General features: G+C 39.7%; 4 protein-coding genes and 2 long non-coding RNA genes across 13 annotated transcripts; 1 reads left to right on the forward strand and 5 right to left on the reverse strand.

The window, feature by feature from the left end:
• Nucleotides 1-8,888: 8,888 nt before the first annotated feature.
• Nucleotides 8,889-11,167, reverse strand: LOC122641748. The gene is made up of 2 exons (XR_006329953.1): nucleotides 11,078-11,167; nucleotides 8,889-9,008 (listed from the first exon to the last, which is right to left on the reverse strand). It is a non-coding gene; the product is annotated as an uncharacterized LOC122641748 (long non-coding RNA).
• A 23,683-nt stretch (nucleotides 11,168-34,850) lies between these two features.
• LOC122641747 lies at nucleotides 34,851-35,244 on the reverse strand. The gene is made up of 2 exons (XR_006329952.1): nucleotides 35,011-35,244; nucleotides 34,851-34,903 (listed from the first exon to the last, which is right to left on the reverse strand). It is a non-coding gene; the product is annotated as an uncharacterized LOC122641747 (long non-coding RNA).
• Nucleotides 35,245-45,662: 10,418 nt separating this feature from the next.
• LOC122641637 (myb-related protein 2-like) lies at nucleotides 45,663-48,362 on the reverse strand. 2 transcript variants are annotated; one of them, XM_043834923.1, is made up of 7 exons: nucleotides 48,258-48,362; nucleotides 47,940-48,159; nucleotides 47,762-47,838; nucleotides 47,622-47,679; nucleotides 47,442-47,514; nucleotides 47,267-47,336; nucleotides 45,663-46,564 (listed from the first exon to the last, which is right to left on the reverse strand). In XM_043834923.1, the coding sequence occupies exons 2-7, from the start codon at nucleotides 48,154-48,156 to the stop codon at nucleotides 45,812-45,814; spliced, it is 1,248 nt and encodes a 415-aa protein (XP_043690858.1). In that variant the 5' UTR covers nucleotides 48,157-48,159; nucleotides 48,258-48,362; the 3' UTR covers nucleotides 45,663-45,811. The 2 variants fall into 2 exon arrangements, with proteins under 2 accessions (XP_043690858.1, XP_043690857.1); XM_043834922.1 differs by having other exon boundaries at nucleotides 47,442-47,517.
• A 6,370-nt stretch (nucleotides 48,363-54,732) lies between these two features.
• Nucleotides 54,733-58,065, forward strand: LOC122644241 (pyruvate kinase, cytosolic isozyme). The gene is made up of 3 exons (XM_043837872.1): nucleotides 54,733-54,985; nucleotides 56,167-56,628; nucleotides 57,039-58,065. The coding sequence occupies exons 1-3, from the start codon at nucleotides 54,761-54,763 to the stop codon at nucleotides 57,849-57,851; spliced, it is 1,500 nt and encodes a 499-aa protein (XP_043693807.1). The 5' UTR covers nucleotides 54,733-54,760; the 3' UTR covers nucleotides 57,852-58,065.
• Nucleotides 58,066-60,175: 2,110 nt separating this feature from the next.
• On the reverse strand, nucleotides 60,176-62,309 carry LOC122644192 (E3 ubiquitin-protein ligase SIRP1-like). Of its 3 annotated transcripts, none has more exons than XM_043837805.1 (2): nucleotides 62,292-62,309; nucleotides 60,176-61,451 (listed from the first exon to the last, which is right to left on the reverse strand). In XM_043837805.1, the coding sequence occupies exon 2, from the start codon at nucleotides 61,435-61,437 to the stop codon at nucleotides 60,412-60,414; it is 1,026 nt and encodes a 341-aa protein (XP_043693740.1). In that variant the 5' UTR covers nucleotides 61,438-61,451; nucleotides 62,292-62,309; the 3' UTR covers nucleotides 60,176-60,411. The 3 variants fall into 3 exon arrangements, with proteins under 3 accessions (XP_043693740.1, XP_043693738.1, XP_043693739.1); XM_043837803.1 differs by lacking the exon at nucleotides 62,292-62,309 and adding an exon at nucleotides 61,982-62,043 and having other exon boundaries at nucleotides 60,176-61,445; XM_043837804.1 differs by lacking the exon at nucleotides 62,292-62,309 and adding an exon at nucleotides 61,982-62,019 and having other exon boundaries at nucleotides 60,176-61,453.
• A 3,790-nt stretch (nucleotides 62,310-66,099) lies between these two features.
• Nucleotides 66,100-121,693, reverse strand: LOC122641416. Of its 5 annotated transcripts, XM_043834646.1 has the most exons (5): nucleotides 121,559-121,693; nucleotides 120,981-121,174; nucleotides 72,589-72,904; nucleotides 67,983-68,081; nucleotides 66,100-66,489 (listed from the first exon to the last, which is right to left on the reverse strand). In XM_043834646.1, the coding sequence occupies exons 1-5, from the start codon at nucleotides 121,652-121,654 to the stop codon at nucleotides 66,463-66,465; spliced, it is 732 nt and encodes a 243-aa protein (XP_043690581.1). In that variant the 5' UTR covers nucleotides 121,655-121,693; the 3' UTR covers nucleotides 66,100-66,462. The 5 variants fall into 5 exon arrangements, with proteins under 5 accessions (XP_043690581.1, XP_043690584.1, XP_043690583.1 ...); XM_043834649.1 differs by lacking the exon at nucleotides 67,983-68,081; XM_043834648.1 differs by lacking the exons at nucleotides 66,100-66,489; nucleotides 67,983-68,081 and adding an exon at nucleotides 71,834-72,328.
• Between the last annotated feature and the right edge of the window lie 203 nt (nucleotides 121,694-121,896).

Genomic DNA, 121,896 nt, shown 5'->3' on the forward strand with positions numbered 1-121,896 from the left:
ATGTTTGGAAAGGGTTGTACGGTGCACTTGCGAGCGAGGACGATGACCGTCTGTGCGTGTGCGTGAGGCGCAATGTGGCACTGTGATGGCACAGTTTGCATTTCGCACGTGCGCATCGTCGCAGTATGTTGCCTTAATCTTTTCAGGATCGACGGTGTCTGATCAAAGGGTGCTTAAGATCGATCCGACCGTTGGATCGGTGGCTAATCAAAGGGGGACACGTACAGCCATGAAAGCCCAGCCCAATAGTCATGACCTGTCAGATCAAGCCATATGAGCCAATGGGTGTGACCCATCTGAATAGGCCTTGTGGGCCTATAAATGGGCCACGAATTCTCTCAGTTTGATATAATAAAACTTCTCTGATAGCTTCAAGAGGTTACTGATTCTGCAACCAGTAATCTGTTTTAGCCTGATTTATCTTAGGAGGCAGGTTTGTTGCAACCCTTTGCAGGAATAGGGTGCAAATACTGTCTTAAGGACAGAACGACTTCGTTCGACTCAGGCCATCTTTCTGTCATCTTCCTTTGATTCCAGTTTTCTAACAATTAATTCAATTTATTACACCATTATTTGGATTTAAAATGTTTGGCTTTGGTTTTGCATGATGAATACGTTTTCGTTTTGGTATCCTACATAATCTGTTTGCACAACTTCTATTAGAAATAGAATAGAATTAGAGTAGAATAGAGTACTGGTGGTCCCTAACCTTATGAAGACTGATAGTAAGACCGGCAAATTAAGAGAACCCTTCTTCATTATCAGCAATTCATCATTTCAAGAAGTGGGTATACCGGCCAAGTTAACAATTGAAAAACGAGTAGATTATATCAAAATAATGAATTTTCTTTAGTTGTTTGTGTTTTTTATGATCAAAGAAAGCAGACTATGGGAAACAAAGAGATTTCTTGGAATATAGCTTCAGTAACCTGTGAGAGTTACGGAAGCAATCGGATACCGGGTTTGAACTTTGAATCCTCCCTCATTACCGGCCTTGCCTTGGTTAAAGTTCTTTGTTCTGTTTTTACTGGTTCATCTTCACCAAGATCTGGTTTGACAAAAATGGCGGTGCCCAGTTCCTATTGTTTGTCAAGTGTGGGTTTTCCATTACAACAAACTCTTTAATATCGACTGTATAATTTACATTTTAAACCATAGAAGAGGAGAACTCTACGATCTCACCGGAATCGTTTTGAGCAGCATCGGCGGTTTGATGTTCATTTGGGAAGAAGGGTTTGAACAAAACCATGTAGAGTATGTTAAGTTAGGGTTGTGATAAAGGTTGGGTTGAGTTGGGTTTGATACAAACTGGTTGGATTGTTTTTGGGGGTTTGGGAAGTGAAGGAAGAGAGGGCTTCTTCTTCTTTTTCTTAGGGGAGTACAGTGTGCGTGTAAGAAATGATTTAGATAAGGTTTTTTCAATGTTTTAGTGTGAGGGGTATTTTGGTCAAAATAATTTTAATGGTTTACACCGTTCAAAAATAGGTAATCATTGATATTATGGTAGTTAATAGTGTGCCTTAAAATATAGGCAAACATGAGGGGGTGGCGCTGACAATTTCCCATTTTTATATTAGGTGGATTTTCCTTCCTTTTGATTATTGATTGAGAAAATTTAATTTTCAATTTTAGGAGATTTGGTTCAATATAGGAAAAAATAAAAAACACATTTAGGGAAGTTAAGAAGGTTGTGCCTTGTAAAAAAACTTTCTTTTTTATTTTAATCCTTTTTAATCATCAGAAAAAAAAAAAAAAAAAAAAGAAGGTTGTGCCTTGTGCGTGTGGGGTCTTACTTAAACGAACCATGCTGATTGATTGGTTGCTTGGCAATTGTGATTTGTGGGCAGTCAGACACGTTTTTGTCACCATCCCTAATTTATTTGTGGGAGAGAAATATATATGACGTCAGTGTGGGGGAAATCTTCCATGCCATCCACAATGTGGCACGGAGAATATATCATCCTAATAGGCCCACATGATTTTTTTAAGAAAAAAAAATTAAAAAAATTTCACGATGATTTAGTTTTGATTTGGTTCAACATACAACATACGTAACTGAACCCGAAATTGAATAAGAGCATATATGTGTTTTCAAATCATTGATACGGTTTGGTTTCATATTCGGTTTTGATTCCAATTTGGTTCTATTTTAGGTGTTTGGACAAATTTTTAATGTTTTCTTAATAAAATAACCCTTGTTTGTAGAGTCATAATCCATCAAACTTTTTTCAAACATTAAAATGAAATAAAATTAATCATCCACATTAATTATAACATTAAAAAGAAATATAATTTATTCGATTTGAAAATGTGTAATTCGGTTTGGTTTGATAGATTCAATCATGAAATCAAAATCGCATCGAACCAAACCGATGAAAGCTTCCAGGTATGAAGCCAAAATAGAACCGATTTAATTTGGTCCAGCTCGATCGTTTTATATGGTCGTTTACGGATATATGATCAATACCACATAAAATGCAATGCTTTTAGGTTTAAAAAAAAAGTTTTTTTTTTAACGTGGAATCGACCCAGTCCAGCCATTTCAGAATAGTATCGGTATTGACGGCAATTGATACTTATACAATACCCTAAACCCCTGCATGTGAGATGGCGATAGTACATTGGCATTGTGGGAAACTTTTTCCCTAAATCATGGAGAGTGTGGGCAATGAAGTCATATAATAGGGGATCTACATTTTGTTTGAGGAAAGAGATTGTCAGTGTGGATCCCATGGTCCATTATGTTAGGGCGTGGAAAAGAATCCCCACTTCAGCAAATAGTGGAAGTTTTTTCCAATTTATCTATTAAGTTTTCAAGCTACTTTGAAGGGTTTTCATCCTATTTTTTCCCCTTATATGCATGATGAGAAAAGTATGTCTGAGCTAAGGATGTCAATCGAACAATTCAGTCTGGTTTTGATAGGATTGTATCGGTTTAGATTTGTGGCAAAGCCGTTTAGTAAGTTTTGATTTCTGGCTGGTTCGATTTCTTATCTTTTTTATTATAGATTTGTAATTGGGCTACTATTAGTTTCAGTCCAGTCTCCGATTTCAATTTTACATGTATAAATAATGAAATCAATGGTGATAAACCATAAGAATACCCTCCAATCAGTGGGTGACACATGGCCGGTTCGAGGTCGAAGTATAAACCATAAGAACCCGAGTACCGAATCGAGACATGAGCCGGCAACAGCCGACCGAAGGTGACAACAAGACCGCGTCCCCGAGACCACCCCGATGGCCAACACAGCCGAGCACTAAGGGCCGACTATTGGGCCGAGCGTTCATCCCAACGGCATGGTCGAGCACTCAGGATCGAGGATGGCGCCGAAATCGGCATGGTCAGCCATAAGGGCGAGAGTCATGCAACCGAGCACTGAGTCAGGCCCACCCAGATTGAGCACACGGCTAGGACCACCAAGGACGAATATCGGACCAAGCAACCCTGGGGTCGGTCACGTTGGGTGAGCCCACCGATGCCGAGCCCAAGGCCGAGGCTTCCCGGACGGACCCTTTGGTATCATCATATCTCCCACCTCCGTCGACGACTGAGCCGAACATCACGGGGTCGGCCATCCGACGTCGAGGCCTCTCCAGAAGTGGTGATTATCATTCGCCAAAATCGCAAAGCCACATCATCATATCTAGACAATCACGGGATATGGATCGGGTCGTTATCTAACGACGGAATCGAATCGCGCTCCAATAAGGACTCTTACCTTATTAAGAGTCTGACTCTGAAAATAACTCTCATCTTTGCTTTACACGAAAGAGCCCAACCAAAAAAGGACTCTTGCCATACAAGGACTCATCTCTGCCGCCTCAACTTCATCCTATAAATACCCAGGTATGGAGCTCAAACGCTCATCTCACTTTTCACTAAGTTGAAACGCTGTTGCATTGGAGACCTGACTTAGGCATCGGAGAGTCCTTGGCCGGAGCCACACTGGCTCTCTTGTACTTACTCGATTTTTGCCGGTTCATCCTTGGGCGAACCGGACGACGGAAGTTTTCACAAGCAACAAATGGGACCATTCTAAGTTTTTTTTTTTTTTTTTTTTTTTTTTTTTTTTGGGTTTTCGATTTCTTATCAGATTACTATCAGTTTGGCCTTAGGTTTTATTAGTTTCGATTGATGCATTCAGTTGATCCAATTATATCGGTTTGATACTACCCAATGTGAAACCAAACCGATAAAGGGTTCGTTTTGGTTTGATCTGGGCTGAACTGACTGATTCAGAATGAACTTTGACACACTTTTAGGGATCTTTATCCTCTCAATTACATTGCCCGTACTTGACGTCAAGTACATCTAACAGAGGAGGCAGAAATGACTATCCTACCCCCTACCCGAACACACTGCCCGAGGTGGGGTCCACGTGGGGTCGACCTCCCTCTATTAGATGTACTTGACGTCAAGTACGGGCAGTGTAATTGAGAGGATAAAAATTCCACTTTTAGTTTAAGCCGCCACAATTTTCTTACGCCGCTCGCATGGATTTTTTTTTTCTTTCTTCAAAATAAATAATTTAATTATTCTATATGAAATGTAGAATATCTTGTCAATAACCATGCACAGATAAATATTTGTATGAGATACACACTCTTTTCTATTCTGACCATGTAGACCACATATGGATGCTATCATTCTCCAATCCCTCATTGGTGTAGCATGCATATATAATCCTTCTTACACTGCCCTAGTAGAAAACCCTCCTCCTAATAATATATAACAAACCAAACCATCAAACAAAATTATTGTTTGCACGGGACTGGATTAGACTAGACTGGGTTGTTCTCATTTCCTGATTGCATATCTTATTGTGTGATTTTTTTTATTTTTTGGTGAAAGCCTCCCCTAACCCCCAGTGTAGGGGAAGGGGGAAATATCCCAAATATCTTCGTATTTCGGTTTGATTAATTGATTAAACTAAACCCAATATGATAACGATGTGGACCATGTGGTCAAGATCTTATAGAATTATTTTTCTCTTCCTTGTGAGTGTTTGCTTTCTTTCTTGTGAAAATCATCATGACCATTGAAAGTTAAACAGGCGAAGGCGAAGATGTTGAAGACAAAGATGAGTTCGTGTTAGGCGATGAATTAGAAAACAACGCTGCAATATCTTAGAATAATTTTCTAGTGGTTTTGACTTGGCAACATTGGTTGTCAACAGGGTGGCTCAGCCGCCAGTGCCGTTACAATGATTTCTCATGGTTGTTCCCTTCGACCAATCGTTACAAATTATTTGGCACCTAGAGGGGGGTGTCAATAAGAAAATCTCATCTATAGGGAGGATTCCTTAGTCTAAGAGCGTGACCTATGCCACTTCCTTGGGTCTATCTCTCTCCTCCACCAATAGGGGTAGAAATATCATTTCATAGGGGGAGGAGAGAGAGAGAGAGAGAGAGACACGGGGAACATGATTTTAGTGCATGATATCGGATCAAGTAACGACACAGATCAATCTGCATGTATCCAACAGATTTATTCTTGATTTTCATTAAAAATTGGGTTTTTTATTGACAAAGTTTACCTTTAATTAGTCCATTCAATTTCTGTATTAAAAACAAACGAAACTTCTTATTCAGCCTGCACACAACTTAGCTCAGTATGTTAGAATTAACCAACAATCTTCAATTTAATTATCTGAGACTGTACCTATTATGTTGTAAAGTTAATTAATTTAACAAAAAAAGCATTGTAATTTTCCAATGGCTGAATGTTCCTTTACACAGTCAAGACATTATCTATTTGTTCACCTAAAAAAAAAAGACATTCTATTTTAAAACTTTTTTGACCACTTCGCTTTTCACGCATATCCAACCCGGTTCTTAGATCAGACTGGCCCAATCAAGCCAATTTGTCAATGTCAAAAGGGTTAGGAAGCACTTAGCGAATGTGCATTATTAATTTTTTCTTTTTAAAAATGAAAAAAGTAAGCGAAAAAGATTCCCATGCTGTCCATTTAACGTAGACCTCGTCATAGGGTTTTTTTTTTTATGATTATTATTTTCTCTATTTCTCCTTGGTCATGTGGGCCTCTTATTGCTGATACCATCCCACACGCTGTCATTGGTGTGAAGTGAAAGATTCCTTGGAAACTGTCCTCCATGGACTAATGGGCTGTTGTAAGAGAGTCTGAAGTTATGAAAGGTCCATGGGATGAGCTGATGGGCTTTATCTGAGCTAGCTGATTCTACCTTAGTTGATACCCGCTTGCCATCTCTAAGGGATGCAATCCAGAGATATATTATTTATTTATTTATTTATTCATTTATTTTTTGGTAAAGGAGATATATTATTTATTTAATTCACTGCTATGGCTACAATAATATAATATAATATAATATAATATAAGAAAATCTTTTTGTAACCAAAAGTTTGGTGAGTATATATATAGTCAGAATTTTAAAAATACCCCAGTGGGAAGGAGAGACTAGATTGGCCAAGACATTACTGCTCTGCTCTGGTAGCTACTTCACACTTCACACACGGCAAATAAAATAAGTAATACAGAAATCATTTTGATGTCAGTATATATTTTTTTTCTTTTCAAACAATAATCTGGTCAGAATTTCAGTATAAGAAGGCAAGAAGAGAGTTATTAAAAGAAATTTTTTTTTTAGAGGGATACACATTTTTTGTTTTAAAGTTTTCCAATTTGAACGGTATGAGCATCAGTGTGAAGTTTTTTCTCTTCATCTTCCCATGGCAATGGTGATAATTAGCGTAAAATAAACCAGCTGTGATATAAACAAAAAAAAGGCCTGTGAGAGTGGAAGCATGAGCTTAATATTGTATTTGAGTTTTAGAGCTTGTAGACAAAAAAATATAGGCCTCTCTTGGGCCCATGATGACCGCAAGGCTTGAAACAACCAAGTAGGAGGGTATATTACTATGGTCAAGCTTGGCTTTACCTAAGCCCAGCCCCATTGACAGCCACGAAGACCCTACCACCTGAAGAGTCACGGCACCTAAGCTCAGACCCAAGAACTAATCTCATCTCATGGTAATGGGATTCTAAGCTCATCAGACCCAGAGTTTAGGCATCCATACTGAACTTCTTTATGGTGATGACTCACTTTAAAGGACTTAGTCATGAAGACATTCCATCATTCTTTCCTGCTTATCTTTTTTTTTTTTTTGTAAACAATTCTTTTCTGCTTATCAAAGGAACAATTATGGGAAGCCAATAAACAGTTTTGCGTTTTTTTGTTTTTTTTTTTAACATAATAAAACTTAGAATCCTTAAGTCATATTCTACAACTAATTTAATCAATGGTCCTCTGAAACTACAACCCGTGTATGTAGTAGACCTACAATATTGAATGATCCTGATGATAATGACAGTACCCCATATCCAACCTATTCCACTTGCTAAGTGTGGGTAGAAAGGTTCAAGGAGAGACACAGCGCGTAGCCAAAGATGACCATAAGTTTGTAATTGTTACTGATGGAAGCTATCATAACTCATCTAGTATTTCTGGATGGTTTGCAATCTTGATCATTCGAGGAAGGGAATCTCTAGCTGCTTCAGATCAAGAAGATGTGAATCAGCCCTTGAAGCCGAGATGAAGGGGATCTCTAGCTGCTTCAGTGAAATTTAGGAAGACTTCATGATTCCAAGGTTAATGTGATGCATGCATCTAGGGACTTAATCGAACCAGCACATAGGTTAGCAAGGATGAGCTCAGTTAATGGTCTCTGGTAATTTTGTAGTGGACCTGAGTTTCTATGAACTTTGTAGCTTGTATTGGTAGTTTTATGTTATTACTAATAGTGCCACAAAATAATCATTTTGTTCAACGTCTGAATGGTGGGGCTGTGTGGGGAAACTTTCCAATTGTTTTTTGCTTAACATCTAAATGATGTCAGCTCTAATGTAAAAGAATATATTAACTAGTCCATTCCTACAGATTCTTATACGGCATCATTCATGTTTTTTTACTTTTTATTCACTATAGAGAACCCTGTGTCTGAAAATAACACCAACTGCTGTTATCTAAATTTCAGAAGGAAATAAAGAATAAATGCACTTCTTTATTATTGAAAATTGCAGATCAATTACAAGTTACATTGGAAAAGCTACAATTCACTAACAATATCTAAGTTGACGCAGCACTAGCAGATTGCAGATTCCCGAGTCATTTTATTAAGTGAACGAATCAGTTTATAAGCTGGTTTTGGTGATTACCTGCGAAAAAAATTTATAGACATCTAACAAAAATTTACAATATTCCACCAAATGTTGAAAGAAATTATATATTCATGCGATGGGAAAACCATATGTGGTAAATTGGAGAACAACCAATAAGCACATGGAAACTCACATTGACCCCAAATCATTCTATAATGTACAAACTAAATCTAGAAAATTCAAGCATTTTGAATAAAAAAAGGGGCATTACCCAGTGCTGGTCCTGCCTATTTGGGATCCTGGAAGGAGTGAGTTTAGTGTCAATCCTAACCTATGGCATTTTTTGCGCAAAGAACGTTTTGCTAAAACATTTATAAGGGGAACAAAATGGAGAGGGTTGCAACTCTAGACAAAGAAGATGTTTGTTCCTACTCCCTAACAATGCATAGAGAAAAGGCCACAGCATCTGTTATTCAGCAGAGTACGTAGATGGTAGATCATAGAGATATGGAATTGGTCAAGAGTTTGAAATATGAAAAAGAATGAGTGAGAATAAATGCTAAATGATACTCTTCAATAACTTATAAAGAACACCTGTTACTCATAAGAAAGGGAATTAAGTGAGTAAACAGTAAAAACTCACCAAGAACAATTTATAATAACTAATTGGCAGAACCTATAATGCAACTACAGAAGTTCTAACTAATAAACATTTAGTAGGAGTTGCATACATGGCATGATACATACCAAAACTTTTGACCAGATTATCACAGTACTCGTCTTCTGCACTTTTTCTATACAACAAGAAGTTCGTCTTCAAGGTAACTGTATTCAAAAGTGAACTCAGTCTTGATCCTCTGGCACCTGTTTATGGGCAGCATTGCAGACTAAGTCAATTGAGAACCAAAAACTACATCATTTAAAAAAAATAAAAGTGAATCTATTTTCCCCCATTTTAAGAATAAACTTTCGAAGCGCTAAGAATTAAACCATTTGTCCAGAAGTAAGATTAGAGAAGTTAATTTGTAATTGCAAACACACAGGCAGCAACCAAGTGAGTAATTAAGAAAGCATGTCATGATTGCAATTTTACACCACCAAAATCCCCAGAGTACATTGATAGTAAAGGATGGAAATGAGTAGTTTATACCCATCCACTCACCCACGTATCATTTCCACAGATCCCCTGTGCTCTTCCAGTATAATCTCCTCCAACTAGTAAACCACCAACAACTTCAGAGAAATATTCTAGGTCTTGTACCATGTATAACCTCGGATAGAGCCTATTATTGGAGGGCAAGGATCCATGTAGCAGACCCTATCTAGCTAAGATTCTCCAGACTTGCTGGGCTGTGCCTCTTTCCTCTTACATTATCTGTCACTTTTATCTTTCACTTTTCTTTTATTTCCCATCATTCATTTGTCATTGTCCATTTTTCACTTCTCATATCATTTCTAGATCTCACTTTTACCTACTTTCTTTGTTTGGATCCATGAAGCCGACCCCATTAAGTTGGGATAAGGCTGAGTTTGTTGTTGTTGTTGTTGTTGTTGTTTTCCTCAACCATCAATCTTCCAATATGAAGTGAATCAGATAACCACAGACCATGCAGGATGTCCAGCACCTAAGAAAACATGCTTATCCCCTTCTTTGCTGTGAAAAACTTATGAAAATATTTAAGTAAAACTATGTATAGTTTGATGTCTATCCCACAGTATGAATCTATTTTAACCCATTCTACAGCATCTACGAACTGTGATGGGCATCTGCACTAAGCTTGAAGATGGATGGATGCTTGAAGGGCCCCAAGCTTGCCTTGCTCTGGATATGCACCAACGCGTAAGGCAGGCCTAAAGGCATGAAATATGCACTTCACCTGCCCCTTCCACTTTAAGATGGATAGACTTGCAATGATCTGAGCTCTAAGACTAAGGATGTAAACGGATCGAATTCGGTCGGATAGTGGCATTATCATATTCGTATCCGATTATATTCGGACGGATTCGGATAATATCCTATCGGTTTTCGGACGGATTCGGATATTTTTCGGATAGTGATTTTTTGAATACTGGTTCTCCTAAATGGATATGAATACGGATCGAATACAATTTTTCGACTATCCGTTGACATATTTACCATTTTTATGATGAAGGTTAGGGTTGAGACTTGAGAGTTCAGTAACTACCCTTTCTTCTACTCTTCTTAGTCTTTTATTCTCTTACATTTTTTACTTTTGGTTTTTTAATAGATATGTAATTCCATGTATCACATTGCATAAAACAATATATATAAACCAATAGCAAATCTAGAAAAAGAATCACATTATCTTAACTTATAAATTTATAAAAATATGATAACAAAATCCAATAAGGTAACTTAAAAGGATAGACAAACACAGAGTTATATTTCAGATATTTTAATACCGTCGGACTGCGAAACGAATCAAATAATAATCGGTCGGATAGGGAGATTATCATATTCGTATCCGATTAGTTTCGAACGGATTCGGATTCTCCTAAACGGATACGAACGCGGATCGAATACGGATTTACGAATATCCATTTACATCCCTATCTAAGACTGCACCTCAAGGCCTTTCTTTCAGTTACACCTGGAGGCTCACCCCAATGTGTAGACCTTGTGTGCTTTCTAAAATACAGAAGACATACCCAACAAAAAGACAGTGGTAAATTAATTACATGAGAAAACAATATTATCTGTGTAGGCATACTTGCATCAGCAGAAAAGCTTGTCAAAGAATAGAGCACCTTTAAGACAGCACAAAAACACAAAACAAGAAATACTCCATTTGTATGCACTATGTACACAACTCAAAACATTGATCAATGGCAAAAAAAACCAAAGTACAAGAGATAAAAGATCAAGCAATCCGAAAAGGAGAGCAAAAAATAAATAAATATATTTAACATACCATCCATGCTGTAAGTCGTCACTGGCTATGTGAAAATCAAAGTACACACATGTCCCCTGTTCATATTCATCAGTTGTAACTTTTGGTTCCTCATGATTCTATCTACTAGCCAAATTACGCAACAAAACAAACTATCATACAGGAATATAGTTCTTCGGACGTTCTGAATCTTTGGATTGGGGACGCTTGTAGTAAGCAGCCTCAAGCATCTGCAAATTGTATAAATGATCATGCATCCCTCCAGAGTTTGCAGTAGACCCACGAAATTAGGGTCACCACAGGGTGTCTCCGTCAGCACAAAAACTTCTCCCTTTGATCAGGTGCAATTTCAGTTCTTCCACGAAATTGGCCCTGAAACAAACTGTAAATTAATTTTAAATGACTAAATAATACTGATTGAAAGATCAAATTAATTGGTAAAAATACGACCATACGAGTTTTACACCATATTGTTAGAAAAACAACCCAAATACAATTTTGTAATTCCTTTCTCTCAAAACATTGGCCATTTTCAACAGTTAAATGTGCAACACAAAACTGAATAGATTCAGTCTAATCAATAAGCAATATGAAGTTTAAGCTTCATTGTAAAATTAAACACCAATGGGCATCCCTGTTTGCTCCCAAATTGAAAATAATTAATTTTAAATTATTATAGATATATATATATAAATAAAATATGAAAGATCTAAGAGCACTAAAACTAAAACAGGCTTTGATCCTTTGATTGATTTGAAATGAATAGTCATAAATCCACTTCTTAAGAAAAACAACACTTAAAACAGGCTAGCTTAAATTGGGATATTCATTTAGCATAGCCCAGTTTGGCTGTCTCAGGATCTATAGTTTTTCATACCCCTTATCTGAAATGCTTTCAAATCAAGGGCTTAGCTTCAGTGAGTTTCAGCCAAATATCAACATTGGCCAAATTGACCAAAATGGGCTGAGGAACCCAAAGCAGCAAAAGAAAATATTAAATCATGTGCTTCCCTTAGGCTGCCAAAGCAAAATATTTTGGATTTTTGGCCAAAAAATATAAAATTAATGCCTAAGATTCAACGTTTTCTTTTAAAAAATACCTATGTTAGGCTTCAATTCTTAATGATATATTTAATTAGAAAATAATTAACTAGGACATACACATTCCAATATCATTTAATCAACAGCAACAAACCATAAAAATAAAAATAAAAACTGTATCAAATTGATTGACCAAGGTTATGCTGAGATGATGAAAAACTTCAGAATAAATAAAAACGGGATACCCCAGTACACGAGGCTCCCACCACTGTGGGGTCTTGGAAGGGTCATAACTCATAAAGTACGCAGCCTTACCCCCGCTTCACGGAGAGGCTGTTTCCTGACTCGAACCCGCAACCACTAAGTCGCAATGGAGCAACCTAACCGTTGCACTGAGGTCTGCCCTCTAAGGGCGTACCTAGTGCACAACATAGTTGTCAAGGCGTCGCCAAGGTATCAACTAGGTGCCGCCAAGGCGTCCAGGCGGTTTTATTGGGCCTAGGCGACCTCCGCCTTATTGTAATGCGCCTTGCACTGGTTTTTACTGGTATCGGTATTAGCCCTTATTTATGCCAAATATCATTTAAGTAAATGTTTTATATTTGGTATTTCATTTGGTATTTCATTTACTTGAGATATTATTCATAAATAAACAAATACCCCCCTATTTGAATCCAATAAAAATAGTTAAAAAATAAAATTCCAAGAGGAAAAAAAATCAACCCCCCAGTTCAAGAACAAAAACTGGATTTTCGACGGTAGGTAAAATTTTCAACTTTCTAATGCTGGGGTTTTTCTCAAATCTAAAAAATAAATCTTAATATGGTAAAACATTGCTAAAAACCAAAAGTGTGGTAAAATATTCATTTGTTTTTATATCTAAAAAAATATTTTCATTCAGAACGATTTTGACGGCATTCGCACATACCAAATAAGGTTTGACCGGAACATAATTTCTTCAATATAAATCAGATTTAAGCAATATGGGATTTGTTGGAAAGCTGGTTTTGTGCTCTACCTAATACTAAAAGCCTCATGTAAAAATAAAATCATCTGATTAGTCAAACTTGTTAGAGAACAAGAACATTTCTCTAAATCGAAAACAATTTAATTCCTCATAGATAAGATCATATTTTCTAAGAACACTATAAACCAAATGTATGTTGGATTGTTTCAAACTTCCAATAGCTTGCTTCTTCAGTTCTGTTGTCTTCTAGTTCTATGTTGATTTTTGATGATTTGATGTGGCTTAATATTGATTTTTTATGACTTGATGTGACTTAATGTGGCTTAATGTTGATTTTTTTATGACTTGAGAAGGCTTAATGTTGATTTTTGATTATATAAGGTATATATTGTAGCATACTAAATAACGTTAGAAAAGGGGGAAATAAAAAATAACACTTGGGGGCGCTTTGGTCGCCTAGGCGGGTGTCTTGTCGCCTAAGCGCTTAGACACCCCTCCAACGTCTTGGGCTGCTTTGCCGCCTTGACAACTATGGTGCACAAGGCTCCTACCATTGCGGGGTCTGGGGAGGGTCAATGAATAAAACAGTTAATTCATAAGTCAATGAATAGCAATTTTTATCAAAATAAAAAAAGGGGCCTGGATAGAAGGAATGAGCTTAAGTCTCTTCCTCCCCACCGCCCCCCTCACACACACACACAAAACAAAACAAAAGAAAAAAAAACTCCTTTCCCACTTTTTTTTTTCTAGTAACAGAAACCTTTATTGCCAAAGAAGAATAGACTACAAAACTAAAGTAGAACACCAACATAAAGGGTGAAGCCCTAAAAACCCACAAGAAGAGACTACTCAATCTTTACAGAACCCTAATAAAGAGTTCCCTGTTTACACCTGTCTTGGTTAAGCCATCAACTAGGGAATTTGCTGAGCGTAACCTCTAAGAGAAACTGAATTTTTTTCACCACCAGAGATCTAGCCTTTCTTAGCAAAGGTATGTAGTGCCATGGGCCAGCAGTTGGCTCTTGAATACAACTAACCACCAATCTGGAGTCTCCTTCAAAGATAATAAATTCATCGTTTGGAGATTGAAATCTCCACACCTTGGATGATCACCTTGATCCCTGTTGTGATGGAACCAATACTAATAGGTCCTGAGAATACCAACTGAACCTGGTAACTCAACTCAGCCTTATCCCAAATTGGGGTCGGCTACATGGATTCTTATCCTCCAATCAACTCGATTCAAAGCCATACTTGTTACAAGGCCTAAGCTATGCGTGTCTTTCCTCACCACTTCTCCCAGAATCATTTTGGCTCTACCTCTGGCTCTTTTAGCTCTTCAATTTGAATCAAATCACTCCTTTGTACTGGAGCATCTAAAAGCCTTCGTTGTACATGACCATGAAACCTCAAACGACTTTCTCATAGCTTATCATGTATTGAAGCTACTCCCAAATCAGCTCTAATTTATTCATTCCTTATTTTATTCTTCCTAGTTTTATTACACAACCATCTCAACTTCCTCATCTCAGCCAGTGAGTTTATTTGTATGATGTTTCTTAATTGCCCAATGTTTCGCACCATACATCATAGCCGATTGTATGACTGTCCTATAAAAATTTTCTAATGTAGACCAGTCACAAATGATAACCAGTCCACAAGAGGATCGCAAACTTCAGGTCCAGCAACAGTAAATACTTCAATCGATTCTCAAATTTGCAGGACATTTCAAAACAATAAAGCAATCAACAAAGGAAGAAGATAGGGTAGTCTCTCTCAGACTCAGATCTCTCACCCACGGCCTCTCACCATTCTCTCTCACAAAGCAAAGCACAAAAGCTATGTTTTTTTTCTCTCGATCTCATTAATCAAATTCGTGTTCAAGGCGCTGTAGCCCCTTACAAACTAATATAGAAGATTCAGAAACAGACTAAAACTAAAAAGGAAAGGCCTAACTCAATCCTTAAAATAAAGTAACATAAACTGACTAGAAAACTAAAATAATGAAAGAAACTGACTCAAAACATGACTCTAACTAAACTAATGAAGTAAATCCCGTTTTCATATTTTCTACCCTATATTTTAGACCTATTAAAGTGGCCCATTACAAAGAAAACACATGGGATCAAAGGCCCAACACATACATAATCCAACCCAAAGTTTATTTCCAATAAAAAGCTCTTAATGTGACTGATTTGCATCAGATCTCACCCGCCCTCTAAACATAATATTATTCCTCCCTTCCCAAATAGTTCAAACATCCATTAGGAAGACAAAGCACCACATTGACTTGCCTCTCTATACTAGAGCCATGGACTGCCAGGACAACATGAGATCAAGAATTCCTCACTGGGATTCCAGTTTAGAGCAAATAATGCCAAGAAATAAGCCCAATTTCTAATTGTAATATTAGTGAAGAAGAAGAATAAGAAGAAGAGAGGAGAAGGGAGAAGAGATGCTGCACAATTGGGCTGCAGTCGTTTGATTGACTGCACCCAAAACAGTATATTAAATAGGGTTTAGAATAATTAAAAAAACTGAGACAAAAATACCCTTACAAGAGGAGTCGTGAATAGGAGCTGACACTAGCTCTATTCACGACTCCTCCCCCTTACTCCTAACACTCCCCCTCAAGCTGGAGCATAGATGTTAATCATGCCCAGCTTCATACAAATATAATTTACTCTCATACTTCCCCAAGGCTTGGTGAAGAAATCAGCAAGCTGCTCCCCAGTGCGAATACGACGAGGAGAAATAATCCCTTGCTGCAGCTTCTCACGAACAAAATGACAATCAACCTCAATGTGTTTCGTTCTCTCATGAAACACAGAATTCTCAGAAATATGAATAGCAGCCTGACTGTCACACCACAACAGCATAGGAGAATCATCACCAATCCAAGTTCAGTCATCAACTGTTTAATCCACATTAGTTCACAAGTGCCATGAACCATAGCCCGATACTCCGACTCTGCACTAGATCGAGCTACCACAGTCTGTTTCTTGCTCTTCCATGAAACTAGGTTCCCTCCAACAAAGACACAATAGCCCGAAGTAGACTTTCGATCAATAGGAGATCCTGCCCAATCTGCATCAGTAAATCCATCAATCCTTCTATGGCCATGATTAGAGTATAAGAGACCACGCCCTGGATCCTTCTTAATATATCGCAATACCCTTATAACTGCCTCCCAATGAGCCATCCGAGGGGCAAACATAAATTGACTCAGCACACTGACAGGAAAAGAGATGTCAGGTAGTCACAGTCAAATAGTTGAGTTTCCCTACAAGACTTCGATACTTCTCTGGATCATCCAGAACATCCCCATCCTCTGCCATAAGTTTCACATTAGGATCCATAGGAGTATCCAAAGGCCTAGATCCCAGTAATCTTGTCTCTGAAAGTAAATCAAGCACATACTTTCGCTGTGGGAGTGAAATCCCTTTCCTTGATTGAGCTACCTCAATACCCAAGAAATACTTCAGTTGTCCCAGGTCCTTAGTCTGGAATTGCTATCCCAAATATGTCTTCAAGCCCAAATATGTCTTCAAGCCCTCAATACCTAAAGAGTCATCCCCTGTGATAACAATATCATCTATATAAACTACCAAAAATATCTTCCCTGCATCTAACTGCCTGAAAAACACTAAGTGATCACTCTCAGACCGAGTTAAACCAAATTCCAACAAAACATCTGTAAAACGGCCAAACCACACTCGCGGTGACTGTTTCAGCCCATACAGAGATTTCCTCAACTTACACACCTTACCAAACTCCCCCTAAGCAACAAAACCAGGAGGTTGCTCCATATACACCTCCTCAAGGAGATCCCCATGCAAGAATGCATTCTTGACGTCTAGCTGAAACAAAGGCCAGTGATGTATAGCAGCCAATGAAATCAAAATGCGGACAGAAGTAAGTTTTACAACCAGAGAGAAAGTATCCAGATAGTCCACACCATAGACCTGGGCATAGCCCTTAGCAACAAAACGAGCCTTCAACCTAGCCACAGACCCATCAGGATTAACCTTCACCACAAATATCCAGCGACAACCAATAGCAGACTTACCAGAGGGTAAAGAAACAAGATCCCATGTCTAATTATCCTTCAGAGCAGATAACTCCTCAGTCATGGCAGCCCTCCACCCAGGGTGAGCTAAGGCCTTTACCACCGACTTCGGAACAGGATAACTGTCAATAGTAGACAAACAAGCAACAAAAGAAGAGGACAAACGAGCATAGGACACAAAACGATTTATAGGATGTTGGGTACAACTCCGAACCCCCTTACGGGTAGCAATAGGAACATCAAGATCAGAAATAGGAGGTACAGTAGCCGAGGAGGAATTACCTGGAGGGGGATCTGAAGGTGAGGAGGATGTGGGAGTTGGTGCTGCCTGGGTACTGTATCTCTCCATAGTTGTAATGCGATGGGTCGGCTCATCGGGTGCGCGACGGCGAAAAACAGCCAATGGTTGTGTTGGAGGTGGCACATGGGGCAAAGGATCCTGCACAGGAGATGTCGACAACATAAAGAGGTAGATCATCGTTCAACTCTGAAGCAGGCAGTGAGGATGCAACAAATGGAGTAGATTCGAAGAATCAGACATCAGCAGTAACAAAATATTTTCTTAAATCAAAAGAATAACATCGGTAACCCTTTCGGGTTTTAGAATACCCCACGAAAAGACATTTAAGAGCTCTAGGATCCAACTTAGGGCGACCATGACGATGATCCCGAATAAAACACACCCAAATATTCGTGGTGGTAAGACAAGCAATGGATGGGAAGGGAACAACAAAGAATATGGAATACCACTACTCAAAACAGAAGAAGGCATACGGTTGATCAGATAACACATAGTCAAAATAGCATCAGCCCAAAAAATTTTAGCTACTTTCATCTCAAATAAAAGAGATCGAGTAACTTCCATCAAATGACTGTTCTTCCTTTCGGCTACACCATTTTGTTGAGGTGTATCCGCACAGGAGGACTGATGAATGATCCCATGCTGAACCATAAACTCATTTAAGGGAGTAGAAAAATATTCTTTTGCATTGTCACTTCGAAGAACTTTCAAAGAAGTAGTAAATTGATTCTGAATTTCAAGCACAAAAGTACAGAAAATGGAAAACAATTCAGAACGATCTTTCATTAAATAAATCCAGGTAACTCTGAAAAAGTCATCTACAAAAGTAACAAAGTAACGAAAACCCAACACAGAAGTAACAGGACACGGACCCCACACATCAGAATGGACTAAAGAAAAGGGTTGAACAGCCCGTTTATTGACTCGAGGGGGATAACTTACACGGTGAAGCTTCCCAAACTGATAAGACTCACACTATAAACTAGACAAGGACTGAAACCGACTATCTAAAAGCTTCAAACTTTGCAACGAAGGATGACCCAAACGACAATGAATCTGATGAGGAAGTGCCATACTCGAACATGCCACAGTGGATGCGTCATCAAGAAGATACAGTTCCCCAGATACGCGACCTCTACCAATCGTCTTCCTCGACTGGAGATCCTGAAACTTACAATAATCAGGAAAAAAGCTAACAGAACAATTGTAAGCTTTGGTGAATTTTCGAACAGATAATAAATTAAAAGGAAATTTGGGCAAGTAAGAAACGGAGGACAACGACAAAGAGGGGGTAACTTGCACAGTGCCTGTACCCCGAACTTTAGCAAGAGATCCATCGGCTAACACAGCATTGGAAGAAGACTCACGAAATAAAGAAAAAATACATGATGCTCCAGTCATATGGTCCGAAGCACCTGAATCAATGATCCAGGGACGAGAAGTAGATGATAGGCATGCAATAGCATTACCTGGCTGAACTAGTGTAGCAATGGAGAACTGAGATGACTGAGAATTTTGAAATTGGGTGAACCGCTCATAATCTTCATCAGACATAGTAACTGTTTTACCCTCAGGCTTGGAAGGAGTGGTAACCACCGGATCACTGCAGGCTGAATTTGCAAACTGAGGTGGTTTACCATGAAGTTTCCAACAAAAACGCTGAATATGACCAGCTTTGCCACAATGATGACAAGTGCGCATCTGTCCTGAAGTCTCTGAAATACCAGATGTGGGTGCTTTACTGTTCCCTGACCCACGACCACGGCTACCACCACTGCTACCATTACCTATCCCACTATTGGACCCACGGTTGGGAAAGGCTGCAAGGGCTGAACCCTCACTACCAGGGGTGGAATCTTGGCTGCTCTCACGGGAAACCTGTGAAACCCGATAAAATGCTTCTGGAAATGTAGTGATTCTATCCTCACCGAGGATTTGAGACCGTACTGGCTCAAATTCTTTTCGAAGGCCACCCAAAAATACCATAACTGGCAGTTGCTCACGCTGTTGCTGCATCTCTTTCACATCAGAAGTAATAGGAAGAGTGGAATTCAACTCCTAATATAGTCGCTTGAACTCCGCAAAATACTGAGTTACAGTCAGGGTCTTCTGATCCATTTTATAAAAGGCTTGGAACAGGTCATAAATTCAAGACAAGTTGTCCTTCCCAGAATATAGGACATTCAAGTATTCCCATAAATCCTTTACCGTGTCAATGTGAGTAACTAGGTCTGCAATCTGGTTATCCATTGAGTTCAACATTTGACTCAATATTCTTGCATCCACCGTATCCCATGTTGTGTCTCCTTCAAGCTTTGATTTTGTCAGGTGACCTCGTTGATCACGCCCAGTCAAGGCCAATCGAACCACCTTCTTCCATTGCTGAAAGTTAGAAATTCCTTCAAGTTTTCTTTTAGTAATGCGATGAGAAGATGCGGACATTTCAGTCACAGTTGTCTTTGCGTCACCCATGCTTAACTAAACAAGTTGAATCTTCACAAAGAAGTCAATGTCAAAGTGAAACTGATGGACAGCAAGGAGTTATGACCTTCAATCAATCACAAAAACTTCTGAAATTGATTTCTTAAAGAAATCAATACAGCAGCCAACAACAAACAATAACCACCAATAACTCGATCCAGATCCAAATCGCAAACAGCACCTGAATCGATCTCAACCTTGACACATACCAAAAACCGAGACCTAGTTCTTTTGTATAGTCATGAACTAGTCTCAAATAAAACCACAAAACTGCAGCAAAGGGTGCTGCATCCCCTTTAAGATAAGATCCCGAGAAGTCCCAAAACCTTAGGTCTTCAAGACTGCAAGCTTATTCAAATCAAAACGCAGGGAAAAGAGACAGATTAAGGATGTTGGATCGACTCCTACAGTCCTAGCTCTAATACCATGTAATATTAGTGAAGAAGAAGAAGAAGAGAGGAGAAGGGAGAAGAGATGCTGCACAATGGGGCTGCAGTCGTTAGTTTGACTGCACCCAAAACAGTATATTAAATAGGGTTTAGAATAATTAAAAAGACAGACAAAAATACCCCTACAAGAGGAGTCATGAATAGGAGCTGACGCTAGCTCTATTCACAACTCCTCCCCCTTATTCCTAACACTAATAGAACTACAATCAATAAAAAGGTGACTCACAGATTCCCCACACACAGAACAAGCAGACTTGAGGAAAATAAAGTTTCTACCTGCTCTCCTTTGCAACCTGTCACAGATACCCATCTTCCCATGACTGACCTTGCAACCTAGTGCTTTATATTTAGGAGGTGCCAGGATCTTCCATATCAGTTTGAAAGGTTAGTGTTAAGACTAGAGGTCCAAGCATTAAAAAAGGACTGGGACGAGTGTTTCCTCTTTTTCTTAAGTTAGTATCCCCAAACCACAACAGTCTTCTTTGTCAGCACATTCACACTAAAACCATCTGATGTAGCCTAGGTAGGACAAAGCCCACTAGGAACCAGGGGAAACAAAGTTATGTAATAGGGCTAGCCGAATGGACAGATTTAGGTAATTAGGTCAAAAACTAGGGTTAGGGTTAGGGTTTCGAACTAGGGTTTATTTGGTAGTGAAGTGCAGGTTTCTAGAAGTTTAATGGTAGAAGTTGGATCGATTTTGGATGAGGTTGAAATTCTAGGGTTTCGGGTAGGATGCCTTATGAAAATGGGCTGTTTGTGAGATCTAGGGTTTAGGAGCAGATTTTAGGAAAGGGGCTTATAGGGTTTTAATATGCAGGTTTAGGGGATACTAATGATGTAAAGAGGTTAGGGTTTAGATAGGTTTTCAAATTCTGCTGTAGGGGCAGAATTAAGTTGCAGCTTTAATGGAGGTCGAAAGTGATGGGAGAAGGGAAATAGATCAGGTTTGTATAAAGGAAAACAAAGAGCAGCAGGTTCACTTACTGTAATGCAGAAATAAGGCAGCAGCTTGAAGATTGATAGAGCCTCCTGACCTTCACAATGCAAGGAGTCGTAGGAGTCCACCCACCCTTCACCACCTTGAGTCCACAAGGATGCAAGCTCGCAGAGGAGCAGAGGCAGCACCACGCAGGCAGCAGTTTCAGGTTGAAACAAGAGTTTTTTTTTATGCAAAATTTAGTGGGGGAGCCTGCCCACGATCCATCTATTTATAATAAAAAAGAGGGCCAAAAGGCCTTACACAAACAACCAGACTTGAACTAGGAATCCTAGTTCCAAATCCTAAATCCAATCCTAGTCAGATTAGGACTAATGGTTCCTAACCTGAATCCTAATAACAAAACATAAAAACATAGCAGACTTACACTCTAAATAGGAGTATAAGTTTAAACAAATAAAACACTCATCCCTCTAAAATCGTGGAGGGGAATAACTAAGAAAATAAAAGTAAAAAAGACTGTTTTAACCTTACTAATTAAAACACAAAAAAACTAAAGAAAGGCTCCAACGAAAATCAGCCTGGTCAAGGCTCTTCTTCTTCTTTCGCATGCTTGGACCTGCATCAGCTCTCCCCGGCTTAGAAACATTCATCCCCGATGAATGGGTGAATGCCATATAGCGATCATATAACTCTGGATCAAGCCTCTTGAAATCATCAGCATGTATCCAAGTGCTGTCCTAGCGTGGGCGACCTTTCCACTTGACAAGGAAAGAGTGGTAACCTGTGCCTTGACGAGTCGTCTTGTGCATATCATCTAGAACCTCTTCAATCACATCTTCCGTAGGTGGCTTCAGTTGGGGCAGCCGCAACATGTTCTGTGAATCACCATCATCTGAATGATGCCCCGTATACAAGTATAGATCAGCCACGTTGAAAACATTGCTTATGCCCATATCATCAGGCAACTCTAGAACATAAGCATTAGGCCCAATACGTTTCAGCACCTTGTATGGACCCATCTTCTTTGGATGTAGCTTACTGTTGACACCTGGTTGGTGTCTCTCTGGATTCACCCGTACCATGACCATGTCCCCAGGCTTGAACTCTACGAACCGGCGATGTTTGTCGACAGTGGACTTGTAGTGATCAGTACTGAGTGCAATCTTGCATCGAACATTTGTATGCACTTCGGTGATATGGCGGAGGAATTCATCTGCTTCAACACTTACCCGAGCTTGAGGGGGTAAGGGAATGAGATCAGTTGGACGCCAGGGTTATATCCCAAGGAGAATCTCGAAAGGAATACGACCGGTGGTCCTGTTCACGGAGCTGTTGTATGCAAACTCAGCAATGTCAAGGATAGAGGGCCACGTCTTCTCATAATCTCGGACCAAACACCGCAGCAAATTACCAAGGCTCCTGTTGACTACTTCTGTTTGTCCGTCAGTCTGGGGATGGAATGCAGTAGAGAACAACAGCTTGGTGTTTGTCTTCAGCCATAGAGTCTTCCAGAAGTAACTCATAAACTTCACGTCACGATCGGATACGATGATACTGGGTAACCCATGGATACGAACAATCTCCTTGAAGAACAGTTTGGCAATGTGGAAAGCATCAAGTGTTCTTCAACAAGGAATGAAGTGAGCCATCTTGGTGAATCTGTCAACTACTACCATGATGGAGTCAAATCTGTCTTTGGTAGGGGGTAGTCCAAGTACGAAATCCATCTTGAGATCAACCCACGGCTGGTGAGGGAGCGCGATGATGAATGGAGGCCCGTATTTTGTTTGGTACCTTTAGCTAGATGGCAAACTCGACACCTCCGGATTACATGCTCTACATCCTTGGCCAAGTGAGGCCAATAGTACTGATCAGTCACCTGCAAGATGGTTTTATCCTTCCCGAAGTGTCCTCCTAGACCTCCTCCATGTAACTCCCTGATAATGTGGTGCCGTAAGGATGAGTCGGGAATACAAAGCCGAGTTCCTAAGAATAGGTAACCATCATGTAATGAATATTTAGGGTGCTGTCCACCCTGCTTCAAATCAGCATATAGGACTTGAAAGTCCTTGTCACTAGCATACTCATCTCTGATCTGCTTGATGCTAAGTGCATGGGCTGAAAAAGTGCTCAAGGTCAGGACTTTTCTACTCAGTGCATCAGCCACTGTATTTTCCTTTCCTGACTTGTATTTGAGGGCAAAGTTGAAATCCTGTAAATATGCAACCCATTTAGCATGCCTGGTGCTAATGGACTTCTGTGAATGGAGGTGCTTGAGTGCCTCATGATCAGTGTACAAGACGAATTCTTTGCCAATAAGGTAGTGTCTCCAATGCCACAAGGCCTGAACAACGGCATAAAGCTCTATATCATAAGTAGAGTACCGAGTCTTGGCATCATTGAGTTTCTCACTGTAGAATGCAATAGGATGTCCATTCTGCATAAGAACTCTGCCTAAACCAACATGGGAAGCATCAGTAGCAACTTCGAAAATATGGTCAAAGTTAGGCAGGCGTAGCACTGGAGCTTCAGTCATCTTCTTCTTAATCACTTGGAAGGCTTTTTGAGCTGTTGCTGTCCATACAAACGGACCCTTGTTCTGTTTGGTGCATTCGGTTATGGGTGCCATGATGGCACTGAAATTGCGAATGAATCGTCTATAAAAAGAAGCCAAACTGTGGAAGCTTCGCACTTCAGTGAATGTCTTCGGAGTAGGCCATTCCACAACGCTTCGGACCTTTTCCGGATCAGCTTCAACACCCTTGGAAGAAATTATAAACCCAGGAAAACAACCTTGGGCAGCATGAAGGAGCACTTCTTTAAATTTATAAACAGCTTCTCTTGCCGGAGCACTCTTAGAACTTGTTTCAGGTGGTCTATATGTTCATCTGGGTGCTTACTGTACACCAAAATATCATCAAAATAAACGACGAGAAACTTACCGATGAAAGGACAAAGTACCTGTGTCATGACTCTCATGAATGTGCTAGGTGCATTTGTTAGGCCAAAGGGCATGACCTTCCACTCGAACAATCCATCTTTGGTCTTGAAGGCTGTCTTCCATTCATCTCCAGGCCGGATGCGAATCTAATGGTATCCACTTCAAAGATCGATTTTAGAAAAGATCTTTGAACCGGACAGCATGTCTAGCATGTCATCAAGCCTAGGGATTGGAAACCTATACTTGATGGTAATCTTGTTGATAGCTCTACTGTCCACACACATGCACCACGAACCATCCTTCTTTGGTGTCAACAAGGCTGGAACAGCACAAGGGCTTATGCTCTCATCAATAAACCCCTTCTTGAGAAGCTCTCCAACTTGTTTAGTAAGCTCTTCATGCTCAGAGGGACTCATTCTGTAGGCGGGCAGATTTGGTAACATAGCACCGGGTACCAAGTCGATGGCATGTTGAATGTCTCTCAATGGAGGTAACTCGTTGGGAAGTTCTTCTGGCACTACATCTGAAAAATCCTGCAATAAGTCTATGATAGGTTGTGTAAACTTCACTTCAGGTTGGCCAGCAACCTCATGAGTCACCACGGCAAGAACCAAGCCTGTATCATGGCTGGTTTGTTCAAACTCTCTCTGTGGAACAGCCAACAACTTACTTCCAGATTCTGTCCCCTTCTGGTTGGTACGCATGACACGGCGTTGACGTGATTCTTCAGGCACATTAAGGGGGTACCACTTGATCTCCTCTCCCTTATGTTGAAACACACAAGTTTTTTCTTCCTAGGAGGACAACATCATTGTCATACAGCCATTGGATCAGGTGGGGGTGGTAGTGGTGGATCCACAACAGGGTTGCCATGTTCTTCCATGGCTCTGATACCAATTTGATGTAGCCTAGGTAGGACAAAGCCCACTAGGAACCAGGGGAAACAAAGTTATGTAATAGGGCTGGCCGAATGGACAGATTTAGGTAATTAGGTCAAAAACTAGGGTTAGGGTTAGGGTTTCGAACTAGGGTTTATTTGGTAGTGAAGTGCAGGTTTCTAGAAGTTTAATGGTATAAGTTGGATCGTATTTGGATGAGGTTGAAATTCTAGGGTTTCGGGTAGGATGCCTTATGAAAATGGGCTGTTTGTGAGATCTAGGGTTTAGGGGCAGATTTTAGGAAAGGGGCTTATAGGGTTTTAATATGCAGGTTTAGGGGATACTAATGATGTAAAGAGGTTAGGGTTTAGATAGGTTTTCAAATTCTGCTGTAGGGGCAAAATTAAGTTGCAGCTTTAATGGAGGTCGAAAGTGATGGGAGAAGGGAAATAGATCAGGTTTGTATAAAGGAAAACAAAGAGCAGCAGGTTCACTTACTGTAATGCAGAAATAAGGCAGCAGCTTGAAGATTGATAGAGCCTCCTGACCTTCACAGTGCAAGGAGTCGCAGGAGTCCACCCACCCTTCACCACCTTGAATCCACAAGGATGCAAGCTCGCAGAGGAGCAGAGGCAGCACCACGCAGGCAGCAGTTTCAGGTTGAAACAAGAGTTTTTTTTTATGCAAAATTTAGTGGGGGAGCCTGCCCATGATCCATCTATTTATAATAAAAAAGAGGGCCAAAAGGCCTTACACAAACAACCAGACTTGAACTAGGAATCCTAGTTCCAAATCCTAAATCCAATCCTAGTCAGATTAGGACTAATGGTTCCTAACCTGAATCCTAATAACAAAACATAAAAACATAGCAGACTTACACTCTAAATAGGAGTATAAGTTTAAACAAATAAAACACTCATCCCTCTAAAATCGTGGAGGGGAATAACTAAGAAAATAAAAGTAAAAAGACTGTTTTAACCTTACTAATTAAAACACAAAAAAACTAAAGAAAGGCTCCAACGAAAATCAGCCTAGTCAAGGCTCTTCTTCTTCTTTCGCATGCTTGGACCTGCATCACCATCTTTGCATGGTTATATGATCCTCCTACCATGTCCAATGTCTTTAAAAGTAAGGTTTAAAGTATCGATATTGGGTATTACATCGTAAGATTGATTTTAGGAGACATATCGTATCATATCGGAGAGAAGCAAAATACACTAGATATGTAAGAAAATGCTTAGAATCTATGCAAAATACATTTTTGAAGCATAAAACACTACAAATAAATAAAATATAAAATATATCATGTATAAAAAAAGGAGAAAAAGTACAATGAGACAAGTGCATTCAATTGATCAGATATAAAGGCTGACATTTCTTACATGTACTAATACCAAATTTTTTTAAGGTATCGTATCTGTACCGTATCGGTACTTTAAAGATACAATATGCATCCGTTAGTATCGGTGGATACGGAAGGATACTTAAACCTAGTTAAAACCCCTAATCAGCTTGAATATATTCACAAAACCCAAGGTTTTAAGTATCCTTCCGTATCTGCCAATACTAACCGATACATATCGTATGTTTAAGGTGCCGATATGATACGGTACTGATTCGATACCTAAAAAATTTTGTTATTAGTACATGGAATAAATCTCATCATTTATATATAATCAATTGAATGCACTTGTCTTGTCGTACTTTGTGAATGTTTATACATAGATAGATTTTACAAAAAAATTACTTATTTGTAGCGTTTTATGCTTCAAAACTGTATTTTGCATATATCCTAAGCATTTCTATATGTTTCTTGACCATTTCCATACATATCTAGCGTATCTTGCATCTCTGCGATACAACATGATACGTCTCCTAAAATCACCCTTCCGATACGATACCCTATACTGATACTTTAAACCTTGACAAAACCTATAGTTTAATATCCAAATTTGGACCCCCCCAACCCCTCTGCTGCATCAGTGAGCAAATATTCTGGATGATAGAGTGGGACATTACACACTGTAGCTACTAATTGGGGCTACCCATTGGAGAGAAAGAAATTGCAGAAGAGATGGTCAAAACTGAGAACAAAGCACTTGCATTAAGGGACAAGAGTTCCCAAACTGAAAAGAAAAATCCGAATTAAGTCATTATTCACTCTGTAGAAACAACTGTGGAAATAAAAGCAATTTAATGAACTACAAGTAAATTATAGTTACTTCGTGTTAACCTGATCCCCTTTGGAGTAGAAACTGTCAGTGACCTCCGAAAATCATATGAAGGTGTTGAAGAGAGGGAATAGGTAAGAAAGGAAAATCTTCCGCTGAGTTGTCAAAGGATGAATCTTGGACCAATTGTAATCGAACCAGATGAAGAAACCTAACCATCTAAAAACAATCAAGGGAAAAGTGCACTTATGAAGGAAGTTGTGGAGGCACTGAAGGTGACAATGATTTATGGTGTACCAATACTTCAAAATTCAAATGTTTGAGATTCCATCGATAATCTCTCACCTAGAGTTGGACATGACTTTGTTATTTTGAGCATTCTACTTTCAGTGGAGCCCTAGATCAACAAATGATGTTTCTCATGACCTTTGATAGGCTGAGTTCGCATCCTTTATTCTTTTTTAATTGAGATTTAATTTGGTTATGTTTCCTTTCATTTATTCAATCCTGTAGAACTTCTTGTTTTTCCTGATTGTGTAGCCTCTATTGATGGGATTGAATATTCGTTCATTCTTCTTCAGTTTTTCACTAAAAAAATTTGAGAAACCACAAGAAGGCATATAAGGGAAGCATTAAGATTGGAATTAGTTATAGAGGAGTTCTGAATACAAAGTGAACTTTTCCAAAATACTGGATGAGAGAGACTAAATAAACCTCAAGCAGAGATGGAGAAAGAACACGTCCAATAATAAGGTGGAAAAACAAAAAAAAAGAAAAAGCACCAAAAGTTCCTTATTAACTAAACTGGAGGACATTAACATATAGTATGTTCATACCTTACATGGTCAAGATCAATTACAAGAATAAGCTGAAACATGAGAACAGAATGATAGAGAGGCATACCGCTTCAACCTGATTCTGAAATGAGCTTCCAGGTCTCCATTGTACTCCGGCTCCGGGAACAACTTATCGAGGAGGAGAAAACTCTCCCACCTATAACTGCACAGTCACTAACATTATTAGAATCAGATGAACCTGTTGCTTCATTAGCCTTAGAGACCTGTGGCAAAAGAATTCTGTTACTTAGGGGGGAAACCAGCGGTTGCACAATACCACTACTTCCAATTCACTCATCAGTTCCTAAAATATTTCTCTTTGCAATGTCAGAGGCAACAGGAACTGCACCAAGGGCTCCATTGCTAGGGATTGTACTTCCAGAATTTAAAGGTACACTATTGGATGGTTAATTGGCTGGATATAACAACAGCAACAGAACCTCTGCCAATACCCCTTCCCAGTCCAATCTCAGAAATAGATGGAGAGGATCTCCGGCCTGGAAAGCTTGCATTCTCATCTTCCTTTACTGAGCTAGACAGATTTATCGGTGATGGAGGAACAGCAGAAACCGAATTATCGAGTACACCTCGAACAGAACCATCACCTGAAAGTATTGCTGAAGTAGTTGATCCACCAGCCAAGATACGTGCTGAAATATTGCTGCTAACAGCAGCTGAATAATGATTCCCTGTAGGTGTTGCTGAAACAGAAGCCACAACACTATTTTTAGAAGGGGGAGTTCTCTGGGTAATATCAAAATTACTGTCCTGGGGAGATGTCTCGTCAATTGGATCCTGAATGGAATTTACCCTGTTGAGCAGTAGATGCTAATGGTGCCTGGAAATGAAATCATCAAACACGACAATCCATTACAGCAAAGTTTAAGCTGACGAAAAATCAATAGAACAACAAAAGTATCAATCCCAAATGGGATAGTAATTAAAAAAATTAAAAATAAACTCAGATCACCATTCATTTCATCTTTATAACTCCAATCAAGCCAAGAGTAAAATCACCATGCTTGACTGTTTTTGCTCATTGTATGTACAAAGCAACCAAGGAACACAAGAACCATTAAGCGTCAAGCTCTTTTACCTAATACATGGCGTACAGTAACCAACAGCATTACGAATCCTTCATATCCTGGTGGCCCAATATGAAATTAGGATATCCACCATTGGTTATTTTCTAGCCCATCAGAAAACTAAAGTGAGATTGGATGCATCAACAAAGCTTTCTTGTGAGTTATTTCTTGAATTCCATATATGTTTCCGTTAAATTAATACTGATTAATTCACCCCAAAAAAAAATAAAATTTAATACTGATTAAAGGAGATGTTTCCCTGTCAAAACAAGTACAACCACACATACGAACGCGCATGCACACACACACTGCCCATATCGATATGTGCTGAGACAAATAGATTTTCTACATGGTGGAGAAGGGTATGATTAAATAGTTTTATCAAGAGTCCAGGACTGAAATACATCATATCATTCAATTTTCTCCATAGTCATGTTCGATTTCCCAACAATGAAATTACATACCGACATTTGAGTTGCTGAAGCTGCTAAAGAAGTCTTCAAGCCTAAAACTGCGCTAGCAGAACCAACAAACACCCTATTAGGAGAAAAAGTGTAACAACATGAAATTTTCTAAGCATTAGATAAATCAACAGGATACCTCTAATTAATGTCTTACATCCATCCATGGACTCATAATTAATCAACTTTGTTTATATGATATAGAAGGAGCTCTAATCAACTTTGTTTATATGATAAAGAAATGGTTAACCTTTACAAGTCCAGGAGGACCAATTGCGCCCAAATCTTCAAAGCCCTCCACTTTTTCTAATTTGACCTGTACATAACTCTTTCAATATAAATCAAATTTAAGCAATCTTGGACTTGCTGGAAAGCTTTGTCCATGCCACAGAACCTTTCTCTAGCCAAGAATCTCATTATTGATCAAATCAGAGCAATTCATTGCAAATGAAAAATATACTGTTTTTACACAGAAAAAAGCCATCAAAAGGGGAGGGTGGTCTACGATCAGCTAGGGCGTTTAGTGCGAAGAAAACTATAGGGTGGTCTACGATCAGGGCTTCCATTTTCTTCACTTTGTAGTTTGTTGGCATCAAAGGCAAGGCAAGGGGCTCTCCATCTGACAGAATATTGTGTCCAGGATCTGGTAATCTAAGCGTTGCTTCTTCTGGTCGGCTCGTATTAGCCTGTGCTTTATTACAGGTAGTCATTCCCCCCATTCCTTTAGTCTTTTCAACGGTGCTCGAATCTTAAGTCGCGGTCATGTCTCCCCCCCCCCCAATATAGTAACCGGTTCCATCTTTCCCCCGAATTTCATCAGTTCCAAGCAGTGAGAGTGAGTTGTCAAGTTGTAAGTGGGAGACTGACGTCAATAGAATTTTTTAGAGTTTGATCCTTGTCAAGGCTTTCGTGATATGAAAGGCTAGTCCCGAAGCAAAGAATGTTCTAAATCTGATTTATATTGAAGGAGTTATGTACCGGTCAAACTTAATTCGGTGTACGTGAATGCTATCAAAATCGCTTTGAATGAAAATATTTTTTTTGGCATCAAACCAAATGAATATTTTACTACACTTTTGGTTTTTAGCAATGTTTTATCATATTAAGATTAATGGAATTTTTAGATTTGAGAAAACCCCTAGCATTAGAAAGTTAAAATTGCACCTACCGCCGAAAATCCAATTTTTGTTCTTGAACTAGGGGGTGGACTTTTTATCCTTTGGGAATTATGTTTTATCTATTTTTATTGGATTCAAATAGGGGGTGTTTGCTTATTTATGAATATTATCTTAAGTAAATGAAATACAAATACAAAACTATTTACTTAAATGCTATTAGGCATAAATAATGTGAAAGTGTCTGTCCTGGTTTCCCACTAAGTGAAACTCAAATTTGGACTTTGATTTTTCAAAATCTGATAGTGTCATTGTGTTTAAATGGCCCAAATTAGGTTGTATACCAACTTTCATGACCAAGGTGGGTCTTATAAATAAGTGTGGCATAAATAAGAGTATGTGTCTGTCCGGTTTCCCACTAAGTGAAACTCCTATTTGGACTTCGGTTTTTCAACATATGATAATGACATTGTGTTTAAATGGCCCAAAATAGGTTGTATACCAACTTTCTTGACCAAACTAGGTCTAAAACCCACCTAACCAGCCATCAAGTTCAAAAAAAAAAAAAAAATAACCCCAACTCGCTTTTTGGCCAGGTCGAAACTTGTACTCGAGACAAGTTCTTGATCTACATACAGAAGTCCTACCTCAATCGAGGGAACAAGTAATGTCTATTTTGAACCCTCTAAGAAAGCAATAGAAGGATGTTTTATCCACCGACTAAGAAACACACAACTACCAAGATGAATATTTATTTCTCAATAAACACACCCTTTTACAAAACCTAGAACTCAAAATAAATATTGAAAGACACCATGGGACTCTCCAACAAAAGAAAGATTCCCTCTTTCTCTTCTTCTAAATATACCAAAATCAGGACAAAGAAAACTACAATATCCACAAGATTGCATCTTCAGAACCAAACGGAAAGAAAGCCAACAAAAGTAAAGAACTCCCATCTCCGGTGGCACACTCTAGAATTCAAAAGATGGACCTTAAACAAAATCTACACATTTTGAATCAACTTAATTACATAAAGCAAGCAATAGATTTGTAGCTTCATCTTCTTTCTTGCATATAAGGCACCCATTAGGTATTAGCTAACCAAATAGAGCCAACAACCTACCTTACATTATTCAGTATCATTAAGCAAAAGCTTCATCCTAGGGTGATAAAAGAATCCAGAGCTTCCAAAAAGGGGACACCTCTACTCCCATCTCCGGTGGCACACTCTAGAATTCAAAAGATGGACCTTAAACAAAATCTACACATTTTGAATCAACTTAATTACATAAAGCAAGCAATAGATTTGTAGCTTCATCTTCTTTCTTGCATATAAGGCACCCATTAGGTATTAGCTAACCAAATAGAGCCAACAACCTACCTTACATTATTCAGTATCATTAAGCAAAAGCTTCATCCTAGGGTGATAAAAGAATCCAGAGCTTCCAAAAAGGGGACACCTCTACATTGGCTGTCATCAACGACTTGTATAGAGCTTCATAAAAAATCCAAACTGATGTGGGCAGCCACCCACCAATTCTAGTACTCCATGGACCCGAGATAAAGTAGGATGAGATTCTCCTTATTATCTTACATGCTCCATGCTTTTCCCTTATTGGTATCATTGGTATTCCATTACGTGGCTAAATTTTCCTGTCTACGGAAGTTTTTTTAATTGTTTAGAGCTTCCACTCAATTTCAGAATGCCACGAGCACGAATTGAAAAGGAAGGAAGAGCAAGCTCAAACCAAATCCCTCTGCCATACTCCAAAGTCCATTACTCTCACAATATAAGCAAGAAAAACTAATAGAAACTCCCAGAAACCAACCTTTTATCCAACAGTTCTGTACGTTAAACCTATTTCTCGAGGAGCCGCAGAATAGTATTGTCACGATATAGAGTGATTCCTAAAGCAACTTGGATAGTTTTTAAGTAGCGGCAAGTTCTAAAGCATCCACCCGAACAATCATTGAAATGTGAATCACAAGGACAATCCCAAAGACTAAATAATTAACTAAAGGGTGTTGGACAAGTGTGTGTCCATCAAACCCGGTTCGGTCCGGTTCAACCCGGTTCACCTTTGTATTGAACATTTATACATTTTAGTTTAATATTGTCACATGCGATATAAACTTTTTGAGCATTATGTGTCCGTAAGTTATACTTAAAATGGTAGTCACGACTAGGGTTTGGGTTGGCCACCCTTATCATATGGTCGTCGCATTGGGTATGCCTAGACATGTGATGTCAGGGTACGAATGCGAGTGCTCACATGTTTGATGTGTGCATTGGCGAAGAATCTACTTTGTCGATTCCCTCTGTATTCACGCCCGGATGTAGGAAGGGATAGACGTGTCACCGACACTGCACTGAGGGAACCCCCACGAAGTGTGATTGCATTCTTTGGTTCATCAATGACCGAGACTCAGCGAGTAGCCGGTGTTCGGGAATGCGTGAACACTTTGTGAGTGAAGGAGTTATCCAACACGGTCACCATCGCCCGATTGGGGAACACCAAGATAGAGACTGCTCGTGCATGGTCGAATCGAACGGATCCAGATCCGTTTTGGAAATGGTTTTGCAAAATTTATTTTACATAAAATGATACATTATTTATAGTTATTTCAAATAAAGTGTTTTATCGAGTTTTCGGGACCCGATCGGATGCACGACGCTCTTATATGGACATGTACTATGGATTGGGGTTCAATACATGTGTACATGCCCTAGATTCCATAATGATGGTGTTGATTAGTGGGGGGTTGTATATGATAAATTGTTATCATATAGGGAGTTATTTGGAATTTGCTAATTTAATTGGCTCTTTATTTAATTAATGGATTTGGTGCTAATTATAATTATCCATTAATAATTAAATAAAGAATCTAATTAATACTTTCCCTATTAGATTCTGCTTCTTCACTGTAGCACTTTGAGTTTAAACAGAACTGCCAGACTGAGAGAGAGAGAGTTAGACTCTCACTAGGGCTCTATTAAATCTATCTAGGATTTAATTAAACCCTATTATTATAAATAGGGGACCAAAAATACGCAGAAGAGAAGTTCTCCACGTTTTTGGAGCAGACACTCTCTCTCCTGCGTTTTTGGTTTCCCTCTCTCCCTCTTGTGATCTCTCTTCTTCTTCATGCTTCTCTCACCTGTGTTTGAGAGTTGGGGTTTGTGAAACCCTAGATCTGTGCTGAGGAGTTTGAAGGCATCTGGGATTGGCGTGTAGAACCTTGGTAGCACTATTGGAGGTTCAGATTTGTTTGCTTGGAGCGCTCATTGGAGGAAGAACCACTGTCTATTGGAGGAGCAACACTTGAGGCTCACCAGGTTAGCAGTTCTTTATTAATTCCTTCTGTTCATTGATTATTAATATTTATGGGATGCGAAAGAAACTCGAATCGATTATTTTCCGCTGCGCATTCGAGTATGGGATGGATCCCTCTTGCCATGTGATGGACTAGAGACGAGTTTCTTCGTCCCTATTATGATAATTAATTTTATGGAATGCAATAGGGAAGGAGAAACCCTAATAGGGATGCACCAGGGTTCCCATGGGCGACCATGGGAAACCCTAAAATTAAAATGGGGCACCCATGGGACACCATGGGCTAACCCAGGGCGTGCAAAACCCTAAAGATAAATATCTTGGTCTCCCTAGGAAACCATGGTTTGATCCCTGGACCGTTGTTTAGCCAACAAAGGGAACCAAAAAGAACGAGAAGAACATGGACATGTATGCCTCGCATCAACTATCATAGCATATCAAAAACTGTGTTTACTCATGTAATGTACTTGAAGTGATTCACCCCAAAAATAAAAAAAGTAGTTACAAAGTTTTTTTTTTCGGTTCAGCTGATCACAGTGTAATTGCGAACTTTATGTTGCATTTCCCAAGTAGTTCTAGTCCCTTGTAAACTTAAAAAAAGGAACCAACTTAAGAAAGAAAAAAGTAGCAAACTCTAACCTTCCTGTCTTTTATCTCACTCGACTGTGTCCAAGTCATGATCTGGTCTCGGTATCGCTGAAGCTTCTTGATCTCTTTCTTCAAATCCGCCTCGAATTTCTCCTTCTGGTTCGCATTGTCGGTATCGTAAACCTAAACGTCAAAAGAACCATTAGTAATGGTGAAGGAAAATCACGCTCCAACGAGAGAGAGAGAGAAAAAGAATTCAATGGTCATAGGTGTTGTTCCCCAGAAGGGACCTTGTTCCAGATACTGTCGAAGAGATCAACGCCCTCTTGGACCTTCTTCAGGACCCGATCGATCTCCCCTTGAACCTTCCGGCTAGCTCCCATGGTGAAGCTGAAGAAAAACAGGAGGAATAATAGACCTCTAACATTCAAAAATTGATTTCGATTTGTATCTTCAATATAGATTTATGCTTTCAGGGATTTTCGAGTTGCACAAACTAGAGAGTAGAGACTAGAGATAGAGAGTTTGTTCGGGATAGTAGAGTTGGGTACTGAATCGCCTAATGGGAGTTGGCAATTCGCGAAGACGATAGCTATATACAGAAACATTTGCTCTGGGTGGGCCCGCCTTATACAAATCAGAGCCACGTTAATAGCGTCAATATTCAAAATAATCGATCGGTTCCTCTCCACGTCCCAACAGTTGAACGTACATGTGAGAGCCAACCACCTCTCATAATTTTGCCATTTACAAGGGGAAGAGGGGTTTTGTTGGAAACAAAATTAAATTATGATTGATTCTGTGATGTACGTTCACCTGTTGGTACATGCAGATGATCCATTCTCATCGTCTAGACCATTGGATAGCTCAAAATTTTTTGAGCAAGGACCGAACACATGTTTACTTGTTGTGGGGAAATCGGGATAGCTACAACCTAGAAAATATTTCCCGTATTGGCATCCTAGAGACCCCTGATGGTCGCATCTTTACATTACATTTGGTTGCGTAAATTGAACCGAATCGAAATCGACCTTCTATTTTTCTTATAAAAAAAAAATCAATTAACGCTACCTAGGCATGTGCAGTGTGCTGCCCCTACGATCAGACACAGGGACGTGCGAAATGATTGCTGCACCCCCGATAAATTTTGCACACCCCTGTGTCAGGTGCAGGGGCAGCGCATCACACATGCCCATGTAGCGTTCTCTTTTTCTTTTTTTTCTCTTTTTTTTTGGAAATTTACACATGTCTCCCTTAATGCGTCCATGATGCTTCACTATTTACGCGTACCTCCCCTACTTTTCAAAAGATTGAATAAGTTAATTAGTTCATTAACCTGGTACAAAAAAATGTTAGAATATATCATAAATTAACCAAATTGCCCTTCCTGCTAAAATAAAATTTTTTCTTCTATTATTTCCCTTGTTTCTATTCTTGAAAAACCCAAATGGCAGAGAATCGCCCATGGTCACACCGTCTCTCCCATCTCCGGTAAGCAAAAGCCCTAACATGCAATTCATATTCCCCGTGACGATGAATGGGTTATGTATTTTTTCTTCAATCCTCTTCTTCAATCAACAAATGTTTCTCTTTTCCCTTCTTCATCTCTCTCTCCCATTTCTCTCGGTTCTATGGTTTCTCCATTGTAACTCGTTTTAGTTATGAAGAAGATGTAGGAATTAGTTTTGATTAATTAATAGGTGTCCCACATGACCTATTACTTGTTGACCAAGTATATCTCAACATAAACTTGGATGTATATTAAGGAACCCAATCCTAGCTGACTAAAGGGATTAGAGTTCTATTCCTAGCCTAATTAGCAATCCTTGATTGGAAGAGTGCATCACAATATCTATATAAAAGACTCTAGATCCTCTCTCTATCTATGCTAAGTTTCATATCAGTCCCTCACTGAGAAACATTGTGGGAGATCAAGATGAATAAACCTAGAAACTCTATTGTTCGTTATTGTTGCAAATATATTTTGAAGACAAACGTCGCCATGGCTAGTGGGAGTTAAGGAATCGTCTCACAACATACGATGGTGAACGGTATGAATAGATATCTCTATTTTATGCTTGTGATTCATTAACCCATAGGCAAGGTCCTTATGTATTCATGTGTATGGAGATATTAATCTTACACGTGTTATCAAAGCTTGCGTTTTCGCCAATGCGTTATTGATTATATGTTTTTTTTTTCTTTTTCCGATGAATGTCAAGGTTGTCATTAATCGGCAACCATTATCATGCTACCCATTCCACAATGTCCAATCTTATGGGGTTTATTTCCGATCGTTGCTTGTGGGTTCTCAAACCTACAGGATTAAAAAAAGGAGGGGGGGGCAGCCAAAGGCCACCATGATCGGCAGCCATGACACCATTTTGGCCACACATGATGAAACCTACAAAGGGGCTATGCAACCATAGCCGCCCTACCCGTTGCCATCGTTGAGAACTCTCCTAATGCCCTGATGGCTGGCAGATTTAAAAAATATATATATATTTCATGAGCAGCCATGGTCGTCATTATGGCAGCTAGGGTAGCCATGGCCGCTAATAATGGGATCACAGATTAAAACAAAAGAGGCTACAACAGAGCCGATGGGATCACAGATTTAAGGGTACTTGAATTGGCCATGAAAAGAAGGGGTTTATTAGGGTTTCAATCTTTTAAGGGTTTTGAAATCGGGTTTCAACTTTGAGGTTGGGCTTGGTGTTTCCGACAGAGATCTCCGCCATTATGGTCGTCGGAGTCATACCAGTGTTCGCCTGGTTTAGCCGGAGCCAAATGGTATCAGAAGAGGCCACAATCGGCAACTGAATATTTGAATAAACCCTTCTGTTTTAATTGAAGGGAAGCAATTTTCTGTCCAAGAGTGTGGCCTACACCAGCACTCCCATGTGTCTATCTCTCTCCTCCTCAAAATAAGGGGATAAACGTGTCTTTTCATATGGGAAGAGAGAGATAGACCCATGGGAGTATTGGTGTAGGCCACACTCCCAAACAGAGATCTTTTCCCCTTAATTGAAATATAAGAGGAATCCCAAGAATAGATTGAGCTTCTAAAATAAAAGAACAACTCCAATGTAAAGACTCATGATTAATCAAATCAACCACTTTTGCACCTCTAGATGATCTCTCTACAGGTGTATTTGGAACTTGACAACTTATTTTAATTGCCCTATTATCCTTACTTCTCTCTTCCCTCTTAGGAAATGACATATTTGCCCCTATTTGTGGGAGGAGAGAGATAGACATAGGGAGGCGCTAGCGTGGGCTAAGCAGCCAGACAGGGAACTCAATCCAATATATAAAAATATCAACGGAAGAACCATCCCCAAGTTTCATTTGTATTTGTGCACCTTTAAGAAATTGAGACAAATTGAATAATCCATAATTTTTTTTGGAGAAAGGGGTAATTTATAATAAAAGGGAAATAAATAGGGATTTACATCCTAAAGAATTTTTTCCCATTAGCATCATCTCGAATTAGATCGGAGAGAGCCTCAGGGAGACTATCAATACACAGATGGACTTCTTGACAGGAAAGAAGGTGACCCGCCAAGAAATCCGCACAGCCATTCACCTCTCTGATGTGGTGCTCGAAGAAGCACGATCTAAACTGCTCCCGCAGCTCAAGAATGTCCCCATTAAGCCCAAGGGTATACCAGGGTGCCGCATACTTGCCAAGAATAACTTGGATGACCAACAAGGAATCTGATCTCACCTGGATTTGGGTTATGCCCAGTGATCTGGCCCTAGCCATGCCACTCCGAATAGCCTTGAGCTCCATACAAATAACATTTACGTCTGCATCCCTTGTTGCCCCTGTTAAAGCGAAGATAGGATGTCTGACATAATTCCTACCGATTGCACCATAACCGCCCATGGCGCCCCTTACAGAGCCATCACAATTAACAGCCACCCAACCAACAGGGGGACGTTGCCATCTATGAGAGGTGGGGATGCTAAGAGTAAACTTGGCCTTTATTCTCCAACGATGGAAGATATCTCTATCATGCCCAGTGTCTGGAGTAGAGGTTTCCAAATCAGAGAAGCAGTTACGAGTATCATCAAGGATCTGCTGGACGACAGCCAAGAGGGGTTTAGTTTGTTGTCTAAAGATTCTACAGTTCCTCTCCTCCCAGATTCTATACACAATAGTAGTTAGGCTGAATCGCCTAATCTGACTGCATAGGGAAGAACCAGTGAAATGCTGCATAATCCAGCTTACCTCATCCTGCCACGAACCGCACGCATCCCTTGAGAAGCCATTTACCAGGAAGACTTCCTTCCATAATTGATTTAGTTTTGGTTTTATGTATTGATTTAAAAAAACAATTGGTGTAATTAGGTTTTGAACTGACACAATCTTCCCCTTCCATCCACTTGGCTATATGCATAGCGTTTTAACCCTATATATTTAGTTTTTTGAAGGTGTTGAACAATTTAGGTAGGTATCATTTGGAAATTGTAGATTCTTCAAAGAATGTCCTAAAATCAAAAGGGAGAAAAAAACAAAAAAAATAAAGAGAGAGAGAGAGTTTTCTGTCTAGGGGTGCAGCTCTTGTGCCAACGTAGGGCACGTGGGAGCATCAATAGGAACGGAATTTATACTTTTCATGGGGGCACAACGATCATTTTGATTCACGACTTCATGGTAAAATGTTAAATACGTTTATTTTGTTAAATTGTAAAAAAAAAAAGTATAACCTTCTGGACACCCTTAAAAAAGTATTTGAACCACTGATGGTAGCTTGACGGAACTCCTTTGTAGCCGTGAATCCCTCTTACACTTACAACATGGGGAGCTTCCCAGCAACAAGTGGCATTTTATTTAAGTGATAGGGGGTAGCCTTAAACACCTTTTTCTCGTTCACATCGTCGAGGTCTTTGGAAGTAAGCCAACTAAGAAGAGATCCCATTGCAAACTGAGTAACATTATGACGCCAATATATGATCATCCCACCATATTGTCGTATCCTGCAGAGAGAAACCCCCATGACTTCCAACATGGAAATGGATTTCCTCTAGCCGTAGCGGGAGCTGGAGGGTCCAGCCCCGCTAAACGACAACAAAAACAGCGGTGGGTGGTCATTTCACAGGTGGGTCCCACCTAGGCCTCATCTATAAAATGACCAACCCTTGGATCCGACTCCTCTCTAGGAAGCCCAACACTCATGGAAGGGGCCATCCGACGGCTGGGTTGTGTCGCACACATCTCGACATGCGCCAATCATCCATCGGGATGTGTGCGGCACAACCCCACCATCGGATGGCCCCTTGGACATTCCATGGGTCAATCCCCACTCCCCCCACCACCCCTTTTCTGTTTTTTGGGTGGCTTCCGAGCGCTGGACCCTCCAGCTCTTGCCACGGCTGGAGGAGAGCCAGATCCTTCTAACATTTCAAGGGGATTGTAATTCTGTACTTCTCGAGGAAAAGAAACCCATATCCGATAAATGATCTTATAAAAAAAACCCGATAAATGACTGCACTGCCTATATGTCCGTGGCGGGATAGGTGTTTACATTTGGATTTCTACCGCCAAATATTGGCGCCAAACAATTCCCGCGCCCATTTGGATTTCTACCGCCAAAAATTGGCGCCAAACAATTCCCGCGCCCGTCGCGCCCAACACCCCCCCCCCCAAAGGCCCGTATTATATATGAAAGGTAGAACTCTACGACATAAGAAAGTCTCACTCACACACTTTGGGTTAACGGTTAACCTCAGTGTCTCTGTTTTTCTGTCGCCAACGCCATGGTTGTGGCTTTGAGCCCCGGAAACTTCTACGGCAGAAACATGCCGAGGCCCCGAATCTACACGGACGTGAAGCTGAGCGAAGATGGGACTAGGGTGGATCCGCCGTTATCTGTCCTCGATCCTTTGCTTACCTGGGCCAACGATTCTCACTGGTCCATGGGTGGTTTAAGCTTCAAACGCCACAGGCTTCAGGGTAGGATCGAAGGCAGCATCAAGAAGCTAAGGGCCCAACAGGAGGGGAGGATTAAGAAGAAGAAGAAAGAGAGCATGGAAAAAAAACCCTCTTCGACTTCAGTCCCTCCATCCTCTTCGTTTTGTCTTTCCCCTCGACGACAGTCTTTTCTTCTCACTGATCATAAATCGAACGGAGAGTCAGTAGAAGAGGTGGTGAAGAGTCATCCGCGAAAAATACCAGACACGAAAGTCGGTGATGACTTCAAGTTTGCTTATGCTAAAGCTGCTGTAGTGGGTCCGGTTACTAGGAGGAAAAGGAAGTCTAAGGTTCCTGGCCAAGACTGCCCTGTTTCTGCAGAAAATAGCAAGGGAATTCATCCAAAGAAAAACAAGAACAATAAACCCATTACAGATCCACTCCCTCACTCTTTTCCTCTCCGTCGGCGACGGGCTCTGGTTCTCAATGACAATGACACTGAAGATGTTGAAGACGAAGAATCGGAGAGCAGCCCGGGAAGACTGCAGAAGAACAGAAGACGGAGTGCCAACGAAATTACCAAGGGTTCCTCTCTTTCGAGTACTAGCCAGGATGCGGTAGCGTTTTCGACCCGTAGCCATAATCCTCCTGCTGGATTGCGTATGGTTACCAATCGTCGAAATTAACCGGATCAATTGAAAGGGAGTGATACGTACTGTTTATAAGAAAACCATAATCCGCTTTGGTTTGGTCTTTGTGCATGTATATGATTATATTTCCTGCTATTTCTGAACCCCTCTCAGTGAGACAGCGTTCTAGGAATAGAATTTAAAAAATTTAATCATATGTTCATGCTACTATGCTAGCACGGAAATTTTAGGGTTTCCAACGAACCAATTGGCTGGTGTTTTAAATTTAAGAAAAGGAAGAAGGGATTAATGAATATTTGGCAAGAGTTTGGTTTTGATAAAAAGTTAGATCTCAGACATGATTTTATGAGGTAAAACTCAAAATTGGGTTTGTCTAAATATTCTAGATAGAAATAAATGCATGGGTTCTCTTTCAAATTAATTCATGTAAAAGCTTGATCAATGATGTTGACTTCTGAAAAGTAGACTATGTCATGAGTGAGATGGAAATTGGTTTCAGTGTAATAGGTGACTTTGGGTTTTATTTGATGAGGATGCGACAAAACCTCAACAACAAGTACTTGTGAAGAAGAAGAAGAAGAAGAAGAATAGAGAGAGAGATGAACCACGATAGATTCAGTCTATTACCATCGTGGTGCTCTGCCTTTATTTATAAAGCCAGCAATTAAACTCTTAGTAGGAAACCCTACTAATAGTACACATCTAATTTACAATGAAACAATGACTATCAAAACAATTCTCCTAAACTACATGAGTAATCTTTAACACTTCCCCTCAAGTTGGAGTATATATGTGTCAAAAGATTCTTGGGACGTGCTGCAGTTACCGTATGCTTCTTTTGAATAGCCCACATCCTGAGGTGGTCCATAAGCTTTGGTCCTTTAAGATGTTTGGCAATCTTTGTTCTAGTGACTATGGCTAAGGATGGTGCTTATCCATAAATGCAATGGTGATGTTGTCTTCATACTACATGTCTTTCCAGGATTTGTTATTCTATCCCTGATTAAAATGCAATGAAATATTAAAATTGTGAAACTGGAAAGGACATTAGATCTATGGTGATAACCAACTTCAAAGAATCAAAGGATGGTGTTGTACTCTTTGTTCAAGAGTTTAGAAGCCTGTTTGGGGAGTTATGTAGGAGTGGCTGAATAAAAGACCAAAGTCTACTGGTGTTGGAGTTTCTCAGTTTCTCCATTAGTTGTGGATTTTGGTAATTATGAGCTTTGTGGTCTGTAGGGTCCCTTATTAAGGGCTTGTTTGGGTAAGTTTATCCATTTGGAATCTTTCCTGCCTCTCGTCCCGTAAGCCCACAAGGCCCCCACCCTAAAGCTTATTGATTTCTAGCGCTGGGGCTAGTGATTATTCCAAACCGATGCATCCTATTGGCTCTACCTTTTAGTTATGAAACAGCTGCCTTCTGGAAGCCCAAAAACAGAAGCCTTATAAGCTTACCCAAACATGCATTTAGTAGACATGGAATTATTTTGCCATTTTATTTTGCTTTATGTAAGGTAAACAACTAGTGTTATATCTGTCTTCTTTAATATTTCGAGGATGAGGAGTTGATCCAAATGAAACTAGGAGTTTGGTTGTTAAGATTAAACAGGGTCTGGCATGTTACTTTTTCTCAGTTCAGCAAAATCAGATTCTTAAGAGTGCAGTTTTACTGTGGTAGTGTGGGTTTTTGCTTTGGCCTTATTTTTTTATACTTAAAATTTTTCTGTTGCCTGCTTCAACCTGATTCAATTGCCTAGCAATATCAGCTCTCGAAAACTTTCTGAACCATCATCCATGCATAATTTGCCAGCAATTTCTCATGGTCAATAAGTATATCAAATGAAAGAAATCTCAATTAATTACTGAAACCCATCTATAACCCTGCTCATTTAACCTCACCTTTGCTAATTTATTCATCTAGGTCAACTTACAGCCAAGTATGTCACGAGAGGAGAAAGTTTTCTGTAGTATTGTTATATATAGGAGTATTGAATTATGTAGACTGTACTAGCATTCTAATTAAAAAGTACTCCACTAACTAATAGTGTACTGGCACATCTCAACACAAATATTATCTAATTGATTTTAGAGTTAGTAGTTATTCACTATGGAAATAATTTTTGAAGACTACAGCCTTGTTGAATATTGTTACTAGATGGCAGACTCATATGATGGGTTTGACTGTATCACCTATGATTACAAAAAGAGAAGGCTGGAGTTCATGAGTGGAAGAACATATTCAACGCAATGATTATAACACACTGCAAGTGGCAATACACGGAATATTTGAAATGACTGAAAGGTATGTAACCACAACCAATCTGAAGTACTCTATATGAATATACAAAAATAGCAACATACTTGGACCGTGCTATGATTACAAAAAGAGAAGGATGGAGTTCATGAATGGAGGAACGTATTCAACACAATGGTTATAACACACTGCAAGTGGCTATACATGGAATATTTGAAATGACTGAAAGGTATGTAACCACAGCCAATCTGAAGTACTCTATATGAATATACAGAAATGGCAACATACTTGGACTGTGCATCAATAACTGTGATTCTACAAAAGAGGGAGTAAATGGCAGAAGTTACCGCACCGTAGATAATATCTGTGGTGAGACAACAACAAAAACTATAAAGATACGGGCATCAGAACTAATAGAATTCCATATAAAACAGGTCTCGTTGCACCACATTTAATAAGCTTATCAGGTAAAGCACTGAAAGATCTTTTGTTCCTCTAGGATGAAATAGCTTACTCAGAACTTTGACTTTTTTTTCAGGGATGATTCTTCGGAACAGCATTTTGAAATCTCATATTTCTCTTGAATTCTTCTTGGGGGGAAATGCTAGAAGAGCTTAATGTTGTACTGAGTAGCAGGATTTCTTTTTTCTATTGAAATGAAAAATATTCTTACATTGAAAAAAAGAAGACAGAGGCATAAACCATCTGTGGTTGCCTCCCAAGGATTAAAGAAAGGACTCAACGAGTCAAAGATATCAATCAGTTGATTTGTCAATAGCTGAAAAAATCTCTTATTCAAAACTTCAGTTAGACATGTCTAACTTAATTCATATGTTACTCATAATTAGATTCACATGGGTGCTCAAATTTCATCAAAATCTGACGACCAAGAGTTATTCATACCCATGCAGGTAACCCTAGGATCTGTGATTGCAGAATTCTCAAAAATCATGATTTAATGCCCAGCCCCCATTTTCAGATTCTCTCTTTTTTTTTTTAATGGTTTCCAAAGGATATCATTGGCATTACAAAATTGTGGTTTACCCGCCTTCTTTTTTATTTACTTTTTGTTGCCATTCAATTTCTGTCATTTTTTTTGAGATCTTAAGACCTTCAACCTTGTTATCATGACCTTCAATCCTGTCATCAGTTTGATTAACTAATTCATAACTAAGTTGAGGTAGCTTGTTTAGCTTTTGACCAGCTGATGTAGATACACTACCTCGGACCGACCCAAACCCATTTGGGTATCCAGATGGAGATGAACCGGGTCCAGTTTGAGTCTTGGGTCCTGTAGAATATTAGGAATTTATTTTATTTAGGTAGATGATATTTTATTCAGTCAATTTTAGAAAGTGGGATATGTTTGCAAGTGTTAGAGTTGGTTAGGAATCTTAGGATGTTGTTTCCCTGTTAAAGTTTGTTTCCAAGTTTACTAGGTTTCCTTTACTAGTTGGGTTTTCTTCTTTTAAATAGCTTGTATTAAGATGAAATCAGAGATTGAATAGAATGGAATAGTTATAGTTTGAGTAGCCTGTGTGGCTGTACGTGTGCACACTTCTCCCCCCCCCCCCCCTTTCTTCTTATGCGGTTTCCCCTCTCCTTTGCAATTTCTCTCTCATCTGGCCCTCCACCAACAACATTCATGACTTCCTCATTATGGCACCAAATCTATTCAATAAATGCCTAATAATCTGAAGTCATTTGGCAATTATATATTCCTTATTTTCACCTACAGTGTGTTGAAATTTGTAGATTGGTGAAGAGCACTGTATTCTAGGAATTAGACATTCACTAATTCAGATTGAACATTGATCTAGTAGCAATCTGAAAAGTGTCCAGTACAGTGACTATAGTCTCAAGTTTAGTATTACTGAACTCTTAATTAGCCTGGAAAAAAGTTCTTAATAATGCCTGGAACACCAAATATTTTGTTGCAGCATCAATTTTATTGACTCCTGCATTTCACAGAAAGTTGCTCACAACATTGTGCTTTCTTCCTTGACTTGAGTTTCATTTTTACCACCTACTGTTATTTCACTTGTACTTGTTTTGCTCTCACCTTATCCTGAGTTATCTTTTTCTTGTTCTTTTTTCCCTTTCCTTTTTTTCCTAATCTGCCCTGATTAGTTTTGATTGCTGAACTGAGAGAGCACTGGTTTGCCATCCTGAATTTCAAAATTTTCTCAGCAGATATGGAAAACAGAAAAGTAAACAAGAAGTTTTCTTCAAATTCAACTATTACATATAACTTGCAGTATGGCCATTCAGTTCCAGCTGAATCCATTTAGGTCAAACTGCCTGCAGCTTGAGGATGCATCATTTTCGTCATGAGCATTTAGGTCCAGCTTTGCTATTAGATGAGGCAATCTGAACTCTTTCGATGTCTTCTCATTCTCTGCTTGGATTGCTGGTCTTCTGGTGTTTTGGTGAAGGAAATTCTCATCCCCATCACTTTTAGGTGTTCCCTCAAAAATGCTGCAGCCAGCATGCCTCTTTTCTCCTTCAACTCTAATGCTTATATGCAAGTCACTGGAGCTCCTTTGTATGGGGAACCTGACCTGTTCTGTGTCTCTTCTCATGGGAGGGAAGATTTTATTCTCCTTCAGGTCTCTGTCCCATGCGGGTTCAGTCTGATGAGGCATGGATTCATCTCCGATGTCCTTTGGATCCAGAGAGGTACTGCAGTGATAAGGTCTCAGACCCATCCCAATGTTGTGTATCTCTTGGTCCTTTTGAGATACTTCACACGAAGTCAGGCAACTGTCCATTGAACAATCTGCAGGCTGGTTTGTTTGTGTTTTCTGGGGGCACAAACCTTGCATTTCTTTCAACTCAGAAACGGCAGAGTTCAGGCATTCTGTGGATTCGTTGGATGCTAGTTCAGAGAGCTGCACTTTAGCAGCTTCTAAGCCTGTGGGACTGACGTTTTGTTTTCCAAGTGTCTCCTGGGCTTTCTCCAACACTGATTGTAGGTATTTTCCCTGTGCTTCAATGCGGAGCTGTAAGTGACGTTGCACCTGGTTCAGCCGAGAACAACATCATGTTCAGAGTGTGGACAAATAAAATAAAATAAAATAAAATAATGCTGGACAAACTTATAATGCATAGAGTAGGAGCAAATGGACTGTGGTCTTTGTAGGAAGGATTTGCAAAAATCAGTTTGCGTTCATATTAGCAATTCAATAACTAGAGAAGCAAAATTGACAGATTCTTTTTGTGGGTCTTTAAAAAAGTTTTAAATAAGTACCTGTGTTCTTTTTTAATACTATCATATAATGAACATTCTCAACCAAGAACACCGTAGTTGTGGCGGCTTCTTACCAAACAATATGCTAAAAAAAGGACACATTATGAAGTCAGCTTTATTGGTATAAGGGTTTTTTCTTTTGGGAGAGGAGGGGTGGGGGGGGGGGGGGGCACAGATCTTTTAATTGTTTTTTTTTTAGTTTCAAGTGAAAATGTTGAAACAGATTAGAATGCTGGATGTTATTGTGAAAACCACATAATTTTAAATTTTCTTGGTTCTTTTTCTGAATTTGTTTTATCGTGAAGTTATTATTCTGAGTTGGGGGAGATGAGGAACATTTCTAAAACGGCAGTTGGGGAACTTTGAAGAATTTAATCTTACCTCATGTATTTTTTAGCTGGGTTGGAAAAAGCCTTGCAAAATGTAATAAGTTGAGATTTTTTTAAGGTCTGAGGATTTTCAGATCATATACCTCAAGCTGTTCATGTAGTCTTCTCTGCACTTCGATTTGCATCTCTATTGCTTCACTTATCTGCAAGCTTCTGATATTTGAAATCGTATGTTAGTGCAAAGTATATTCAAGGGGGACACACATATTCTGAGGAGTAAATAAATGGAGGAAAAATGTTGTTCTTTCATGCTCTCACTTGCTTGTCTGGGAGCCGAGGTTTGTATTGCTCATGAGCGCTCCATTTGCTTCAGATGTCCTCTCCCCTGCCACTACTGCTGCCATGCAACCTATTATCAGTAAGTTAGTTTTGTGGCTCCTATATAGATTGCTTCTGGTAATTAGGGAATTACAATGGAACTTTATAACATTGTCTTACTGATCTTGCTGGTCCCAACATTAGTTTGTCCATGAAGATTCTTACTGAGTCTGTATTTCTGCAAGCCAAAAGAAGCAGGATTAGTTTTTGTAGAATTTTATAACTTCAAAATGACATTTGGAAGAGGTTTGGCAATGCACCTGAAGATGGCTTTTAAGGTGGTATAAGGTAAGGCCTGGAATTCCCATGAGCTTCATTACTGTTTTTGGTGTAGCTTCTGCAAGATTGCAAAGTTAAGAGTTAGCAAAATCTTTTGTAGGACATATATAGATAGTTTCTCTAATAGTCTTTGAATCTGATTGAGATGTGTGTACTCACTGTCTGCTCCTCCAAGCTGATTGACTGCTTCTATGAAGCGCTCATGCAGCTCTGGTGTCCATTTCAGTCTAGGCTTAGCGTCAGTTGAAAGAACTAGGCCTGTATCTCCATGCCCATTCCCACCTTGCAAGAATAAATGCCTCTCCGAAGGAATGGGCGGCATCCGTGAAGAAGGGAAACTGTTGTTTCCTTGGTGTTGGTGGTTGTGGTGATACATTTCCTGTACGTTATTAAAAACCAATACATAGTTAAATTCTTCTTTCTAGTTATAATTATCAGAAACTAAAAATTGTACTAATTATGAAGAACTTTTTTTACCTCTCTTTTTTTTTCTCCTTTTTCTTCTTGTTCCGATAATCCACTTCTGAAGAGCTTTGTTATCTCACGTTGTTGGTACTGTACTCCTCCTGATCGAGCACTCGTCTCCTGAATCCTGATACTAGAGGCCAGAGGGTTACGCAAGCTTTACAATGCTTGCCCCTACATACTACTTCTCCTTTGACCAACTCTTACGAAGTGCAGGTTGCCTGGGGCTGTCATAATAAGGCAAAGCTTGGATGTGGAGGCATATATAGAATCAATCTCGGACAGAACTGGACAGAACAGTCGACCCAATCCAATCTTCACGGCGACTCGAAAAGAGATCTTGTCCTTTGGTTTGCGTACACTGTGGTGTGGGTCCTGTGACTCCTGTCCCACAACACCCCTCCCCCCTCACACACACACACACACACACACACACACACACACACATTCTATTCTCAGACTTCTCGTTTCAATTCCTCTGCACTACAACAACAGTACTTTCTGGAACAACTCATCACGCTTTGTTGCTATAGGTGCAAAGAATAGATCCGCCCTAAGCTTTTGTGTATTTTCGCATTGGTCCCTCTTGGGGGGAACCTTATTCTTTAAAATAGAAAACAGCAGAGGAATTTTATGACTCAGGCAGGCAAGGGAATCCACCAACTCTGATGACTTAAAGCCTTCCAAGTCCCCTCTCCAAGATTCTTATGACCCATGTCGAGACTTGGGAAGTTACGTGGTTGCACGCTGATGATGATGACCAGCCCCCTAATTAAATTCATGAGCTCGCAGATCAGGATTAGTTCCAGGTTTGTCTATCTATTTTCTTAAATTTGTGAGAGTAAGAAGAAGAGAAGAGAACAGGAAGGAGAGAGAGAGAGAGAGAGAGAGAGAGAGAGAGAACATTCTGTTGACTTGGCATATAGACACTGGGGAGAGAAGGAATAATAATAAGAAGAAGAAAAATTATGGAGAGATGCTCCTCCTTGGGTTCTGGGGATCGTTTGAAAAAACCAAAAAAAAAAAAAGAGGGGGAGAGGGTAAGGGAATGGAATAAGGAATACAATTCCATTATTGTTTGTCTACTTTGGTAAGTTTGGTACTTATTCGGTACTTAATTCAACCTAGGCTAATACGGTAATGAAAGAGAGGGAGAGGGGCAAATCTTTGTTCTTTCCGGTGTCAATCCGAAGAGTTGAGACAACTGGCCCCACTGCGACGAATCTAAGGACTAGAGACCCACCCGAGTGATCAGAAGAAATAAAACTAGAAAAAAGATTGTACTTGCTTCCATGCTTTCTTTGTTCTAACAATTGAGCAGGTCATGACAGTAGGGCGGGGGACTCAACTTGAAAATGGGAGGGATGACCACTTTGACTTTGCCCTTTCTGGATTCTCAGGTAGTTACCCATAAGTTGTCAAATAGATAATGGTTTGAGATCTAAGATGGCATGGGGGCGCATATAGCTTTAAAATATATATATCATATAACATACCAATTGAGGTGCCTCTGTGGGGTTGGCTTCTGCCTTGAAATCCCTCAGCAGTGAATCCACCAATTGGGTATTCAAAAAGTTTATCATCCATCAGGTACATCTGGGTCTAGATTTTCAGGCTTAGAGAGCCATGAAATAACGCAATAATATGTTGTTTAATTTTTTTTTTGAACACATATGTTGTTTATTGAAGAAGCCTAAGACTGTGTTACCATCACTATATCCGGTTGATTCCTCTCCATTGGTTAGTAGATCTCCCCCCGTCTCATTTCTATATGGAGTTTATTTAAACAAAGTATCTTAACAGGAATTATACTTTGCATATATAAATTTAAGGAATGACATTCTGTATCAGCAGTAGACAATGGAGAATAAATGCATATAGAATAGAGAGAGAGAGAGAGAGAGATCAAATCTTTCCGCCCACCATAATCTACGACTAACAACGCCTAAACAAGATTGCAAATGACGACATTTATTCAAATTGTAAAATCTGTTTCTTTCAATGAGATAATTATTATGTTTTTATGAACAAAAATGAAATGGGAGAAAGCATCCCCTTGCAGGGCTCAATTAAAGGGTGGAGGAGATTCTTCAATATTGGAGAAAAAGGAGTGGTTATTATGTATGTATACCTACCCATGCCAATCCGGAAGTAGTTCTTGAGCATGAATGAAGTCAAAAAGGGAAAAAGATCATTGAGAATGGAAAACATGAGAGTTTCCCCTGTTTCAGTAACACGTAGTAGTAGTTCATATATCCTCGATCACGTCTATATCGATCAATTGGTGTGTTTCAAGAAAGAAGAGATGAATTGATTCTGATATTTCCCTACATATTTTATTCAGTTTGGGAGAATCAGCAAAGTTGGGGGGAGGAGGGAGGGGGACCCTTTTTAAGTAAAGTGTACGCAGAATGCATGGCTAATAACTAGTTAGCTGGCAAATTGGGCATATGGATCGACAGGAATAAAATTGGCACAAAGAGGTAGCTAGTTAGGTGCTGTGAATGATTTGATTTAATTGGTACCTCTCACAAACTACTACTGCATTTCCCATTGTTCTGTTCCTCACTAGTCTCTACCCACTACTACTACTATTACTACTCACTACTGTAGTTTGGAATAAGCTTGTAGTGTCCCACTAGAGCATGTGTTTGAGAGTAAAAGCTTCTTAATTTAGTTGGAAGAACAGTGGATTACTATTGACCTTAGTCCCATGCTCCAAAACAAATTCTCACAACCTTTACATTCCTATGTTCCCCAAAAAATTAAAAAAAAATAAAAACAGTGAAAACATTATAGTACCAATTGTATCTTAATCCAATTTCCAAAATTTTCCTTGCTTAAACAGGATCAACTTCTAATTTGGCAAAGACTAATCAATTTAGATGGTGCAGACCTATTTCTAAACCTCAACTATATTATCATTTGTTTCATCATCATTGTTGCCATTCAATTCAAGTAATTTGGGATTCATGTTAAATGGATCTGAATTATTCTCTGCTTTTACAACATTCATTTATTTTTTTGGGGGTTTTATTTTCTCCTCCACTCTCTCCCCACCCACTCCAATCTTTGTTTTCCCCCTCTTGGTAGTGGGTGTGTGTTAGAGGGTAAGGTAAGAATCTTTGTGTCATGATATACCATTTTTAAGATTCTGTATTGCCAAAATTTCTCCAAAGCAAGCAACCCATTAATTAAATAACATTTATAGAGTTGGCATTTGGCAAATACTGTGTAATTAATTACAGGGGTAGCAACAAAGGCCCACCTCACCTCTGGTAATGAACATGAAGACATGACTTTCATTTCATGTCCCTCTGGGAGATGAGTTGAGACTCACTCATAAAGTCTTTCCTACAAATGGTTCAAGCAAAGTAAGTACATATCCCCTTACCTAACTATAAATAACTACCTCTTCCTTTTGTGTTTTTTAAGGGGTGGTGGGGTCAGGTCTCTCTGTCCCTTTGAGAGAGGGAATAGAATAGAACCACAGTTCCCAAGTTTCTTGTACTTGCATTTTCCCTAAAAATAAATTGTTCATAACTCAGAGGAAGACAGGAAGAAGACAGTTTTGAAACGAGTCGACAAGGGGGATTAGCATGATTACAGGATTCGACATCCTAATCATAAGACATGACATTTGTCAATTATCAATTGGCTACGTACGATATGTTTGACTAGAGTTTAAAAGTCATTGGTGGAAATAAAGGTAAGAAGTGACCACGGAATAATATTCCTATTCCTTTGTATAAAAGAAAATAATAATAATAATAAAAACAATAAAAAATAAAGATTCCCATGGAATATATATATATATATATATATATATATATATAAATATGGCATTTGAGAATCGAGGAAGAGAAGTAGTTATAACTCAATTCTGTTGTCCATGGCCATGGGGTAGGGTCTCGGTGCTCGTATTCCTCCAGTCAAGATGAGTTCTCTCTCTCTCTCTCCCTTTCTCTCTCTTCTTATTCTCTTCACCCAACACCACGAAACATGGGTTCCCCCACTCTTTCCCTTTTTAACTAATTTCATAGCATAGATGCCGTGTATTTTTTATTTTTATTTTTTTACTTAATTAAGAAGCTAACTTACCACCCAGTTGGTCTAAAACCACCCAGTCGACGTGTGTGTTCAAGAGTTCCATTGGATTTCTTTTTTTCCAAGACATTATAATTGAAGATTTGATCACCTTAATTTGATTACAGTGGTTTGAGATGATTAGACAGTATGTAGAGATGAGAAATTTAAATAAATGTGTTGTTACCATTAAGGTTTTTCCTTTCACCCATGGTTTATGAAATTATTTCTCTTTAATAAAATAGATAATCTCCTGAGTGTCAAAAAGTATGAATTTAAAAATTGGCTATTAAGTTATTCAAGCTGTTCCATACTGATAAGGTTTTTTTATTTTGTTCCAAATAACCATGTGAGAGAATTGGATGTGACTTAAATTTTATATTACGAATATCTCAAGTTTCAATTCAAATAGAATAGGACAAAGTTTTTCTCCACTCATAGAGGATGGTTCACGCACCATCCTACGGTTCACAAACCCCTATAGGGTTTTAATATATATTCTCCTAAAACATCTTTGCGATACCCTCTCCCACCTATTCACAGTGGGCGGAAGAAAACTCGGTCCAACAGCATATGCCAAGTGAGAAAATAAAGTACTAAGAACCTAAGAACTACAAGTGGGTGTATTAACATTTACAAATGTTCAAAAAATACAAGGGAAAAAGATTCCCGCACCGACATTAATTGTGGGGATTCTTTCTCACATTTTCTTACATCCTAACCATGTAGGATCCACACTGACATTCTCTTTCCTCCCTGACAAAGTGGGTTTTTTTTTGTTGACAAAATAAATTTTTGCATCGAGATTGGTGTGCGTGCACGAGAGATTTCTCCTACTATACACTCGTGGCATGGGAAACCCTCTCCTGAAATACAATGACGCATGGACATGCATGTGAAGATCCATTATTTTCTACCCCCTCCGGCAATAAGTGAAGACTGTGTCTGGGCGTGCCGGCCTACCCCCTCTATGTCTGGGGGCAGAACATTTTCCCCTATCTATGGCTCTTGTAAGGAATGATAAAAAAAAAAAAAAGAATGAGGTAAAATGTACAAAGGATAAGAATGAAATAAGTCTACTTCTTTACCAAAAAAAAACGCACCACTTTTACAATTAACTACACCGGATATAAGAACATGCATGTCCCACACTCCCTCTCCTCTGAAACCCCATATTTAGGGATTGGTAACCTTGTTCCTCCATTCGCCCACATTAGTATACTCAGGCCTCGGAGGCAACCCTCTCCCAATGTATAATTTTGAAAGAAAAAAATAAATAAATAATGTAATTAAATAAAATACAATTGAGCTACATTCCCTGATATAATACTATTGATGGTATTTGCACATGTGGGTACTTAGATGGGATCTGATTTTTTATTTTTATAGTTAGGCCCCAATTAGGAGAGTTTTAACTCATGACCTCTTAATTTGAGTGGGATCTGACTTTTAATGATAGGTAAAGCCCCATGCACCCTCTCACACTTAGGGTGCGTTCTAGGTTGATTCACTTTCTAAGATGATAAAAACAGATGTCTTATAATGTGAAATCAACCTAGAATGTATTCTCGATCATAATGTATACCAAATATAGTCTTATTGTGCTAAGTTTGTACCTAAGCTAATTCTTTCCCTTGCTAAAAGCCTAAAAAAGATTAAAACACCGGATAAAATAAACAAAATTTTTGAACACCAAATTTTTTTTTTTGTAAAATTGAAAACAAGTGAAAATTCAAAGAGAAAACATACAATACCAGCTAGGTGAACCATATACATATATGATGATCAGCATGACTAATAATCTAATATAGAGCATCATTGTCCTCTTCCAATTCAATGGAGAATTTTCCTAATTAGCATTGCCACATGATAATCAAGGAATTAAAACTACAGTTTATAATCAAACCTGCACTCATTTTCTCCAATATTTTATTCAAAAAGATTTGGTGGTGGTGGTGGTGGTGGTGGTGAAAGAATGAATTGACTTTTACAACCCCTTCGGCCTCCCCCGTTTTTTGTTAAAAGAAGCTAAAACAATGGCAACAAAGATGAAGAGGGAGAAGGTTCAATTCGTTTCTTGTTTTCGTAAGGATATATTCTTCTTCTTCGTCTTATTCCATTGTTAGTTTGTTACTAATTTTATCGTATAAAGTTGTAGTGGGAACCGTCTCTTAAAACGGAGCACGGAAGACATTCCAACTTTCTTTAAAAAGAGTCCTATTTTTAATAGAATGTAAAGTTTTAAACTTGACCAACAAGAAACAAGAAGGAAACCAAAAAAAAAAAAAAAAAACAGCAAAAAAAAAGGGTCTAATAATAAGTTTCCCTGTACTGTACTCCCCTTCGTCTTTATTCTGGAGAGTGTTTCTCTGATTCGTTCATTCATTCCTTCCTCTGATAACAACAACACAACACAACACAACAAAACAATGGCGATGGAAGTTGAGATGAGACCCAAGACTAAGATTGTCTGTACGTTAGGTCCTGCATCAAGGTCCGTTCCCATGATCGAAAAGCTTCTCAGGGCCGGTATGAACGTCGCTCGCTTCAACTTCTCACACGGTTCTCATGAGTATCACCAAGAAACCTTAGGTAATCTTAGGACAGCCATGGAGAACACTGGGATTCTCTGTGCGGTTATGTTGGACACTAAGGTATTACTCTACAAAACTTCAACCCATCAACAACACTACTTGTTCTTCCTCTTCTTTTTCTGTTGTTTTACTTGTTTCTTTTAATTAACTCTCTTTTTTCTTTGTCTGGGGGCTTGTTTTTTCTTGTTGATGTTCTTTGTCTTAACTCTGTTTTCTGATTTTCTCTTCTGGGTCTCTCCTGCAGTGTTTATTTTCTTTACCCTGTTTCTTGTTGGTTATCTTTGATGCAGAGTTGTTCTCGACATGGTTATTTTTGGTTTTTCTCTGTCGTGTGTTTATGCCATGCCATCTGTTCGCTGATGGATGGATGATTTCTTGTTCTATTCTCCATCTGGGTTCGTCTGTTTCTTTTTAACTTTTAAGTTGGGTGTTTAAAGTCTGTTGTTTTGTTTTATTCCATTACTTCCTCCTCCTTCGGTCACTATGCCAAGTGTATTTTGTGTTTGTGTTACTAACCAAATAGCAAGAACTTCAAAAGTCTCCAAGGCTGTGTTTGGATCACAATGATCCAAATAGCCTCGTGATCCGGATTTTTTTTTTCTTTTTGCATCTCCTCAATTACCATCTTAAACTCCCAATCCAGGTCTCCCAAGACAGAGTGGGTTTGGAGAGACAACTCTGTAAATTTTTGGTGGACGTGATTTGCATTAATTGTTTGTATAGAAGATCGTATAGTAAAATCTAGACAGCTTAAACTCATATAACTTATTTATTGGATCGTGGCCTTGTTGCTCCCTCGAAGTTCAGATTGGACTACTTTTGTATGTTACACAAGGGAACCTAAAAAAAAATAAAAATTGTTGTGGATTCTGGTTTTGAGGATTCATGTTTAGATTGCCTCCAGTGATGTTCAAAATTATAATGACAGCTTATTATTTTTAACTTGTTATAGGTTTTTATTTTGGATCCTGATCATCTGAAACTTGGTCAAGTATTCAATTGTGTGTGTGTTTTGATAATTAAATATTCAATGGAGTTTCACACGTTATAAATTCATTGTGGCATCAAATTAATCTTCCATGTTTTCTTGGCTTCTAGAGAGACGCAGCAAACCCCTATGAACGACTGGCCTAAGCTTCAATATATTGATTGATTCTTCTCTTGAAGGCTTCCTGAGTTCTAATTGATTTTTTCTTAGTTTTTCAAATGTTCTAAACCATTTTTTTATATATATATCACAGGGGCCAGAAATTCGTACTGGGTTTTTGAAGGATGGCAAACCCATCCAACTAAAGAAGGGCCAAGAGATCACTATCTCCACCGACTATAGCATCAAGGGTGATGAAAACATGATCAGCATGAGTTACAAAAAAATGGCTGAGGATTTGAACCCGGGAAGTGTGATACTCTGTGCTGATGGCACAATCACACTCACTGTTCTGTCTTGCAACAAGAATGTGGGTTTAGTTCAATGCCGCTGTGAGAATTCTGCCCTCCTTGGTGAGAGGAAAAATGTAAATCTTCCAGGGATTATTGTAGATCTCCCAACACTAACAGAGAAAGATAAGGAAGACATACTACAATGGGGGATTCCAAATAAGATTGACATGATTGCTTTATCCTTTGTTCGCAAGGGTTCAGACCTTGTGGAGGTCCGAAAACTACTGGGCAAGCATGCAAAGTCCATCCTTCTCATGTCAAAGGTCTGCAAGAGTTCTCTAATCTCTTAGAAAAGAATTTTTGACAGGATATATAATACCAAGATGAGAGAATCTCTATTTGATGGTCATGCATATGAGGAGTTTTTTTTGTCAAAATAAACACAATTTAGATGATTGGCCATCTGATCTACTGACATTCTTTGCTCTCTCTTGCTCTCCATGAATTTAACATATCTTTGTTTTGGAAACTCAAAAATGGTAGACAGTTCAGGAATGTTATTTGATTAAATGCTTATGACCATGCAATCCAGTGTAGTTTTTTGATTACGAGATAGACTAGGGTGAGACCGTTGACTGCTACCCTCTCTGACCTTATATTTTTTTGTGGCTGTGTAAATGTTTGTCAGTATCTCAAAATCATGATGTTTCCTTTATTGTTTGTGATGTTTTAGGTTGAAAATCAAGAGGGGGTAGCCAATTTTGATGATATACTGACCAACTCAGATGCTTTTATGGTGGCACGAGGTGATCTAGGAATGGAAATTCCTATTGAGAAGATATTCTTAGCCCAGAAAGCGATGATATACAAGTGCAACATGCAAGGGAAACCTGTAGTTACAGCAACTCAAATGTTGGAGTCCATGATCAAGTGTCCACGGCCTACAAGAGCTGAGGCCACCGATGTTGCTAATGCAGTGCTTGATGGCACAGATTGTGTGATGCTCAGTGGGGAAACAGCTGCTGGGGCTTATCCTGAACTGGCTGTGCGAACAATGGCCAAGATTTGCATAGAAGCTGAATCCTCCCTTGATTATGGAGCAGTGTTTAAACAGGCTATGGAAGCTGCGCCTGTGCCCATGAGCCCATTGGAGAGTTTGGCATCTTCAGCAGTGCGGACTGCCAACTCCATAAAAGCAGCTCTGATTTTGGTTCTAACCAGAGGGGGAAGCACTGCAAAGCTTGTGGCCAAGTACAGGCCTGTAATGCCAATCTTATCTGTGGTGGTTCCTGAGATAAAGACAGATTTTTTTGATTGGTTGATCAGTGATGAAGCTCCGGCAAGGCATAGCCTTATTTTCCGGGGGTTGGTACCTGTTTTGACTGCAGGGTCTGCAAGGGCATCTCACACGGAATCAACCGAGGAAGCACTAAAGTTTGCCCTTCAACATGCAAAGGCAAAGGGACTGTGCAAGATTGGTGATGCAGTTATTGCATTGCACCGAATAGAGTCTGCTTCTGTAATCAAGATTGTGACCGTGAAATGATTTTGACTGCAGCCTCTCTTTGGGACTCAATTCATGAGAGTTGTGTATGCTGGTCTTTATATTGAGTTGTATGATTGTTTAGCATAGGTTTGGTTAGAATCATGATTTTGAGCTTTTTATTATTTATGGTGTTTGTGAGAAGTCAAACAACAGAGACTTTGATTCATTATAGTACCAGCACAATTTTTGTGAAAATGAAACATTTTTGTTCTTACACACGAGGAAGTTCTCTTGAAAAATGCTTGATTATTTTCCAAAGGAAAGAGGCATTAAGCCTAGGTGCCTTGTGAAGTTGGTACAATATATTATATACCAGCAAACATGGAGATGAGGTGAGCTGCTTAGTAGGATATTTGATTTTGAGGTATCAAGCTATTAATGGAAGACTATATAATGGTGCAATATACAAAGCCAGTGTCCAGTTTCCAAATGTTTGTCCTTGTAAAAATGTTCAACGTTTGCCAATCCTTATTACGTTTCTTATTTCTTGTTCTAAGGTGCATTCTGACCCTAACTTGCACTTGGTCATATCTCATGATTTCCTACGCTCTTCTAAGTTACCACATGGACACCATATCATTCAGTATAATGTGCAAGGAGAATCACTACTAGTGCCTGCAGTGTGAGGAAAGTTTTAATACCTCATTTATCTGTCATTGGAAAATTCTGCAGGAGAGCCTTGGAAATCAGTTTAGACGGTTCTGGTAAAAATGGGAGTCGATTTACTTCTGGATCAAAGATAGAAGAGCCTGGAGGTGATGCAAATTCCATCATTCAACTGGTTAAACCTATTTCGTTACAAGTAAAGCAAAGGGCATCCCTTCAGCATAAACTGAAGGAGACTTAACGTTAAATCTAAATAGGTCCGTGTTGAAAGGCATCACCCCATTCATCAAGGATACTCTGGCCCTTATACCTCATCATCTTACCAATATTTTAGTTTTGTAAAACTAGAAAACGGCGTCAACACAGTTCTTGGTGTTCAGAATTCAGGAAACAACTGAGCATATATCATGATGTAATGGTTGCAGGTTGCCTGCATCATGACTGTTGCAGCTAAGGAGATGGGGGCAGCATCTTCTTCTTCTTCCATTTGGTTCCCCCTTCCCTTCCCCAGATGGTGGATGACCCTGTTATTTGGGGACTTGGCCCATCATCAATGAGCTGGCTACTCAATACTGCGGTTTGATGTCCCCCTAGCATCACTGATGCTTCTCAATTCTGTGAGTTACATTTTGTATGTTGTCTCCTGTGGATCTATTTTACCTATCTGTATGGTGTTGGTTAGGTCTGGAGTTTCAGGCTTTGCTTGTATCAGGGATTTGTTATCCCGATCCTTCTTTCCCTCTGATCTCAAAAAATATGAATGAAGGACCTACTTAAAAGCTTAAGTCTTTTCCTTTCCTCTTCTTTTTTTTTTTTTTTTAGTTTCTCATTTTTTATAAATGAGAAATCCATACGATCTCAACTCTCGGAATTGTAACTCTTCCTTTATACATACAAGCACAATTTTGCCATTCCACTCTTGCTACAGCTCTTACTTTCCTTAAAAACCCAAATACATACAATCATAATCATGCAATATATTAAAAAAAAATTGAATTAAAATAGGAATAAAACACTCAGCTACGAATTGTTAAGGCTACAATTAGCTGTCAGTTGTCGCAACTCTCAAGGATAAAATAGTTTTATTTTTAAAAACAAACTGCCAAAGCTGATATAGTTTTGTTTTAGAAACTCCCCTAGTATGTCGACACAGCAGAAGATGATGCTTCAAATTTCAAAATGGACTTTCTCAGGTCAATTGGATATGGGTTCACTTGTCTTCTGATTTTTCATCTCCAAACCCTCTCACTTATTGCCAGGGAAGGGAAGAACAGCAGATACCTGCTCTCTCGGTATCACTGCACTGCACTGCACCAGAGAAGTTCTGAAGGGGGTCTTTCATTAATTACAGCAATTTTCACCAGGATCATATATTTTATTTGGGACAAATTTCATTCACCTTTAATCTTAAAGAATGGTTTCAAAGCGCAAAGATTTCACTAGTACTTCCTAAAAATCCCTGCTGCTGTTTTTATTTTTTCCAATCCTGTGAACACTTCAAAAAAGAGCTTCCATTTATGTGTAAGTCAATGAAAATCCTTTCCCTAGGAATCAATACTGAAAATTTGAAGTGATACCAGAAACAGCAACAATGGCTCTATCAAGGAATTGGTCCTTGCAGAAGGATCCCTTTTCTGTTCATACCTAAATTTTAACTGGCAGGTCAAGTTTAATGTGGTGTGTCAATAGAAAAGCAAATTCAGATCACAAGGAATTCACCCAAAAAAACCAAAAGAAAAAAAACACATCAAGACCTTAGAGAATAGACAAGAAGGGAAAATTGTACTTAATCCTTGCAAGATCATAATTCAGCAAACAAAGGACTATGACTATGTACAGAAGAAGAGACACCAGGTCAAGAAGGATAAAAGAAAAGATGAAGATAATGGATGCTACATGATGAGTATCTTCAGTTTTCGTCTGTTTGAGAAGCACTTCGCGAACCCCCTGGGGATTAAGATGATTCTGAAGAATCATTCCCACCACTCTGAGATCCTGATAAAGAAAACAACCCATTGAAAGGCCATGGAATGGAAACCCAAGACCTTCTCCCATTCCCATTTCCCCCCTCACTTCCCTCTCCACCACTTCGATCAGTGCCATGGCCACTGCTACCACTGCTGCTCTCCACCCTGTTATCCCTATTCATGAATGCATCTGAATCAAGCTTGGATTCATCAGCTGGCATCTGAAACCTACAAACTGGGCAAGAACTATGAAGCTCCAGCCAAGGCAGAATACAACCATTATGGAATCTATGCTTACACAGCATCTCCTTGGCTTCTGCACCTAGTTCAAAATCCTCTAAGCATACCGAACACTGCATGCTCTCCTCAATTTTAACAGTAGGCATTGCTTCAACTGCCTCTTTCTGTGCTGGTGCGGTTCCATATCTGTTTGGATCATTCTCTGCCAAGTGCTGCAGCAATAGATCCAAACCAGGTCCAATGAAGTAATCACCCAAGGAACCAGAAGCATTTTGACTCTGGCTATCAGATTGGTTCAGGTCGAAGGAGCCCTGCAGAATTACTGCCTGGTTGAAAGGATTGATTAGGATAACACGTTCTCGTTCTCTTTCCCTATCGCTCTCTGAATTGTCAGATTCAGATGTGATTCCAGCACGAAGGCCTTGGAGCAATTCAAGGATGGCAGCTGAGCTTCTTCTCCTCCTCCTAAGGATGGATTCTATCACCCTCTCTTGTTCTGATTCTCCCCGTTGACTGTCATCGTCGCCTTCTTCTCTTCTGAATCTTCGGCGTCGAGGACCACTACCCATCATTCCCAGCAAGATGGGAGCCCAAAGGGAGAGTGCTCGGTCAGAACCCAAATCGTTGTCACCACTATCACGGTCTCTTCTCCTATCCATTTCTTCCACAAAACCACTCTCGCAGAATGGACATTTGATCTCAACTTCCATGACAGGGTTCACAATTTGAGAGCACATATGACACCAATATCTAGCATCCAACACTTCCCCCATCTCTACCTCTGCAACTCTTGACAAGCAAAGCAAATAAGCAAAAATCCAAAAAAGTCCAATTCAGAATAACAGGAAAATAAAACTAAGTTCCAGCAAACATAAACACACACACACAGAAAGACAGACACAGACAGACAGAGAGGGAGCAAACTTTTTGTAATGAAAAAAAAAAACAATTTAGAGACAAATTTCTGCAGGTTCAAAGCCCATAGGCAGAGAATCCGATGGTTGACAAGCTGACGGCAACCGGGGAAAAAATTACATTAGAAAAGAAATGAAACAAGCTAGACAGATACTACAGATATGAGAGAAAAAAAATTAAACAATAAAAGATGAGAAGATTTCTCAACTTAACAGCAATTCCACAAACAATCAAACCCAAAAATTTCACTAACAGAGATTGATATACTTAATCAATTGGAAAGAACGTTTTACAGATGTCTCTATCCTCAATTGGATACAAAGTTGTAACAGATGTCTCCACCAGAAGAACAAAGAACTATTTCTATAGATCCAGAGAAGAAGAAGAAGAAATTGTGCCTACCCAAGACTGGAGATCAACAAGTGAAGTTAGTCGAAGGCCCAAAGACAAAAATTGAAAAGTAACAGTGAATCCAACACAAATTGCAGGAACAAAAACAAAGGAGCAGATGATGTTTAAGAAATTGGTAGGTGCCCTTAAGAGTTAGGCGAGAAAAGATTGGAATGTCCCAGGTTAGCCCCATAAATATTGGAAGAGCAGATTGAGAAGCAACAATTTACGCTTAAAAAACATGAGATAAAATTGAAAGGATTAAAAAAGACAAATTTAAAAAAACACACAATTGGGTTTGGAATTTGAGAGAAATGCTTACCTTCTAAGTTGTAATGGAAGAAAAACCAAACGCTTATTAAGAGCTCTGCTATCTATTATTGTTTCTGTGGATTTGGTGAAAGACCAAAAGGAAATCTCGCTCCCAGAGAACAACAGCCAACCGCGTCTTCTTTTCCTTCCCATATTTTATTTTTCCCTTTTTATTATTATTATTTATTTCTTTGTTTTCTTTCTTGTCATTATCAGTTTATCGTTTTTCACCCTTTTTTTATTTTGGTTTTTTTGGGAACTTATCAATAATTGATTAATTGGTTTCATTTCCCTTATTATTATATTTTACCCATATTCTTTTATTTTTTCTCTCGCTTTAAATAATTCTTAATTAATTTGTGTGAGAGAATTGGATGGCATTTGGTGGTGGGAACATCATATCGTTTTCTCGTAATATGGGAGGACCCATCTCCATCTACCATTCTACTCTCCGTCTCTTCCCATAAAAAATAAAATAAATTGTAAAAAAATCATATATAAATGGGTTGGTGCTCTCTCTGCATGGGAGCGCAGAGACCATGCGTGCGTGCAATGGCATCTATTGGGACAGGATTTTCATCATTCTTGGGGTGGGACGGTCATTTGACCCCCACTGTGTCTAGGCGTGGCCCTTGCATTCCATGCATATAATTTTTTTTCATTATATATATACTTTTGTTGGAGGAAAATGATCTCCACACTGCGGGTGTCATCCTCTCGTTGGCTTGACGTGGTAGATTCCATCCCACATTGACATCATGTTGATCCCTATCTATATTTTAAAGAGTAAATTAACCAGATACAATCTGTTGTCATTGTCCATGGTACCATGGCCTACCATGATTTTAGTGCACGAATCAGGTATCGGTCACTTTCAAAATCAATACGATATTGTATGATATAGTATCGGCACAGATGAATTAATTTGAATAAATTTACCCGTGGTTTTGCTTTAAAAAATGGGATTTTTGACCATTTTACCCCTTATCCGTACCGTTTCAGTTAGGTACCATTTTACCCCTCATTGATATGATATCAACTAGGTGTCAGTTTCGATCAGCTTCAAAACCGTGTAGTATCGAGCGATCCAATTCCGATACCTCAAACCATGTGGCCTATCCAACGGCCCAAACTTAATAAATAAGAAAATAAGGTACCATTAGATCTTGATCCGGCGGCGGCATTGGCTGATACTAGAGGAAAACCGGTGGTGGTTTTAGCCAGCGGTATCATACTATCAGCTGTAGCTGGATCTCAGTGCCAGTTGATTGTAATCTATAATTAATATGGGGCAATTTTTACCACCGCCCCCCCCCCCCCAATCTGATCCCAATGCGTTGGGTCCTCCTACCCACACTGACGAGGAGAGGGGTAAGTCATTCATTGATGAGTATTGAGTTCTGCCATATTGTGGAGGGAGAGGGGTCTCATGTGGAAAAAAGTTCTACCATACCATACCATACCATACCATACCATTAGATGGATACCATAACTCCTTAGATTTTGCTGCATGTCAAATTTTGTGGCTTGTTTGTTGGTTCTTCATTTGTACTTAGAATAATCAAATCATTTGAAAGCCGACAAGGAAACTCCCACCTTTGGGCTGTGTGGCCCTTGCACCAACATAGGAACCAATGAAAACACATGAGAGGGCATCCAACAGGGTTGGAAATTTTCAATTCACGAGGGACGAAGCGATCATTTCGCTTTTCTTGTGTTTGGATGCAAAGATGAAGATTGGTAAATCTATGATTATGAGTTTTCTCATATTGCAATTTTTTTTACCTTTCAAACATTTAGGTTGCGTTTGGTATGCATTCTTAAAATATATTTTAGGTCGATTTCACATTCTCGGATGATAAAAATAGTTGTTTTTATTGTCCGAGAATGTGAAATCAACCTAGAATACATACCAAACACAGCCTTAATATGGTTTCTTGTTATTTTCATGATATTTATGACGAAAATATGATACTACTATATAAAACTGAATGAAGGCTTACTACAGTTGCATAGTGGAACCTGCACTTGAGAAGCTTTTGTATATTCATAGTTACCAGGTTTAAAATTCGATTTGATTCACGGTTTTATTAGTTGCAAATCAACAAGCCAATCCTACTACTAAATTCAATTCAATGGCCTTCTCAATTCATGACACCAATTTGTTACACTTTTTTCTTCTTTTTGGGAGAGGGGGAGACGTCAATTTTCTAAGTTCTCAAAATTTTAATTGGCAAACTAAATTACTTTTACCTGCGTGATACATGAACTGTAATTGTTTAATTCATCAACTCTATTAACAATAAAGATAGATATTTGATTAAAAAACTGTAATATTTTTTTGATTGTCTTGTCTTATTTCCAAAAGTTAAGTATATCATAGGTAAAAAATGTATTCAAAATAATTTGAAAGTAACTTTCCATTATATCATTCTTGATAACTTCTCTTAAATTATTTGTTTTTCAAGTACATATGAAATGATAGGATTATATCCTCATTGACAGAACTGTGTTACATAAAATGGGAAAAACTTTTGTTTCACTACATTTGCTTACAACAAGATTTTCATTGAGTTATGTTGAGTAGTCCAAAATTAGATTTGCTGTGAATTTGAACAATGTAATAATTTGTTGGATTTATGGAGAATCCAGCAACTATCTCGCCAACCAAAAACAATTAAAAATAAAATTGGTTTAGTTATTAAGAAAAGGCAAAGTTCACAACCATCAGGTTCTTAAGTTGGCATGAATGCTGGCTTCTTTGACTGTTCTCACTGATAATCCACTGAATCCAAAATCTGAAAGTTATAATTTCTGATATCTACATCAGATGAGATGCTGTGTCCAGTTCTAGAATAATGGCGATGGCACCATCGTGTCGCCAGATTTTTTTTTTTTTTTAAAAGATGCAAATAACAAGGACAGGATCCACGAACGAACCAGAAGAAAGAACGAAGATAAAATGGCAAAAAGGTCCTCCTGAGAGAAGGAGACCCACAAGCCTAGAACATTACCAAAAAAAAACCCACAAGCCCAGAAGGGGATAAGAAATTAGTACCCACTTAGCAATACTGTGGTGTGGGACAACAGTTCTCAGACCTATATATGCACGCACAAAAGAATATAAACAAGATTCACAATACCATTCCAACACCTTTACATCCTGAATCACTGTGAGCGCATCCTTTGGCGGATTAACATCTCAGTTTGCGAAACCATAATATCATGATTTCATTTGCCTAAAACAAATACTTTTTCCCCCCCTAAAAAAAAATACATTATCCATTGCAAATTGACTCAATAGTTTAGGCTAGTCAATCACAATGAATTTACACATTGACATTTGACTACAATTTGCAAACTGATCTACAAATTCATTTTTCGCATAGTCAAGTATGATCCTAATTCAGCACTTTCTATATGGGCAGCAAAATGGTAACAATCAAAGGAACGATATCTGGTCTGGTTGAATAATTAATAATGGTGTAAATGCAGGCGCCCCTCCCCCCCCCCCCCCCTGACACACACACACACACACACACACAAATCTCCACACCCCTCCCCCCAACCGGGGAAAAAAAAAAAAAAAAAAAATTCGTTGGAGCTCATGTATCCTTTCTAAATATCCAGATGTAACTGAGATCAGATGGTTAGGATCATCCATCAAGTCAAGTTTCTTCTGTCTAATCCCTAACAATGTCAGTTATCCCAGTCAGTTGTCCACTACTACTCAATGCTCTATACAGGAGTTAACCCTATTTGGACCACCTTCAAATCATCACCCTACAGCAGTTGGACGGTCCAGAAGAGAGCTCCAGTTCAGACTGTCACTATCCAAGGGCCATCGAGATCCATGATCATGTACACAAAAGTGGCAGATCGGATTTGAGTTACCAATGAAGAAAATAATCTACCATCACTAACAGAGATCTCTGAAAATAGTATATTCTTGGTGAACAAAAAGCCCTTGCTCTCTCTATTTGATCAATATGGTACCACCACATTCGCTCCCTGAAAACAATGGCTCACAATGGGTAACTGTCCCACTTCTGTACTCTACCTGGCCCAATCTGAACGAAGAAATGAACATAATTGGAAATGATACAAGATGGCAAATGCATGGCCAGACTCCACCAATCAAAGTACTCCAACTGTGGAATACCAATCAAAATTGGATGGCTCTAGGTCTTGTTTAGTGCACTCTCTTCCTGCAAGTGTGGCATCGATATGAAAAGCATTAATAAGAACAAACAGAAAGTCAGAAACATATGTACCTTCAGTACAGCGTAGACTGAATTGAAACCACTTTGCAAAGTTACACTATACATAGTGGATGAACCAAGACCTTGCACAAGGATAGGTATCTATGGCAGCCTGCATGTGATTCCTGAGCCAAACTCAACCTAAAGTAGAAAAATATTGCTCCCTAGACAGTAGAAGATGTGGAGGACACCACTGCAATATCCCTTCTACAAATTGAATACATACAAATTCTATCAAGTACGTTTCTTTTGTCCGGCAAACAGGATTCATGTAACCGACCCCATTTGGCTGGGACAAGACTTGGTTGAGTATGGTTCTTTATCATTTTCAAATAAATAACTAAACATGGATACCAATGAAAAGCTGTAACATAAAAGATTGAGGAGAAAAAAAAATCAATAAAAGATAAGAGCATCCACAATCTTTGTCCATGTCAAGACTCGGGACTCAAGACTCAAGAAATTGATACTCATACTGGATGAAATTAAATTCATGAACCTCATGGGTGTGTCCAACCTCTGTGAAAACCAGACATCACAAAATCAATCCTGTAAAGCTGAGTCACTTTACCCTCTAGAAGAATCAATCCTGTATGCTACACTTGCATCAGGCTATAACTTCCTGGAAAACAGTTTTGTAAACACTACACTCCCTTCCTGTTTCACTTCTATGTAAATTACCCACTCATCAGATCACATGATCAAAGCTTTTCTCAGCGGTAAGTAGCATAGTGCAACTGATTTTCCATACTATCAAAAATCGAACTTCACCTAGTAGGAAAAGAGTAAGAGGAGATGGCCTCAGGACCAAAAACAGGATCCCAGAAAGCCTGTGCAAAAATACCTCCACAACAATTGAATCCCTTCAGCAAAAGTAACATGTTTAAACCAACTTAACCGCAACTTCCTGGCATTGCATTTTGCTTTCCAAAAATGAATAGTTGGATACAGGTATGGATCCATTGAACCACCAAGGTAACACGGTAAGACAATCATATCAGGGGCTCGATTTTCAGAATTGTCTTGAAGAGCATTTATCAAAACTGTGAAATCATGTATTTCAGCTAATCAGATCAACAATTAATCTCAGGGGAAAAAGTGCCTGTTACAAGAAGCCTAAGATGCCCCTGATTGTTCTTTGGATATAGAAAACTTTTCCATGGGTATTTATGCTTTAACAAATCAACTTAAAACATGTGCTTTACCACATATTTTTCTGATTTGTCAGCACAAGGTGGATGCACCTTTTGTTATACCAACTAAAAATTTTCATTGACAACACTAGATTGTTATCATTTTTCTAAGCTGAGTCAAATTGAGCCTTTTTAAGCAGATGAAAGGGGGGGGGGCAGTCCCAAGTAGTTACAGCACTGTAGGGTTTAAATATTACAGTAATTAACGAACAGAGGCAACTATCAAACACAGCAGACAGTACTTACATCAACAACCTGAAAAGATTTGCCAATACATGACTTCACTTGTGAAGCTTCAGCAGTTGATGTCAACTCCGCATCATCACCAAAACTATGCTTATGGCCCTGCAAATGAGCATTGTTCACTCACACTAAATGAGACACAGACACATAACTAACATCTTAAATAATAAGACCACCATAAAGATTCAGAAACACCATATTGAAACATTGTGTCTCCTCAACATGGGATCTCACATACTTACGAGCTATCAGTGTCAATAAAACAGGAGTACACAAGGTGTGAAGGCCTCCTAGCACGTGAGGCGCACACCTGACTAATACGAGGTGCAATTTGAAATACATAATAATAAATACAAAAACAGTTAGATCTAATTCACATTGATGGCATAAATTTACTTAAATCAAAGTAATCAGCAACAAATAATTTAGCCAACGCAAAAGTTAACTACATTGTTTAGAGGATAGTTGGAATGAAAGACAGCAAAACCTTAGCTCCATAGCCTAACCGTGCGCATGCCTTAATGGGCTGCTGCCTGCGGGCAGCAAGCCTACAGCCTGCAGCCATGGGCTGCTGCCCGTGGGCCTTGGGCCTAAAGGCTGCGCAGGGAGTGCCTGTGGCCTGCGCATGTGGGTTGCATGCACCCCCTTGTTTTCCCTCCAGTTTAACATTTAAAAAAAAAAAAAACTGATTTTTTCAAAACAGAAATTTTTAATATGTTTTGTTTTTGGAGGAAGAAGATGGGTGAAGCGATTCTTCCCTCCACCCACTTGTAATTAAAATTGTGATTTTAATTTATGGGCTTGGATACATGTTATCACATGTGATGTGGTGGTTCAATAATTGAAGGAATAATTAGATTCTTTATTTAATTATTAATGGATAATTACAATTAGCACCAAATCCATTAATTAAATAAAGAGCCAATTAAATTAGCAAATTCCAAATAACTCCCTATATGATAACAATTTATCATATACAACCCCCCGCTAATCAACACCATCATTATGGAATCTAGGGCATGTACACATGTACTGCCAAACCCCAATCCATAGTACATGTCCATATAAGAGCGTCTGTGCATCTGATCGGGTCTCGCAAAACTCAATAAAATACTTTGTTCAAATAATTATAAATAATGTATCATTTTATGTAAAATAAATTTTGCAAAACCATTTCCAAAACGGTACTGGATCCAGATTCTGATCCGACCATGCACAGACAGTCTCTATCTTGGTGTTCCCTAATCGGGCGGTGGTGACCGTGTTGGATAACTCCTTCACTCATAAAGTGTTCACGAATTCCCAGAACACCGATTTTGACTCGCTTGAGTCTCAGTCATTGATGAACCAAAGAATGCGATCACACTTTGCAGTGACAGGGTTCCCTCAGGTACAGGGTGTCGGTGATATCTGTGCTGAGGAGTTTGAGGGCATCTGGGATTGGCATGTAGAACCTTGGTAGCACCATTGGAGGTTCAGATCTGTTTGCTTGGAGCGCTCACTGGAGGAAGAATCACTGTCTATTGGAGGAGCAACACTTGAGGCTCACCAGGTTAGCAGTTCTTTATTAATTCCTCAGTTTATTGATTATTAATATTTATGGGATGCGAAAGAAACTCGAATCGATTTAATTCCGCTGCGCATTCGAGTATGGGATGGATCCTTCTTGCCATATGATGGACTAGAGATGAATTTCTCCGTCCCTATTGTGATAATTAATTTTATGGGATGCAATAGGGATGGGGAAACCCTAATAGGGATGCACTAGGGTTCCCATGGGCGACCATGGGAAACCCTAAAATTTAATGGGGCACCCATGCGACACCATGGGATAACCCAGGGCGTGCAAAACCCTAATTTTGTAGTATATTGGTTTCTCTAGGGAACCATGTCCAGATCCTGTCGGCTGACATACACCCAAGTCATGTACTTACCTATTGCATTAGTTAGAATCATGGAATCATGAAAGATGGCCCACTGTCGCAGTGCCCTTTCACTATCCATACCCTAACGTATCTGGATAGATGCAAATATAGAGAAATGTGACAGTGGTCTTGGCAATGTCCTATCGGCGTATGCGGGGCATATCACACAATCTCTACATTTATCTTCACTAGGAGGCCATGGACATGTCTACCGATTAAGACTAGTCCATATCATACATGTATTATGATTAAAGATGGATTAAACAACTCTCACATACATATCATGGATGGAATAAAATAACATAATTAATCAACATTAATTAAAAGTGATTATGGGATGGCGGCATTTTTATCAGAAGCAATTAAAGAATCCTCCCAATAAAAATAAAACTAATAACTTTGGGTGCATTTATATGCCATGGATGCCACGCCTTGATCATCTCCTCCGCTCGATCACGTCTTCAAAGTAGGTGATTTGCATCTCCATAAGCTTTGAGCGCCACATGTGGATCACCATCTACATGCCCTGAGAGTCCTAACTCTTCTAAAATTACAATGGAAACCTAGAAAAAATTCTATACACTTTCCTTTCCATAATAATAAAGAAATCCCGTATGGAGAAACCCTCCCACCATTTGGGCTGCCCATGGGGTGGAGTACATTTGTTTATAAAAAAGATAGGGGGAGAGAGAGAAAGAGAGAGAAGCATCACATCCACCCATAACCCCATGTATCACATACATAAACAATCCATCCATTTATTAGAATGCCATTCCCATAATCACATCATAATATAATTTCATGCATGGGCAAAATTACAGAGCATGCTTTATTTAGTCAACTAGAGCAAGCCTCTACAATTGCAATTGTCGAATAAAAAGGGTTATGCTTTGAATGAAAAGAACAACCCAACCACAAAAGTGAGTGTTAGTAACATTCTGCGAGATGCAATTAAATGAGGCACAAGGGGGTACACCCCTCGCATGAAGTGCAAGATACATGCACGAGGCACACAATTCAGTTACACTGAACTTTTAAGCATGTCAATGAATAGAATGGCCTTTGTATGACATATAGCATGGTGCAACACATATCCCAGGAACAATCTATATGGAAAAGCTTTAAATACTCCCATAGGCCTTATGAAACATCCTTAATCAGATCGATGGTGTTTTGTGGATGTACTTAAACATATTTATAGTACATACTGTTATGATAGAATAAATATTGACAATTATCCTCTAAAGCAGCTTGGGAGATCATCCGTCAGAAAGGTCCTTTGGTTCCTTGGAGAAATCTCCTTTGGTTCAAGTATCACATTCCTCGTCATTGCTTCACGGCTTGGGGGGTCTTCACCAACTGTCTCCCAACCCAATTTTCTTCGGAATCGACAGATCTCAATTTCCCCCCTTTGTGGCCTTTGTTGGAACAATATAGCAGATTCCGATCATCTTTTCTTTGATTGTCCTTCTTCTGCTGCCATTTGGAAGGGCATCCTCAACAAATGCTGGCCTGCTTCAAGATAAATCCTCCCATTCGCTAGAGAGTGGATTTGGATTGATATGACTTTTGGGGGATCCTCTATCTGTGATTTGGTCAGAAAGATGGCTTTTTGTGCAGCATTAGACCACATTTGGATGGAATGCAATATCAGGAAATGGACTTCCAAATCTCGGTCCTATCAACAGATTTGGGATTCCATTTCCTTTGAAATTAAAGCAAAGCTGTCTGCAGCTCCTCCCTCTTCTTGTCCTGACACCCCAAGGAACAGGCTCATTGTTGTCTCCTGGGGTCTCTCTTCTGTCTCCCTTGTAGCCTCTGTACCTCCTCCGTGAGGTTTGGCTTCTATTTTTGTTGTTGCTCCCCTAAGGGGATCCCTGTATTTTTTCTTCTCTTTGGTAATGAATTTCTTATTCATACAAAAAAAAAAAAAAAAAAAAAAAAAATATTGACAATTAGGCTGCATTTGTATTGGGGGGGGGGATTTCTAATATTTGCTCTTGTTACTGTCTAGAGAAAAGAAAAGAAAATTACAGGAAGGATCTGTGAGATGATTTTATTCCTCACTTCGCTTACCCTGTGCCCTGAGATTATCTTATTCCTCAACTTCTGTCAACTTGTCCCTCAGTTTTCTCTTCCCACAATTTTCTGAAAAAATGGGTGTAAGCAAGAGCCAGCATTTAACTTTTCACTAATATGAATAATTTCTTGCACAAGGTCTGACTTTGGCGTATCCTGGAAAATACACCAAAAGACTCTAAAATAGGACTCTCTTAGAATCCACCTTCAGCTCTGAGAGGAGAGACCTGATCATAAAGCTGCTGATAGCAGTAGCATGTCCAGATGAAGTCAGAAAGCTCACAAGTTGGGTCAATGATCTCCCCATTTTTTTTCATTCCGTCGGAGCTTAGTCCCCTCTGTTACCTGCTTACTGAGAAAATTCTGTTCTAAGGTTTCAGGAGAAGATAGTGGGAGAAGAAGAAGAGGAAAGAATGTCTGCAAGAAGTGAATTCCCTACCACTTGACTCGTTTATTAAATTAATATAACCTGAAGATAGAATGACCAAAAAATCATCTACTTTAATAAGTAACCCCAATAATAGTAGCTAGTATAGTAAAAAAATAAAGAAATAATAAATATAAGAAGAATTTTGTTATTCTCCACAAACTCAAAGATGATTTACCTGATATCCATTATCATGAGCATCTTCAAAGAGAGATGAGTAGTAAGCAGGGTCATAAATAGAGCCTCCTAATGTACTGTCAAAATCAGATCTCTCTCTAGCCATGGAATGAGCTGGAGGATTCACAAAACTATTCCTTAAATCAGAATCTTCTTCTTGAGAAGCTGTATTGTCTACAGATGAAACTCCCAATCTATACATCTGAATCCATAATAATGAAGATGCCAACCTCACAGAGAACCCAACTATTTGCATTGAGAGAGCAAGTTTCACTGAAAAGATAAGGAAGGTTCCGTACGACTTAGGAGAAATGTTCCTGAGTAAACAACATAAAGATGATGAAAGTGTATACTAAAGACTGAACAATTATAAGAATAAGATGGGAAAAAAAAATTCAAAAGGTGAGATATTAGGGAATACTAAAAGGTTCCATGGATTATTAACATTCATTACTCAAGACAGCAGCAACAATTAATCAGTGATCAAATACATCCTGCTCAGCTGATCAGGTTATCTTGACATACAACCTCAACCCAAATACATGGCCAGCCACAGTTTCTCAAACCAACTCAAACACTGAACCATTTGGAACAAGCAGCAGTAATTTGACAATTTGAGTTACTGAGGCCTAGGCAAAACCTGTTCTAGCCTACTCTTCCCCTCTTGTGGCTTTTGCTAGAAAGCTTCGCAATGTAAAGGAGTCCCTTAAGAGCTGGAACAAGGCTACCTTTGGTGATATTTCCAGTCAAGTTGCTGATTGCAAGGAGAGGCTCCTATCAGTTCAGGTGCAGCTGCAAACTGATATGCTGAATATTTCTCTGGCTGAATCTGAAAAAGATCTCACTGTGGAGCTCAATACTTTGCTCTCTAGGGAAGAGAGCTTCTTAAAGCAGAAATCAAGAATCAAATGGCTTGATTTAGGCGACTCAAACAATGCTTACTTCCATCGGTCTGTCAAGGCAAATGTCAATGTTAACTCCATCACCCAGCTCACTTCCCCTGATGGCTCTATAGCTACCACTGTCAAGGATATAAAGGAGCTGGCTGTTAAACACTTCAGTGACATTTTCAATGCTCCTCTTCCGGATCATGTTCCTCTGCAAAGTCAACTGCTAAACAAGTTTATTCCTGCCAGCCACTTGGAAGTTTTGAGTTCTATCCCCAAAGAAGAGGAGATTTTAGATGCAATTCACTCCCTCAAGGTCTCGGGGGCTCCAGGGCCGGATGGTTTCAGCATGGGCTTCTTTCTTGCTGCCTGGGATATCATAAAGGAAGACCTCATAGTAGCCATTGTCAGCTTCTTCTTTAACCCCAGTCAGATTAAAGGGGTCAATCACACTTTCCTTTGTCTTATCCCGAAGAAGGAGGGTGCATCCTTGATGAATGACTATAGGCCCATTGCTCTCTGCAATATCATCTACAAGTTTATTGCAAAGATCTTAGCCAAAAGACTCAAGAGTGTTGTTGATCTGCTGGTCAGTGAAAACCAATCAGCTTTCATCCCAGGCTGGAACATCTCTGACAACATCCTTCTTTGCAATGATTTAGTGAGAGGGTTTGACAGGAAAAATCATTCGCCCTCTATTCTCTTGAAGATTGACATTCACAAGGCTTTTGACTCTCTCAGATGGGATTTCATTTCTCAAGTTATGCTCAAGATGGGGTTCCCTATGCCTTTTGTCAACTGGATTAATCACTGCATTTCCTCTCCCAAGTTCTCCGTCCTCCTTAATGGCAGCCCGCCAGGTTACTTTGGTGCTACTGTAAGCATTCGGCAGGGGTGCCCTTTATCTCCTTACTTGTTCACCTTGGCTCTGGAAGTCCTCTCTAGACATTTGCAGTCCTGTACTGATCAGCAACTCATTACTCCTATGCCCAAGTGCAAAGCTTTAAAGCTTACCCACCTTGCTTTTGCAGATGACTTGATGATTTTCTCCAAAGCCTCCATAGCCTCGCTCGAGTGTATATTGTTTTGTCTTCGTCAATTCCATGCCACTTCAGGGCTCCGCATCAATCCTAACAAATCCCTCATCTTCTTTGCTGGTATTCCAGAATTGGACAAAAGGGAGTTTCTAGATAGCTCTGGATTCCTTGAAGGCCATCTACCAGTCATGTATCTGGGTCTCCCTTTGATCCCAGCCAGGCTCTCTGCTCATCACTGCACTCCCATGTTGGATCTCATCAGGAAAAGGCTTCAGTTATGGAAAGCCAAGCTCCTTTCCTATGCTGGTAGACTGGTCCTCATCAGATCTGTCCTAGAAGCTTCCTACATCTACTGGTCCGGCATCTATAGGTTGCCGCAAGCAACCATCAAGTCCCTGGAATCCTTGTTAGCTGCTTACCTCTGAAAAGGCTCTGACACGCCTAGGTTTCTCTACCCTCTCAAATGGGCTTCAGTCTGTCTCCCAAAAAATGAGGATGGTCTGGGTATCAGAAGGATCAAAGAAGCCAACCGGGCTGGTATTATCAAGCTCATTTGGAAGATAGCCTCTAAGAAAAAGAGCATTTGGGTTGATTGGGTTTACTCGAGACTCCTCTGGCAAGACTCTATTTGGACTGTTACTGTCTCCTCTGAGGCTTCTTGGGTTTGGCGCAAGATCCTAGAAGCTCGTCATCTAGTTCAAAGTCACATCCACAATCACATAGGAGATGGGCTCTCCACCTCTCTTTGGCTGGACAACTGGCACCCTAAAGGAATATTACTCCACCTTGTCACCCCAAGGGTTATCTATGCTTCGGGTCTTCATAGGAAGGCTCGGGTGGCTGATATTCTCCATCTTGATGATTGGGCTCCCCCCCAAACCTCCTCTCCGCAGTTAGCTCTTATCTGGAGTGAGCTTCAGTCTATCAGCAGAAGATTGCCATCTAGGGGAGATAGTGTCTCTTGGAATGCTAACAGCTCTCCTACTTTCTCCTCTAAAGGAGCTTGGAACCTTATCCGGCAGTAAAGGTCCGATGGCTATTTGGAGGAAGCTTCGTGGTTCGGGCATCACATCCCTGTGCAATCGCTTCACCGCTTGAGGGTATTCACTGAATGTCTTCCTACGCAAGCCTTCCTTCGCAGGCGGTACATCCAGGTGTCCAGTTCTTGCTGCCTTTGTTGGAGCAACTCGGAAGACTTGGCTCATCTGTTCTTTGATTGTCCAGTCTCCAAGGCCATATGGAAAGGCATCCTCTCCAAATGCTGGCCTGCCCAAAGAAGGATTCTCAGTTTCTCTAGAGAATGGATTTGGGTTGACATGACCTATGGAGGAACTTCTTTGTGTGATTCAGTGGGAAAGATGGCTTTCTGTGTTGCTCTTAGTCACATTTGGATGGAGAGGAATATTAGGAAATGGACCTCCAAATCGCGTACCTTTCAGCAGATATGGGATTCCATTTCCTATGAAATCTCCTCAAAGCTGCTGTCTGCCCCTCCCTCTTTTTGCAAGGACACCCCAAGGAACAGGCTTATTGTTGTCTCCTGGAGTCTCTCTAATGTTTCTCTCTCTTCTAGCTCCTGTTAGCTAATGCTCTCCTAGCCTTGGGCTCTTGTATTCCCCCTTTGGGGGCCGTTTCTTTTTCTTTAGTAATTATATTCTTTATTCACCCAAAAAAAAAATTTGACAATTTGAGAGTCTAAGGTTATTAATATGATTCAGCAATGGACAATTATGTTAATAGAATTGTTCCTTCTCAATGCAACGCTTTAGGATGGGAATTGTCTACCCAAAAAAAAAAATAATAATGACAGCGGATACTTACCAGCTGAGAAGAGGGTGATGCTACCTCCCTACCTTCATTTGTCTCATGCGTAAGGAGGATGGTGAATCTGTTGAGGCCCTTTTCCTTGCATTTTTGCCCAAGGGTATGGCTCCAATTCCCTACAATGCTTAACCTAAATTGTACTTTCCTCAAAAATGTTGTGGAGTTGATGTGGTTTTGGCAATTTGCTCCAATGGAACTCAGGGATATTTCCCTAAAAAGCCACATTATTAGCAATCTTCTGGTCCCTCTTAGAGGAAAGGAACGCTCCGCTGTTTCGGGATCAGTTTTTAACGGTGGAGGCAGTAGTTGAGACCAAGGTTCTAAAACTAGGGTTTCGACCAGCCAGAAAACGAGTTCGTCTCGATTTCGACCATATCTCGCTTGAAGCCTGGGACTTCCAGGCTAACTCGAACTTGGTTTCGAGGCCTAGAAGTAGTTTTTTTTTTTTTTTGTCCTGATTCTTATTGTGTTGCCTATTTTTGACATTTTAAACTCACTCCATGCATTAGTTTCACATAGAGAACACTACAAATATTGTGGTTTTGATCCAAGTTTGATACTGTATATTGTTTTTGGACATGGTATCGAATATGGTTTGACCGGAACATAACTCCTTCAATATAAATGAGATTTAAGCAATCTTGGATTTGTTAGAAAGCTTTGTTTTGATAGCTTTCCAACAAGTCCAAGATTGCTTAAATCTGATTTATATTGAAGGAGTTATGTACCAGTCAAACTTAATTTGGTGTGCACGAATGCTGTCAAAATCGCTCTGAATGAAAATATTTTTTGGGACATCAAAACAAATGAATATTTTACCGCACTTTTGGTTTTTAGCAATGTTTTACCATATTAAGAGTTATGAAATTTTTAGATTTGAGAAAAACCCCAACATTAGAAAGTTGAAAATTGCACATACGGTCAAAAATCCAGTTTTGTTCTTGTTGGAATATGGGTATTTGGGTATTACATGTGACATGGGTCGATCCATGATATAAGATTGACCCATGGGGTGTTATTTCTATTTTAGTTATTTTCCCTTTCCCAATTCTATTCTAGCTCTATTTAACTAGTTAGAATTAGAGTTATATTTGGGCTGTGACACTGTTCACGTGAACAGTGTTTCCCTGTGTAATCTCTTTTATTATTATTATTATTATTATTATAAATAGAGAGCTTAACTGATCTCATTGATTAATCAAGCCATTCACTTATTTCTACATGGTATCAGAGCCTAAACTCGATATCTGAGAAATTAATTCTGCTCTCCTCCATCGTCTCCCTTCACAATTGATCTCTCCTAGATCAACTAACCCATTACCCTAAAACCCTAAATCAACCGAGACCCTCCTCTCTTCCCTTCTCTCGTTTCCATTATTTCATGGGGGCAGTACTTTGAGGTGATCTAAATATGATCTAGTACTTGCCCTAGAGTTTACCTCCTTTACTTTATCCTATTTTATGATCTCCATGCACAGTGAGATCCATGTTTGAAGATTGAAGAACTGCAGATTTTATTTTAGAAGACCTGCAGTTTTTTTTCTCGAAGATTAAAGACCTGCAGATTTATTTCTCTGGAAGACCTGTAGTATTTTTTCTCCATGTTTGAAGACTGAAGCACTGCAGAATTTAATTTAGAAGACCTGCAGATGTTTTAAGACCTGAAATTTTTTTTCTCGAGACATGCAGATTTTTTTCTCGAAACCTGCAAATTTTTTTTTAGAGACCTGCAAATCCATATTGTGCGAAGATCTGCAGACTCCTTTCCTCTTTTTTTTGAAGACCTGCAGCTGTTTTAAAACACCTGTAGCAGTTTTTTATTGAAGACCTGCAATTTTTTGAAGATCTGCAGCAGCTTTTTTGTTGAAGATCTGCAGATTTTTTTGTAGGAGTGCAGTATTTTTTTGAAGACCTGCAGCTTTTTTTTCTGTATACAAATCTGCAGCTTCTCTTTGTTTGACAACACTGTAGTTGTTTATTTATACAACCTGCAGAGTTTATTTTGAAGAACTGCTGCCTATTTACCTATTGCAGAATATTCTGCAATTTCCTGCACTTCTCGGTTACTGAAGTTTTATCAGTATGCCTGATTCAGCTGCATTCACTGCTACCACCAACACTGGCCAATCTTCTACACAAGGGACCCATCATGATTATCCCTCTTTTCCAGTCAGCCCGATAAAGCTCGATGGCATGAATTATTTACTTTGGTCTACACAAATGTTTCTTTCCATTGATTCAAGGGGCTATAAGGGATATATATATGGTACCACTGTCAAACCAAGTGAAGCTAGTACATTACAAGACAAGTGGAGTTCCAGCAACTCTCTTGTTATGGCTTTTCTTCTCAGTGCAATGACTCCATCCATTGCCCATGGCTATACACTACTTGATTCAGCGGCAAAAATTTGGAAAGCTGCTAAAGGTACCTATTCCCAGGTAGGGAATGATGCACAAGTTTATGATATTCAACGAAAAATCCATGCAACCAAACAGGGTGAACTTACTTTATCCGAATACTATCGTGAACTCGAGTCTTGGCAAGAGCTTGACTATTATGATAACTTTCACTTGATTGTCCTTCCGATATTACCAAATTTCAGCTTAGGGAGGATAAATTCAGAGTATACACTTTCGTGGCCTTAATGTGGAATATGATCAGCTTCGGTCTCAAGTTCTGAGTCGTTCACCTTTTCCCACTTTGGAGCAAGCCTACTCTATGATACAATTGGAAGATACTCGTCGTTCCACCATGTTACCAATTACACAGCCAGAGAGATCTGCTTTAATTTCTTCTAGAGGTAGCTCTTCTAGTACTAGTAAACGTTCCTCGTCTGAGAAGGAACCTCTTAAATGTACTCATTGTGGAAAGGAACGACATACTGTGGATTTTTGCTGGAAGTTACATGGTCGGCCATCTGACTCTTCTGATGGTCGTAGTGGTGGTCGTGGTCGTCGAGGCCGTGGCCGTGGTCGTGGTGGCACACAGGCCCATCTTTTTGAAGCTACTGAAACAGCCCCTACTACCACACTTTCTGCAGAGGAACTTGCTGCCTTTCGTCGTACGATGGCTACCTTCGCCTCTTCATCTGCACCTGCCTCTACCTCGACTGTGGTTCCCTCTTCTGAATCGAACCTTGGTTTCTCCAAACCAGGTATTTCTTTTGCTGGTCATTGTGCTTCGGCATTATCTCATCCTTGGATAATCGATTCCGGAGCCACTGACCACATGACTGGTCAATCCAATTTATTTTTTCGTTATTCTCCCTGTTCAGGCAAAGATAAAATTAAAATAGCCGATGGTTCTCTTTCCTCTGTCTCAGGGAAGGGAGCCATCCATTGTTCTCCTTCTTTATCTTTGTCCTCTGTTTTACATGTTCCTAAGTTAACTTCTAATTTGCTTTCTATCAGTAGTTTGACATCTGATCTCAACTGCAAAGCTATTTTTTATCCTTCACATTGTGTCTTTCAGGACTTGGGGACAGGGAGAACGATTGGAACTGGTAAAATGCGTGACGATGATCTTATCTCTAATGCTGTTACTATGTCTGGCCAGGCTCTTACTGCTACTTCTGCTGAACATCATTTATCTGAATTGCACCGATGGCATCGTCGATTGGGCCATCCACCTTTAGGATCCTTAGCTAAGATTTTTCCTGTTTTATTTCAGCATTGTAACCCTCACTCTTTATTATGTGAGGCTTGTGTTTTTGCAAAAACAAACTCGTTCTGTTTATTCTAGTTCAAATAAAAGATGTTCTAAGCCTTTTTCTATGATTCATTCTGATGTCTGGGGTCCCTCACGTACCTCTTCTATTTCTAGCTTTAAGTGGTTTGTCACCTTTATTGATTGCCACACACGCACCACTTGGGTTTACTTAATGCAACACAAGAGTGAAGTTTTTTCCTGTTTTAAAGTCTTTTATAGCATGGTTCAAACTCAGTTTCAAGTTACCATTCAAACTCTCAGGAGTGACAATGGTCGTGAATATTTAGATGGAGCCTTTCAATTATTTCTTGCTACTCAGGGTATTATTCATCAAACCAGTTGCGTTGACACTCCACCCCAAAATGGAGTGGCTGAACGCAAAAATAGACATCTTCTTGATGTAGCTCGCTCTATTATGTTTGAAATGCATGTTCCTTCTCATTTCTGGGGAGAGGCTGTTTTAACAGCTGCTTATTTTATCAATAGGATGCCCTCTCGGGTACTTGACTATAAATCTCCTCTTGATCTTTTGAAGGGGTCTTCTTCTTATATTATTCCTCCCAAAATTTTTGGGTGTGTTTGTTTTATTCGAAACCACTATGCCCATGGCAAACTTGATCCCCGCGGTCTCCGCTGTATTTTCATTAGTTATTCTCCCACCCAAAAGGGGTATAAATGTTATCATCCTACATCTCGTCGTGTTTTTGTTTCCATGGATGTCGTTTTTCATGAGGCCATTGCTTTCTTTCCATCTTCGGCACCTCTTCAGGGGGACTCCATTCCTACTCTAGAAGAAGTGCCGATTCCCATTCCTCCTCTACATGAACCTATTGATGACTATCATGTACCTTTAGATAATGATGTTCAAGGGGAGCAGCAGGTACAGCCAGTGAAAGATTTCACACAGCAGTATTATCAAAAGAAAAAAGGGCAACAACAGCCCACCACTGCAGCATTACCAGACCAAGAGTTGTCCTCTGACCCAGGATCGAATGACACCTCCTCTGGTAATATTTCTAATCCTTTAGATGCTGCTACTTCTCCTATTACTTCTGATCCATCACTTGATCTACCCATTGCTCTTAGAAAGGGAAAAAGGTCTTGTACGCAACATCCAATATCACAGGTTGTTTCGTATGAATCTTTATCCCCATCATTTCATGCTTTTGTTTCCTCTTTATCCTCTGTTTCCATACCACAGACTTGGCAGGAGGCATTTGCAGATACTAGGTGGAAGGAGGCCATGATCGAAGAAATGCTAGCTCTAAAGAAGAGTGGTACATGGGATCTTGTCACACTTCCACCACAAAAGAAGACTGTTGGCTGCAAGTGGGTCTTTGTAATTAAACAAAAAGCTGATGGAACTGTTGATCGTTTTAAAGCAAGGCTGGTTGCTTGCGGATTTACTCAGACATATGGGATAGATTATTTGGAGACTTTTGCACTGTTGCCAAAATGAACACTATCGGGGTAATTCTCTCTTGTCTTGTGAACTTAGGATGGAGTCTACAAGACTTGATGTTAAAAATGCCTTCCTCCATGGTGAATTAGAGGAAGAGGTATATATGGATGTCCCTCCGGGTTCTCATCTGCTGCAACTCATGGCAAGGTTTGTAAACTTAAGCGTGCGTTGTATGGTCTGAAACAATCACCACGTGCATGGTTTGGTCGTTTTTAGACAGCGATGTTGACATTTGGTTATAAACAAAGCAATGCAGATCACACTTTATTTATCAAGACATCGGGCAGCATTATTACTCTCCTCCTAGTATATGTCGATGATATAATTGTAACTGGAAATAACCCTGCTGAAATTTTCAAGTTAAAGAATTATTTGGCCAAGGAATTTGAGATTAAGGATCTAGGCATACTTCGCTATTTTCTAGGGATTGAAGTGGCCCATTCTTCTCAAGGGCTGTTCTTATCTCAACGCAAGTATACTCTAGATCTTCTTTCTGAAACTGGCATGTTAGGCTGTTCTCCTGTGGATACTCCCATTGAGGCAAATGCTCGTTTCCGAGACACTGATGGTGAACCAGTGGACAAAGGGAGATATCAGAGGCTAGTTGGGCGACTAATTTATTTATCTCACACTCGGCCTGATATTGCCTATGCTGTGAGTCTTATCAGTCAATTTATGCATGATCCCTGGTCTAATCATCTGGAAGCAGTATTCAGGATTTTGAGATACTTGAAGTCGGCTCCTGGTAAAGGAGTATTATTCTCTCGTCATGATCATCTACAGATTGAGGCCTACACTGACTCAGATTGGGCTGGTTCCCATATCGAAAATCCACCACAGGTTACTGTACATTTGTGGGTAGAAATTGTGTTACATGGCGCAGCAAGAAGCAAACAGTGGTGGCCCGTTCTAGTGCAGAGGCTGAATTTAGAGCTATGGCTCTTGGTATTTGTGAACTATTGTGGCTCAAGACTTTGTTACAAGATTTGAGTATTCCTATTACTCTGCCTATGCGACTCATCGCGACAAGAAATCAGCAATAAGCATTACCCATAATCCAATGCAGCATGATAGGACGAAACATATTGAAATTGATCGTCATTTTATCAAGGAGAATCTGGATAATGGGACAGTTTGTGTTCCTTATGTGCAATCTGGGGAACAGTTGGCTGATGTGTTCACCAAAGGCTTAAGTGGAAAAGTTTTTCAACCTCTAGTGTGCAAGTTGGGCACGACTGATATCAACGCACCAACTTGAGGGGGAGTGTTGGAATATGGGTATTACATGTGACATGGGTCGATCCATGATATAAGATCGACCCATGGGGTGTTATTTCTATTTTAGTTATTTTCCCTTTCCTAGTTCTATTCTATCTCTATTTAACTAGTTAGAATTAGAGTTATATTTGGGCTGTGATACTGTTCACGTGAACAGTGTCGTGAACAGTGTTTCCATGTGTAATCTCTTTTATTATTATTATTATTATAAATAGAGAGCTTGACTGATCTCATTGATCAATCAAGCCATTCACTTATTTCTACAGCTCTTGAATTGGGGGTTGACTTTTTTTCCTTTTGAAATTTTATTTTTTAATTATTTTTATTGGATTCAAATAGGGGGCTATTTGCTTAGTTATGAATAATATTTTATGTAAATGAAATACAAATACAAAAACTGTCTGTCCTGGTTTCTGGCAGTTTCTGGCATAAATACCTGTCTGTCCTAGTTTCGACCAAGTTTCCCCTAGTTTCGATGGGTTTATGCGTCGAAACCACCGAAATATGATCGAAACTGGTCAAAACCATCGAAACCCGATCGAATCTAGAGATATTATAAAATCACCCTTCAACTCGTCTCGGAAACCTAGGAAACCGAGTTAACTCGGTGGTTTCGACAAGTTTCAGTCGAGTTTTTCTTCTATGGTTGAGACAATAAGTGAAAGTGGCTCATTCGGCTATGGAAAACTCACATTTTAAGAATGACCCTGCATCTTTCTTGTTAAATGGCTGGGACATATTACCAGGTTCATCCATTATGTAAGAGAAAAGAGTGATTGTGAGTGTCGAGGAAAAGGGTTATTGAGTACACAATCCATGAATTTAAAGGGAGCAATTCATAAACTTAATGGTTTATATGTTTTGGTGCTTACAATCTATTTTGTGTATGAGAAAGCTATTTGCTCTTCCAAGTGCTATAATGAATAAACAAGTTCCAAGCATTGAGAAGCATGCCCTTGAGACCAAGCATCAACTGGAGCTGCTCTAGAGACTTTTTGCCATGGAGTGGTGGAGCACAACTTGAAGATCAAGACAGCCATCCATAAGATTCAAGCAACTCGAGCCAAAACTTGAACACATTTGGAAGACATTCCAAGTTTACTTGAATGTGTCCCTAGAATAAAGTGTTTATTTTGTGATTATACAAATGATCCTAGGATGCAAAGATCCCTTGTGCTCAAAGCTCATTTCATTACCTGAAGACCTAAATTGGAATACCTGAGTAAGTGGTGATTAGTGTAGATTGACTAAGTCAAAATGGACCTAATGGTTGACATTCACCATGAACCTTGACTTAGCCCTTGGGTAACATTTATTTATGGACCTTATTTTGGTTCAATTGGCAAGGTATATGAATTATCTGGAATATTTATCCAAGTGATATGTGCTTATATTGGTTAAAAGGCCATTATTTGCACTGGCGGTCGATGGAGCGGCCAACCGTCTAAATGTGTGCAGTCTACCCAATAAACACATAGTGACCAACCTAAGGGTGTCAAAATCAAACTGAAACCGATTACCGAACCTGAAACCGAGCCGAATAAATTTGATTTGGTTTTGGTTCTAGTATATGCGCATTTAATTCGGTTCGGTTCGGTTTCGCTTTTAGTTCAAATACTGTCGATTTGAACCGAAACCGAACCGAATACCATACTTAAATCCAAAACCCTATATCTATTTTTTTTATGGTGTTACCTTTTCTTTTGGAACTATAATTTTGATGTGTTTCTCTGACTTTATTGATGGGTAAGCTGAAAGATAAGATCTGAAAGTGGAGAACTCACTCAGGATTCTTATTTATTTAGTAATATTTCTGGTTCCTTTAAGGTTTTGTGTGCATTTTATTTGTACAAATGGAGTTTCTTGAGAACACAGCAAGGTAACAACAATGACAACCTAGCCGAATGGAATCGTATTGGAGAACTGAATTAGAACCGTATTTGAACCGAACCGAGCAGGTTCGGATTCGGTTTCCACTTCCAGAACCGACTCGGTTCTCAGTTCGATTTCGGGTCACACCATCAAGGCATGGAACCAAATGACCGAAACCGAACCAATTGACACCCTTAGACCAACCGAATGACCGAAACCGAACCAATTGACACCCTTAGACCAACCAGGACAAGCACCGCTGGTTACCAAGACCACCATTATGCAGACGAATGATGAAGCAACCGATCGGACTGCCAACCAACAGAGTCTGTAAGGTGTTTCAAATTCAGTCTACATGATATCGGTCGACCGGCCTTGTTTAGTGGTCGACCAATGCGTTTGAAAATAGAGTCGTTAAAGAGCTAAACGGCTAGAAATTTGATTGTCGGTATCCTCTTCTATAAATAGAGGATTGTTGAAATTTTTTTTTTTTAAGACTTAAGAGCAAAAAAATTGGGAAACTCTGTTGGGCTAAGACTAGAATATTCCATAGCCAATTTGAGCTTAAACTGGAAAATCATATGAGCTATTGGAAGAAGCTTTTGAGCCAAGGTGATTGATCGAGTTTTATCTTGTATATCCGCCTTCTATGAGGTAATTTGTATTTTGGCTTTTTAGCCATTTGGTTTATCACTTTTTAGTAATTGTTGATTGACCATGGTGGTGATCATTGTGTGATTGATCACGGTGGTGATCTGTGTGTGAGGGTGTTTCTCCTACCATGATAAGGAGAGTGGTTTAGTAGAATCCAAGAAATAGCTTGAAGAGTGAAGGTAGGATGGAATTGAGGCCGTGCCAAACCAGTATAAAGTTGGTATGTGCACCCTCTCTCTTTATCTGTCTCCTCTATTTGATTTATTTGTGATTTTGTTTACTAAAATTTGTTGGAGTTCTGAGATAATTTGAAAAGAAATTTTTAATTTGGGGTAAGATTCCGCATTTCCCAATTCACCCCCTTTTGGGTTGCCTATACGATTCTACAAGTGGTAACAGAGCAAGTTCTCTTCAATTGCACTTAACACTCCAAAGAGTAATGGCAAGTTGGCAACTCATTCAAGATTCCCAGAGTTCGAGATGATCCCCTTCTTACCCTATGATGATGATGCTTGGAATCTCTTTGATAAAGAAGAGCCAGAGGTAAGGGCCTTACTTGATCTCTCAAAAAGGGATTATGAGTTATTAAAAAGAAGTCACATCACACTCCCATGTAAAGATCCTTCTCAAAATAAAGAGTCACAATGTGATATTATTAGACAAATGTCAAAAGATTGTCTCATGATACAAAGCTCTATAGAGCAGTGAAATAAAATCTTAAAAGTCAAAATCTTTAGATGGTAGATTGGATGATGGCAAGCATAATAGTGAGGAAGTTAAAGTAGATGAATACCAGGTACGTCTTATTAATACAATTGAATCCTCTGGTGGAAGGAAGAAGGCTTGTGAAAAATCTCCATATGAAGAGCTATCTAATTTGTATGAAGAATTATGTTCTAATTTGAAAATGAATCCTTCAAAAAACTCAATGATGAGTTAAATTCTAAGGTTGAGGATCTTCATACGTCACTTGAAAAGTTTACTAATGGTCCAAAAGACCTTAATATGATGATAGGAAAGACTTATCATTCTCCTAGTTCAGAACAGTCTACCAGCCGAGAACAAATGATAAAGTATTTCATGCTCATATAACATATAAATTATAAATGTATTTTCAAGTCTAAATCGCCCATGACCCAATTTAAAATCGGTATCGAAAGGCCATGCTTGTTCGAGTGCTAAGAGTTTTGTAGGTTTCACAGAATCAAAAGGGATGGACATCAGAATCTGTTCGATATATGGGCCAGAATACCGTGGGGGTATTCTGGACTTTTTTCCGTTGTTATTTTATTGTTTTTGTATATGTGGTTTAGTCCCACATTGCTCATGTACATATTTTACTATTTTATTATTCTTATAAATAAGAAGGTGCTTGGGATGGAATTAATCATCCAAGCATTCAGCCTAATTCTAATCTGTTAACATGGTATCAGAGCAGATTTAGAATTAGGGACCCCCCTCTCTTCCATTCTCGATTTCAGTTCCTTCTTTGCCCTTTCATTCTCGGTTTCTTCCTTCTCCTCTTCTCTTGCTCTTCATTCTCCCACTAGGGCAGCACTGATGAGGTGATCTACAAGATCTAGTTGCTGCCCTCCATTACCTCTTTCCATGGTGCAATTTTCTGTTCGATAGGGACACTATTACCTGTCTGCGATATTTGGCTTCTTCAGTTTTTTGGGGACTGCTTCCATCTCTGCTACAAGGGACCACTCCTCCTATTTGAAGACCAAGAACTGCAGCAGGCCATCTCTTTTATATCTGTTCCTATCTTCAGATCTGTTTGGGACCCCCTAAGATCTATTTTTCACAAAAAAACAGGGTTTTTTCCAAACCCTGACAACTATCGATCTAGGGGCTGGTGACTTCTATTGGTTCTGATTTTTTGAAGGCTGGTTCTCTACTTATACAGGCACACTCAACCTTGGTTGGAGCTGCAACACTTCAGTTTTTTGGCATCTTACATCCTTTATTGATTTCAGCAGTTCAGGGTTTTTTCCAAAACCCTGACCAATATCGATCTAGGGTCTGCAGATTTCTGTTGTGGCTGATTTTTGGCAGGGTGATTCAGCATTACTAGAGGACCATTCTATCCTATTTTCAGCTCCATCTGCAGTGTTTTTGCTCTCCTTCTTCCCTACATTGATTTCAGCACTTCCAGGGTTTTTTAAACTCTGTAAAAATCGATCCAAGGGATTCACTTTGCTGCTGTTGCTGATTTTTGGGGACCATTATTCCATCATTACCAGAGGGCTCTTCTCCAATTTTCAGCCCTTAACTTGCAGGCTTTCGTGGGTTTCTCTTCACAACAGCCCCTCTCTGTGATTTGGGCTTCTCTACTGCTCTCATGGGTGACTCAGTGGATTCGACTGCTACTACTGTTGGTGATGGACACAGCAAAACAGATTATCATACCTTTACTCCTAATCCAATCAAGTTGGATGGCACTGATTACTTGCTTTGGTCTAGGTTTGCTTCCTTTGCCATTGTTGGTCGTGGCCTTACTGGTCATATTACTGGCACCAGTGTTATGCCAATTGAGATTGGAGTTGCTCAAGACAGGTGGCTGGCCACCAATGGAGTTCTCATGTCCTACCTCATTGGCTCTATGACTACACATCTGCAGCATAATTTTCTTCTTCTTGACACAGCCTCAGAGATTTGGGCTGCTTGCAAGGAGACCTACGGGCAGCTTGGCAACGATGCCCATGTCTATGAACTCAGGAAGAAGGTCCTTCACACTACTTAAGGAGAAATGACAGTCTCTAAATATTATGCTACTTTGTGTAGCCTTTGGCAGCAGTTGGATCACTTTTCTGATTTTCACCCAAGTTCAACTGCTGATATTGCTTCGTATAAGAAGCATGTGAACAAGATTAGGGTCTATGATTTTTTGTCTGGCCTAAATGTGGAGTACGATCAAATTCGTGTTCGATGTTGGGCCATAAGCCTTTTCCCACACTTGAACAATCTTATGCCTTGGTGTCCTCTGAGGAGAACCGTCGGGCTGCCATGTTGCACCCTCCTATTACTGACAGATCAGCTCTCAAGGCTGCTGCCCCTGTCACTCCTGTACCTAGTAGCACTGCTTCTCTTGGTGATTCTACCACCGGGACTGTTGTTTGTGAGCACTGTCACAAACCCTATCACACCAAGGAGAAGTGCTGGAAACTTCATGGGAAACCGGCTGACTTTGAAGCAAAAAGGGCTGCCAAGACAGACAAAGACAAAGACCAAGGCCCATCAAACTGAGACTGTTACTGCAGCCCCTGCTACTGAGATTGGTCTATCCCAGGATGATCTACAGGCATTCCTACGTATGCTCAGGTCTTCCGCTGCTGCTGCCTCTACTACATCAGCTCCTGCCAGTTCTTCTGCTCCCTCAGGTTCACACTTTGCCCGGTCAGGTATTGCATTTGGAGGTCATTGTGCTTCTGTAGCTTCCCATCCTTGGATCATAAATTCAAGAGCTACAGATCATATGACCGGTTTCTCTAGTTTGTTTCACAGATATTCTCCCACTTCTGGGAAAGACAAGGTCAAGGTGGCTGATGGTGCCCTTTCTTCTATTTCTGGAAAAGGAATCATCAATTGCACTTCTTCTCTTCCCTTGTCTTCTGTTTTGTACATTCCTAACTTTACCACTAACCTTCTTTCCATTAGTAGTATTACTCGTGATCTTAACTGTAAAGTCACTTTCTTTCCCTCTCATTGTATGTTTCAGGATCTGGACTCTAGGAAGACAATTGGATTGGGTAAAGTGCACGGTGGGCTGTACCTGCTTGATGATAGTCGCTTCTCTCCACCACCATTGCCTTCTCCGCTACACCAGAACTCCATTGTCTCTTCTGAACTCTTCCAGTGGCACTCTAGGTTAGGTCACCCCCCTTTAGGAATTTTAGCTCATTTATTTCCTAGTTTGGTCACCCTTCGTACTAAGGATGACTTTTTTTGTGAGGCTTGTGTTCTGGCCAAACAGACACGTTCAACTTATCCAGTTTCAAATAAACGAAGTTCTTCTTGTTTGCAATTCGTGCATTCTGATGTTTGGGGCCCCAGTCGTACAGCATCTAATTCTGGTCATCGTTGGTTTGTCTCTTTCATTGATTGTCATTCTAGGCACACTTGGGTGTATCTTTTGCACACAAAAAATCAGGTTTTCTCATGCTTTTAGCATTTTCATAAAATGGTACAAACACAGTTCCAGGCTACTCTCAAAGTATTGAGAAGTGACAATGGAACAGAGTACACAGAATCCCAATTTCAAAAATATTTAGCTGATAATGGCATCCTTCATCAAACTAGTTGCGTTGATACCCTTGCCCAGAATGGTGTGACAGAGAGGAAAAATCGCCACTTATTAGAGATGGCTAGGGCTTTGATGTTTGCGAGGAATGTCCCCTCTCAATATTGGGGGGATGCGGTTCTCACTGCAGCCTATCTCATAAATAGGCTGCCTTCTAGGGTTCTTGACTCCCGTAGCCCCTCTGACGTTTTAAGAGGCAATTCCTCATTTATTGTGCCGCCCAAGGTTTTTGGTTGTGTGTGCTATGCTCGAGATACTAGATCTCCAGGCAAGCTTGAACCTCGGGGGCTCCGTTGTATTTTCTTGGGTTATTCTCCGACCCAGAAAGGATATAGGTGTTATTATCCCCCTTCCCGCCGTACCATGGTTAGCATGGATGTTATTTTCCATGAGTCCCTTTCTTACTATTCTTCGCCACCTCTTCAGGGGGAGAGTTCTAGTGAAGATGTGTCTTTTGAGATTCCTCTACCTGAGGTTCCTCAGGCTGTTGACCAACCTTCTTTACCAACACCCACGGCCCCTTTACCAACACCCACAGCTGCTGCCCAGCCTCCTTTAGATGCTGCCCATCCTATTTTGGTTAATGCCCAACATCCTCTCGCTGTTCCTCCCTCACCTGATGAGAATCCTTTACAGGGGGAGACCATAGAAAATAGTGGTGTTAATGTTCCTATCCAGGGGGAACTGACTCTAGTCCAGAGAACTATTGGTGAATTTCAGAAGAGAATTGACAACTCCAACATACTCACCTATATAAGGGGCAGATCCAATAGAGGGCAGCTACAACCCACTATAACACCAGTACCCATCCAATTGCCGGCTCCAGAACCGGATCCTACATCTCCTGGTAATCCCTCTCCTTCCGACCTACCTATTGCACATCACAAAGGTACTAGGACTTGCACTTTACATCCCATATCTCATTTTGTTTCTTATAGCTCTCTTTCTCCCTCTTTTCGTGCGTTTGTATCTTCTCTTTCCTTTATCTTGATTCTTAATAATTGGCAGGAAGCATCTACAGATGGAAAGTAGAAGGCAGCAATGTTGGAAGAAATGCCAGCACTACATAAAAATAATACGTGGGATCTTGTGGCTCTTTCTCCAGGGAAAAAACCAGTGGGATGTAAATGGGTCTTCGTGGTCAAACAGAAGGCAGATGGTTCGGTGGATAGGTATAAGGCACGTCTGGTTGCAAAGGGGTTCACTCCGACTTACGGGGTTGACTATCAGGAGACCTTTGCACCAGTGGCAAAGCTCAACACCGTCAGGGTGTTATTATCTTGTGCTGCAAATCTTGGGTGGGATTTCCAGCAGTTAGATGTGAAGAATGCCTTCCTTCATGGGGAGCTTGAGGAGGAGGTATATATGGACATTCCACCAGGCTTCTCTGATGACAGGACTAGGGGCAAGGTCTGTAAATTGAAGCGTGCTCTTTATGGGTTGAAGCAGTCACCTAGGGCCTGGTTTGGCAAATTTCATAAGGCTATGATTTCAGCAAGTTACAAGCAGAGCAATTTTGATCACACCTTGTTTATCAGATGAGTTGGTGACAAGGTTACTCTTCTCATAGTCTGTGTGGATGATATTGTGATCACTGGTAATGATGATGCTGCAATCAGGGATTTGAAACTTCTCCTTGGCCGTGAGTTTGAGGTCAAAGATCTTAGTCCTCTAAAATATTTTCTAGGGATAGAAGTTGCTCGATCTTCGAAGGGCATCTTTCTTTCTCAACAAAAATATGTCCTTAATAATCTATTGACTGAGACAGGGCTGCTAGGGTGTCATCCTTCGGATACTCCTATGGAAGCTACTACAAAACTTAGGGAGAAAGAGGGTGAGCCTGTTGACAAAGGTGGTTATTAGCGGTTAGTGGGCAAACTAATCTATCTTTCCCACACACGACTTGACATAGCAGTTGCTGTAAGTTTGGTGAGCCAGTTCATGCATGATCCCTATTCCTCTCATATGGATGCAGTCCATCGTATTTTGAGGTATTTGAAGTCTGCTCCAGGAAAAGGAATCCTTCTATCTCCCAATGGTCATCTTAAGATTGAGGCTTATACTGATGCCGCTTGGGCTGGTTCTACTGACAGGAAATCTATCTCTGGCTATTGTTCCTTTGTGGGTGGGAACCTTGACACATGGCGTAGTAAAAAGCAGAATGTTGTGGCAAGGTCCAGTGTTGAAGCCAAGTTTTGTGCCATGGCGCAAGGCATTTGTGAACTTCTATGGCTTAGAGGATTATTGCAGGATATTGGTGTTGCTGTCCATCTTCCCATGATGTCACAATAAAGCTGCCATTAGCATTGCTCATAACCCTGTCCAGCATGATCGCACTAAACACGTGGACGTTGACCAACATTTCATCAAGGAGAAGCTTGAAGCCAGCCTCATTTGTGTTCCCTTTGTGAAGTCTACTGATCAACTGGCTGATGTGTTCACTAAGGGACTGAGTAACAAGCTGTTTCATCCTATCTTAGTTAAGTTGGGCATGCATGATATATATGCTCCAACTTGAGGGGGAGTGTTCGATATATGCGCCAGAATACCCCCACGGTATTCTGAACTTTTTTCCATTATTATTTTATTGTTTTTGTATATGTGGTTTAGTCCCACATTGCTCATGTACATATTTTACTATTTTGTTATTCTTATAAATAAGAAGGTGCTTGGGATGGAATTAATCATCCAAGCATTCCGCCTAATTCTAATTTGTTAACAGAATCATATCCAGAAACCAAGAGAAAACCACTTCAAGCCAAAGTTAGATTCCTGTGGCAGATACAAGAACAGAGGGGCTAAGAAGAATGAGAGTCACAATTACTCTCGAAGAACTATGAGAAATGCTCACAATCTAAGGACAGACTTCAAGAAGAGAAGTTACAAAAACGTCGACCACAAAAGGCCAACATCATACTTTATAAATGCAAGGCATGATCAAAATTGGAGGCCTCAAAGGAACAGCTTCAAAAAAGGCTTGGCCCTATGAACAGCCACAAATTTTCAAGGTATGAAAGGCAAACTCCCCATAATGAGCATGAAAATGAGTATATTAAAATGAATGGATGTTTGTGGAAGAGAGTAGATGTTGGGGACGACTACAAGGAGCTCTCCTAAGAGTCATTTACTGATAAACTGGCTTTACAATGAAGATGGGATTTGGAGGGAGATACCAACGAGATGTGGATTGAGATGGCGACTTGTAGTAAGAAGGTTACTAAGGAAGTCCTAGGGGTTTCCAAGGGAATGCATCTAGGCCCTAGAGAGACTTGGTGGTGGGATGACGAGGTCCAAGTAGCCATTAAGACTAAGAAAGTTCATTATAAGACCTGGCAAAGGACTAATGAGGCAGAGGATAAAGCGAGATACTATGCAGCCAGAAAAGAAGCTTGGAAGATTGTAGGGAAAGCAAGGGCGAAGAAATATGATGACCTTTATGAAAAACTTAATACAAAGGAAGGGGAGAATGCAATCTATCGAATAGCTAAACTGATGCATTAAGAGCGAGGATGGTAGAGTACTAATACGGGATGCAGACATTTGGAAGAGATGGGGTGATTATTTTTACAATCTACTAAATGGAGCTACCTTACCTGATAGGATGGATTCAGAAGTGGAGAGGAATAGTCTTGAAGCCAACACACGTCATGGATTTCTACAACAAGTTGGCGAGGCCAAAGTTAAAGAAGCCCTACAAAAGATGAAGGTAGGCAAAACACCGGGACCGGATGAGATCCCAATTGACGAATGGAAGAGCTTAGGAGTATGGGGGGTATCTTGGCTAACCAAGCTGTTTAACAAGATTTTGAGTACAAGGAAAATTCCAAATGATTGGAGGAGAAGCACTGTAATTCCAATCTATAAGAACAAATGTGATATCTAGAACTGCAATAACTATAGAGGCATTAAACTAATGAGTCTCATTACCATGAAATTATGGGGGAAAATCGTTGAAGCTCACCTAAGAAGAAACTGATATATTAAAGAACCAATTTGGTTTAATGCTAGGGAGATTCACCACAGAAGCTATTTACCTTCTAAGGAGGCTTATGGAAATTATTAGAGCTTACAAAAGGAATCTGTATATGGTCTACATCGACCTAGAAAAGGCCTATGATAGAGTTCCTAGAGAGCTCATTTAGAATGTCCTAAGGAAGAGAAGGAACTCAAGTAACTATGTGGATATAATTAAGGACATATAAGAGGGTGCGGTGACAAGTGTCAAAACTGCAGAGGGCCAAAGTAGTGAATTCCCAATTACAATTGGGTTACAGCAAGGATCAGCTCTAAGCCCTTATTTCTTTGCACTCATCAAGGATGATTTAACCAGGCACATCCAAGATGAGGTCCCTTGGTGTATGCTTTTTGCTGATGATATTGTTTTGATAGACGAGACAGTAGCAGGGATTAATGCGAAGCTGGAATTATGGAGATCTTGCTTGGAATCAGGAGGTTTTAAATTAAGAAGAACAAAGACATACTATATGATGTGTAACTCCAATCAAACCAGGAGAAGCGATGAAATGGTAAAACTCGAGGAGCGAAAGCTACCACATAGTGAATGCTTTAGGTACCTGAGGTAAACCATTAACAAAGAGGGTGATATAAAGGATGATATTTCCCACAGAATTAAAGTAGGATGGATGAAATGGAGAGGTGCTTTAGGAGTTTTATATGACAAACGCATGCCTATTAAGCTTAAGGGGAAATTCTACAAGACAGTAATAAGACCAACAATGATTTATGGGGCGGAATGTTGGGCCGTCAAGAAGAGTAATATTGATAAGATGAGCATAGCGGAAATGAGGATGTTGAGGAGAATGTGCGGCAAGACCAGGAGAGATAGAGTAAGGAATGATTGTATTAGAACTGAATTAGGAGTTGCACCAATCCAGGACAAGCTCTGGCCTCCGTAAGAGCCGTTTGAGGTGGTATGGTCATGTCCAACGGAGACCCATGGATGCACCAGTAAGCATAGTTCGAGAACTCGCGAGATCTCGGTTTTCTATGAGGTCGAGACGAGACGTAATATGAGTTTAAAAAATGCACTATCTCAGGTAACTCAAGATCTCGACCCGAGAATTTGGGTCAACCCAGATCTCAACCCATCTTATGTTAAAAAAGTGCCATATCTTGAGCTGTCTCGAGATATCTCGACCGAGAGGCTGTTCCACTTCTACTGAGTTCCATTTTGGTATATAGACACCTATCTATGCAAACCTTCTTATGTTATAAAAGTGCCATATCTCAAGCTGTCTTGAGATATCTCGACCAAGAGGCTGTTCCACTTCTACTGAGACTGCCATTTTGGTATACAGGCACCTATTTATGCAAACCTTGGTATACAGACACAGGACAGACACTTAAATATGCCTAATATCATTTAAGTAAATGTTTTTGTATTTCTATTTCATTTACTTAAGATATTATTCATAAATAAGCAAATACCCCCCTATTTGAATCCAATAAAAATAGTTAAAAAATAAAATTCCAAAAGGAAAAAAATCAACCCCCCAGTTCAAGAACAAAAACTGGATTTTCTGTGGTAGATGCAATTTTCAACTTTCTAATGCTGGGGTTTTTCTCAAATCTAAAAATTCCATAAATCTTAATATAGTAAAACATTGTTAAAAACCAAAAGTGAGGTAAAATATTCATTTTTTTTTTGTCCAAACAAATATTTTCATTCAGAGCAATTTTGACAGAACTCGCGCACACCAAATTATGTTTGACCAGTACATAACTCCTTCAATATAAATCAGATTTAAGCAATCTTTGACCGGTACATAACTATTTTTATTGGATTAAAAAAGGGGGGTATTTGCTTATTTATGAATAATATCTTAAGTAAATGAGTTTTATTGGAAGGTTCATGGCCACCCTACCAACTCCAGTGGACGTGGTCGTTCCAACTAGGCTCATGCTTACCACATTGAGGCATCTGACTCTGCACCTTCCAGTACCAGTTCCTCTCTTTCCCAAGATGAACTCCTTACCCTTCGGTGTTTGATGACCAAGCTAGAGCTTGTCTCTGTCTTCTGCCAGTTTTGCATCTGCCTTAGCCACTTCTAATTCCAACTTTGCATGTTCAGGTATCCCAGTCGGTGATCATTTTGCATCAGCCATATCTCATCCTTAGATAATTGATTCCGGTGCCATTGATCACATGACTGGTTCTGCAAGTTTTTTTTTCAGTATGCGCTCCCTGTTCTGGTAAAGAGAGGGTTCAGGTTGTCGATGGTTCTCTCTCCTTTGTTTTTGGAAAGGGATCTACTCATTGTTCCCCTACCTTATCCTTATTTTTTGTTTTGCATATCCCTAATTTTTCTACCAACGTTTTGTCCATTTGTAGTCTCACTGCCAACATGAACTGTAAAGTCACTTTCTATCCTTCTCATTGTGTTTTTCAGGATCTGGTGACAAAGAAAACGATTGGCTATGGTAGAATACAAGGTGATCTGTATCTGCTAGAGGATGGTCTTTCTTCCGTGTATGCAATCTCTGGTCAAGCTGATCAGATGAATTCTCCTTCACCTGCCCTTATCTAAGTTACATCATTGGCATCGGCGTTTGGGCCACCCCCTATTGGGACTTTAGGTAGAGTTTTTCCTACTTTATTTAAGCAATGTAATCGAGTGATTTCTTTTGTGAGGCTTGTATTTTAGCTAAGAAAACTTGAACATTTTATTCTAGTTTGATTAATAAAAGTGCTACTCCCTTTGCTTTGATTTACTCTGATGTATGGGGCGCTGCCCGTTGTGTCTCTATCTTTGGCTACCATTGGTTCGTAACCTTTATAGATTGTCATACACGGACTACCTGGATTTATTTGATGCGCCACAAAAGTGAGGTCTTTAAGTGTTTCCCAACTCTTTAATTGTATGGTTCAGACGCAGTTCAATGCCTACCATTCAGGTCTTCATAGTGACAATGGCAAGGAATATTTAATGTCCCAAATCTGAATAGGGTCTTAGTCACTACTCTCATGAACGCCGACCCAAAAGGTCACAAATAAACATGTAAAAGTAGTAGCAAAAGTCCCAGTATCGCATATAACACAGCGGAAGCATTAGATATTAGATAACGATTCAAGTCAAGTATATCCACTGGTGGCAATTAACTACAAAAGCATACAACAAAAATATTGTTTAAGCCGTCCATACAATTATATACATCTCATAAACACTTCTCTCAGTCCAAAACTCTGGAGCTGTATAAGTCTCCATACCTGTCTCTTCATCTGAAAACATCAATATATAGGGGGATGAGGTAATGCCTAGTGAGGTGTATATGTTCATATACATACAAGCAATCAGAAATACAGTAAATGAGATAGAAGCATAACTGACAAATCATAGAATTTCATTCTTTATTTAACTAGGTCAAGCTTTGGCTATTTAGTGAACTACCGAAGTGCACAAATAGTTGAGGGTGGTAGTCGACCTCGTATCATTATTCAACTCGAATCCCAGATGCTGCAGCCCTGGGGAGGATGATATGGTGAGCATTACAGATGCGCCTACTCCATGTATCTAGACACTGAGAGCACTGGGGAGGATCAGCATTTGGCATTAACATTACACTAGACTTGTCTAATCCATGTATCCAAACACCAGGAGCACTAGGGAGGACAAACTCTAGCTCAAAAATCTTCCTAGTCTTGCCTACTCCATGTTTCCAGACACCAGGAGCACTGGGGAGGGCAAGCACTAGCATCATGTAGGCCATGTCTTCACCTTATTCCAGACACCAGGAGCACTAGGATGGACACGGTCCAACTCTCTTCTCTTTAAGGCCCTCATTCAGTACATAACCCCCTACTGGATAGGGGCGGTAGCCACAGGGTTTCTAACTTCATTACCATTAACCATTTCATAATTTCCTTTTCTTATATTCATCTACCTTCATTTCTTTCATTCTCCTTCTTTTTCTTCCATTCCATATTCCTTTATTACTTTCATTTAACATCATATAACATGTCATTCCCATAAAAGTTGTAAATCATCCATGTCATATACTGAGAGGTCAACATACATTCTAGCATACTTGACATTTCAGCATTACATATTCATCATTACATATCTTGCATATCCAAGCGTCCATGTACTATCATTTAACCATCAAACAGTACATTCATGAAAAGCTTTCATTCCTTTACACATCACAAGTACATTTTCATTCATAAATCATAGTATTTTGCAATCATATAGCATAACCATGAATTCCACGCAATAAAATGCATAAACATTTCTTCGTCATTGATTAAAGTATTGTTTCAATTCAAGCATACATGTGTTACTTTCAACCTAGCATAGCACACTTCATGAACATTTACATTGCCTCATACCATTCATTATTAACCATCAAATGCATTGACAGTTGGAGAGAGCCCGCCACACAGTGAAGCTATGGCGAGGGATATGGCTCGCAAACCAAACCAGCTTGTGGTAGGGGCATAGGGACCCACGAGTTCTGATGAACTCCTAGGTAGAACTGAAAAGGCCTGATGAAGATACAGCCTAAACCACGTTGTCACCTCTACCATGAGGCCTGCTGCCTAAGGGAGGCAAGGCACTCCAGACATCAGCAAGCAGCAAAGAGGAAAGAAACGGGGGGCCCAAGCGCCATGATGAATGATATCTGCAACCATAGATTGTTTACAAAGGCCCATATTGTAGATAGCTCTGCACTAATCGGGTATATGAGGACTCCCATATGGTGCCAATGATCTAGCCAAAGGGAGGTGGAGGAACCAACATCAATTTGGTTAGAAATAGCTCTAAGAGTAAGAGGCCGAAATTTGAGGATTTTGCGCCAGACCCAGGATACATCCGAAATGGAGGGAGTAGTCAAAATAAAAATCATTACGGAGAAGTCCCGAGTAGACCTACTCAACCTAAATGCTTTTCTTCTTAGGTACCAATACTATCTGGGCAAGGTTTTAAGTATCCTTCCGTATCCACCAATACTAACCGATATGTAGCGTATCTTTAAGGTTCCGATACAATACCTAAAAAAAATTTGGAATTAGTACATGTAAGACACCTCAGCCTTTATATATAATCAATCGTTGTCTCATCATACTTTGTTCTCCTTTTCATACAACAACAACAACAACAACTCAGCCTTAACCCAACTAAATGGGGCCGGCTACATGGGTCCTTGCCATCCAATCAACTCTATCCGAATTCATACTTGATAAAAGGTCTAAGCTATGCATGTCTTTCCTCACCACTTCTCCTAAGGCCATTTTAGATCTACCCTTGGCTCTTTTAGTTCCTTCAATCTGAATCAAATCACTCCTCCGTACTGGAGCATCCAAAGGCTTCCGTTGCATCGCAATGCCACCTCAAACGACTTTCTCGTAGCGTATCATGTATCGGAGCTACTCCCAAACCAGTTCTAATATGATCATTCCTTACTCCATCTTTCCTAGTTTTACCACTCATCCATCTCAACATCCTCATCTCCACTACACTGAGTTCATCTATATGATGCTTCTTAAATCTTAACTACCCAACATTCCGCACCATACATCATAGCCGGTCATATGACTGTCCTATAAAATTTTTCTTTTAAGTTTTAAAGGAATACATCAATCACACAACACTCCAGACCCTCTCCACTTCATCCATCCTATTTTAATTCTCTGTGAGGTGTAAAACACCATCCCCTAAATCACCTCCTTTATTTACGATTGAGCCAAGTTACTTAAAATAATCACTTTGGGGAATCTCCCTCTTATCAATTTTCACCACCTCATTATCCGTCCTAGTGTAACCAAAGTTACACGCCATATACTCCATCTTCGTTCTACTTATCTTAAAATCTTTTGATTCCAAAGTTGATCTCCATAACTCTAACTTGGCGTTTATCCCTGCTTTTATCTCATCCACCAAAACAATGCCGTCAGCAAAAAGCATACACCAAGGAACCTCATCTTGAATTTCTCTGGTTAAATTATCCATGATACGCGCAAACAAATATGAGCTTAAAACTGATCCTTGATGTAATCCAATTGTAATTGAGAATTCACTACCTTGGCCCCCCATAGTTCTTACACTCGTCACCGCACGATCATACATACCTTTAATTGTGTCCACATATTTACTGGAAACACTTCTCTTCTCTAGTATTTGCCAGATTAACTCTCTAGGGACTCAGTCATAAGATTTTTCTAGATCAATATAGACCATATGGAGATCCTTCTTGCACTCTCTAAATCTTTCCATTAGTCTCCAATTAGGTAAATACCTTCCGCCGTGGATCTTCCTGGCAGAAAACCAAATTTTCTCCGTAATAGTAGTTTCTTGACTCAAGTAGGTTCAATGTCCCTCTCCCATAATTTCATAGTACGACTCAGTAGTTTTATGCCTCTATAGTTATTGCAGCACTGAATATCACTTTTATTTTTATAAATCGGAACCAAGATGCTTCTCCTCCATTCATCTGGCATTTTCCTTGTGCTAATAAGCTTATTCCAACGCTCTTTCACCCTTCTATTGGGGTCTCATCCGGGCCTTGTGCCTTGGCTACTTTCATCCTCCTTAAAGCTTCTTTTACTTCAGACACCCTAATTCTTCGTATATATCTACAACGTGTGGTGTCTTGATGGATAATGCAGTCCTCTGGAACACTATTACTCGAAGTGTCTTCAGTTAGTAGGTTGCAGAAATAGCCTTCCCATTTCTTCTTATTGTCCTCATACCTTATTAGTACTTTACCATCTTCACTTGTAACACATCTAACATGGTCGAGATCTCTACTCTTCCTTAGTTCCTTTCCCTCACTTTAGCTATCTTATAAATAGTTTTTTCCCCTTCCTTAGTGCTTAGATTGTTATAAAGATCTTTATATTTCTTCACCCTTGCTTTTCCCACAATTTTCTTAGCTTTAGTTCTATCAAATTTATACCTTTGTTGATCCTCTACATCCTTAGTCCTTTACCATGTCTTAAAACTAGTTTTTTTAGTCTTAATGGTTGTTTGAAACTCATCATCCCACTATTAAGTCTCTCTAGAGGAATGACATTTTCCTTTCGATTCGCCTAGGACATCTTTAGTAACCTTCTTAATACAAATAGTCATCTTATTCCACATCATATTAGTATCTACCTCAATGTCTCACTTTCCTTGTTTGACCACTTCATTAGTAAATAATTTCAAAGTATCTCCTTTTAAGCTCCACCACCTAATCCTAGGTCAAATAAGCTCACCTTTCTTACGATTCTGTACGGTGAGATACATATCCATGACCACTAACCTATGTTGTGCGGTTAGGATCTCCCCTGGTATAACCTTACAGTCCTTACATAACAATCTATCGGACCTTCTAGTTAGGAAGAAATCTATTTGGCTACTATGATGTCCACTTTTGAAGGGAACTAAATGCTCCTCTTTCTTTTCAAAGTATTTACAACGGTTAAATCATAAGCCAGAGCAAAATCCAAAATTGAGATCCCCTCCTCATTCCTCTCTCCAAAACCATATCCTCCATGTATACCTTCATAGCCTCTACGATCATTCCCAACATGTCCATTCAGATCACCCCTTATATAATCTTTTCACCTTAACGAAAACCTTGCACTAATCCATCCTTGTGTTCTATCACACCCCGACCCGGTTTATAAGGGCCAAGTGTGATTGGATGTCTCTGATATCCAGCCAGCCCACCAGGATCGCAAGTGCAGTACCCTATTCACAATCATATTCACAAATACAGAATTTAAATGCAGCGGAAGCAATTTAAATATAGAATTAAGGTAGCAATAAAGGAAAACTAGTGATAAGCTGTTATATATATGAAAGAGAATTGAGTTACAAGATTGTTCCACACAGCAGTAATTTAAAACAAAAAGACTTATCTACACAAGTCTATGTACAAAAGTGGTATAACAAAAGAAGGAGGAAGCCTAGTCTGGCAGGCAGCTCAAGAGAAAGCACAGTCATCGCACGAGCATGAAGCATCGTGCTCCACCACGAGAGGAGTATCAACTCCGAGAGCTAAAGGAGTGTCCTGAGGAGAAGAGACTCCCACAGAAACACCAGAAACAGCAGCAATATCATCTGAAAAATAAGGTATACCACAGGGGTGAGCTCCACTGAGCCCATTAAGGATAAGCATGCAAACACATACAAATAGTCCATGATGAATGCCCTAAACAAGCATGCTCTTAACATGGATACTAGGTCACATGAGGTATAAGTACTACTGTAATAGAATGCTAGCTTCGGTCTCGGAAACACATAACCAGACGTTGGTCATCCGAGCGAAAATATTCTACTACGGTGGAGACCCGGCAGCTCCGGCATCATACATCTGACGCTAACGGACCCCCAGTGACTAACCCTACTGTTTATTCCCACACCTGAGTGTTCTACGGTAACATGGGACAGTGAATGACATTCCGGAATCATCCCTTCGGACCTACTACGGGTTATCCAACACCTTTCCCCTGTTGGTAAGGGACGTAGTACTGGACAATGCAAATCCTAACCATATGTAGTCTACATGATGGCATATGTATCAGATAGAATAATTGTAAGTTAACCAGTATTTCATCATCATTCATACAATTCCAAAGTAAAGTAACAATGCAATGCAGTATGCCGATGCATCCTAATTCACATGTAACTAGTGCAAAGAACCAAAAGCTATAAAACTACATGAATCTGAGTATTATTCAGGATGCGTGTCATGGCATACACAACAAGGATCCAATTAAGTCAATAAACACACAAATTAAGTCAAAATTCCCTTACCTGATATGATAGACTAATCTAGGCTAGCAAAACTCCAACAGTCCAGACAAAACACTTAAGAACAGATTTACACAATCCTAAAATAACACAAAACATCATAGATTAGGATTAGGAATAGTCCTAGGTCAAAACCCAAGCATTGAGGGGCAAATTGGGGTAAAAACACTGAACCGGATTCAGAGCCCAGGCCCTAAGATCGACCGGTTGCAGGCCTGCAACTCCATCCGGTCCAAAAGTCAGAATTGGGGCTTTTGTTTGTAACCCCTGGATCTTGACATGCAAGGTCCCAATTCCATGATTTAAACCTATTCTAAGGCGGGTCAACCCAATCTAATAATTTAATTTCAAAAACCAATATTTTTTTTTGGATGAATAAAAAATTTAATTACGAAGAAAAAAGAGGGAATATACAAGCCCAAGGGCAACAAAGCCTAACTAGGGACTTGTTAGGGCGCAAAATAGATGTAGGGAGGCCCCAGGAGACAACAATGAGCCTGTTCCTTGGGGAATCCTTCACATCACAAAGGGGGAGGGAGCTAACTTTAGATGAAACATAAACAAAGATGGCCTTCCAAATCGTGTCGAAGGAGCGGGAGTTGGATGTCCACCTTCTAAGATTGCGTTCCATCCAAATGTGGGAGATGGTGGCACAAAAGGCAATCTTGCCAACCGAGTCGCAAATCGATTTCCCTCCGAAAGTCATGTCAATCCAAATCCATTCCCGGCTGAGGGGAAGAGGAATGCGCCGACCAGGCCAACAATGGCGAAGGACACGGGACCAGATGGAGGAGGCAAAGGGGCAAGTGAAGAATAGGTGATCAACATCTTCAGTCCCATTCCAACAGAGACAGCAGTTGGGATGGACCTGAATATGCCGATAAATAAGGAAGGCTTGGGTAGGAAGGCAGCTAGCAAGGGCACGCCAGGCGATGAGGCTATGGCGAGGTATGTGACCACGAAACCAAATAACTCTATGCCAAGGACAAGGGGTCCCTCTATGTCTAACCAAATCCCAAGCGGAGTGAGAGCTGAATCTGCCCGATTGGGATGGGAGCCACAAGATGGTGTCGCCTCTCCCACGATGCCCAGGGGGGATGGGGGGGAGGGAGCTCCAAAGGTCGGCAAGGGGGGGAGGGGAGGTGGGGGGACCAAGAGCCTAAGGTAATGATGGCAGCAACATGGGCAAATCTGTCCAATCCAGAGGAGTAAATATCTCTGGAGCTCACAATAGAAGAGAGGATCCCAGAGGGGTGCCACTTGTCAAGCCAAAGTAAGGAGGTCGTACCATCACCAATCCTACACGAAATGGCATCCTTGGCTAAATGTCTCATCTGCAGAATTCTACGCCAAACCCATGAGGCTAAAACCAATATTAATTTGGGGGTTTTAAGAGATTAACCCTAATTAGCAATTTAGGGTTCATAAATTGGAAAATTCAGCTAGGAATTGGGTTCCTAAGATGCAACTTTTAGGACACAGCCACAGCTGAACCCAAATTTGGTTCAATATAGGGTTTATATGCTGAAATTGGTCTAATAAACATAAAATTTCTAAGATTTAATGGCTGATTAGGGTTTAGGGGTTAATTAGGACTGAAGGTTGGAGAAGAACAAGATTGGAAGAGTAGAAATTAGGGCCTACCTGAGTACAGCAGTGAAATCAGTGTGTAAACAGCTTTGAAATATGCAGCAAAGTGTCCAATTGAACTCCAAAGCTCCAATTTCACGTGTAGAATCAAAGCCCCATGGATAGCCCTCTCTTTTCCCTTCTTCTTCTCCTCTTTTCTCCTTCCTTCTACTTTCTCCTCTAAGCTTTCTTAAGGCTGATCGATTCTTATGTTTTGAGATTTATGAATAGTGTAATGACTTAGATATATATAGTTTGTTAACTAAGGATTGTTTGTTTTAATTAACCAAAATCCATTTTCTAAATTGATTAGAATTAATTACTTAATTAGTTTCTTCTAACTATAAAATGATGTCATATGACATCAGGGGAAATCCCAACACGGGTAACTACTGAGAACTGGATTTCCCACTGGGGATGTGGGTCCCACAGAGGTAAATTACTAATCTACCCCTATAAACTCTAATTGATCAACATAATACAATATACATTAGAATAAATTAGTACTTACAGTAGATCTAGGAGATAGAAAGGTTCTGCATGCTATCAAGCCAGTAGAGCCGACACAGGTAGCTCTGGTGCAAGGTACCAGCAGGGTCATCAGACTCCAGAATAGCAAACTGAGAAGATTCCCTGGAATCCTCCATAGGTGTGTCGAGGAGTTGATCCGCATCCTCTACTAATGCAGCCCACAGCATCGAGGCAACCATGGACACAAAACTAGAACCTGAAATCACACAAGTTCCAAAGATCAAATTTACAGTGGTTTTCACATGTTCCCTGTAAAACAATATGAGAAAATGAAAGAGAAAAACAAAGAAAACCGAGAGAGAGAGGAAGATGATGTGCAACTCTGTAAAACCTAACACGATGCAAAGAAGAATGGAAATCGCAAACACGATCACACAATGCGCACAAAGATTTATGTGGTTCGGCAAGGTTGCCTACGTCTACGGTGAGATGAGATCTGTTTCACTATCAATGGCAAATAGGGTTACAGTCGTTCGTTCCTCACACCTCTCTCAGATTTTCAATACAGAGAAAGAACTCTTGCTACAAATTTATAGCGAAACCCTATACAGGAAATTTATCAAAAAACCCATATTGCCCCCGGAAGCTCCACACAGCAGTCCATCATCAGAAGTCAAGCCACCAAAACCTCAACAATCTCCACCTTGGCTTGAATTCTGACCAGCCACCTTGAAGATAAGTTGTAGATGCCTCCATCTCCTCCTGTACCTTCCGAAAGAAAGATACAACACCACACCCCACAAACATCCGGGGTGCACCCTCACTCTATCAACAATGAGTGATGTTGATCAAGTCCAAGCAGTGCTCGAACTTCTCTGTGGTAACCGGCTTGGTAAACATATCTGCAGGATTGTTATCTGTATGAATTTTCCTCAAGTGAATGCTGCCTTCTGACACAACCTCCCTGATCTTATGAAATCTCACATCAATATGCTTTGTGAAACACCTGATTCTTTGCAAGATGGATGGCACTCTGACTGTCGCAGTGTAGCACCGTACCTCCTTGCTCCAACCCCAACGTACGAACCAATCCAGTCAACCAAACTCCTTCCTTGGCTGCCTCAACCACTGCCATGTACTCTGCCTCTGTAGTAGACAATGCAACTATAGACTGAAGCATCGCCCTCCACGAGATGGGTCCACCATCAAATGTAAACCCATAACCTGTAGTAGACCTCCTCCTGTCTAAACCACCAGGATAATCAGAATCTACATATCATGCCAACTCTGTGTAACTTCCCTTACCACTGAACATAATACCCAAACCTGTAGTCTTGCTCCGATATCTAAAGATCCACTTAATTGCATTCCAATGCTCCTTCCCTGGATTACTCATGTATCGACTAACAACGCTGACTGCATGAGACAAATCTGGCCCACTACATACCATAGCATACACGAGGCTCCCAACTGCGCTGGCATAGGGAACCAGAGACATCTGCTCCCCCTACTCATGTGTTGTAGGGCATTGCTTTTCAGATAACTTGAAGTGGCTACCTAATAGAGTGCCAGCCGATTTAGCCTTTTCCATGTTGAAACGGTTCAACACCTTTTCAACATATCTCTTCTGAGTTACCCAAAGGTTACCTACACTTCTATCTCCAAGGATTTCCATGCCAAGGATCTTTTTAGCAGCACCAAGATCCTTCGTATCAAATTCAGCACTCAACAAAGACTTTAGAGAGATAACATCATATTTATTCTTGGCAGTAATGAGCATGTCATCAACATAAAGCATCAAAAGAATAATGAAATTATCACCTAACACTTTATAAGACACACAACAGTCATACTCACTTCTTATGTAGCCAATCTGCACCATGTAGGAGTTAAAGCGTTTGTACCACTGCTTAGGGGATTGCTTAAGACCATAAAACGACCTCTTAAGCAGACAAACATGATCTTCCTGTCCCTGCTCCATGTAATCTGTTCCTCCAAGTCCCCATGAAGAAACGATGTCTTTACATCAAGCTGTTCAAGCTCAAAATCAAACATAGCTACCAAAGCAAGTGAAACCCGAATAGAAGTCAAGACACCAAAACCTCAACACAACTCGGGAGTCATACCTTGTATGTGATCTCCCACAAGTCTTCAATATATATTATCACTAAGGGCATAACAGGAAGAGAAAATTAAAAAAATAAATAACAAACTATACCTAAACTACCCTTCTCACCCATCTCGGTATTAGCACCAGGCGCTAATACCGAGACTTACATTAATATCAATAACAATCCCCCTCAAGCTCGAGCATAGATGTTAACCATGCCCAACTTGTTACAAATATAATCCACTCTTGCACTCCCCAAAGACTTCGTAAATACATCTGCAAGTTGCTCTCATGTACGAACATGACAAGGAGAAATCAGCCCTTGTTGCAACTTTTCTCAAACAAAATGACTGTCAATCTCAATGTGTTTAGTTCTTTAATAAAACACACGATTTGAAGCAATGTGGACAGCAGCTTGATTATCACACCATAGTTGCATCGGAGAATCATCAATGAAGCCAAGTTCAGCCAATAACTGTTTCACCCACATTAACTCACAAGTAGCATGTGTCATAGCCCTATACTTTGACTCTGCACCGGAACGAACAACTACTGTCTGTTTCTTACTCTTCCAGGACACCAAGTTCCCTCCAACAAATGTACAAGAACCTATAGTCGATTGTCGATCTTCTGTCAACCAGAGATCCTGTCTAATGAGCATCAGAAAAACCCTCTATCCGCCTCACTATAGAGGACACCACATCCAAGAGCCTTTTAAGGTAACACAAGATACGCACAACTACCTCCCAGTGAGATGTCCGAGGAGCAGATAAGAACTGACTCACCACACTAACAGGAAAGGCAATGTCAGGCCAAGTCACTATTAGATAATTCGATTTCCTAACTAGCCTCTGATACTTCTCAGGATCACCTAAAATATCACCATCATCAGCCATAAGCTTTAAATTGGGATCCATGGGAGTATCTAGAGGTTTAGAACCCAACATCCCTATCTCTGAAAGAAGATTAAAAACATACTTTCGTTGTGACAGCGAAATCCCTTTCTTCGACTGAGCCACTTCCGTACCCAAGAAATACTTCAACTTCCTTAGATCCTTGGCCTGAAATTTCTTCTGCAAATGTACCTTCAAGTTCTCAATACCAAGAATATCATCTCCTGGAATAACTATATCATCTACATAAACCACAAGGAATATTTTCCCTGCAGCAGAACGACGGAAAAATACTAAATGATCACTACTACACCGTGTCAACCCAAATTCTAACACAACTTCAGTGAACCGACCAAACCAAGTCCGAGGGGACTGTTTCAGCCCATACAATGACTTCTTGAGCTTACAAACCAGACCAGACTCCCCCTGAGCAACAAACCCAGGAGGTTGCTCCATATAAACCTCTTCATGCAAATCCCCATGCAAAAAGGCATTCTTAACATCTAACCAATATTTAGGCCTCCCATTAATTCCAACCAGATTATCGGCCCATCATTGCACTCCCATGTTGGATCTTATCAGGAAACGTCTTCAACTGTGGAAAGGCAAGCTTCTCTCTTATGCGGGTCGCTTGGTTCTCATCAAGTCTGTGTTACAAGCTTCCTATAACTACTGGTCTGGAATATATGGACTGTCCTCTTTCCTCTGGAAAGGCTCTGATTCCTCAAGATTTCTTCGTCCAACTAGTTGGGCCTCAGTTTGTCTTCCTCCTGCAGAAGGTGGTTTGGGTATTAGAAGGATCAAGGAGGTGAATTCAGCTGGCATCATCAAGTTGATTTGGAAAATTGCTTCTAGAAAGAAAAGTATTTAGGTGGATTGGATTTATTCGGGGCTGCTCCGATCGGATTCCATTTGGACTGTCTCTATCTCCTCAGATGCTTCTTGGGTTTGGCGCAACATTCTGACTTCTCGCCCCCTTGTCCTCGGATCCATTCACTCTCACATTGGTGATGAAAACTCCACTTCCTTGTGGCTGGATCATTGACACCCCATGGGAATTCTCCTCCAACAAGTCACCTCAAGCACTATCTATGGCTCTGGGTTACCTAGAAATACTTTGGTGGCTGATATCATTGATGCTAATGGCTGGGGCCCCACCATCTGGAACCTTTTGCCCACTATTCAAAGAAGACCCTTGCTTAGGGGTGACTGTGTTATGTGGGTGCCAAATACTTCGGGTTCCTTCAGCTCCAAAGCTGCTTGGGATCTCATTCGGATGCGCCAACCTCTTGCCCCCTGGAGGAAGCTTGTCTGGTTCAAACATCATATTCACCGGCACTACTTCACGGTTTGGCGAGTCTTCTCTAACTGCCTTCCAACGCAATCCTTTCTTCGGCATCGACACATCTCTGTCCCCCCTTCTTGTGGTCTATGTTGGAATGGGGTTGAGGATTCCAATCATCTTTTTTTTTATTGCCCCTTCTCTTGATCCATCTGGAAAGGTATTCTTGCTAAATGCTGGCCAAGAAATCGCCGGATTCTTCCTTTTGATAGAGAGCGGCTTTGGGTTGATATGACTTTTGGAGGTTCTTCTCTTTGTGATGTGGTCGGAAGGTGCACTGCGATCAATCATATTTGGATGGAGCGAAATTTACTGAAATGGACTACCAAATCCCGATCTCTAAACCAGATTTGGAACTCCGTCACCTTTGAAATTAAAACCAAACTCAATTTGGTTGCTCCCTCCTCTTGTAAGGACACCCCAAGGAACAGGCTCATTGTTGTCTCCTGGGGTCTTTCCTCTATCTCCCTCGCAGCTGTGGGCTCTTCTGTTTGAGTCTTTTGGCTTTTGCTCCCTGTTTTGTTTTCTTCTTTTTCCCTCCTATTTGAGGGTTATTGTTCTTCTTTCCTTTGGTAATGAATTTATTATTCACAAAAAAAAACATCTAACAAATGCAAAGGCCAATGATAAGTAGCAGCAAGGGAAATCAAAATGCGAACAGAAGCAAGTTTCGCCACAAGAGAAAAAATATTCAAGTAATCCACACCATATACTTGGCCATAACCCTTCGCCACAAGACGGGCCTTCAAACAGGCCAAGGATCCATCAAGGTTAACTTTCACAACATACACCCAACGACAACCAATAGCAGATTTACCTGAGGGTAAGGGAACAAGATCCTAAGTTTGATCCAACGCCAACAGTTCCTCATTCATAGCAGCCCTCCAACCAGGATTAGACAATGCCTCTGCGACAAACTTAGGAATAGGATGATTTTCAATGGTATGTAAACAAGCATGAAAGATGGAAGACAAACCAGCATACGACACAAAGTTAGAAATGGGGTGTTGGGTACAACTCCGAACACCCTTGCAAAGAGCAATACGAATATCACGATTAGAGGAAGCTTCCAAAGAAGAAGTAGTACCTATTGCAGGATCAGCTGGCGAACAAGTAGATGGAGCGAAGCAGCCGAAACGGGGGGAGCCCATACTATCCATTGGTGACGTTGGAACACAATAAGAGGAGATGCCGGTGATAATGCAGTCTGTGGAATTGAGTTAACAAAAGACTGAACAACATAAATGGGAAGATCAAACATGGTAAAAGAAGAGGCATCATACGGAGAAGATTCAAAGAAGGAAACATCAGCGGTAACAAAGTATTTCTGTAAGTCAAAGGAGTAACAACGATAACCCTTTTGTGTGCCGAAATAACCAACGAAAAGACACATAAGAGCTTTAGGATCCAACTTTGAAACACCAGGACGATGATCACGAATGAAGCAAACAGTACAAACACCCGTGGTGGTAATACAAACAAAGGCATAGAAGGAAATAACAAAGAAAAAGGGATACCACTACGTAAAACAGAGGAAGGCAAGCGGTTAATAAGGTAACACACAGTCAAAACAGCATCTGCCGAAAAAAATTTAGGCGCTTTCATCTCAAACAAAAGAGACCGAGTGACTTCCATTAGATGTCTATTCTTCCTCTCGGCCACACCATTTTGTTGTAGAGTGTCGGCACAAAAGGATTGATGAATTATACCACGTTGAACCATCAATTCAGCAAAGGGGGCAGAAAAATACTCCTTAACATTATCACTATGAAGAATACGCAAAGGAGTCTGAAACTGAGTATTAACTTCATTCACAAAAGCACAAAAGATGGAAAATAACTTCGAAAACCCTAGAATAGTCATCAACAAAGGTAATAAAATAAAGAAAACCCAACTTCAGCACGACAAGATAAGGACCCCATAAATCTAAATGAACTAAAGAAAAAGGTTGGTCAAACCGTTTATTGACTCTAGGAGGATAACTCACACAGTGAAGTTTCCCAAACTAACAAGACTCACAATTCACTAGAAAATGAACGAAAACAACTATCTAGAGCTTCAAACTCTCCAATGAAGGATGACCCAAACGATAATGAATCTGGTGAGGTGACGCCACACTGGAAGACGCCATAGATGCAGTGTCCTCAAGTACATATAGCCCCCCGATTCACGACCTCTACCAACCATCTTCTTCGTCGTAAGATCCTAAAACACACAAGAGTCCGAGAAAAAGGTTACTGAACAATTATAGGTTTTGGTAAACCTATTAATAGACAAGAGATTAAAAGGAAAGTCAGGTAAATAAAGGACTGAAGATAAGGACAAAGAAGATGTAACATGAACAATACCAGTACCAGTATCAGTCGCTTTAGCTAAGGAACCATCAGCTAAAGTAACACTAGACGATGATTTTTGGGAGGAAAATATACCTGAGACACCAGTCATATGATCCGAAGCCCTTGAATCAATAATCCAGAGACGAGAAGTAGCACCCGAAAGACATGCAGTGGTATTACCTGTCTAAACAAAGGTGGCAGTTGGAGGCTAGGATGACTAAGAAATTTGAAACTGGGTAAAATGACCATACTCCTCATTAGACATCTTCATGGTCTTACCCTCAGGCTATGGAGATGTAGAAATAGCAGACTCAATAGTAGTAGCAGAATTGGCAAAATGTTGTTGAGGTGGTTTGCCATTAAGTTTCCAACAAAAACATTGGATATGTCCTGGGCGACCACAATGATGACAAGTCTTCACCGAACTGGAACTATCAGAAGCACCCTGAGTACCCAAAGTAGGTGGTTTACCAGAACCATCCCCACGTCCACGACTGCCACCACTATTATTATTACCACCATTACCAGCCGCACTATTGGGCCCACGGTTGGGTGGAAAAGAGGCCAAAGCTGATGTGTCAACTGGAGTAGTACTCTCATGAGAAACACGTAGAACCCTGGAAAATGTTTCGGACAGTGGGACTACTTTGTCACCACCAAGAATTTGGGAAGGGACTGAATCAAACTCCTTCCCAAGTCCTCCCAAAAATCCCATAACAACGAGCTGCTCCTGCTAACATTACATTTGTTCCACATTAGAAGTAATAGGAAGTAGAGAGTTTAGTTCCTCATACATCCTCTTGAAATCAGCAAAGTATTGGGTCAAAGGACGACCCTTTCGATCAGCCCTATAGAACTCTTGAATCAGATCATAAATGCAAGAAAGATCGTTCTGTCCAAAGCACAGAACATTAAGGTACTCCCACAACTCCTTGACAGTGTCAATGAGTGTCACCAAATCTACAATTTGGTTCTCCATAGAATTCAGCATTTGTCCCAAGAGTTTAGCATCAACAGCATCCCATAATGGGTCATCATCAGGTCTAATCTTAAATAAGTGATCCTGATGATCACGTCTAGTCAAAACCAACTTCACAATTTTCTTCCATTGTTGAAAGTTGGTGACCCCTCCAATTTCTTTTTAATAATACGATTGGAGGAAGAGAAAACTTCAGTCATCACAGTCTTTGAATTGTCAGACATTATTCACAGCCAATCGATGGAGGAAAATTGCAAAATACAGGATGCGAAAAATCTGGCAAATTCGATCCTCAAAAACTCTGACAAAAATCGATTTTGACAGAAACCCTGACAAAAATCGATCGCAAAAGTAGGTGATCCACACAAAACTCTGCTGCCACAGTAGCTTCCGAAAAGCAAGGTTCTAAAACTCGGTCTCGACCAGGTCGAGTTTTCCGAGATCTCGAGATCTCGGCGAGACAGTGTTTTTTTTTATGTTTCGGTGAGCACATGGCCATAGTTGGCTCTGAAACTTTAAGGTAAGCTTGTTTTAGGCTTAATAAACATATTTAAAGGTTCAAATTGAAGAGAGAAAAAAAAAATCACCCAATTTGGTATGTTAGATTTGCACCCTTAGTTGGCAGTAAAGGTCTAACCCTTAATGTAATATTGCCTATTCTACACATTGTTTGAATGATATGAGACATAATTGGCAAGTAAAACAAGTAAATTATGCACATAATTTTGAATAATTATTTAAGAAATAGTTAAAGACTTAAAGTTTCTACTACAAACCACAAGATACAATGAAGTGTTTGATGAGCACATTTATGTGTGAAATAACATACATTTTACCACATTGGACAGAGTTACTTCGGTGCTTTCTTGTGCTTTTCAGGTTTTAGGTGAATTCTTGTGAAAATGGAGCAAAAGATGCTAAGAATAGCCGAAAGCGCCCAGGAGTTGAGAAAATCAAGTTTGGATCAAGCACTGAAAGAATCACGCCAATCAATCAAATTTGAATGTGATTACAGTGGGCCCCTTAGCATAATTTTGAGGTGTTAATAGTATGGATGCGTAGCACTTCGAGTCAGCTTCGCAACACTTCAAACGGCACTTGATTCCGAGTTGAAACGAAGAAGTTACGGTCGTTTCCGTGGACAGGGGTTTATTTGTAATTATTGACAGTCGGCCGGGGACAGTAAAATGGAAGTTTGGATTCCAGGGGCCTTAGTGCAATTATCAGAAGTTATCTTTCTGTCAGCCGAAAGATTCCATTTGGAAGAATCTGGAGCAGTCCAACTTCAACTTGAGATATCTTGGGCTCCCGAACTCCAAATTGGACGAAATTTGTGTCTATTTTGGGTGATTTTTCGTAAGGAATACAACAGTGAGGCCCATATAAGAATCCCATGCTCCACATTTTTTGAAGGACAGATTTGACATTTCATTAATTGTGAGTGAAATCCTAGTCATCACCCTTGCTCTCTCTCTCCTCCAACTTTTCAAGGGCACTTTTGGAATTCTACTTGGGATAGATTTCTTTTGAAAAATATTCTCTCATCCATAGAAGGTTGAAAAGTCAAAGATGCCTTGATCTCATTTCTTGGAGAAGACACCTACAAAGAAAAGGAAGCACAAGTTAGAATTAGAAAGTTACTTTTTGATAAATAGAAGGTTTATGTAGCTAGGATTTTTATCTCTCTTAGTTACTATTTTTCTCTTTTTTCTTGGGATTCAAGTAGTGTAAAGAAGGAAGGAGAAGAGAATCTCTTAGGGAATATTTCTCCTACCTCTTCTCTCTTCCCTCTTCTCCTCTCCCCCCTATAAATACCCCTTGCCCTTTGGGTTGTAACTAGTTAATTTTTAAGTTAGTTCTAGTTCAGTTTTTAAGTTAGTTATAGTTTAGTTTTAATTCAGTTTTTAGTTCAATTAATTAGTGAAATTTCTTCTTCTCTTCTTCTAGTTTTTGGCTTTCTAAGTTCTAGTTTGATTTCAAGCTTTCAATTCCATGGTTGTAATGCTTTTGATTCATGCTTTAATTTTATGTCTTCAATATGGTTGTAATAATTCTAGTTTAGTTTCAAGCTTTTTAGTCTAAGTTCCTAAGTTGATGACAAGACTTGGAGATTTAGAAGAGGAAGCCATGCAAGGTTTGCTCAAGTATCCAGGTTTTTACTCTCTAAACTCTTAAACTCATTCTCCCTTTCTTCCATCTTATTCTTCTTCTTCTCCCTCTATTTCTTTTATTTTTTTATGTGGTTGTGGTGTGTGGCTGCAATTTATCCCTTCCAATCCGTGTTAGTTTGATAGGTTAGATGGATATGTGTTAGGACGCCAATTTAATTCATGCCAATTTAATTCGTTAAATGCTTGTGAGTTAGGATGTGTTAATTTGTTAGTTTAATTAGTTTAATTTAACACTTTAATTTGGTTCACTTTGCATTACTTTAAAGTGAGTAAAATAGGGTGGCGTATATCTCCTCGTGTTCGACCCGTAGCTACGATTGACCCGTACGCTTACGGTATTAATTTAACTCAAACAGTGTTCACAATGCATATTACATAGACACCCAACCTAAGTACAATGAATAATACATAAGTCATAGACACCTTACTACCCTAGTAATGTAGTCCTAGGTAGGAGTAATCCCACTAGGAACCAGGGTAATAGGGTCACACACACAAGCTGGCTGATTGGGTTAGGGTTTAGTAATTTAGGGTAAAACTAGGGTTAGGGTTGGATATTGGGAAAGGGGTTTATAGGGTATTAATGGGCTGGTCTAGAGGGCTATTATGGTATTAAAAAGTTAGGGTTTGGATGAGTTTTGAAATTATGCAATTTTGGGCAAAATTGAATTTTAGGTCAAAATTAGGGTTAAAGTTAGGTTTAGGGTAGGGTTGCCTTATATGGTAATGATAGGCAGGTATAGGGAAGTCTAATGGTATAGGTTTTATGATGTTTGAGTGAATGGAAGTAGGTTAGATGAGTTGGACAGCAAGATAAGGTTATTTGAGACAATTCCTAATGGAGGTAGGAGAAGGAGATTCTAGGGTTTAGGGTGGTGGGGGTCTGATGAAACTTGGATCGAGTGTCAATAATGATGTAAGGGATCTATGCTGAAAGTTTGGTTTGAAACTGATGGACAGATTTGAAGCTATGGAGGAATCCTAGTTAGGGTAGGAGTGAGAAGAAGGTTGTTTAAACAAAGTTCAAATTCAAACTTACTGGATTTGAAGAGATCTTCAATGGCAGCAGCATTGAAGATGAACAATGGGGTCTCTCGATCTTCACGATGCAAGGAGATAAGTAGCAGTCCTCCCGATCTTCACGATGCAAGGAGTCGATTGGAGATCCACCAATCCCTTCCACCTTGATAAACCCACAAGGATGCAACACTTTCAAGGAGCAACAGCAGCAACAAAGGCAGCAAGCATAAAGCTGAGTTTTATTAATCAAATTCGTGTTCAATACTGGCCTCCCTTACAAACTCATATAGAATACTCAATATAGACTTAGACACTAAAAAGGAAAGGCCTAACTCAATCCTTAACCTATTAGCTAACTTAAAATGACTAGAAACCTGAAATACACTCAAAATAGAGTCCTAATCCAGCCCAACTAAACAACTAAAAGAAAAACTAATAAAATCACTTAAATTGAACCATTGGTTGAACATGTTCAATTTAAAACACCAAATAAAAAACTAAGTATGGGAGCTAATCCCGTATGCAACCTATTTACCCATATTTTAGGCCCATAAAAGTGGCCTATTACATTAGAAACCCATGGGATCAAAGGCCCAACATGTATGTAACCCAACCATAGACTTATTCCTAATAAAAGAAGCTCAGTTTGGTGATAAATCTGCATCACCTAGTCTTCCACGTCTTAACCCCCAAGTCCCAACAATACAATACTATGACTCTATGAGTACTGAGGAGGTCGAGATTCTCGAAATATTGGAGACTTCACCAAGATTTCTCCGAGATTCTCGAAATATTCGAAATCTTGGTCGAGTTTTCACATTTGTTTGTTTCGTATAATAACTCGTCTAGAGAAGCTCGAGTTTCTCGAGTTTTCCGAGATCTCGCCGAGATTTTGAACTATGTCGAAAAGTCCAACACACTCCAAAAACTCCAGCCAGTAAAAGAGAGTCCAAAAAAATCAAACAAAAAAAATCGATTTGTCACCCGGGGAAAAAATTGATCTCAAAACCTTGACAAGTGTTGCCAATTTTTGTTCTTCAGCTTCCAATGCAATCTTCACTCCATCAATCACCCACAAACACAAAGAGAGACCTAGTTCTTAATTTAGAACATGACTAGTCTCTAAACAGTCCCAAAACACAGCACAAGGTGCTGCACCCCTTCAAACAAAAAATAGGACAAACCACAAAACCTTCAACTTTGCACGAACACTTCAATTCCAATAGTAGGCTTAAGAAAAGAAAAGAAGACAACAAAAGAGAGCTGTAACAGTGCCTATAGCTCTGATACCAAGTAAAACAATATGAGAAAAAGAAAGAGAAAAACAGAGGAAACCGAAAGAGAGAGAGAGAGACAGAGGAAGATGATGTGCAATTCGGGAGTCACACCTTGCGGGTGATCTCCCACAAATCTTCAATATATACTATCACTAAGGGCATAACAGGAAAAAAAATAAAATATAAATAACAACTTATACCTAAACTACCCTTCTCACCCATCTTGGTATTAGCACCAGGCGCTAATACCGAGACTTACATTAACATCAATAACATTCCCAAAATTGTAATTTACTACTTTCATCCAATCCTACTTGAGGTGCGTAAGCTAATTATATTGACAACCTCTTTCTCCAACACAAGCTTGATGGATATAATCCTATCTCCGAATATTTTAACATCCACCACATCATACTTTAAATCTTTATCCACTACTATGCCCACTCCACTTCTATTACTTTTATCCCCCATATATCATAGTTTAAAGTCATCCAACTCCTTAGCTTTTTTACCCTTCCATCTAGTCTCTTGAATACAGGCTATGTTAATCCTTCTCCTCCTCAAGTCCTCATAACATCTATCAATTCTGAACTCTCACCTGTTAAGTTCTCCTTTTCATACATGATATATTTTACATATTACCTATTTATAGTGTTTTATGCTTCATCACTGTATTTTGCATATTCTAAGCATTGCCATACGTTTCTTGACCATTCTCATACATATCTTTACGTATCTTGCATCTCTCCGATACGATAGGATACGTCTCTTAAAATCACCCTTCCAATACCGATACTTTAAACCTTCCCATGGGTCTGGTCCACTTATGTAGGAACATGGACCTGACCCCTTAGGTTCCTACGGCTGTATTTCTGGCACAAGAACCTGTCTACATCATAACCGAGAGAGAGAGAGTACAATAGGAGAAAAAGGGGGAGATCCTAGGTCACGATTGGGTTATGGAGATCCTAGGTCACGATAGGATTCAGAATTAACCCAATCGTGCCCTAGGCCCACAACTTATATTAAAACTAGAAACCCACTTCGAGTCAAATTACAACCAAAGTAAATAATCCTAACTAACAATGACTTAACTAGACTTATCACAAACTAACTCTAAGAGTAACCTTAATGATACAACAAAGACTCCCACTCCCTCTCACACTACAACACCCTCTTATGGTACGATTTAACAGTAATCATACAAGTCATTGACTGAAAAATCCACATGATGCAATTATGCAATTTACATAAATAGTGCTCATTATGTTTTTAGAAGAAAACAGATCCAGCAGCTATGATTTTGTGAATGTGGATAGTGCTTCATAATTTGAACAACCTAGAGAATAATAAATGGTTAAAATAGTTTATAACATGGCATTATTACAAAGAAAATATGTAAGCATCACCATTGGAGAGCATGACAACAACCTATATCCATATTCATGATCACTATGCATTTGTATCCAACAATCATTCTATTAGTAATTATCAAAGCATTAAATGCTGGCTGTTAGTATTGCACGGATTCAGACATAGAATCCAGATCCTGACCTGTAGATGGCCATAACTATTGCAAACTGAAAGAAGATGGATTCAAAAACTTAGTTGTTTTGCCAACTTTCAGATAACACTTAATATTTTGGACCACTAATAAGGGAGGAAACAGCTGGACATGGGTATGTCTATTTATAACTAATTCTCTCTTTCAGAAGTTTTGGAATGAGAAACTTCTTTAGTTGTTGCTGATTGGATATGTAGCAGAACTTAATGAAGTGTGCACAAAGATCAAGATTGAATCTAGTAAGTTGATCTGATTTTCCTTTGTTGAAGTATATCAAGATCATAAGGAGTAGAGGATATCTCGATTAGAAAATTCCATATTCTAGTCGAGATTCCTCTCCTCCTCATGTGTCTCTTCTATTTTATATTTATGTTTCCTAGTCCTAGTTGGAGTCCCTAGTTCTAGTCCTAGTTCCTTTTCAAGTTATTTTCTATTTTCCTATAGTAATGTGAAGTCCTAGTATGATTAGGAATTCCCTCTCCTGCTGTAATCTTTTAGTATAAATATAAACTAGGTGAGGGAGATTGTCAAGTTCGACATTTCTCTTCTCTTCCCAATCTTCTTCTCTCATGCTCAGTTCTGGTTTCTGTTTAGTGTGCTTTGCTACATCCTTCATTCTTCTTCTCCTATTATTTTTCTCTCTAACTTCATTGGCGGTATCTTAAGAATTCCAAAAAAGTGCAGCCTTGATTTCTCTCACTTTTCCAAACCCTAATCTCTCCCCTTCACAAAACCACTGTGGCCCTACAGTAATCGACCCTTCTAATTAGACACATCCCTCTCTGGCCAAAGCACAAGATATTCAATAAAAGAATGTATGCTAAAAATCAGGCAGCGCCAATCTTCCTCATCCTCTATGATGAATAAAGATGGATAAATGATCTGCAAGTTCCCTCTAGTCCAGTTGGGGCACCAAAAATCTCTCCAGTAGCTTTTAATGTGGAAATGAATTTATTCCTCCTCCCTATCACAAATATTTGGATGAATCATCAACTTTATTTTGACCACATAACAAAGTGAACCAAGTTGATGTTTGTGATTTCTTTTCTATTTTAAAAAAGTTTAAATAAAAATCATATTAGTCTCCAGCTTTCAATGAAGTGGAATGGGAAAATAGAAGTTTGTAGCCAACACCTATTAGTTTGAAGGAGGCTTAATTGACTTGTTGTAAGAATCTTACTCAAGATATGAATTACTAAATAAGTGGTGAAAGCTCTCAACAAACATTACAAGTTAGCACAAATGAACAATATATACAAAGTATGATCAGTTACACAAAAGCCAGACAGAAAATGAAAAGGCACTGATCAAGCAATCCCAATGATCTCAACACACAGCATAGACAGAAATCCTTAGGGATTAAGAACCAAAAGAAAAGTAGACTCTTTACTCAGTCAACCACATCCTAGAAAAAGCAGTTTTTGTCCACGGAGACCCAGTAATTAAGATCTTTCCAAGCAGAACATAGACATAAAATATAATGAGTTCATTCCATAGGATAAGACCTAGACAGCTGGAAGCTTTTACTAGCCACACAAGGATGAGCTCCAATGGTGTGTGAGGTGCAAGGCAAAGCATCCCAAGAAGAAACACACACACACACACACTAATGTGAAGAGTAGGGAGAGAAAAGGAAAAAAGGAACCGAAATGATAATGAACAAGCAGTTTGGCAATTAATGACTGAACAGTTTACTACTTGCTACACAAGATAGTCATATTGTGAAAGAACTTCAAAGCACTAGAAGCATGGACCTAGAAAGCGAGTGAAATATTAAAAGACTCAGTTCAAGAGTAGTAGGAAATTATTTAGGGAGATGACAAAGAACTTAAGAAACTTTTTGTAGTTCCTGTTGGAGATGTGAATATCAGAAGTATGGTTTCTCTTGGCGAGGGCTTCAAGTTTTAAAGCATGTTTATATGTCCAGCTCCTATTGGTGGAATGTGACTTTCAGAACTGCATGGGGATCTAAAATTAGGTTTCCATATATGGTCTATCAATCGGACATGTTATCTGACTGCACTATTGTTTCCACTCACAACCTGAGCTGTGGAAGTATAAAAATTTTCTTGCACCAAAACCAAAGCAAATGGAGCCCCTCCCCCATACACACACACAAAAATTCATAATTCAATGCAATAATGTTTCGCATATGCACCCACAGACAACCATGACCCACCAATCTCCCAACAAACCCAATCCACAGAATTTGATTATTGAACAAAAATTTACAGACCTCACCAAAATGCCAAAAGGCTGCAGTACTGAGGAAGTGCACTAAATCAGGCCTTTTAACCCATAGGGTTCACAACAAAAATTTTGAAATTAGGTTCCAAAAGGATTTCCTTAGTATGAATATTGAAATACCCCCCCCTGCGATGTTGTACACTTACACTCCAACTATTTCATATATAGTTGAAACTCTATAACCTAGTTAAAATTCCTCACATAATTCACCTCCACCTTGGACAAATTGTCAAACTATGCTGTAAACAAAATCATAGTTCATTTAAGAGCACCAGTATTCCCATGCAACCATAAAACTAATTATGATGCAAGATCCTGTCTAGTTCAATACCTCTTTAACATTATAGGCAAAATTATTTGATACACAGCAATTACAAGTGCTCCAAAGTACGACCATTTGAATAAAACCATAACAGCCACACTAATTAACTTTACAGGGAATATTAACAACTTGTGAAATGATAGATTCCATAATCTAAAATCAATGTTTAGTATATAAACAACTTCTGTAGGAGGATGAACAATACTGATTGAGATAGGTAGACAGAAAGAAAGTATATGTTGACGCACCATATCTGGTCGGAGAAGAGAATGAACCACGAGACATCTAGCAGGATAGCACAGCAAAGAAGAACAGCGTACGTCCGGCCAAGGCTCTGGCTGCTACTTTCAATTGCAACAAGGGCAAATAATGCTATTGCCAAATTGATCAGCAAGACGCCATTGTACATTGCGCCGAGAGATCCAACCAACGCGCAGCCGATCTAAGATAGACACAGAATCCCCAACTTCAATCCAACAAGAGTTAAAAAAAAAAATGAACAACTAAAATCAAATTACAAAATAACAGAGCAATAAGCAGAATCCTCTAAAATTATCATATGTAAAGAAAAAGGGGGGTGGGGGTGGGGGGAGGAGCCAGAAACTAAAGTTCAACTATAAAACAAACGGAAACTGGATTAGGATCAAAATGAAACTGTGTGGGTCAGTGTAGAGGGAGATCACTATGAAAGCAATATCAAGATAGAGAAAAAGATAGCAAAACGAAAAGTCCAGACTACAGAACCCAAAAATTCACCAATTAAAAAGGAAAAGGAAACTAAAGCATTAACTGATATTTAAAATAAATTAAAAAAAAAAAGGCATACTTGAATGTATATGAGAATAACAGCAATGGTTTGAATCTTATCGTAATCCCGAAGCCAAGATCGAAACCGTGTTTGGAAAGAAAAATAGAGCATCATAAAAGGGGAATTTGGTTTTCCAGCCAACGAATCAAGGGAGTAGAAGTTAGGGGAGGACCTCCCCCGCCCGCTACATTGGGTACCTAATACATTGAGTCAGAAATCTCTGAGATTTTTTAAACGGAGACACAGAGATAGAGATAGAGAGAGAGAGAGAGAGAGAGACAGGAATGTCCTTCTGGATTCTGCTGCACTTTTGTTATTGGAAAAAATCTTCTTGTTACTTATCACGATACCCATCG

Source organism: Telopea speciosissima, chromosome 10 (genome assembly GCF_018873765.1).
Source record: "Telopea speciosissima isolate NSW1024214 ecotype Mountain lineage chromosome 10, Tspe_v1, whole genome shotgun sequence".
Lineage (NCBI taxonomy): Eukaryota > Viridiplantae > Streptophyta > Magnoliopsida > Proteales > Proteaceae > Telopea > Telopea speciosissima.

Bases quoted from the DNA above. Each gene is read 5' to 3' on its own strand.
- LOC122644241 (XM_043837872.1), top strand. From the start codon at position 54,761: ATGGCGATGGAAGTTGAGATGAGACCCAAGACTAAGATTGTCTGTACG. The intron at 54,986-56,166 runs GTATTACTCTAC...TATATATCACAG, and splicing joins CGGTTATGTTGGACACTAAG to GGGCCAGAAATTCGTACTGG. The intron at 56,629-57,038 runs GTCTGCAAGAGT...GTGATGTTTTAG, and splicing joins CCATCCTTCTCATGTCAAAG to GTTGAAAATCAAGAGGGGGT.
- LOC122644192 (XM_043837805.1), bottom strand. From the start codon at position 61,437: ATGGGGGAAGTGTTGGATGCTAGATATTGGTGTCATATGTGCTCTCAA.
- LOC122641416 (XM_043834646.1), bottom strand. From the start codon at position 121,654: ATGATGCTCTATTTTTCTTTCCAAACACGGTTTCGATCTTGGCTTCGG. The intron at 121,175-121,558 runs GTATGCCTTTTT...TGTCTATCTTAG, and splicing joins TTATTCTCATATACATTCAA to ATCGGCTGCGCGTTGGTTGG. The intron at 68,082-72,588 runs GTAAATCATCTT...GCTCATTTGCAG, and splicing joins CTCATGATAATGGATATCAG to GGCCATAAGCATAGTTTTGG.
- LOC122641637 (XM_043834922.1), bottom strand. From the start codon at position 48,156: ATGTATCACCACAACCACCAACACCAAGGAAACAACAGTTTCCCTTCT. The intron at 47,839-47,939 runs GTGAGTACACAC...GCAATCTTGCAG, and splicing joins TCAGCTTGGAGGAGCAGACA to AAGCTACACCAAAAACAGTA. The intron at 47,337-47,441 runs GTGAGAGCATGA...TTCAAATATCAG, and splicing joins CTCGGCTCCCAGACAAGCAA to AAGCTTGCAGATAAGTGAAG.